This window comes from Cinclus cinclus, chromosome 5 (genome assembly GCF_963662255.1).
Source record: "Cinclus cinclus chromosome 5, bCinCin1.1, whole genome shotgun sequence".
Classification (NCBI taxonomy): Eukaryota; Metazoa; Chordata; class Aves; order Passeriformes; family Cinclidae; genus Cinclus; species Cinclus cinclus.
The window spans coordinates 39294854-39423150 of record NC_085050.1 but is presented as its reverse complement, the minus strand read 5'-3'; the positions used below and the strand labels follow the sequence as shown (position 1 = coordinate 39423150).

At 36.2% G+C, this 128297-nt stretch overlaps 2 protein-coding genes across 2 annotated transcripts; one reads left to right on the top strand and one right to left on the bottom strand.

The window, feature by feature from the left end:
- Window positions 1-9412: 9412 nt before the first annotated feature.
- TMA16 (translation machinery associated 16 homolog) lies at window positions 9413-25692 on the top strand. Its single transcript, XM_062493693.1, has 7 exons — window positions 9413-9446; window positions 10600-10712; window positions 17357-17394; window positions 18175-18259; window positions 18737-18885; window positions 24041-24083; window positions 25490-25692. Exons 1-7 carry the CDS (start codon window positions 9444-9446, stop codon window positions 25659-25661), a joined length of 603 nt encoding a protein of 200 aa, XP_062349677.1. The 5' UTR covers window positions 9413-9443; the 3' UTR covers window positions 25662-25692.
- Window positions 25693-34800: 9108 nt separating this feature from the next.
- MARCHF1 (membrane associated ring-CH-type finger 1) lies at window positions 34801-121229 on the bottom strand. The gene is made up of 6 exons (XM_062493692.1): window positions 121128-121229; window positions 78691-78741; window positions 66442-66521; window positions 53472-53652; window positions 37269-37416; window positions 34801-35132 (listed from the first exon to the last, which is right to left on the bottom strand). Exons 1-6 carry the CDS (start codon window positions 121227-121229, stop codon window positions 34831-34833), a joined length of 864 nt encoding a protein of 287 aa, XP_062349676.1. The 3' UTR covers window positions 34801-34830.
- Between the last annotated feature and the right edge of the window lie 7068 nt (window positions 121230-128297).

The window sequence follows — 128297 nt, the reverse complement described above, 5'->3', positions numbered from 1 at the left end:
AAGGATCCTTGACCTTCTCAGGCACAGTGAAGTGAAATGCATGCAGTAGAACATAACACTGGAGCATCAGAAAGCAAAGAAACACTCATTTTGAAGTCACTCAAATTCTATAGTGACATATTTCTTTAAAAAAAAAAATCATTAGAAACAAGTATAGCAAGTTAATTTAGCTCCTAGATTCCACGTGATGCCATGCAATAAAACTGTACCTTCCTGCTCTGGCATTGTTTCACTATAAACTAATTGAGACTGCAGTATGGCACATGTAATTTTGAAACTCTTCCAATTATCTCTGGAAAATAACAGAAAAAAAAAATTAAAAGTCAGATGAACTGCTTTTTCTTACTTTTTTTTGATACCAAATGCACAGTCTGACTAAATGATCTGGTTTGCTTCTCTGCCTATACAATGAAATTATTTCCAGAAGCTCAATGGAAGCAATAGCTGTCTCTAAAACAAAGGAGGGAAGAGTCAGCCAAGGTAGCTAGTCTTACTAATCAGGAAAAAAAACAAAAGTAAATTCAAATTCATATTAATCTATGTATTTCTACACTTGCCCACAAAATTATTTAACAACAATATTTAATGATTAGTGTGACTTGAGAAGATTGTATACTTCATATACCTAAGGAGACATGAACACTGAGTCAAACTACCAGATCTGGTTGTTTTCATGAAAAATCACCAATTAGTATGTTCCACAACAAATTTGTGTTTGGGAGACATTCAGACACACAAGGCAGATTTCACAATAAATGCTGCTCTTTCTCAGGAGCTCTGAGTATTATTGTGAATATGGTATAAATTGATGGTGTGAATAACTACTTGAAGACTACTGCTTCTGTTCATTTGTCAGTGAAGCAAAGAAAGTGATGATTCCCAGCATGATGAAGTATTCAGGATTTCTTGGGGACAAGAGCACAGCTAAGTGACTATACAACTCAGTCACTAAATGGTGGACACTCCAAGATGGATATGCTGTTCACAACCTTGTGATGAATTTCAAAGCTGACAGTTTCATGCCAGACTTGTGCTACAGCTTTAACTTAGGTAATTGTGATGCTTAACAGTCCAGCTAGATTTAAGGGAGTCAAGGTTATATTTCTTTCCTATATGGGAAAAATAGAAAGCAAATGTAGTTTGAAGATATGTGCTTTCTGTTTTCTTGATACACTAGGGATCAAATAGACAATGTGGTTTCAAGTAAGTGTTTGATGTAAACAAATAACAAATTTCAGCTACAAGTTTCTAGGCATGAATTTAATTGCAAGACTCAAACATCATTTGCAGGGAGTTACTAGACTATTTGCAAATCTCCTGGCAAATTTACTGCAGAGTCTTTCTGTAGATTGTTTGTACCTGATAGCAGCAGACCCTCGAGACCTTGGGTAAACTGCCAGCACCTCCAGATATAGTAGTCTCCAACAGCTGCCTGATGTAAGGAGACTTACAGACTACAAACAGTGGTGCCTATAGACCCTTTCCATTCAACCTTATGAAGACACATGGTCATATTTAAAATAATTCACAGGTTATCACCATGTGGGGCATTAAGGTTTCTGAATGGGATGAACTTGACACTTTCAGTTCCCCATAGCCCTCTATTTCCATATATGTTGTAACTGGACAGCATTCTGTCAGCCTTACAAAACAACGCTCTGTGAGCCAAACACTGGTGAACACCTATGCATGACTGGGTTTTAAATATGGTCAGGTGCGGGATTTTTTATATGGGAAGGAATAAGAGTTTCCTTGAAGGCAGCTCCAGATTCAGCATTACATAATTGCTTGTAACTTCCACTTGTATCTCACATATAATGCAGCAATTATCAGTAACATTTCTGCACATCTCCAAAAGATGTCATTCCATCTCACAAATTCACATCACAGTGATCCGGAAGAAGAATGAATTTTGGTGAAACCAGACAAGCACAGTGAGGTTGGAACCAGAACTGGCTTCAGCATGCAACAATCCAACACAACACACCAGCTTTTCTGCCCTGAAATACTCTTATGGAAGATGATACTCAAAGTCATGGACTAAAGTGGATGGACTTTTATAGGGAAGGTCCATAGACTAAAGGCATGATATCTGTATAGATAGATACAGATTATAGATATAGATATAGATATAGATATATAGATATAATCTCTCAAATGACCAGAAAGATGATGGTGGTTAACTGGGATGTATTGGGAAGTGTGGGACATGGGTATGATGGAAATGGTATGGAATGAGTGGATACCGTCCTGGATTCATTTAATATAATTTTCTTCCTAGTAGCTGGTATAGTCTGTGTTTTATATTTCATATGAGAAAAAATATTGAGGACACACTAATGTTTTAATTGTTGCTAAGTAGTGCTTACTTTAAGTCAAGGACTTTTCAGTTTCCTGTGTTCTGCCAGTGACAATGACATACAAAAATGGTTCTGCACTCTAGACATGTAAGTGCCTATCATACTATTTCTGTTAATGTCACTCCAGTTAATGTTGTTTTAGCTGTTTCTTATCACCAGTTTTAATTATTTTTTCCTCTCCTGTCATTCAAAAACAAAAGGCAAGGTAGAGAAACTAGCATCTTGAAACCATAATTATATTCCCTCAGGAAATACTGTCACCAGTAGCTGACTTCAGTTTGTTTAAAACTCAAGACATTTTGAATTACTAGAAAATGCAGAATTTATTTGGTTATTTCTGTACAGTTTTATGCAGTGGTACTTAATTTTAAAAATAATGGGGCTTTTCATTTTGATTTAGCCCAAGCAGCAGAATAGTGTTTCCCATGCATGTCATATTACAAGACAAATAATAAAGACCTGAATCCTCAGGAGCTGTAACTTGAAATATTGGCTTGAATGAATGCTGTCCCTAAGGGAAACTAATGTTAAATCTTATTCCACACACAGAAGTGCCAGCTTATAAAAGCTGGAAGTCTGGCTGGAGAGATTTTTGGAACAGACTTTCTGTTGCAATATTTTGCCTTTTTTTTGACCAGCGCCTGGCCATGCAGATTACAATTGGTATAATGTGGAATTCAATACTGATGTGAATGCTTCTGAGCTTGCAGCTTGGAAGGCTATTTAGCCAGAAAAAAACCCCAAAACAACAAACCACCAAATAAATAACCTTTTATTTACCATGGCAGGAAATATATGCTGGAGACAGGATTGCTCATGAGCACTGCAACAGGGACACTGGGGCAGGGAACACGATTTTTCCAGAGTCCCACCAAAATAGCTTCCAAAAATAGTTGCCAATAGCCTCCCAAATAGCTTCTTCTCTGCAGCAGTGAGCAAGAAGACTCAGAGGCCTGATTTATGATTTATGACCAGCATCAGAATCTGATGGATGTAATGTTAATTAATACAAAGACCTCCTATGGAAATGAGTTTAAATTATTTCAAAATTATTTTTATAAATAACTTCCTTTCTTTTGTAAAGAACTTTTTATTTCAGAAACTTTTTGGTTTTGGTTTGAGATTCATAATTTCATAGGGAAGGGAATTAATGATTACTAACAACACCGAAGATCAGAGCCATAGCCTATTAGGCATATCATATAGTACTACTGTCTTGTAACACTGTGAAAGGATTTATACTCAAATATAATTTATTTTTATCTTGTTTTAAATACCAGGAGTTACACAACAATTTTAAGTCTACTGTGTTGTTTTTTTTTTCCAAAGTAATTCTTAACATCCAAAGAGTATGGTACCCACCTTGCAAAAGATGTCATCGCATTTGCTGTGTCGGGTCATAGCTAGTGGGAAAATTGCCTTTGCTGGATGGGTGCAGTTAAACCATTTCAGAGCTATTCAGGAACAGCTCTGAACATGGAGGCAGAGCTTTACAGGATTTCATCCCCATAATTCAGTGCCATTAAACTACACAGAGGTCACTGAAGGTCTTCGCCTTGAGAAAATTTTAGTTTCACACAACAGAATTTCATTACACAGCAGTCACTGTGGTACACAGTGATGGCTTCTACATTAGCCACATTCAGTAATGATTTAGATCACACTAATTGTTATGTCTGTGCTCCAAGTGTTTCTCACAATATAATCAATAATAATATGATAATTTTTTATTTTCTAAATATTATTATTAAGGAGCTAGCAGTCCCCCATTTTTGTGATTGAGGCTCCTCTGTCAAAACAAATGTTACTACTTAGTAGGGTATGATTTTTTTAAGAAATAAACACACTATTGAATATGGGCTGTAGTACTTCTCATTCTAAGTGATTTTAGAGATTATTTGCAGTTTGCAGAGGATTAAATGATCCAAACTACCAGTTACACACACCAAACACTGAAAACAATCCAAGCTCATACTTACTTTCCTCTTTTTCTGAAAGGTTAATTCCTTTAAATAGGCACTAATGAAGTCATGGGAAGAAAAATAGAAAACATTAAAGGGACTAAGGACAAAACCAGAATTATTAGGTTGTAGAAGGTTTACAGGGAGAAGCTATATTTATTTAATGCTACGCAATCAGCCTATAAGTAAAGTAAAGTAAAGTAAAGTAAAGTAAATAAGTAAAATCAAATTCAAAATAATGTAGTTTCTGATACAGGTATATAGCAGTGAGCCTGAACATGTGCCCAGATCACACTTACAGACTCAGTTTGAAACTCAGAAGTATGGAGAATATCTAAATTAAAAATTAGTATGAACAACAAAATCAGAAATTATTTGTAGCTTCACAGGCACCTGACAACACAATATGCCTGCTAGAGGAGCTGAGGAAAACCTCCTGAGACCTGAGGAAATCCCAGACAAGATTGAATTTCTGGAGTCAGCTCATCTAAAATATTATACAATATGTTCCTGCAATAGCCTCAATTGCTGCAGCTAAAGGGCCTGATGATTGAAAAGGACAATAAGGAAAGAGACCACTCAAACAAGACAGATAGATTAAAAAATTACGTGCTGTCACTCAAACGTTAATGAAAGCATTGAGATTTCAATCTTTTCAAGGCTTTCTGTTTCACACAGAACAATGATTTTTTTTTTTTTAGGCTAACTCAGTAACCATCTTGACATTGTCAGAGAATTTTATCCTTATTTTTCCATTCTTACTGTATGCATAGTGAAAAATATCCTGATATATCAAGGATGGGTCTGATGAATTTACCGGAGATTAGATTCAATTCACTATTGAAGAAAAATCACAATAAATTTACACAAGAATAGAATCGTGAATTTTGGTTGGAACTTCACAAATGGGTATAATATTTAAATGGTTATAAGGATGAATTCTTCTAAAGGATGCCCAGACAGGCTAAACAGAAGTCTATAGAGAGACATAAGAGTTTATTATCTAAGCTTCAGGTATATTGCCCAGATATATCTGCCCCCACACTGAACTTTTGATAATTTTATCTGAACATTGAGCCACTGGGGACCCCACAGGCTCCAACAAAACTGTGGGTTCCAGAGAATCTGTTGAAAATCTGTGTATTGACACATTTGCATGCACCCTGACTGGAATAATTTGGTCCAGAAAGATGTCTGCAAAACAGAGCATCTAAAGGATCTAGTACAAAAGATTTTCTTTTATTTGCTGAAGCTGCCATGCTATACAGTGACAGCATGTTATACTGATACTCTGTAGCCTCATTTCTGGTTCTTCAGAAAGTTTTAAATGCAGATATTTCTACAGTTGATATCTTGAAACTGGAAACCTGCAGAGTGTGCTACATAGGTCCTGTGTTACCATGGACTTGCAAAAGGTGAAGCATTTTAAGGCTACAGTGCACCAGAGAGCCTCTTCAAAATCTAAACAAATGAAGCGGCCAGAGCCTCCATTTAAAAAGGTTAAAGAGATGGATAAAAGAAGACCCTGTCAAAAGGAATAAGTGGTCTTCTGATGTTCTGATTAGCAGCAGGAATCCATTAGAAAGAGCTTGAGTGTAATTAGAATGGAGAGATTAAAAGAAATACAATAGCAAAAGCATTTAGAAAAAATGGGAAGCGCAGAAATAGGTAGCCTGCAACATAATCAAAGAAGAATATAGTAGGTGTTTTTAGTAGTTTCTTGTGCAATACAGATTAGAAATTATCGTAAACCATGCAGGTAAGAGTGAGTTATATAAATAGGTACTACTATCATACCTTTTCTTAATTTGTCAGCAGAAAAAAATATCAGTGCAAAATATCAGAATCAATGGCACAAGTAAAACCAAATTTACTGAATACAAGAAATGTAAAGAAAATTTCAGACAAGTACTAGAAAATCTGGAACACAGTTTTTAAAACTTGGCTTTATTTAAAGCTGTCTTGAGTAATTTCAGTTGAATAGTTGAATTTGTAGAAATACTACCTCAGCCATGCATGTTCACAGTCTGTAAACTGTGGATATAAATAATGGCATTGAATTGACGGGAATTTCATGTCAAAGCATAAGCCTGACTAAATTAAAAGCAAATGGCATTCTATTTATGAACTCAGGATATAGCAAATATTAAGGTCTGTCTTTAAACCAATTAATGTATCCTCAGATTTCCTTAAGCCCAGTCACCTAACTGTGACAACGAGCTCAATTATCAGCTGAATTATTCTCTTAAAGGTTGATTTTAAAATAACACTGGTTATGTATCACTTTCAGTACTTTATAATTCTTATCCAATTTACTTACAATACAGTTTCCTTCATACGACCACTGCTTGAGAAGATCTGACCTCTGCAAATGTAGAAAGAGACTAGAATTCCTAGGAACATATAACTAATAAGGAAGTTTGCAATAAATATACATTAAGTGAACCAGGTGGCTATATCCTTTATGCATTTAGATAACAGCACATGCAAAAATCACCAATTTAAGAGAGATTAGCTTGAAAATCCACTAAACAACTGCAAGTGTAAGTGCAGAAATTTTCTATTTCTACTGTACTGCTTGGTCTTACTGATAACATGGAATACACTCAAGAAATTCTACATGTGTGTCTCCACTAAAGCCCTACTACAGATGCATTCAGACTATGGCAGATCCTCAGACTGATTGCCCACTGTCCCCACACTGATATACTTTTGCCCTTGCTAATTACTTTTTTTCGTCATTTCTAAATGCAGCTGTTAATTGCTTTAGCCTTTAGCTGATTCCCTTGAACTCAGGAAATTTGTATTGTATTACAACTAAGCTAAACACAATTTTAAATTCCATTCTTATTAATGCAATTATAACACTGTAAATGAGATTTTTAAGAATATTCAGAAGTCAGTCTAAATCTTATGTCAATTGGTCTAATTCAGGACATATAAATGTCAGAATTTCTGAAAAGCTGGTATATGCTATTATCATTATAATGGGGCCTCCTTCTTAGAATTGTATGGCTACTGTATCCTAAGTACCATACTGTAGTCACTGCTTTATAATATTTAACGTAATATCTCACAGTAAATAGAATTTAATAGCAAATCCGTTCAAGGATGAAAGAATTAAATTGTACTTGGTAAACCTACTTTATTTTGCATCACTGAACACTGTAGAAAGACTGTCATAGCCAGATATCCTTTTATTTTAATTCATGCATTTGTAACAGCATCAGTAAAATTAATGCAAAAATGCAAATTAAGATCCAATTATTAACATGCCAAATTTGGAATTCTTGTATCTGCCTCCTTCTCCCCAGGATAAATACATGACTTAGGAGAACTTAGACAGCAATTACTCCACACAGCTGTCAAGACATTTTGCAAAAGATCCTTTGTAGATGGAAACAGTGAAGTACCAAAAAGCAAAAGAAAAAAAATTTTCCAGATTACAAACGATTTAAAGAACAAGACCAGACTAGAAAGCAATGCACATTTAGACTGAATACTTATTGGTTTGTAACTAGGTCATCAGACTAAATGCATCATCACCCAGGGGTGTCATTGCAGTCAGTGGCAGAAGACCAGCTGAAAGGCCCCTCGGAGCTCCCCATTCAGTGTAAGTGTCTACAGAGTCTGTTTCTTTCTTACAGTCCCAATTAAAAATTTACTGTGCGTACCTTTCAGCTCCAACTTCTGCCCCAACCATGTCCTGCAGCTCAGAAGTAAAGCCAGTTACACATCTGCTTCCCACCTAGCATTTCTCTGTGAAACAGAAACTATATGGAGACTACAGCAGTTTCTCTGAGGAATTTTGATGGGAGGGGCATACCTATTGACATTCCCAGGCATGCATGCTCTGAAAGCCCCCAGACTGTTCATCCAAATGAAGAAAGAATCTACAAATTACTTTTTTCATCTTTCATTTGTGTTAATGAGTGGGCCCTATAGTCAAATTGTTTTCACTGCCATTTTACCTGATTGCCTGACTTCCTTCAGCATCCCTCAATTAAATTTGAGTTGCTGGTCCCAAGCAGATTTGAACAGTATTAAAACAGAACTATTCCTCAGTTTGCCACTATGATTCCATTCCCATATTCTACTATGACAGCATAACTCTAAATCTATTCACTTGAATGGACTATTTAAATTCCTTGCTCAGTTTCCTGTCTGTAACTGCTACATTCTAAAATATTAGATCAAAAAACAAAATTGCTCCTGTCAGTGCCTTCTGTAGCAGTTCTGTAAATCTAAGAAACAGTTTTATTGCAAGTCATGTTCCAAGCAGGTCACGTCCCAATACAAGCTGAATGAAGACTTTGCTTTAGATAATCTCACTTTCTTTATACATATTTTAGTAAAGGATCTGGGGGCTTACTGTTTAGGGACGATCTTTAAAATTAATAGGTTTCTTTATATAAGAGTTATCAGCGTGTTAAGAGCAAGAAGTACTAAGACCTAAAGATGGTGTCTCTGATGCCTGGAGCTGAGCAGTCACCACTGCTGTTCCACAGGCCTGTAGTGCAGCTGATCTGATTTCAAGTGTCACAGGAGCATTGCTGCCAGAGCGGGTTTTGGGCTTTTTTTGTTTTGGTGATGTCTGCAAATCAGAGAGTTACACTCTCCGGAAACTTTAAGCTTTGATTTTGGACTTTCCAGAGGTTGTTTCTTTCTCTTACCAAGGGAAAGGCTGGTTTTCTCACACAGGTTGTCACTTTTTTCTTGACTTTGTTCTGTTTTCTTCAGCTCAGCAAGGCTCCTCCTTTGCATAGGCACCACTTGTGGAATTTCTCCATCATAATGATGACCAGATTCTTGGACTACTACTTTTATCTCAAGCTCACGGGTAGCGGCAGCCCCATTAATTTCAGTTGCCAAAGCAATCGCTTCAGCTGCTGCCAAGGTATTATCCAGTAGCTGATCAGGTTTCATTACGGCGTGCCCTCCGCTGTGCTGTGTGGCCGCACCTTTACCGACACCTCGGGAGTTCGGAGCCCTGGGCCGGCCCGAGCGGCTCTCGGGGTGCCGCGGAACCGTGGCAGCCGCGGAACGCCCGCCCCGCCGGCAGCGCGCCCGCCCGGAGCGCTGAGGCTGCTGCACCGCGGCACCGGAACGAGTCTCGCTCGTCATGGTGCGTGTGGCGGGGACGGGGACGGGCACGGGCACGGGCACGGGCACGGGGATGGGGACGGGGACGGGCACGGGCACGGGGACGGCGACGCCGTTCTGGCAGTCGGCCCTTCTGAGAACGGCGGTGGCTGCTCACGCGGTGCTCTCTGTCCCTTCGATCCCGCCGGGAGCGGCCCCACCGCCTCTCTGGAGAGGCCTCGGGAGTCTGCGGCGAGTCCGCCGGCGAGCCGGCGGCTGCGTAGGCCGATACCGGCGGTGAGCCGAACTTGCATTTAAAAGCTGCTGCATTTCCTCCCGGGAAATGTGTCCTTATGGGCCTTCCCGGCAGGGCGGCCGCGGAAGCGCGGTCCTCTTGTGGAGCAGGTCGGAGGTATCGCCGCCTGAGATTTCCCGAGGTGTTCGGAGTAGTTTTGTCTTTGACACCATCTTTTTTTAATTCGCAGTCCTAAGCACCGGTATTATCGCAGAGAATTGTATGTATTATGGTCTCCGTTTACTGATGGCTATTTATTGTGATGCAGGAAAGCTCCCTTGCTTTAAGGTGTTTCTTCTGGGTGCAGTTAAATACCACATTAGTTCATAAAGAATTTCAGTTCTGTTCAAACGCTTTCCTACCAGAAAATATCATAACTTAAGAGTAGTATTATGTACTTTAGAAATTCTGAGTGGTATTCCCTCTGTGCAGTATGAAGGGGTAGAGAAGGAAAGCCTCTGGCTTCTCCCTGGTGTGAGGCATTCAAGTGATCTCTTGGGAAGAACAAGAAAATCGCTTTTATTACGTTGTACAAATTACATGAGGCTCTTGTCAGAAACCCAGATAGAGGCTTGAATGAGGACATTTTTCTGCAAATGTACGGGGGGGCTAATCTTAATTTCCTAGTAGCAGAGTTCTGTGAAGTAGGCATTTTGGTGGTCACTATGTAAGATTTCTTACAGCATTTCCTGTGCTCTGTTGATTTTGTTACAGCATGGACTGGCTTCAAGTAGTTTTGTTATTGAAGTGTGTGAAATTGATAACAGGTTACTAAAAATTAAAGGCTTTCTTAGATACCAGTGCATGACCTTTTAACTCTTTACCGTGGTGTGGACTTCTGTCTTCCCTTTCATGTTTTACTCAGCCTTATTAGTGCATAATATCTTTGATTTCTTTTCAGCCGAAGTTACGAAAACCTCAAGGGGGGAAGCAAGAGAAAAAAGTTATTCATCCCTACAGCAGAAAAGCTGCACAGCTTGCAAGGGAAGTACACAAACAGGAAAAGAAAGAAAAGTAAGTTGTCTGCAAAACCTCTGTACAGACCTAAGAATAACATCACAGAGGATGCTTTTTGTTTGTGGTAGTGGACATGAACTGTTATGCTGATACAACCACAAGATAACAGAAAGGCCTGTATAACTTGATAGATGTGAAGTGACAGGTTTACATGCATTAAATCAGGTTATACGAACTGTGTAGTTCTGCTGCCTGACTTTGGGTGTTATCCTTACAAGTTAGATTTCTTGCCTTTGATAGTCTGAATAGTATGATGCTGGTGATTTCACATGAAGGTGAGTCACCTAGTTTGGCTTTACTTTAAGTTCAGTAAGAATCCTGCTTAGGATCTAGCTGCTTCTGCTAAAATGCTGAGTTAATAGAAAAGAAAACTCAGAAACCTTCCTGCATAAGACAGACTTCTGAATAAAACTGTATAGTTAACTCCTCTTTGGTGATTTTCTGCTTTCCATGGCAAGTTTGTTTTTCTGATTTTAAGTTTTACTTCCCCCTGCCACAGAGGGAAAAGATAGCTGGTGAAGACTGGCCTTTAATTTATCTTGTCTCAGCTTGCTCATTATTGTGCATAAATATGTTTATTTAGGAAGTTACTAAAGCTAGCTTAACACATTTTTTGTCTAAGTATAGCACAGCACTATATAAACTATATAATTGGTATCTGTATAAATTGTAGTGTCTGGATGGACCATGTGAGCTGAGCCCAAATACTCATTTGTCTGAAGGTGTTAAATTGGAAACTCCTGCTCCAGAGACTGTGTATTTTTATTGTTGGGATTGATGTACAGCCTTATCCACAGCAGTTGCACTGTTGCTTTCACTAGAAGGGGGGCCTTTGCTGCCACAGTGGGGTCATGTAGACTCCAACAGAGATGCTGCAAGCATTCAAGTAGCGTGTGTTGAGGATTGGGCAGTTTCTTAATGTGCAAGAGGTTTCCCCTGCTGTTTTGTATTTTTTCTGCTCTCTGACTGTTGATTGTAAATTTTTATTGTAGATTATTTTCCTACTCCTAAATTGACTGCTTTATCCCTTAGCTCTCTCACCTTGTGTCATGACAGCCACTCACAGCTCTTAATCACAAAAGATGACTTTATCTTACTTCATTCTTAGTGCTTGCATTTGTGACTTCATCATACAGAAAAACATGCACAAGAAAACTTAGTGAGGCAGTGATACTTACTGATTATTCATTATGTCATGGCACACTCAAATCTTTTAGTGACAGTCTCCTGTGGTTAGAGTTACACTGATATGGACGCCAGTGCTAATGTTTCTTCTTGGAGTGTTACCTTTTCTTCCTCTTGCAGCAGCAAAAAGCTGAAAAGCCCTGCTGAAACTGAGATAAACAATATCCACTGCTCTCCCCTCATCCATCGAGGCAGTTTTTCCATCATAGAAGGCAATCAGGTTGGTCAAACATGACTTACTGTTAGTAAATCCATACTGACTACTGATCACCTCTATGTCCTGCACGTGGATAGAGATGTCCTCCAGAATGAGGTGCTCCATTGCCTTTGCAGTGATTTAGGTGGGGCTGACTGGCCAGTAATTCCCTGGGTTCTCTTTCTTACCATCTTGGAAGACCAGGGTGACATATCTTTTCTTCCAGTCCTCAGGCTTCTCTCCTCATCTCCATGACGTTTCAAAGATTTTTGTGAACAGTTTAGCCATGGTGTCTGCCAGCTTCCTTGGGACTTATGGATGCATCCCTCAGGGTCCATGGCTTAGTGGATGTCGAGTTTGCCTGGGTGCTCTCTAACCCAATCCTCCTTGGCAAGGGAAAGTCTTCCTTCTGACATTCCTTAACCCTGGTCAGAGATTCCTGAGGGCTGCTGTTGGTAGTGAAGGCCCATGCAAAGAAGGCATTTCTGCCTTCTCTGTCCTCTGTTGCCAGGGTCCCCCCACATTAGCCTTAGTTTTCCTTTGGTCACTGATGTATTTGAAGAAGCCCTACCCCTACTATTTCAATCTAGGCTGAATGTAAAAGATGTAACCTTTCATTTTGTGTAGGGAAGCCATTCCACTAGGAATAGTGTGTCAGTTTTGATCATCCACAGCATTTTGTGATAGCAAAATGATCTTATATCTTTATATCTTATAAATATGATTTCTACATCTTACTCTTCTGGGGCCTGAATAGTTAACTTAAATTCTGTACTTTGTAGATAACTTTTGTTTCGGTGTTCTAAAAATTAGTTGCACTAAAAACATCTTCCAATTGTCTATATTCTATTTTCTGTGTTTTCTTGGCTTGAAGAGCAATTTAAATTGAAAGACGTGAATAATGTTGATTTTTTTCGCGCCCCCCCCCCTCCCCCCCCCCGTAGTGTTTTTAAAAGACTTTTTTAAGGGTTCCAATTTCCTATCAGCTTGGTAAATTCTCAGGATTTTTTTTTTTAATATTGGGAATTAAATATGTGTTGAACTTTTTATTATAATTACTTAGCTTTCAGTTTCTGTAATACAATTATGAGGCTTGGATTCTTTTTGCATAGCTCTGAAAAAGACAAGATAAATTTCTGATGCTGGGAATGGAGGGAAGCTTTCCACTCCTACACTCTCAGGAAAAATAAATAGCTCACACCAGGTTGTTCTTCTGCATTGCTTCTGCAGGTCTATTAAATGTCTTTAAACAATTTTCCAAATTGCTTCTATTGAATGACAGCCCTGTTCTCTGGTGGAAGGTTAATACATCTTTTGGTGGTAAGTAGGAGAAGCTGCCTTGTAATCTACAGAATTTTCTTCCTTAGTCACCTCTACAGATCTGGCACTTTTCTTGACCATGCTTGTTATTGTGTAGAAGTAAGTTGTCTGAAGTATGAATAGGGCACAAAGCCAGAAACAGAATTCTCAATATGATCCAGGCCTGAGTAAAGGGTATAATTTCTCTATACAGGCTAGTGCACCTCTGCAGAATGGAAGAACTGGATTAGAGTAGCCTGTGAATATGGCACGTCCGTAGAGTTTGTCTGTACTATTTTTATTAAGCTGTGGATTTCCTTGCCAGAGGGTGCTCTAATTATGGCTGGCTAAATTTCTGCAGTAATACTTTTGGAAGATAGGTACATTTTATATGTTGAATACTATTTCACACAAAGGTGTAGGGTGTAGGAAGCCCTTGAATGGCATGTTACTGGAAGGTGAGAATATCTTTTATAGAAGTATCAGTCAATGTTTTTGGTTTTGTGTGGTTTGTTTATTTTGTTTTGCTGGTTTGGGTTTGGTTGGTTTTTGTTATTTTTTTTTTTCTTCAGGTACTTGTCTGGAGACAGGATTCAGGACTGGAGGCAGTTTAGGCTTCTATTTGCTTATTAACTTTCCTGTCGAATGGATGTAACAAAATAACTACTGTGAATGTTCCTGTTTATGTTATACAGGAAGGAAAATTGCATTAAGTTATGAGATGCATACTCCAGTATCTCTTTGCCCAAACGAGATAGTAAAAAAGGGTAGACATTATCCACAAGTAATTACAATATTTAAAATGCAGCACTGGGAAAAAGGAGAGAGAAATTCTGCATTTAGTTGCAGAAGTCTTTTATGGGCTCCATTGTCCACTCTTCACTGCAAGCATTCATAATGAAATATGACAGCAGTTACAAGTTTACTGTCCAGAAACTGTGACTTCTCTACAAAAGACCAATCTTAAAGCATAATAAGAGGAGACAGACCAATTGCTTTTAGAAAATTGGCTACAATCTTAAATCATCTTGTTTGCTTAAATGACACCTTTTTCTTGCCTGCATCCCTTTCTCCTCAGTTCTCTTCAAGGTCTAATGAGCAGCAGCAAATTACAGTGTATTACTACCAGTTTGTTCTCTCATAATCTACATTTGAATCCTTATTCCTTTAGGCAGCTTGTTTGCTCTGTTAAATAATTATATGGATGTTTTTATGAGAAGGCAATAGCTGCTTCACTGGCAGTAGTAGAATGCTGATTTTTCTACACTTTAGGAAACCAGACCACAGTGGGAAATTTATGAAACTTCTGTAGTAGTGATGTACTAACACCAGTCATGTTTTCCTGCAAGTTCAGAAATACCTATCTGGTTGTGGTAGCTAAAACTAATCTAGCTGTGCATTTTTATTTTTGTTGTTTTCCCTCCCGAATCAAAACAGACCCTTTCTATTGTGCATGCATAATAAATTTCTTAGGAGTCAGTTCATTTTCATTACAAATAAGCCAGTGTAATACTGGCATGCTCTGAGATATGAGAGCTAAGGAGTTTTTAGAGTGATGGAATGTGAAGTCACCCTTTGCAAGTAAGCAGCCTTAAAATGTCTCCTGGTAGAACTGTGTGTTTGCTTTTTCTGAGGTTTTCCCCTGTCTAACCTCCTAATCTCTCTCGACCCACAATGCTTCTACTTGCATTGCTTGTGGCAGTGATACTTTGTGACATGCTTTTGCAGATTCTTCATGAGGAACTGAAAAGCTGCAAGCTTTTAAAATTATTTATTTTGAAAAGCCTATTTTAGTTTATAGAGCCATAGATGGCATTTGTATGTGTGTATGTGTTTTGTGGAAAAATACTGAGTTTGTAATCTGATTTGGGAAATAGTCATTGTTACTATTTAGAGTAGGATAGTTGAATACAATATCTGAGATAAAGAGCTGCTGAAGGAACATGTGGAATTTACTTTTTAAGTACCTAGTAGACATCAAGAAAGCCACTAATCATTCTTAATAATCATTGCGTAAGCAGAGAATTTCTGGAAGCTGGGTGATGAAGAAAATCATCAAGAAACAGCAGCCTGCCACAAGATTGTATCTCTAACCTTACCCCTCTCCTTCCCCTAAGTAAAAGCTATTGCTCATTGTGTGGAAGGAGAGGAGAGCAATTTTCTTTGACTCACTTGATTTGATTAGCCTCCCTGCTAATGCTATTGTCTTCTAGCAGTCACTGCGGTGAGGTTTTTTTGAGAAGTACAAGAAGGCACCATCTGAGCCTGTCATTCATTATTTCTCATACTGAAATTAGTTGTGTGCAACAGGAAACTCGAGGTTTTTCTTCCAGAATAAAATTGTTCTGTACTTTGCTGATTTGATAAATAAATGATTTAGTGGCCTTAGCAGGTGCAAATGGCAGTTTGTAGTGTTTTAGAACGAAGATGTTTAGCATCATTCTGTTTAGGCAGCTTTCCTAGATGCCATTGTAGTTTTCTCCATGACAAAGCTTTGCAGACAGGCTTGTCTGGTGGTGTTGTCTTGCAGGGCCCCCAGAAGGGATTGCTGGTGTGGAGTTCCACTGAGTGCAGTATGTGTCCTTTTCTTGGATGCTGTTACTATACAAAGCTCCCTGCTCTAAGTCCACTGGGAATAAAAGCCTGCCCAGCCTTTATTGAAGGCTTCTTCTACACATGCTGGGGTATCCATAGAAGTAAAAATTTCTTTAATATGTTAGTGGAATTCTTAGCAGCTTACATGTGCTGTGCATTTGCTTGTACATGGCTTTTAGACAGACTTCAGAGGATGAAATACTTGAAAAATCTAATCTTTATTTAATAGTGTCGGTTTGTGGACAAGTGACATAAGTAGGTTTGTCTCTGGAAAGTAAGGGTTTACCTTTTGATCCTAGTTTTTGCGGTAGTTGACAGACTTCTGTGCTCTGAGTTACTTCAGTTAGCTCTAAAATGCTTATTAATTTTTACAGAGTAAAAGGAAATTAATAAAGAGCGCAGTGGCTTTGAACTGTGATGAATTTTAGCATTATTTGTTCTTTGTCATTTATAGCGTTTATGATTCACTTATTCTATTACCAATTTTCCTATTTATTAATAATGATAAAAAGTCAGTTTTAGCAGAGGTCCTTGAATATATACATTGAATATGCATGGCTAGGATATTTTTTCCAGTGACAAATTTCATACTTACCCCAATAATATCTTGTTTCCTTTCTGGAAACAACAGAACATTCCAACATTCTTTGATGCAGATCGAAACTGACACCTTGAGGACAAAAGAGCATGAGGCATGGATTTCCTGTTAGAGTCTTGTCTTTTTTGAGAACTCCTAAGTAGGATGAAAATTAATCCCCAATAGAACTGTGTACCCACATCCCACAGAATACAGAAGGCTTTTGAGTATCTTGCCAGAGATTCAAGCAGACTTACTGTGAGACAGAATTGGGGTTTTTTTCATCTTCTTTAATGAAGTTGTTAATTTTGGTTTCTTAACACACGTTTAATACAAATGTTAATTATTACAAGTTTTAATGTAACAGAATGGTATTTTTCACACTGCATGCTTGATTTTTAAGAATGCAGTGCAGTGAAATCTCCTAACTCATTAAACATACAGGAGGAATATCAGAAATACTTAAGGAAATTGCGACAAAGTAGCTCTTCATTGAAATTCCTTCTGTTGCACTCTGAGAAAAATGTTTCATTTTTTTTTCTTCCAAGCAGCTCTTTAGCTTAATAGGCAAGCTCTCGACAAATTTCAGCTGGTTTTACCAGAAAGTAGATCTTTTGGATGAAACAGAAGAAGTTTTACATTGTTTGGAATTTGTAAAATATTTTTATTTGAAATTTTACCTTGACTTCCATTGTGACAGGAAAAAACACAACTTTTTGAGAATAAAATCAAGGTCATTATTTATATGGTACTCATTCCTGGCTAACATATCTTTTTTTTCTCTGCTAGGTTGAAGACTGACAAAGCTTTGCGTTTAAGTATTATTGGTAAGCAGACACTTCTGAGTACAGTGTTCAGTTTCTTAGTAGAGATTCTAAGTTTTACCAACTTTTTAGATGTCCAATTAGAGCTTCTTTTTTCTACAATCTGATTCTGCAATCTTAAAATAGTTTTGGTTGAAATACCTGACATGTCCACTTAATATACACAGGATTGAATTTGGGGCTGAGAATAGCTAATCTTTAGTCGGTGTACACAACAGCCAGGCAATACAAACCTAATGAGTGTTTTGTACATTTGTGCACATATTTAGTGTATTTGGTCTCCAAGCTTTTTATAATTGCCTGTAAAAGAAGATGATATATATAGGTTAAAAGACACATTGGGTTGGCAAGTAAATTCAAAACTTCGAGACACCACCTGGAGTATTTTTCTTGTCCATATGATTGGTCCTGCACCTTTTCAATTTAATCTGTTTAAAAACAGATGTGACAATCAAAACTCTTAGCCACTGTGTTCTTTTTTTCTCCTTTCTAAGCTTTCTTCTTAAGCAATTGAAATAGTGATATTTTAATTAATTTCCAGTGAAAAAAAGCCTAATGTCTTTTTTTTTTTTTTCCAGTGAGGAAAGTATAAAATAAATCTGAAATTATCTGGGAATGTTTCTATTACAGCTGCCTTCATACCTGGTACCCACAGTATCAGAGTTTATGATGCCATTCAAAATCTTGAAAAATGAGGGGGCATTTAAAAAACTTTGAGAAACTTTAATTTGTATTGATGTTACAGTGGTGGTATAACCATTAATGTTAAGTTTATTCTTTTAGGAGAAAAACTGCAATGGTTTCAAAGTCACCTTGACCCCAGTAAAATCGAGTACACAAAGAAGGAAGCTGGTGAACTAATTGAAAAGTAAGACTAATGTTAAAAACAGCATTAAAAAGCTTCACTTGTCTTCAAAAATAACGTGATGATGACTCAGGGAAGGACTTTTATATATTGCTGTTAATAACATCAGGTAGTTGTTTTTGTTGCCACTGACAAATATTGAGAGACGTATATGACATATATAGTCATACTAGAATTATTCAAATAAGTTTTGTTGTAGTTTTTTTTTATTATTATTTAAGTATATCCCTTGTTTTGTAGTGTGTGGAGGACTTTAAGTCCTTGGATTTGGACAGTAGCAATCACATGCATTTGCTTGTTGGGTTATTCTGTGACACCTGAACATGCAGATTTTGTACTGCTTACTCCTTGGGTCTCCAAAAAATAAATAAAACAAATTAGAAAATAAATACAATTAGTAAAATAATTTATCAGAGTAATTCTGTTTTGCAACTTGTTTGTATGGCTGCATCTAGCTTTTATGCGTTTTGTTTCTTTCAGTTATATGTGTCGATTCAATGCTGAACTGGAGCAGATTGAATTACAAAACAGTATTAAAGGCAGACAAGGAAGACAGCATGGTTCACGGGAATCTGTCATTAAGCAGACAATAGAACGTGAAAGACAGCTCTATGAGGGCTATGGAATAGGTATGTAAAAGCATTAGAAAGAATTCAGTCCTCACACCTGCCAAAATCTAAGTAAACCTTCTAGGCATTGTCCTTATTTTTCTCTTTAAAGAAAGTACCTAAGTGATAGGTGCTTGTGCCTTGCAGTTATTTGGGAGGAGGGCCACAGAGGAGAAGAGGAGAAAAAAAGGTGGTGGAGGGCTGACTCATTTATTCTACTTTTGCCTTTGTGCATCTTCGCTAGTACTGTCTTTTCAGTGCAGGCATATATAACCTATTTCTGAAACTCATGTGAGCTTTTAAAGCACCTGCCTTGAATACAAATTCTGTTCAGCAGCTTATTTGGACCTTCATTTGATAGCTGGAACTAGGCTGAAGGACTGCAAATAGTTCGGTGAAATAAGGAAGAAAGACAAAGGGATAATGAAAGTGCAAAAAGCAAAGAGTTGTTTGGGGGTAGTCAAGATAAGCAGTGAAGTGTTTGTATTTTGCTTTAACCAATAATGTACATGTTGAAGCTGAGTGGTGAACTTGACTTTAATGCTAAAGTATTATCCAGACATAACTGGTCCTTCTAATAGTAAAATATGTCATGGAAAACATGAAAAATCTACATTATTCTGTATTTTGGATATAAAGCACAGCAAGGTTTGGGTTACGTGTCATATTCCCCATTCAGCTGTCCTAGCTGGGTCCCCTCCCAGCTGCTTGTGCATCCTCAGCCTCCATGCTGGTGGGCTGGGGTGAGGAGCTGAAGGGGTCTTGGATCTGTGCAACCCAGCTCAGGAATGAAAACATCCTGTTTTTATCAATATTGTTTCCAGCTAATACAAAACACAGCCCTGTACTAGCTACCATGAAGAAAATTGACTCTACCCTGGCCAAAATCAGTACACCCTGATATGTATTGTAGAAATCAAGAAAATTAATGGCTTTAAAATTTTGCCAGTACAGCCTACAGAGGCAGAGGAATTTAGGAATATTTCTATTACTTCATGTGTAATCTTGATGTGTTAGAAGGAGGGGGAAAATGTAATAGGAAAATAGATTCTGTGATTGTCATCAAACAGCTCAATTGTAGAAAGTATTTTTGGTTTTTTGCTTCTAAATTTTAGTTCCTTTTTTCCTTACTGCTTTGTGGAAAGCTGACATAAAAAGGCAGTGGGGCGAGAGAAGAACATGTCAAATTCACAAGCACAACATAAAAATAAGGAAGAAGCTAGAAAGGCAAAGCTAGTAGGCAAAATTTGAGGTTATTATAGAATTAGTAAGTAAAGCATTCAGAGCACAGTGCAACTTCAGATACTAAATAGACTTTAAAATGATTCATTATTTGTTATCACAGCTGCTGCAGGTTTTGCTCTCTGTCTAGGATGGTGTTCATTCAGAGAAAATAGTTGCTGCTAAGTACTATAGCAGCTAAATACTGTAATTAGAGATTGAGCATAAATGGAAATCAGCTGGAAACAGTGCTTTTATGTCTCTAGCTCATTATTAATCCTAGAAGCTTTAGTGCGTGGAGCTTTTATAACTGACTTAGATTTGTTGTTTTTTTTCCCCTCCTGTTCTTGAATTCAGTTATTTCTTGTATGCATGTGCATTTACTATGAAGAGACTGAATAATATGTGTTCTTTTCATTTAGGGAAGTCTACTAAAATTTGATTCAGTCTGTATCATAGAATCAATTAGTTCGGAAAAGACTTCCAAGGTCATTAAGTCCAACCTTTGACCAAACACCACTATGTCAACTAGACTGTAACTTTTCTTCCCCCTGCCCCTGTTTTCTCGGGCAGAGGGTCAGTTACCAGGTATGTAAGCACTGGCTTTTCAGGCAGTCAGCTGTGCTGTAGTTTTCATCTTTGCTTACATGGCCTTTCTCCAGCCAACATAAAAAGACCGGGAGAGCAGCTCAGACTTTCTCCACAGGCTTTATTTCTCTGTGAAGGGGGGTCTGACAGGAATCTCCCTCTACATAGGGCGCTACATTTACTTTTATAGGGTTTGGGGAGGGATCAAAAGTAAACCAGTAGGATCCAGAGTTAACACATTTTAACCAACTACATTATCTTTCTTTGTTTGCGACAACATCAAATCTAACCAGTAATATTCTAAAAAAATTTAAAAAGAGAGTACATTTTTCTAACACGAGTCATTTCTAGTTAAGTAGTTTTTCTTATCTCAAAAAAATGCCAAGGGGGCCTCACAGAGGTATCTGCAGAGGGATTCGTCTTCTCTACACTAGACCATAGCACTAAGTGCCACATCCAGTCTCTTAAACACTTCCTAGTCTGCTGATTCCTCTGTCACTTCGTTGTGCAGCTCATTCCAATGCTTAACCGCCCTTTAAGTGAGAAATCATCTTTCCTGATGTCCAACATGAATCTTTCCTGGGTGTTACTTGAGGACATTTCCTCTTGTCCTGTGAAGGATTTATTTAAATGAATAACAAATCCTTTACAAAATGTAAAAATTTGTTTACAAAAGACATCCTGTAAACATCCTGAAATATAGTAAATTATAGTCTTTTTCTAAACAAACACTAGCTATGCTGTTACAGTGATGTTGTTGAGGGTTAGCAGCTCCTTCTCACTTACTCCTTAAATATATCTACAGTAGTTTTACTGCAGTTTTCTTCCTCTTGTTTTCATTTTTGTGTATTTGGGTTTTTTTTGTTTAATCTGGTCTTACATGTTTATAGCAAAGCTATTGAAAGGCAATGCTAGATATTTATTTATTTAGCATATCTGTCAGTGGAAAACCATCATAATTATTTCTTCTGAACATCATCCATTTTTTATAATTTGCTTTAATTATCTTGCATGTTTTCTCAGATGCATAGCATTAATCTTTGGGGAAAGTGGCTTTTAAAACTAAATACACTAGTTTTATTAATTAGTTCTGGAGGCTTCACCTTACATGGAAATGAATTTAATTCAGATGAAAACTGTATCATTTCCATGTATCTGCTAATGTAACTTCTGTACTATTAGTTAGCTGCTGTATTCTGTAGTGATTGTTATTGTATAACTGAATAATTTTTTGTCTAAAGAGCATCTACACTTTCCTTCTTTTTAACAGGCTGTTTGTTCTTCCTCAGAGGAAAGTAAAACTATCTGAAAGGCTCAGAAACATTAAAAAATGTTTACTTAAATCTTTCACTGCTATTTTGCTTCACACATAAATTGTTGAATACTTTGTCTTAGAAATGCCAGACAATAATTACTCTGCAAAATACTGTCTTCAGTTCTTTCCCACTAACTCCTGTTCCATATTTCTTTCTTACATTTTTTCTATCTTTAGTCCAGAACAACATGCTCCTGTGACTCAACCTTTTAAAGCAAATGACGGAGTTCACAAGCAGCAGCAAAAACCATGACATTGGTTCATGCTAAGGAGATTCAGCTGAGTTAGACAAGTATTACTAATCCAGCATAATTTAGAAAATCAGTTACTGTGCAGTAGAGAATTACTTTATTTCTACACACAGTTCTGTTCTTAATCTGGCAACTCAGTAATTTTTATTGTGTAACATACTATAATCACACAAGTAAGCGTAGCTTAAAAATGTTGCCACTGCCAAAGCAGTAAAGATGAATTCAATGCCAAATCTTGGTTTGTCACAGAATCATCTCTCTTCAGAGTGCCTGCTTTCTCATAATGTTGGTGAGCCCTCGATGATGGACTAGATAAAACTGTTAGAATATTCTCTTTGGAAAAGGTCTGCATAATTTAAAACCTTTAAATGTTAAAAAAAAAAAAAGAAAACCAACTGAAAGGGGTTTGTTTGAAAGTCTTGTCATTTAGTCCTGGTTTGTCTGACAAGAACACTGAATTGTATGTTGAATCAGTGCTTTGATAAAAGGAACAAATACAAATCTCAGCATGGTGCTGATTCTGCCAAAGTCATTGTTTACATCACTACATGCAGTACTAGAGCCAAAGGGATTAGCACTGATTTCTCCTTGTGAATTACTTGGGAGAAGGGAAGAACTTCTTTCCCTTGTGGGAGCTGGGATGTTCCAGCATTTGGCACTGTGCTGCCATGGGTGCAGTTCAGGGGACTGCAGAGAAAGCAAGAGCAACTATGGCTTTGTTTCAAGGCTTTATTGGGAAGGATGGACCTAATGTGGCATGCAGCCAAGGAATCAATGGACCAAAAAAACGTTAGGTAAATGTTTCTTTGCCTTGCCTTGCTCAGCTGTGAGCAGTATCACCTCATCTGTTTACCAAAGAGCAGTCTGCAGAAATCACCATAATTGTTATCAAAACATTTTGTGTATATTATCATTCTTCAGTTCTTAATTTCATAACCAAGTGTGAAAGGAAGGAATAATTTTCTGAATTGTAAAGACTGTCTGGCCACAAAGATAAATGGCACAGGTATCATCATCCTACGTTTTGTAGTACCAAAATCATTCATAATCCTGCATTGGTAACATGATCTAATTTATTACTGTAAAATTTCAGGAAATTGATAGATGAACAGAGGCAGAACTGTTTGTTCAAGAACAATATAAAAGTTGCTGAAATGTCACAATTTTAAGAGCTAAAATAAAGTGGATTTAATGTTACAGAGGTAGAACACATCTGTCTTGTTGAGAAGCCAGCTGGCTGTGAAATCTGTACAATTCATAGACAGTAATGAGGTGTTTTATACTGTGGAAAGATGTCAAGGCTCCTACAGTATAAATCTCCATAAATTGGTGGTGATGGTAAAACACAGGCCGCTTGTAACAGTGCAGGACTGACCAAGAAAAGAATGACACTGAATTGAGGCAAAGCAGCTTCGGCATCCTACGTAAAAATCTGGCTGTTTATAACTTACAGTGTACTAGGAAGATTTTGACTACTCTAGGGGAAAAAAGCAAAATGGTCTGTTCCACAGGTGTCACTACAAAATATTTGCCTTTCTTTTTACTCGCAAAGGTAATACAGATTTGTATTACTGTTTTGTTTATTTGTATTATTATCATTATAATCATCGTTATTATTATTATTTTATTTTATTATTTGTATATATGTATGGCAGGTTTCTTTTAGAACAGTTTGGTTGCAATAGAAAGGAGATATGTAGCCATTTTGGTTGGAGGCGATTTAGCTCACATTTCTTCCTTTAAAATAAGACTCACTTGAATAATGTAATGCATCTAATAGAATTTAATTTCTTCCTATCAGAAATCCCAGACATTATGAACAGAAAGCATCTTAAATTTTTCAGGTAGGTTTTTTATTATCACTAATAATCTGTTTATGCAAAATAGTGTTTCTTAAGTTCACCTGTTGTATGTCTTTTTTCATAAAAAATGGAACTTACATAAAACTGCCAAGGAATTTGTCATTTGAAAAAGCAGAGTAGATATGGCACTGCTGTTTTTGCATTTCTTAGCTGTTACAAGCTGAACACCTGTGCCAGTTATTAATTAAAACGTTGGAAGATTTAATTTCAATAGTTAGAATGCCATTTCTGTAACTTCAGTAACTTTTTATCTCAATATTCTTAGATAATACTTTGACTAAAATGCTGACTTCAGCTGTTCACAGTGGTGTTGGTATGTGTGTATATACTAGATGAAAATCTTAAATGAATTATGACTTGCATCGTTAAAAAATCTGTTAAAAATGTTAGAAAATCTGGTAGCTGTGAAACTTGCTGCTGGCTCATCTGGGCCAGCATGTTGGTATGTCCTGGTAGTAGATTGAGTGAATATTTTTGCTGACAGCTCTATCAAATGAAATACTTTAAAGGAAAAAAAAAAACAACTTAGGAATGTTTATATTGCAAGGAATGATATTTCACTGACTCACATCCAGAAGTCATACTTACAGGATGTTGGAATAAAGCCAGAAATCCCAAAGAAGAGAGACTGCTGTATTTATAAATATGCAACTGACATCTTGAACAGGGACATCAGATAGAAGTGTTGCATTGCCTTGCTAAATGAAAAACATTATCTTATGATTGGCAAATACTGTCTTTGCCCTTGAGAAAAACTATCCATGAAGTGAACTTAATATAATCAAGAAAGCTTCTATTCAGTACTGGGCTTGACTTACATTTAAAACAACCCCTTCTCCTTCATGCAGCCTTTTGAAATAATACACTCACCATGTGAATTAATACTTACTAACCCTTTGTGTTCTCTTGAAGTCAGTCATACAATGTTAACATTTACTATAGATCACAAGGGACTTAGGTACATGTGATGTTACATATGCAAATCAAGTATCCAGATGAAGAAACTCTTCTGACCTGTTTTTCTGTTGCTTACCACACTGCAAGTTGAATGAGACAAACCTAAAAGCACGTGGCCAAAATTATACTGAGGGTACACTAAGTCTGTGGGAATACAGTGAATAATATATTTTTGTTTCAAAATCTCACATCTGAAAGTACTTATTTCTTCATAGAGAAATTACAGCTTCTGTAGTGTACAAATTGGAGTGAAATCTTTGGTGGTTATTCATACCACAGTGGGACAGAGGATAACTTAGATAAGTTAGATAACTTAGAGGATAACAGCAGCCTCACTTGAGTTAGCACCTTCTGAGGAAATATGAATTAACTCTGCTATTCCTTCCTTTCTATTGGCAATTTGTTTTCATTACTTATTTTTTCTCTTTAAGAGAATGGGATGGTGATCTGAGAAAACTGCCAAACATCAAAATGAAAAAGCTCTCAGCTAGGGATGCTGCCTGTAGTCACCCTGAGGTGACAGATGCAGAAGCAAAAGAAGACTTGAATGAAGAAGAGGTGGGCCCTGAGGAGCACCAGCTAATTCAAGAGTTGAAAGAGTGAAGGAAATTGTAAGAAACCTATTTTAATTTTCACTGGAAACAAAAATAAAATTTAACTATATTTCTAAAGGCTTTGTTAGTTGCTTTTTTATTATCTGTGTGCCTGTGGTAAAGAGTAAACAATATTACTGGGCAAAGCTGTATATTACCGGATAATTTTTTTTTACTATACTTAAATTTTAAATACTTAAAATCTTAGTCGTGTAAGTTTATGTCTTGAAATCCTGACTAGCTGAGTACCTTTTCTGTCTATATTCAGACTAGAATACTTCGTGGTCAGAAATCCTTACCTTTTTGTGGTAATTTCAATAATCTGTTAAACATGAGGAACTCTTCTCTTGTACCTTCTTTTCTTTGAGAGTCTGATCACAGAGATCATAGAGAGCTGGAAATGCTTCAATAACAGACTATTTTATGTTTTGTCAGGAGAATTTGAAAGAGTTACTGTCCTTAGCAATGTGCATTGCAGAATTCAGACAAAAAGTCGATCAAAGTCCCTACTTTGATAAAAGTCTGTTTCTAAATATATCTTAGTCCCTTAAGTTTTTTTTCTAACCTTTCTGTTGAGAATTGAATTGAAGCTGCTCAGGACTTTTCAATAGCAGACTTGCTTTATGAAGCAACTCTTTAGATGCTTTTAAATGTGTCTTTCAGGAAAGTTCTTAGCAAATTATCACTTCAAAAGCTGTAAAATGAATTCAAAAAGAGGGCAAAAGGCCAAGGGCAAAACTAGAGGTAATTTTACAGTAGGTAATAAGTAGGACATCTCAGTGCATATTAGGCTGTCTGGGCACAGAAGTCACAGTTCAGTTGAACTGTTTGTACACATGGTAGTAGTCACAGATCAGATGTGTGTTAATTTTTTTGGAAATAATTATTCCTGGTGGATGATCTTTCTAGTACGTGACCCCTAGTACACTTCTGTATGTGAACAATCAAGTCCTTGTCATAGTAAATAGTTACACGGGTTTCCCAGATTTCTTTTACAGACATCCAGGTGTGTATTTTCATAGCTGCGCAGCAAGAGTTACTGATGAGTGTTAAGTCTGTTAATGTGTATATTAAGTTCTTCCCTTTTTACAAATAGGCTTGTGCTGTCCTTTCACATTATAGAAAACCAATCTGTTTGGGTTATATAGAACTAACAACTGTCCTCCTTAAATGATTCTAAAGAAGAAACCTGAGTAACTTCAACAGACCTCGTGTATGGGTGGGTAATGTGATTCATCTTCAGGTGGACTGCGAGTCTCAAACCTGGCTAGACGTCTTGGCCTCTGACACCAGCCACACCTCCAGGCCATTGCATCACTGCTTTGTGTTTGAGAGATCAGTGCTGAAGCTCATGGTAGACCATTGGTATTTTTATATCTTTGTTGAATTGAGCTGTGTGGTGGAATTTATCTTGTTTTGATTTATAAAACTTGAGGTGTTAAACTGTGGTAGAAGCTGAGCCAGGGTAATTGGATAGAACTAAATTTGTGTATGTGGTTGTTTCAGTGCTTTGACAGATTTTTGCCTTCTGGAAGTTCATTTTGAATTTTTGCTTGTACACAAAGTCTGATGTTTGAAATGACAAGTAGTAACATTGAGTCACTTTCCCATGACACTGTGTAAAATATGGAAGGAAAATGAGCAGACACCTTGATAACTGGAAGGTGTCATAGTAATTGCAGTATATTAGGCTGACATCCTGGTGAGTGCATCAAAAAGATTATCATGTCATGTAAAGTTATGAAGAATGAGAGGTTCTGTATTCCTTGAAACAATCCAGTAATAACATGTTATAATAATCTGGTTAACGTGATAGTAAAATACATGGAATTGTGTATTTTGTGAACATTTTTCATTCAGTCTACAAGAACATGTTTACAGATCTGACCTTATTGACTTTTTGAATTTTCTTCCTTGAAGTCCATATATTCATTGCTTGTTTAGCTGGCTTTTAAATTGTCTTGTTAACCTACTGCACAAGTAATGAAAAAAGAACAGTGTCTGCATGTGAACTTTTTATACTGAATTACCAGAAAAAAAATCTTATGTAGCTGTCAGATATTCATATTTGAATTGAAAATAATCTAGGCTTAAACTCATGATGTGCAAGACCAATTTATCAGATGAGTTGTTGCAGAATATTAATGTGGCAGTGGGAAAGAACAACAACAAAAACCCTCAAAGCCATTTATTTATTTGTTTGTTTGTTTATAATTTCTGTGCTGAGAGTTTTTTGTCCTGACAGGTGTGGAGTGAGGGTGGATTTAAGAGTTTTTTGCCTAACATTGTTACTGAGACAAGCTGCAGGAATCTCTTCAATTAATTTTATAATCCAATCATGCTTTATAAACAGCTATACCAATGCTCTAAAGTGTTGTATGTTGATTAGTTTCTTTCATACAGGTGCCCAAAAGACAAATGCTCTCAGGAGTTCTGAATTGTTGGCTGGAGGCTGCTGGCTGTGCTGTGAGGAGGAAGGGTCAGGTGGTTGTGCAAGGGGCGGCACAGGGCAAGATGTTGTGTGAGGGACAGACAGCGTCAGGCAGTAGTGACAGGGACAGAAAGGAGTTAGCCAGTCCTGCAGCACGAAAAGAGTCAGTACTGCATGGAGCTGCCCGTGGGAAGTTTACAAACAGAAAGGTGTGAACATCTTTTAAGATAATAAAGGACTGATGCTTCCATCAGTTGTGAGTCCACTGTCATGTAAGGAACCTTCTAGGTTAGTTTTCTAATAAAGGGTAATAAAATGCTTGTGAGTCAAGTTGGCTTGTTTGGTCAGTCTCAGCATGATACAATGCACATGTTATCTTCCTGTCTTCCAGCTCTTTCAAGAGCAAAATTCATTAGAGTTGATTTCCGGACTTCCCCAAAAGAAGTAAGTTTCATTGAGGTAATGGACTTTGCTAATGAAGTGTTGTGATTTATGCTCTGCAGTTTAAGCTGTTTTCTTAAAATTACCTTCCAAGGTCCTGTGCAGAGTTCCTTTAACAAAACTAAAAATAAGCTGATGGTGAGACACTTAACATAATGTTCCTGTAATCAAGTTCCCTAAGCCTTGACTGCTTGATTGCAAATCCTGTCCAGTTTTATTAAAATGGAGGGTTTAATATGTAACTAGTTACATGTTACAAAGGAAAAATAAACCTAATCAAGTTATTAGACTAGAATGACAGCATTACTTTCAAAACAGAATTGCTAAATAATAAATTTAGCAATAACAATATTGCTAAATAAAAATGGAAACATCCTACTGATGTCAGCTGTTATTCAAGTTCACACAATTAACTGAGACAGTACCATACACATTTGAAAAACTGATAGTGTGGTGATGTCCATTGCTAAGATACAAAGTGCTCAAGAAATCTTATCCACACTTTTTTAATGAAATATTCTTTTTTCCCAGCTCTCAAAATTTGGTAGCAAATGTAGAGGTAAAGTGGCACTTGAAGACTCATTAAAGCCTTTGCCTGAACTTCTAGACTGATTTAGTTCTTTTGACTGTGTCCTTTGGGCTCCTGTAAGTAGCACTCTTTCTTCTGCGAGCCATTAACACTTGGGTTTGTCCTTTTCTGAGTTTAATAAGACCCCATATGAATCCTGCTACTTTGCTTTTCACTTCTGTGCTGTTTGTGAGCCATTATTAAAGTTTGTTCGTCACGACCCCAGGCATGTGCATACACAGATATAATGATCCATGTTTCATTATAGAAGTATCTCCTCAAATTATTAGTTCTTTACTTAGAGCACTTAAAATTTACTGTGACCTATCTTCCTTGGCGTTTATTTAAAATAGTACTGAATACTATATTTTCATATATGTTATCTTCTATGTGTTAAAAAAGTCCTGCAATTCAGTTAGTATCAGTTAGAGGTATTTGCAAGTAGCAAAAGGGCAGATTTGTCCCGGGGTCCCCATTCTCCAGGAGAGTGAAGTCTTTCTGTTCTCAATTGAGGTTATTTTCTGAGCTCTGTGTCATAGGTAGCGGAAATGTGTTACACCAGTGTTTTTGGCAATTTCTTTGACTTTTAGGAAAGCTCATGCAGAACAGCCTTAATATTTTATTGGCTGGGTTATATGTATACAGATATCAAACTAAAGATAAACAGGCTTTGTGTTCTAATGGTACCCTTCATCAAGAGATTCAAACTCTTGTGTGTAAAGCAAAATGGCTTAGGGACCAAGTACTTCTACTCTCTTTATTGTGAAACCAAATTTGACTCTACTTTTCCATATGCTAGTAACTGGAAATTAATATATCTGTACTGTTGTAACTTCTTTGGTTATGATGTTTCTTCTGTATCTTGCAGGGATTGTGAATCCATTTGGATTTACGTAGTGAGCTATTACAGCAGCTTTAAGAAAATGAACAAGTGGCTAGCCTTAGATATACAGAATTAAATTTGTTAGAACATTACTTCTGTGTTTTGAACAGATATTCTTACCAGTCATCAGGCATATGATGACTTACTCCAGCCAGAATTGTGGTATTTTGAAACATAGCCCACTCTCCCCAGCTGACCATCTAGGAGAAAGATAAGGAGGTAGGTGGATTTGTAGAAAACTAGTCAAGCTAAGATATTTTCTTTGGTTTTACACTTCACAAGATGCACAGGCTTTTTTTTTATAATGAAAATTCCTCTTCATTAAAAAAAAAAATCTTTAGGGTTTTCAAAATGGAGAAAACCTCACCAAGTCAAAGTATAAAATAATACAAAAGGAACAGGATCCATGCTGACAATCTGATTAGCTTTAAAGTGTTTAACTGCCCAGTCCATATTTAAAGCTTTTATGTGTTGGCCATTTCAAAATCCCTGTAAGAGTTTGTACCAAGGCACTGCTTTCTTAAGGAAGCTTTCATCCACTTGCCTCCCTGGAGTTGAAACCAGTACTAGTTGTCCATTATCCTATGGATGTGAAACCAGTTGCTTTCTAGGCTTCTTTTTAGGGTTGAAACCTGCAAGTTAAACAACTATAAGAATTTTCAAATGTTTTTGTACTATGAGGTATTTTCCTGAGCATTCTGCCATGGTGGGGTACCCAAAAATAGCCCCTTGCAGCTTATTAGTATTATATAGGATATAATAGTATTATTAGTTTTATTATTAATATATTTTATTTTATTATTTGTTATAATTTATTATAATAATAGTGTTATTAGTTTATAGTATTATATTAGTATTATTAGTATTAAGTAAGCAACTGAGTATAATACATTGTTCACTGTTCTTGCAAGAGTGTGGTCTTGCCAATTCATGTTCAGCATGTGGTGCTTTAGGTAACGAGGTGACAAATGTAGAATACTGCAGTACTTTGAGTAATTTGTTTAATACAAATACATTTTTCCACAACATTAAGCAGATACATTATTTTTGTTTCCCTTACCTTCTGTCTTCCAGTACACATTCACCCACAAAAACATACACTTTTTCTTTTTCAAAAGAGAGGGAGTTAAACAAGTAACACAAACTTGTAGTTCCGAATATTATACACAATAAAATATTTTCATCAGAGTGTAAGTTTCATTGCATTATTGGAAATTATAAACTGTTGGTTCTGGCGACAGAAATTACTGCTTTTTCTACAAAACAAAAATAAACACTACCTTCAGCAAGAGCAGTGTGAGAATGGCACAGTTGGACTAGTCAAGAAGCTTTGTAATGCTATTGATAGTCAAAAGTGGTATGTTTATGCCAGTTTGAAATAAAGTTTATAATGCTTGTAACTTAAAAACAAAAATAAATGTGCATGTTCACAGGAGTGAATACAGGAGTATCTTGTTTAAACTTCCAGATCTGACCTGATACCAAATTACTTCTACCTACCTTTATTAAAACTTGGTTTAAACAAGAATGCAGATTAAGCTGTTCTTGCTAATGGGAGCTCAGAGCCAGGTTTTGCCCTTGTGGGTTTAGCCAGGCCAAATTTCACTGTCAGCATATTTGCCAGAGCTGCACTGTGGGTTTGATAAGGTTCTTTATTTGAGATTGCATCTTCATTAAGAAGTCTTTGGACTTCATCTTAAAACCTTTATTATACTGCTCAGATTGGTTTTTTGTTTTTTTTTTTTTTTTTTTCAGGATAGAATACTGTGGTTAATAAATTATTACAGAGGATTTTACTTTGTGTGGCAATGAAGTATTGGTTGATAAGGATTTGTCTAGTTTCTCTATCCATGTACTTGGCTTTTTACTGAAGACCAGAATCCAAGGCATGGTGGTATGGAATAGCTCCTTGCCCCCTTGAAGAGGTTGTGCCCTGCTTCAGAAACAAATTCCAATCCTGCATGAAATCCCTGAAAGTGCTAGGAAAATCCAGTGCATCTAAGAAGAGGGATGCACAGGCTAATGCTGTAATGTTTAAAAGGTTAATGGCTGTTTCAAGCCAGCTGAAATCTCTCTTGCTGGTGACCTGTCTCATTGTCCATCTCAGCAGACAGTGTCCCATTTTTGCTCCTTTTCCTGCTCTCAACATTTAATATTTCCAAGGGAGAGGAGGAATTTAACTGAAGTCTTTCTGCTTTCTTTTATTTAATTAACTGTAAACTTGGTTGCATATATGGTTGAGTGCCAGAACAGTGTTTGAAGTTGAAGGCATTGGTATAAAAGTTTTCACGTTGTCTTTTCTGTTGCTGACTCTTGAGTGAGTTTTTTAAAAATGTAAAACCTTGCTGGATGCTACAGATGCTACCTTGCTTCAGAATCTTCAGGTATTTTCTTCAAGGTGAATTTTATACTTGTTCAAGGAAAAAACCCAATGTTAATTACTTTCCAGTAAACTGATAAAATAGGGGATAAAGTACTTTCAGTAGGAACTGCAGTCAAAGAACAAGCTGGCTAAAGAAGCAGGGTTACTTTAACTTAGTAAGAAACTATTATTTCAGAAAGCTCTTAATTAATCTTCATAATAATGTTCTTTGTCAGTAAATTTTACTGACTCCACAGGTTTATTGCAAACATCCTTCCAAACATTCAGATGCAGTTAGTAATTCTAAGTGTCTGATATAATGAGATTTACCTTTTAACAAGTAGCTTTTTGAAAACCATGCCAATGCAGCATGTGCAGTTACAAGACATTCCTTAGTCGTGTCATCATGCTCTCAAGATCTTCTGAAGTCTCCTCCACAATTTTAAATGGAGAAATAATTTGGTTTTTCTTGTATGTTGTTTCAAATAAGAAGCTGCTACAATTGGAAGCTGCAGTTGTAGAGTAGGGAAATTATTTTATATAAAAAGTGTGTGCCATTACATGAAAAATTTCAACATGAATCCAACTCACCTGGAGTAACTTACAGCAAAAACTGACGTGTATTAAGGACCCATTCAAGCACCAAGGTTTTGTTTCCTGTCTAGCCAGATAACAATCACTTAGTCACAGCCAAATTACAAGAGGAATTCCAATACAAAAGTATATAATGATCTGATTAAAGACATACTTCTTGCTAACACTGCTACTTCTAGTATTCCCTGAGCCTTAAGCCAGTAAACATTCATGAAGGAATACCTAGTATATAAATTCCAATACATCTTAGGCCTTAGCAGCTTGGATATTTGCAAGAATGGGATGATTCTATTATTTCACTGTATTTGAGCGTATAAAGATAAAATTTACCAGTAGAAACTTCAAGGCTTCTGTAGAACTCTAGTTCACTTGTAATTGTGGCAGATGCCCCTCCTTTAAGTGAATCTCTACTCTGTTGTCCTCATTACTCATTACTTTATTTGCTTTTTTGCTCTTCCTCCTTTACTAAATACAAGATTAAAAAAAGAACTTTCAACTTCTTCTTGAAATACACATTATGGTCAGGCCCCAGACTTGCCCACACCAGTACATAATTACTCTGAGTTAACTCTGAGTCAATACTTGCTCTTGTGTCCTTGTAGTAAACACCATAGTTTTCCAAAGTGAATCACAAAATTGGTTCTTTATATATAATTCACCCTGTTGGACACAGTATTATATCTACATTCATTTATCTATTGCACCTTTTAATGCTATTCACACTTCATTTTTATATTCCAGTGCTCAAAACATGAAATTAACAACTGAACTGTTGAATCTCTAACACCTTAAATTTACCTGTACAGAAGGAAACCATTGATCTGTTTTTTCAGTCAGGAAGATAAAAACCAGCTTTTTAGAACAAGGAGATAAAAACTAATTTTTTCTTAAGATATGTAGATAGGTATGTTCTCTTACATCTACCTTTCTGTATCGTCAATCTTAAGAAAATACAACCAAAAGTAGCTTCCATCTTCAGTATGTCATCCTTTTTCAGACCTTTGATAATAGACAATTTACTTCTTTGTAATTCTGCCATAAACTGTGTTTGTTTTTCATTTACAATTCTGCCTCAATACTTTCTGTATCCAACTTATGCCTAATTCACTCCTATAAAGTAAAACAAATAGCAGAGCTGCTCTTCTAAATGCGCATCTACATATTCTCTCCTTTCTGTACTTACTTCCCTGACATTTAAAAAAACTATCTGTAGCTTATGGAGACATGAGTTTATACTGGTTGGAACTGCTTACTTTTCAAAAATCCAGCCGTAGTTAAAAGCAACTGGTTCAAATATCTGTAGTTGACACAGCTGCCCAAACATTCAGGCTCCACTGCAGTCACATGAAGGTGTTACCATATGAGGCTTAGAGAGGGAGTGCTGCAGTACAGCTCTCTTTAGTTTGATTCTGTTAATGCATATAACTTGGATTGGTAACCTTTGAAGTGTATCTTTGAAAAGGTAAATAGCAAATACAACTTTTAGTAGTAAACAGATGAAAGGTTTTGTGTCTTCCATAAACAAAATCATTGTATCACTTCTGTTTTCTACTTTCCCAGCCAGCCCAGTTAGGAAAAAAAAAAAGTACATTGTCACATTGGTTTGGCATTGTGTGTTAAACCTGTTCTCTATTGCACTTTCTACACTTCCACTTTCACTACACTTGCTGACTAGTTGCAAAACTACGTCACGAACGATCACATTCCATACAGTAACAAGTTGCTTTGCTGGATCCATTTTCCTTGTACGGTTTTGGTTTTTGTATGGGGTATTTTTCTGTTGTTTGGTTGGTGTCATTTTTAACTGAAAAAATGCACAGTAATTTCTGCTTTCTTGTAGCACTTGTAGTATAGCAAACACTACGGCTTACTCTGCAGGGAAGAAGCAGTACCGTCCGTGTCAAACTGGCATGAGCTCCGATGTCGCCTCTTCTGCTGCCAGCTGAGAGTTTGTACCTGTCTGTGCTACTGGCACCACCACTGCATCCTTCACCTCCAAGAGCTGAGTGCACGGAGAGTTTTTCTCCTCCAGTTTTTTCATGGTGTCTGGGCAGTTCTGAACAAAGATCACTCTGTTGTAGGCTTTCAACCTGCGCCAGAGCTGGACGTAAACCTTACACTGCACATACATGAAGACCAGGCCTCCTGTGAATCCAATGGCCACCACAACGAGTTTTGTCCAAAATGGCCATTCGAGGACACCTTTGAAATAGAAAGTTTATGTTATACGTTGAATATCGAGGACTGAGTTTCAGTAATGTATACTGTAAATAAGCCACTTGATAAGAATGCCTGGGGCAGTTGTGGCTCTAGAAGATAGTTTTCCTATTCCATAAGCAGGCCAAGAATCTGCCTGTAGAATAGGAAACTACTTCCCACTTTTAACTGATTTGACCACCATTTGGTCAAATAAAAAACTCAATGCCACTCTCAAAAGCTTTCTTTCAGACTTACTTCCACCTTTTAACATTGAAGATAGGCTGCTGCTGTTTCTGTGGCAATACAGGAAGTATTTTTTCTTATTAACTGGTATGGGACAGAGAGTTTTGTATCTTTCATTTATTTCCAGGATTGCCATGTTTTCAGACTTGAGCGTTATTAGGAGAAAAAAAGGTCAGTTGAACCTAGAACTGCTTCTTCCAGCAGAATAAATTTATGTGAAACTTGATTCCCTACTGCTGGTGCCACGTAAATTCTAGAGTATTTTAAATTTGCTTTTCTATAAACCAGTGTCAGGTTTAGTAATTAAAGGGTTTGCATCATACATTTCCCTAAAGAGAAAAAAAAAAAATCCCAACCCTTTAAATAGTTAGAGATGTCCATTTAAAACGGGATTTTTAAACTCAGAATATTAACAAACAGTACTACTATTATTCAGGGCTTTCAATTTTTCTCCTTCTCAAAGTATGTTTATGAAGTGGTTTTTTTCCAGTGCTGACTGTCTTTGTCTTGGCAATTCCCATTTAAAGAGAGAAAATGGAGAAGAAAGCAAACTACATCTATGTCCTTCTTACTCCCCACAAATACATGTTCATTTTTGTAAAAGTATTCTCCCTTGCAACAAGCAAATTTTGGGGCAAAAGCATCCTCTTCACACTTCTGCATGTTGCAAGTAGCTCCACGGCATCTCTTTGTCTATGTGTTAGTGTCAGCCATTACATTTGGCAAATACTGAATGCTACACACAAATCATAAATACTCCTTGAGCCTACCAGGAATAATTAACATGACTTTTGCATTGTGTGTAACAACAAAAATACCTGTTAGCTGTTTTGTTATTTAAATTCAGCTCATCTACAGAAATAGCTTCCTCCTTGTAATGAGTGGGGTGATATAGTTGTACTCATAAATAGAAGTTCAAAGCTATTCCTAGTCCTGTCCTCTGGGCCAGGTTTTTTGAGATAAAAAATAAGGTTACCCATTTAGAAAGAATGCAAAACAAGACTTTGTAGTGTGTATTCATCTGTGACTTACTGATGCTTGTTGCTTATTTTCCTCTCTGAGGCAAGAAAGGCAAGCATGAGGAGTATCATCAAATATTTATCTAACTAGCAAGGCACAAAGCTCCACCTGTTTTGTTTTCCATGAATATAACAAAGCTAGAGACCTTTGTTCCTCTAGGGTGCTTAAATTCAATTCATATCAAAACTCAAAAGCTTTTTATCATCATGATCACATTTAAGACTAAATTTAAGACCAAATAAACTTAGATTTGGAACAGAAAAGAGTAGTCAAATTTAGGATATGTTTTCCACGTATGCTAAGTATGGCTCCTACTAACATTAAGCATGCATTTTTTTACACAGGTCCAGTTGGATTTTCAGTATCTCTGCAGATGGAGACTCCATGACTTCTCTGTTCCAGAGAATAAATACAGCTGGGACATGGACATTCACAGTGAAACTGTATTTGAAAGGATACAGGAATGGCTTTCAGTGCTACTCAAGTCCCACACGAAGGACTAACACAACTGGAAGACAGTCTCTTGGAAGTTCATATTAAGAGGGTTGTTAATGAAGAGGGTCTATCGTACTTTGCTTCCTATCGAGGTTCAAGTGATTCATATAAATAAATTGCTATTTAAGGAGCTGACTTGCACTGAGCTGTTTGAACTTGACTCATCTTTTTCCTGAGCTTTAGAATTACCGAGATAATGGGAGATTAACCCAGGAAGAACCATCAGGCTACTTAAGCTGTTGTAATAATTACAGAGTTCTCTCTGCTGGGGCATAAGGTAAGATTTTCATACTGACGCATTCAGAATGTGACTGGTTACAGAGCTGCCTTTCAAAGCCAGGCACTGCATTATCAGCAGCACTGAAGGTAAAAGACACTTACCGTTATCATTGCCTTGTTTAATTTCTTCAGCAGTTCTGTCAATTAAAACATACAATGACCAAACAACACAGGTAATTGCAATTATATGGAATGTGACTGAACACACAATTTTTCTCCTCTCACTTGTTGTCATCTGTAATTTCTCCCACTGAAATAAGAAAAAAAAATATAAAAAGTAATTAAAATAATCTGACTTGTGAAATTTTACATAAAACTGATTAGGCCATTGTGGCTCTTTCTACCAAAAACACAAGCAATAATAAAATTACAAATTACCCTAACAAATCCTTTAGTTTTGGTAATTGGAATTACAGGAGTATGTGCATTGCCCCTGTAAAATTCACAATGATCTCATTTTCACATATTCAGAGGAATGAAGAACACTGTTCTGTCTGCTTGTGGACGATACCTTAAGTAATTTCATTACAGTACAGCCATAACATGTTAATTGACAGGTAAAAAGATTAATATTTACTTTAAATTTGCATTTCTGGTGGTGAGAGAAGAAAAAGCCCAAACATTTGTTTGTAATATGCATTAAAATTATAGGAATGCAGTTATGTAACAGTCTTCCCACAAAATAAAAGCACAAGAAACGCAACTGCATTGAGGATTAAATTCAATAAACTTGAAAAGATGATTACATGGAAATGATCATATATAATAGCATCAGTAACGCAAGGATATTCTTCCAGGCACGTGTCTGTGAATTATGGTGCTAAATCCTGTCTTAAGTTAAGGCTGTTTTAAGATGAAATATGCTATTCTCTGCAATTGAACAATGGAGCCCTTGAGGCTATTTTTTTTTAATCTCACTTGTGACATGGGTTTTTTCCCAGCACTTCTTCAAAACAAAACCCTTCTTTCCTAAAACATTTGCTTTTGAAAACAGATGAAAGAATAGAGAAGTTAAAAGAAAAACACCTCTATTTTGATGGATAATCTTGGAGTCAGTACTGGCATCTGAGGAAGGAAAGCAGTACAAAGCATGAGATGTGAGTGCCACCTCCTTGTGGCCCTGTGAACATTGGACTGAGCTGGACTCAGCTCAGTGCCACAACACTGCTGCCACCTGCTACAGCTAGGACAGCAACCCCAGCCTCTGCAGAGCACTGCCATGCTGCACATTTACTGCCAAGCTGTGAGTTTGTCTTGCTTTTCCTTGTTTAGGTTTTTGGATTGCTTTGGTTTTATTAGCTGTTTTCACTGTTGGGGATTTTTAAAAATTTTGTTTCTGGGAAATAACAAATTTTTCTAAAATCCTTAAGGCTAGGGCTGGAGATGCCAGGTTTAGCCTTTAACCTGAACCAACACAGCCATTCTACTATGAACACTCTTTGCTGTCATGTTTTGAAGGAGCACAACTGCAGTAAAACCTGAGGAGGGTCAGTGCCATGTCACCAATGGGAATAACTCACAGAAATACTTCCTCCTGGCAGTAGAGCAGGACATAGCAGGCCAGATTAACTTCAGTCTTTAATGGCAGTCAAATCTTGCGTGTTTCAGAGCTGTTGCCTCAAAACACAATCTCTAGAACATTTTCTAGCCCTTGTCAAAATTCTATGAATCACAAAGTATTTTGGGTTAGAAGGGACCTTAAGGGTCATCCAGTCCAACCCCCCTGCAATAAGCAGGCACATCTGCAGTTAGACCAGCTTGCTCAGAGTCCTGTCCAACCTGACCATAATGTTTCCCAGGATGGGGCACCTACCACTTCACCACTTCCCTGGGCAACCTGTTCCACTGCTTCACCATTCTCACCATAAGAAGTTTCTTCTAAATGTAGTTCTAAATACACCTTTTTCTGTTTTGTTTTGTTTAAGATCATTACTTCCTTGTACTAGTGTAACAAGTCCTGCTAGAAAGTTTGCTCCGTTTCTCTTACAGGCCCCATTTAGGTACTGGAAGGCCACAATAAATTCTCAGAGGCTTCTTTTCTCCAGGCTGAACAATACCAACTGTCAGCTTTTCCTCATGGGAGAGGTGTTCCAGCCCTCTGATATTTTTTGTGGCCTTTCCTGGACTCTCTCCAACATGATCTGGGTGGGCACCCCAGAGCTGGATGCAGCAGTCCTGGTGGTGTATCTCAAGAATCATTTCTCCCACACTTCATGAACATAAAGCATAAATAGCTGTTTAGAAAAATGTAAATATTTCCCGAGTAATATACAAAGAGTTAGAGCCATTGTCTTATTTACTAGCAGAGACCTCATTTGAGTTTCTGATATATCTAGTTTTGAGTGAAAACTAAGCTTGCTGGGTTTTCTATGCAGTCTGGAATAATAGGAAATTTTTAAAAAAAAAGGTTTCTTTTGAATTTCTATTAAGTAATAAACCCCCAAAACTCTATATTCCTTACAGTTCATGTAGATAATATTCAGTGGTCAGACCAGACAATATGTAGCATTATCACAGTCTTATATCATTACAGTCACCAGGTTACACAGCCTTTGACCTGGAGACTTTCCTTCTTTTTGCAGTGAAAATTCAATACAAGTCTTGTAACAGACTTTCTTTCCAAAGAAAGAAACCTTGTCTTTGTCCAGATGGAAGAAAGGGTTTTACCTTAACCCTTCACTTACCTGTGGATGCTTTGTGAGAGATCAACATAGAACATAATGAAGAATGATTTGTTCTGAAACAGATTTTGACTGCTATCTCAACTTTGATGCTACGTCATTTGGTCTGTTGGAGAGAAGACTGCAGAATTTTTATTGTCATGTGTATGTGCAGTCTCTTTATAGCCATTTTACTCTCTAACATACTCAAAAGCCTTAGTGTAGATCTGAATGCCCAGTCAAAGACAAATGCTGGTCCCATTAGTCTAAATGCAAACATGTTGTAGGCAGAAAAAACCCAGACAAAAATCAACCAACCAACAGGCAGAATAAGTAAATAAACGTTCAAGCTCACAGAATTCTGCTGAGATTTACAAGAAAGGTATCTCGGGAGAGGAAGCCAGCAGAAATTGGCTGAAGCAGGCCTTCTTGCTATCATCCCATGATCAAATCCAGCCAGAAGGCAAGCCAAGGCCTACTGGACTCTGCTTCCTCCATCTTGCCCCTTTTCTTCTCCCACAAGAGAGCCTGCCTTGCCTGTCTGTCTGTTCTATCCCCACACATTGCCACACCAGACAGAAAGGGCTGCCAAGACACTGGGAGAGGTCGCCAGGGCAGAGGGGATTCCGGGACTGGAAGACTGCAGAATATCTTGTACTCCCAGTTTGGGATACAGGAAAGGAATAAGGTCCAAGAAGAGACTCTGTCTGTCACGGACAGATACCTGGGAGCATTTTACAGTTCACAGTGTGCGTCAAAGCTGCTCTTTTGTTTTGCCCTGCGCTTGCTGCAGTCACAATTCTCTCAACAATCGTGATGATGTGCTGAACTCAGAAGGCAAAACACACTTAAACTTTGTGCTGTACTTCTGGTGATCCCAGTGGTAGCTGATGTAAGTTTCCCATCCTACTCACGTATTTTAGGTTGGTTGAACAGAGAGTACTTTGTGTCTACTGTCATGTCACTCATCTCTACTAGATGAGTGATGTTAGTAGATGAGCCAGCAATTTATGTTGTCCTGGAGCAGAAAAGTGCCATTCCCTGTTTAAGGATTTTTGCAATAGGCTTATATAAAAAAATTAACTTAAGTTTTAGCACCAACTTGCCTGGTTATCTGAAATAAAAATTGCTTGAAAATCCGTAACAAAGGATGAGACAACAATATACTGAGCAATAAAAGCATCAGACCCTTTTACTTGTGCTTTATAGTCCAGGATGTGATACAGCCTAAGGTTGTGTGGGAAGTTTGGCAGGTGCTACCTTTCATGTCACACAGTGCATTAATGCGTCTTTAACCTCTGATAAATTCATCCCTGCTGTGTTTTGAAGCTTGTGCAGTTTTCATGGCTTTCCACATTCATAATCGCAAGATAAAAATAAATTGCGTCATGTTTTATTATATTGATCAGTGATCTCCAAGAAAACACAGCAATTGGGTTGATGACACTGTGACATGCCATGGATAGAATATCAGATGCTACCAAGGACAGAAAAACAGCACAAAATTAAATACACAGATGCAATTTTCCTTGGAAACGTAGATGTTAATACTCCTAAGGTGCTCTAGAGACTGTAGCGAGAGAAATAAATGGAAGACTACAGCCAGAGGAGACATTTATAATGCCTTTCAAATTATTGAGTCATTCATAAATGACTAAATTAACAGAAAAACCTGTAGCTTTTGCCCAGCCCCCTAAAAAACACTGCTTCACTGTTGTATATCCAACTGTCACACCCACAGGTTCTGAAATCCTGGCAGCAATACAAACACAGACTGGAAATCATCAGTGCAGATGGCTTAACGTCCTGCAAATGCAAGCAACTGCATGAGTATCATAATGCTTCACAGAACAAGTGTGCTAGAACACTTTTTAACATCTAATTAGAACCAAAAGACCTTTTACACAAGTCACCAAACAAATCCAAAGTATAACATACGTGTCCCCAGCAGAAAGCTTGGCATATCCCCCGCCCCCTTTTGATTTTGATTTTTGAATAAGCTTTCCGAACACGTCGCTTGCACTGTGCTCTGAAAACCACTGGAGGGTGATAGGAGACTGCCTGACTCACAGGCTCCTACCAAGAATGGAAAGAAGCTGGTTTGTGAATGTGATAGGAACACTCGTCCCACCCCAACTGCTACTTACATCTGCTTCTAAGACACAACGTGCATCTCAGTTGGAATTCCTATGCTTTACTGCCAGAGAAGTTTGGAATAATCTTCAAAGTGGCTGCTGTAAAACTGTATCCTGTTCTAGGTTTCTACCTTGTGTTTTGCTTTTGTTTCCAAAAGACAGTTTCACTCAGAAATTTCGAGAGAATGATTACTGATTTTAAATCCACTCTTAAAATTGCAAAATGTAGTCATGAGTCTTCTGGAGAAATAAAAAAAATAAAGAGAAAAACAACAAACTCTAAAACATACAGGGAACTTTAAATCGTATGTAGCCAACCACTTCCCTTTCCTGAGAAAATCTCTCATTTTAAAAGATAAAAATCTGTCTCCCAGCGTGTCACTTCTAATAAAAGCTTGATTAACCAATATGTGACAAATAATTATGGCTATTTTCTTTAGTACCTCCTGAAACCAATCCTTGAAAGTGTGGGGAAGCTGCTTCATATCCTACAGTCCAGTACAGCCTCTCTGCTTAACCGAAGCATATCTGCAATTTTAATCTCTTCCTATACATTACACTTTGTGCAAAGTGGTTTCATGATGGCCCATTGCAGAACCAAAAGCTTCACACTCCTCGTACAAAAGCTGTCTCCACACCTCACTGTGGCACTTAGCAAACTCTGCTGCTTGCGTTTCTTTTCCCCACCTTTGCATTGTAGATTTGTTGCCTGCCTGCTCCCATCCACCACCCTGTGTCCACGTGTTGCCTCCTGTTCATGGTAATGTTCTGCCACGCTGGCTACAGATTTTTGTCTACACAGATGTCCCGAGGCAGCTGCAGTTCTACTGCGGGTTTGCAGATTCACACCTCCACAGCTGAAGGTCTCCCGCAGGGGCTCAGCACTGAGCATGTGAAATATTAAAGGTGAAGTTAACGGGCTGCTTTGCAACATGTGATGAATGCCTGGACTTTTTAACCCCTGGGCATTTTCAGGAACCCTGTTTTAAAAATTGCATGTAAGGAGGTCTGACAGGGGAATCTGGTATGAGTCTGACATTGCAAATATTAAATTTTTTTAGTGACATTTTTTTTTTTCTCCCTATCCATCATTTAGCAGAAAAATGACTATGTATATAATGTAAACAGCACCCACAGCTGGAAGGATTTCTGCTCTCACCTAGAGCTAAAGTCATGATACAATTTTTTCTGAACTCTTTCTACAGTCTGAAGAAATACTTTCAGGCAACCTTTATCTTAAAGAAATTATGCCTGAAAAATAAAGGCTAGAATTACTTATTAGAGGCTGTTGTAGAAACTGCACTCTGCACAAAGACTAAAAAACACACAGAAAAAGATCTTTCTTATCTGACACTCAACCCAAAGGATTCAGCCAGCACTTTTGAAAAAGAACTGGTGCGGTGTATGCAGAAATGAGCTGAGCAGTGAAGATATGTCAACAGTCTGAACAAGTAGCTCAGAGTTATTTATATTAGGGAGGGTTTTCTGGTCACTTGTTGCAGTACTGATTGGCTCAGGCTCCACAGTGAGCTGTTCACTGCTATCAACCTACAGCTGGAGGAAAGCAGCTACCATGGTAGTTTGCAGAATGGAATTTGTGCAGTGGGTGGAAGAGGAAGAAATAATAGTAATAAAGGACAACAGGGCTCCACTTATGTTGGGAGAATAAAATAGCCTCACAGAAATTTGGAGTGTTCATAAGAGATGAGACTCCAAACCTTGTTATTTGAATAAAAGCATTCTGGGCCTCTCTGTGCCATCTAAACAACATGTGGCTACAGCCTGTACCATGGGGACTGTGTCTTAAAGGACAAGCAAAGTGTCCCCACACCCTGCTCCAAAGTGAGAAGTGCCCCTCAGACAGTCCAACAGAATGAGCCAGGTCTGATGGCTGACAAGAGAAGGTTTTGGGCCATGAAAACACCTCCAATAGTGTTCTTTCCCCCAGACACATCCAGAGAGAAGGAAGAACTGAGCAGGTTCACAGAAAATACAGAAAACATATTTGTCATTGCCTTTTTTCAAAAGATGTATTCCAGAGAAGAAATTATTGTAAGGATCAAGAACAGAAGGCCATAATTAGACCCCCTGCCACATTAATTGCTGAACAGGAAAATAAAGTGAATTTTTAAAAGTCCATGTCACCTGGTGGATCATATGGTCCTATAAATGCACAACCTTACCTCGATCTAGTTATCTAACTAGATGTTCTAGTACAGATCATTGTCTGGCAAACATGCCTGAAGTTTGCTCAAAATCTGTTTCTGTCCCTAGGAGATACTAAACAAACCTGGCTGGAATTCAAAATAATGTCTGTGGTGCATTTAAAACACCTATTAAAAATTTTAAACTCAACCAGAAATGGGTGCATTTATAAAGACAAACACACTTTAATTCACTTTTGTGTGATATGCGTACCTAGAATAATAAAAGAAATACATAATGGAAAAGTCTCACTTTTGTAAACACCTTAAGATTATCATCTGAAAAGAACTAATAATTCAGTTTTATCATAACCAAGATGGCATGTTATTTCTTTTTTAAGTGACAATTAAAACAACTGGACTTATGTGATATAATCAGTATGCACTCTTCACAAGCTTATGCAATTTTTAGCTGTGCATGACATCAATCAGCAAACCCTTAAATAATGTAAAAGGGAAGTGTAGAAGTTAAGAAGTGCAAAAATTAAGTAATTTGAGAATATAATTTCTAAAATGAAGTAGTTGTTTTTGCAAAATGAAAGTTGTATTGAGAATACTTGTCGTTTACCAACTAAAAGAACTTAAGTACCTGCATTCTAATCACCTCAACAGAAACGAAACAAAAACCACCAAACCAACCAACCAACCAAACCAAACCAAACAAACAAAAAAAAAAAACAAACCAAAACTCCAAACCAAACCCAACTAAACAAACAAAAAACCCTATGCTTTGGAACTACAGGACCTCATGTCCCTCTCATCCAATGCTCTGCTGTCTCAAGATAGAGGCCAACACCAGATGCTTTGCAGAGAGGTGCAAGAAAGCCCGTGGCAAGTAATTATAGCATAATCTCTCCATACTGGGAGCCTCTTTCTACCTCCCATCTGCTAGAAATTGCTTTACATCAATATACAGAATGCAGAAGTACTTGACAAAGTGTTTACTTCCCAAGTATCTTCTTGAACACTGAAAAGACATTAACCAATCCTTTGTTCAATAGAGCCTTTAGTGTTATCACAAACTTCTCTTTCACAATTACTTTTTATGTTCTTGCCTTGCAAGACCTTTAAGAAAAAGATCATTATCTCCAAGCACAGTACACTCCAGCTACCTTATCTAAAAAATAATCCTGACAGAGAAACTGCAGGTAGAACATTAAATCACTGATCAAGAGTGACTACCCCATAATGTAAAACTATGGGAAATATCTGGTACTAAGAACAAGAGGTACACATCTAGAACTCTAGAAAATACTTACTTCAGGTACCTGGGCACATGCCTTTATTACTCAAAAATCAAAAAAAAAGAAGCTACATGTTGGTAACCCATAAAGAAACAGGGATAAAAGGGGTAGAATCTATGTCGCCATTAACTTTTATCAGAGATAGTCAAGAACAGAAACAATTGCCACTGTTGTCTGCTTTCCCTAAAGTATTTCTATGATCATTCTATCAAAAGGATCTGTTTTGTCACTTTTGTTCTCTTTGCAGTTGTCCACTCCTGCCTCTGTCTACTCTGCATTTCCCAAAGAGCTTCATATCTAATTGAAGGCATGACATGTACTCCAGTCTCTAAGTAGCAAATACCTTTAAATCACAGTCCAGTTCTCAAACAACTTAAGACACATATACACACGAAGGAAACAATTTAAAAAATCAATCAGTCGAACTGCCATACTACAGGAGCACAGACCATAATTTTGCTGCAAGACCAGTTATGCTGAGATTTCCCTTTTTGACCAAAGCAGGTAGGTTCTCTAAGCAATATAAATGCAGCCATGATATAGGCTCAGTGGTGGATTTGAAATGGATTCCACTGGGGTCAATGCAACCACAAGTCCTTTCTCCACTACAGGAGCTGTAACAACCATCTCCCAACAGTCTGTGCCTGAGTCTCTGTCTTTGAATACCAAGTAAGGTGGGTTCCCTTTGCACATCTGAGTGTTTGTAGTGGGATGGACGTGGACAGAATGCTCTGATAGCATGGTAGAAATTGGAAAAGGAGAGAAATTAGAAAAACTGATATAGCAACGTGCTGGAGACCAACATCCTATGACATAGTTTTGTACGCCTCTCCACTTCCTTCAGTTCTTCAGTCATGCCCAGTTGAAGGAAACTTCTCTGAAGATCTGTTGCTTTAGGCACCTAAAACAAGTTGTAGAATATGATAACAGCTTTGTTAGTCTTTACTTCAATCTCCTTCTCTCCAGTATTCATCACAGTACTTAATTTCTTCTATTTAAATTTGTCCAGCCAGCTGAGAATCAGTTCAAATTGTTACAAAGATGTGGTTTGCTTAAAATGTCTTTGTTTGCCAAAAACCTGGTATTTTTAAATACATTGCTGTTTAAACATACCCTTTTCTTGCCACTATATACACATTATCTACACGTATGTCTGAATTGCCATGTAACAAAGATTACAAAAAAGAAGCTGTTGCTTTTAATTATCTATAAATATGCCTTTAGGAAGAACACTGAGTTCTAGCTACAGTTGCCTTCTCTCTCTTTCATTTTTCCCAGAAGCAAGATTCTTTTCATCCAATCAAATAAAAGTAAAACAGAGGAAAGTTGTGCTGAGGAAAGCTATAGTAATTAAAATAAAACTACAGCCTAGTGCTCTAGCAAAGAGCTGAGGGAAGCTATTAATTCTGGAAAAAAAAGAGGAAATTTTAATTTTTTTCCCAATAATTTTTATAAAATGCAACAGGAATAAAATTTAATTAACAAAACCCACCAAACTTGAGTAAACTAAGTTATCCCATTTGGTCATAATTTAGATCCATTACTGGAATTTCTGTGTTTAAAAAAAAATCACTGTGTTAAAGAAAAGCTATTTTTAGCATGCATTCCACCAACAAGCAAGCATCAACCTGTGAACAGATGATTCTCATATCAATAAGTCCCAGGCAAAATAAATTTGAGGCAAATAACAACTGTAAAATTGTATATGTTAATTATGTGACAGCTAATTACCAACATTAATCAGATCATGAATAGCAGCCCTCTCCCATGGGAGCTGGTAAAGTTCCTAACTTCAAAATAAACAGTAAAAATGGCATTTTTAAAAAACTTCATAAATATTGACTGGTTTAGGTCAATGCTTGGGTTGATTATGCTCTTTTTATTTCATATTACTAGCTACACATTTTGTGTCAGCATTCCATTTGCACTTTCTTTATTTGAAAGCCAGTGATTCTCTTAATTATTTTCAATGCTTCAGCTTCCCAGTCCTTCCTCGGTTATAACTATTGATGAGGTGAAGCTGTAAAACAAAACACTGAAAGGGCTGAAATAAAAGAATGAAAATGATACCCCAAGCTCTTAAAACATAAGAGAGAGGCTGATGAACTGCAGGCTGGAGTAGGGCTCTCTAACTAAAATGGGAATTGACTCCTTTGATGCAAGTTGCATCTGTAAAACAGCTCAGACCAAACTGTTTATTTCAGCCTCAGAAAGCACAGAAGATTTGTATCTCCCCGAGCTCATGTTCATGGGTCTGTGTGATAGTGGATAACAATACTAATACCCAGAGCTGAACAATCTCCCAGATTCCCTTTGCTTTTGTAAATGCTACTGAGCAGCAAAAGTAGCCAATTTGGTTACTGGCATTTAATTAGAAAAGGACGCAGTTTTCATTTAATTTTCTAGTATAATATTTTTCATTTGCTTCTTGAAAGAATGCAAGTTCAAAGCAATGACCGTACAAACATCTTGTTCTACCTCCAGGAAGGATGCTGCACATGGGGGTGTCCCAGAAAGTATCACAGTAAGATGACTTTTAGGAAGTCTAAGGGTATGTTATGATGGTTTCAAGGTAAGAGGCACAAGAATCTTTTGTCAGAAGTCCATTGGAACTGGAACATCTGTGAGACTTAAGCTGTGCTCTGAATGGAAAAGAAAAACATATGAAGATGGCAGGCTAGCACAAGTTTTACCACCATAAGAAAGCTAAGTTCTAGTATTGTTCTTGTGGCAGAAAATGCCAGACAGCATTATTCTGTGAACTACAGCATGCATATACAGATAAATTAGCAGTAATGCTCTATTATCCTCAAAAATTAAGAATACAACTGTCTGAACAAAGTAGTCCCTTGCATTCCCGAGGCATCACAATAGGATATAAATGCTATAGAATCGTTTTTACTTTACAAGCTTTAATATACACACCGTCCCTTGAGCCCAAAGTTATTTGCTATAATGACATGATAGTCAACGAGAAAGTAATAGCTTTGTGCCTTTGTGCATACTGGTGAAGTGCCTGACCCCACATATTGCAGGCAATTATTTGAGGCTACTGATGTTTTGAGACAGTTTACTGGAAGAAAGATAACACTGGAGCAGGTTGCCTTGACAACACTATGTAGCTGCCCCAGAAATCAAACAAAAATGCAGGAACTCCTTCTTTGTTGAGGACTGCAAAATATTCATCAAACTGGGTCAAAAGGGAACTAATCCCACAGCAAGTCCTATGCAATATTTGATATCACTTCTTATCATGAGCATTATTAGAAAACCAGCAACAATGCCAGGTGGTTCATACTTCACAGCACAGGGCAGTAAGAACTGAACAGCAAGCAGTATGGTAATGACTGCCGAAAAGTTTGGGGCATTTTCCTGTGAAACTCTTCTGGTCACATCTGGATCTGAGAGTTTACTCTGGCAGAACTAGTTTCTAATGGCGAGCACTTTTGATTTCATAGCAATATATCACAGAAATTTCTCTGCAGGTTCTGTGACTTTTGGCAGTGATCACCATGCTCTTAAAAAAGAAATGTAAATACTACCATTCAAGCTACCATTGAATCAAAAGTAAAAAACAGCTTTAACCTATTTTGCCATCACTGAATGTTTCAGGAATGCTATGAGATTTTTCTTTTAATAGCAGCATATAAGCAAACACAGAATACAAGAGGAGTAAACACCTAAAAGATATATGTACACATTCAAAATAAATAGGTTTATTTCATGATCAGCATTTTCTTTGCTTCTGTTTAATTGAATAGAAAGATACCACTCTGTACTAAAAGAACATTCCCAGTCCTCTATTTTTTTAAAGGCATAAATTCATATATCCTTTCTATCAGAAAGAAAATGAACCTCAACTGGTACATAATGCTTCTGTAAAAAAAAAATTACTTGCTCTTAATTATCATTAGTAACAACATGGTAACAATGTTCAATATTGCATATGCCTCACATAAATAAGACTTTATTTGCAAATCATTTCAAAAATAGAATTGGGAGAGAAAATAGATATCTCTGAAACCACATCATGATCTGTTGGGATAATGCATCAAAGTAAGACATCAGATACTAGATGTCTTAAATAGATACCAAAATTTAAATATGAAAAGTATTTTGAAGTATAGCAAGACACTGTTGTGAATCTCCATTTAAAGACATTTTTGTGTTTAAAGCTCCTTTTAATTTGACACTTTAATCCATTTCATACTCACTGTATATTCATTCAATTCCCATTTCTACTAGTCTTCAAACACCAAATTCAAGGGATATGAAACAACAGTTGTTAATATCTAGGATTGTATCTTTTTTGAAGAAATGTTTTTCTCAGGTTTAAGCTATTGCTTGAGAGAGCTCCATAAGGAACTCACACAAGCTTTACTACTTTCTAATTCCCTCTGTGATAAAGTCACCTTTTAAATTCTGCAACATGGATTGAAGATGCTGAGAGCCAAAGCTACAAATGCAACTGTATTATTTATAATGAAAGACAGATGTAACATAGACCATGAGAAATAAACCAGGAACACTAAGCAATGCTTAATATTTAATCTCTATATTTATCGTGAGCTGAGTAATTAGACCTGTCTAAATATATGAAATGCTTGCAATGTTTGTTGATCAATGCTTAAAAGGATTACGTCAATGCTCACTAAAGACTTGCTAAAATGATTAAACTGAGTTTTATTTGATGTCTGATGCTTTCAGGAATTCTCTAATTAAATAACTTGCACATTGGCACAAACCTATTGATTTAACAGCAATTATCTTAATTTATGTTAATTTGGTATGTTCTACATTGCCACTTATGGGTGCTAACAGATACAGCACGATAATCCAAAATGATTGTGCTATAAAATCTTAGACTTTGATAAAAAATCTATTATGAAACATTAAGGGTACATGAAAGGCTGAAGCATAAATAAAGATGGTTAATTTAATTTTAGATTTAAAGATTTAATTCATTATTGAATTAAATAGTTTGTCTTCTGATTAAATCATGTGATTCTGCAAAATGCAAAACTATAGATTCCTGTAGCTAAGTCTGGTAGTCTGTAATCTTTTTTTTCCCTTCAGTAGACCAACAGTAGGAATTTTAAAGACATTATAATAAAATTCACCATAATGAAACAATGCAGAGTCAAGAACCAAACTTAGAATCTTGTATATTGAGTGACAACAGAGATTAAAAATAAAAAAAACAGAACTAGCTAAGAGATTGGACCCTTCCACTTGTAGAATGTCACTTTAAAGCCAGGTCTAATGGAAATTGCATCATCTGGATCTGGACAGAAACTTTCACATTAGGGGAAATAATTTCCTTTGTTTTTTTGATAAATTAGTTTCTTATGGAATTGAACAGGCACTCCTTTCTTGAAACAAAATATGTGATCTTCTGTTTAGGAAGCATGGAAAAGAAATCTGTTTTCATAATTCCTTAAAGCTTATAAGCATAATTAGTAACTTTATTCCAGTCAATTTTGCTGTTCCAGTCGGCATCCAACAAAGTTGACAAGAACTGCATTGTTTTCAAATACATAATGTCCCTGACATCATGCCAAGAGAATTTCAGAATTTTGGAAATTTTGATCCACTGCTGACAGGCCAGACTTAGTGCTGGGGACTGAAGGCTCTTGAGGTCTAGTACAGAAACACGCTTTAGCAAAACCCAAATCTTTCAAGGTCCGTAATTCCCAGAGTCAGTAGTGTTTTTCAGATCCTGCATCAAGGAGACAGGATTGCGGAGAGCTTCGGTGTTAGGAGCTGCCTGTCCCACAGTACTTTGGTCTCTGATAGCTGCTCTTTGTGCCAGTCTTTTGAAAACACACTACTCACAAGGAATGCCCCAAAACTGAGATTCTGGGCTTCATAAAAGCTGCCAAGAAATTTGACGGTTTCATTGGGACTTTCCACATTTGCAAAATATATAAGTTCTGATAAAAAAAGTCCCAAGCAAAACAGTTTCAGTGATTTTTATAAAGGAAGTTTGAGTGGAAATTTATCAGTCAACTCTAATCATATGGCAGGTCTCATGATCACTTTTTCCTCCTTTACCTTGACTTTGCTACAGCTGTAAAAATACTTGGTTTGCAAAACAGTTTCTCATAAACTGTTTAGTGTTTCATAAAGATGTGAACGATGGTGATGATACTGCTCACACTTAGTAAGGATCACATGTTTAATTAAATGTAACACATGAAGGGTGTCAGTTGAATGCTACAAATGCCAAAGGACAACTAATTTTAACTTTGGTTTCTGAAATGGGTGTGACTTAAAAGAAAGGATTTACAGTTAGATGCTGGGTCCATTTTACCCAAACAAATATTTGTTAGTATCGCATTTCAAGGGAGGAATTTTGCCAGCAAGACTGCCAGGCAGATAAACTACTTCTGAGTAGTGCTTTGAGCAGAAATAAAAATATCCTGCCTGAAAGAACAGGTGAATCTTTTCTATGCCAGAAATCTAAACCATACCTAAGAACCAATGATAAGCTATATAAGATGGAAATAATTCAATTAAGACATTACAGACTTGTAGGAATTGTATTCCCATTCTAAAAGTGGGAGGAAATGTGGCACCCACCACACACAGAGTTAAAAGTACCTCTGATATCAAGTTATGCACATTTTTCATTCCTTTTCTCTTTGGTTGCTATAAATTTTGTTTCCCTTTTACAAAAGATGCTGTATTGTCTCACAAAACCAGGAAAAGGCTTTTGTTAAAGATACCAGTATCTGTGTATTCTCTTGAGAAAAGCAACTGTTGTGAGAGTACTTGTTATATGTTAGATGTTAAAGCAATTTGGTTTGAAAATAGAAACATATAAACTGAAAAAATCCCCCAAAGATATGCATCAGGCAGGGTTTTTTTCATACAATTATCTTATCTTGTCACATTAATTAAAATTCATCTGCAATTACTAAAACTGAAGTCAATAAAATTAAGATTTTAGCCATCTTTTTTTTTCTATTTCTATGTATGTTTCAATTTCTAGCCTACATGGGCAGATATACCCAGCATTTGAGAACTTTGTCTTTCCCTATCACAAGCTTTGCTTGCCAAATTAGCCCAGATTCTCACTTCAGAAGCGGTTTACTACCATGGACTTGTCAGAAGATTCCTTTGAATGGGAAGTGTAAAGGAATTACATTGATTCTCCTTTCTCTGAACTACTGCTACCTGTGTAAGGCCAAAAAAAACAAAATGATTTTTGCCATTAAAACACTACTATATAGGCATATGTTAGTCACAAGCAATAGTTTCCACATGTTTTTAATGTAGAAATTAATTTTAAATCAAAACTTGCCCAGTTCCAGATTGATTCCAACTTTGAAGATTCGATAAAACTCCAAAAGGATGAGAGCATTTTAAAATAAAAATGTGAAGAGAAATTTTATCCACTCCAGAGAAAAGATAACCCACGTATGTTTAATAAACTCTTCACCTTCCCTATACTGACAGTCTGTGTAGCATTTAAATTGATTTATCTTGGAAAACAGATGAGTGCAGATAACAAACATTTGACATTCAGGATGCAAAGTCACCCTCTCTTTTAAATTCCATTAACTAATTTTAAAGTAGAAGTGATTAATTTGCCCATGAGTGTCACAGCTAAAACAGATGCAGCTAAATTGACTGTGTTAACTTCATAACTGCTGTCTCCACATGGATATAAGCATTCTCAACCAAAAGCTATGGGCTTCATGTAAAAACTGCTGGGTGAACTGTATTGTGTTACTCAGGAGCAAAACATGAAATTATTTCTTTCTGGCTTAAAAATAGGCAGATGAACCCATAATAAAAAGCTGAAGATAAAAAGTCTAAACCAAAAGACTATTATTTGTGCACTTATATTGTATGTGTGATGAAAGAGAGTCTTTAGCCAAATTCTCTGCTGCTGAAAATTAATCAACTTAAATGTAAGAATAAAATCACCGTGACTGATTAACAACAGCAAATACAAAGCCATTCTGGACAGATGTTTCTTTAACTGTGCTTGCAATTTCCACAGCCATTCTGGAGCTCTGACACTTGGGGATAATTAAACTCCAAAACACCCTACCTTCCGGAGAGGCTTGAGCTTGGTCTCCATGATGAAGTCGTACTTGCAGAGCTCGCAGCAGCGTGTGTCCGAGCTCTTAATCCACTGGTGCAGGCAGGCCTGGTGAACAAAGCGCAGGGTCCCCGTGCAGCGACACGGCGTGATGAGGGGGCTTTCATCATCTCCCTCACAGTGACAGATCCTGACAGGAAGGACAGCAAGAGCGAGTGAGCGACCTCCCAACCAGCAATGCAAAGGCACTGGCTTATTTACACTGCTTTCTCATCTTCAGGCTTGACATTCAAAAGATGCCAGGTATATGACCTTACAGATGGAGGCCCGGGGAACGTACTCCTTGTTCCTTTCTGCCATTTAGCAATTTCTCTCCACTTCTCTTAACTTTAGTTATTTCTCTTTGGATTTGCTACATGGTCTGAAGATGAATCAACAGAAATAACAGCTTTTCCTTTCTATGCATGGCAAAACCTTTTAAGACAAATACCAGAGCAGAATAATTCTTGGTCTGTAAGTAATGCCAATAAAACCCTCAAAGGTAGAGAAATCTAACCCAAGCTGAAAATATCCAGCATGGGAAGTACAAAAAGCTCCTAGGATATCTCTTTGGAGTTACACAGTTAAAAGAATCGGAGAGCAGTTTTGAGTACTCTGGAGTCATGCATATGGCATAGTGTGTATACACATGCACACTTTTTAGGAGGCAGGAACTGAAAAGTCATTATCCTTTTTTTCATTCTTCACAATCCCTTTTAAGAAGACAGCTGCATTACCTGAGAAAATGAAAACTTCTCTGTAAGCAGACCCTAAGATAGATGCTGGCCCCAGAACTGTTTTACCTTATGATGGGATACAGAGCTTTTCATGTTGGGGTTTTGCATAAAGTGATCAGTGCTCTAACATCATCATCTAAAAGGCTTCTTCTGTGACGCATGTCCAAGTGTCCTGCTGATTTTCCCCTCTTCCAAGCAGTCTCCTGGTCACATCAGGAAAACATTCACCCACCGAAAACAATGCCAGCTTTATTGGCAAGCATCTCTTTGAAGGTAGAGAAAGCTCTACAGAGAGCAGAAGGCTTAACCAAACACCTGAAGTTAAGGAAGTTTACCTCAATGAAGAGTAATTCCCTTCCATCCCCAACCTGGAAAAACACAACAAAGCACCCAAGGTCTAATGAATGTCTGAAGTATCAAGCTGGCATGAAAGAGAAAAAAAAAATAAGCAAAAAAAGAAAAAGAAAAAAAAAAGAAAAACAAACAAACAAAAACAAAAACAAAAAAAAAAAAAAAAACAAAGGAAAAAAAAGCTGAAGCCTGAGAAACGCTACTTCAAAATGAAGAAGTAGCAATAGTAGCACAGATCCTGTTGTCACACAAATGAAAAGTGGGCCTTATAAACTAAGTACCTAGGAATAGCACCCTCAGACAGTGCAGCTGCAGAAGTGTCTGAACACATCTGAGGAATAACTTTTTTTTTCTGGAGAAAACTGTAACTGCATCAACTCTGGGGCAGGAAAAGGGGTAGGAGAGCTTCAGGATGAGGTTGCCTTCCTGCTGGGAAGATGAGTAACCTTTCTAGAGCAGGAGCTTCTGATGTATGTTAGAAGGCAACCTGACAAAGACATCCCAGGAAAGACTGGCTACTGCACAGTTCTGAGGCTGTCAAGCCTATACGCAGGGGAGGAGGAAATTCCAATGTCTACATGAAAGATCTACAGATCAAAACTGGCAGCTCCACTATTCTTCCCCAGTGTAGCCCAGAGCCATGAGAAAATCAATCTATGGTAATGGGAAAGCAGAACAAAGCTGCTTTGCTGGACATACAGAAATAAAGAGACCAAAAAAATCCAACAGATAAATGAAGCTCTGAATACCTGGTCCACAAAAACCAGGTTTCAGTTTCTGCAGTGGTGCTTGTACAGGATTTCATGCTCCACAGCAGTGAAGAGAACAAATTACTCACAACTTCCTTCTTGCACATGTTCATTTTTTGAGACACATTTTACAGGAACTCAATTTACAGTCTTGTCTTTACTAATCCAGCTGAGTTAGGTGCATCAGTAGCTTAGTTCTTAGATGGGAATTGCCTATATGGCGATTTCTTACTGAGCCTCTAGCTTAAACAGAACTATATATTCAAAACACTGAATATTTATTTTTCTAACAAATGCATTCCCAACTGAGAGTTACATAAAAAACTTAATTTTCTTTTTAAATTAAAGCTATTCCCCAAAGGAAGACCAGCATTCTTTCTTTATTCAAATTCAAGCCATACATAATTTATTTTACAGCCTTAGTATTTAAACTATTTAGAAATTGGACAACTAAGCTATATACCCAATAGCATTTTTTCTACTACTGCCAAGATGGTTTAAAGTTATTTTCAGAGCTAAAATAAAAGCCTAAAATTCCACTGGGATCTTCAAATAAAGTGACACTGCAAATTTGAAATGAATAGAAATAATCCTTAGTAGAAAGACGTCTACAGAAAAACTCTATATGCATTATACATGCTTTCCTTGTATATAAGTCACAAGCCAATTGTATAAACAACAGGGTGACACTAAGAACTTACAGTATGAATAAGCTCCAACTAAATATTCTAATAACCTCTTCTAGCTTTATAATTATGAAATATATTATGAGAATTAAAACCAAATTCAGTAGGAATTAAAGTACAGAGAGAATGACCACAGACATGGCTTTCATTAGCTTGAATGCTCTTTGGTCTCTTCAGTGAAATTTAACTGTTATTTGTTTAACCAGAAGAAATTAGCTTAAAAGACTAATGTGTACCTAAACTCATAGTGACAGTCTTAAGATATTTTGGTGGTAACACCAGTGGTAACAGACTGTTGGCTAAATACTTAAGCATCTTTTAAAGACTTGGAACAGATAACTTGCTCTGTCTTCCTCAGACAGAGGAAGAATTGAACAACAATTTTGTGCGTCTTTGCCCTTTGATGTGTTCACCTATAATTTACATCATAATTATCACATATTATAGAAAGTAAATTGTTAATGATGGTTTTGAGAAGTTTGTTGTGCAAACAGAATCGAGATAGGGATACAAAGCACAGACATACCTGGACCATGTCTAAACTAAGCTGGAGGTGGAGAACTTTCATTCTAGTTTCATGATCACAACTGTTTGAAATTTTCATGCATCGGATTGATTATTTAGCTGGCTGAACTTGTCCTGAGAGTAAAATTTGTTTGCATACTTTAGAAATTAACTGAATGGAAAAAAAAAACCCCAAAAACAATCTCTATGACAAAGACAAAACATATAATTTGCTAAATCTATAGTGATTTATTTACAAGTTGTAGTACAGCACTGATCATTGTTAATAGCTACTGTTTTGGCTGCTCAGACACACCTACAGAATTTACATACTCAGCTTTTCTCAACTTTTTAGTCTCTTAGTAGATAAATGGCCTTCATATACTATGTTTGTTTTTTTTTTTTTCTGACAGCTTAGTGCTTTAAAGATTCCTGTCTAAGAACATGACCTTTCTTTTCCAGGGGAAAAGATGAGCTCAAGAATCCAAAGGAGCTTTTGCTCTATGAATCTTGTGTACACTGGACAACACAGGCTATATAAGCCATTAGATGATCTTCTGATTCAGAGATACAAAATTTTGTGTGTTTATATGTATACACCTACAAACATATCCCTACACATTGAGATCACATAATATCTATATTTCTTTAAATAAAATTCACTCTGAATCCTTATGAAATAATACTCTGACAGTGCTGTAATCCTTGTGCGTAAGTTTTTTGTTTATATATCAGTATTTCAATTATCCAGCACATATTTTTCTAGCACCAAATTGTTTCTAGAACCTTCAGCAAACAGATGTACTAAACACAGAAATTAATGCTAACACTGTGCATATATGAGGTGGAAAAAAAAAAAGCCCTAAAATTCTTTGAAGCATGTTCTTAAACAGCAGGCTCACATATATAATGCAACAAATTAAGAAAAATATTTTTCAGGAAAAAGCCACAGTGTTAAAACTGAGAACTTCAGTGTTTGTGAAAGATTTTTCATAATTCATATTAAAACTGTTGCAGAGCTCTTGTATGTTCCTTACAAAACATACTGCCACCACATATATATATATAAACAAAAGGAATTTCTTATCAGATCAAAATAATGAGAAACAGCTAAAGAAAGCACTTAGAAGTGAGACATCTTTAGTCTTGTCATACTGTCTTAAATTTCATGACTATGAATTGCTTTCCCATGTTTTCCATGGGCCTGTTCATTGCAAATGATAAAAGGCAGAAAGCGAAGTATTAAACCAATCTACAATTTGTAGGCATTCCTAAGGATTTTGGCTGATTTTCAGAAGAACAGCATGAGTTATCTTGGATGACTGACCTTCAGTTGTCATCATACTAAGACTTTTTTCTTCCATAAAGACAAAAGTTTCCATTTTCCCTACAGACTAACAATCTCAGTTTAAAAGATCTAAAATCAGTATGGATCAAAGAGATCACTTGGAAAGCTTTCACATTTCCCCAACAGTTATTTATTTTGGCAAAATCTTGGTAATTGAAATTGCAGTCTAGATGATTAGCACCTAAGATGCTTACTGCAAAAGATACAGGCAGATTCCAACAGATTTGTAGCTTTTTCTTCACATGGAGTTAACAGTTTTACTCTCATTAAAGAGAATAGCTGCTAATCTCCAACCTCATTGGAAGCCCAGCAGTTTCCCTAACCTGTCTTTCACTAATCCACCGGATTCTTCGGAAATTAAGAAAATAGGTTGATCCCTGTGCCTCAGTAGTGAAGTGGAAAACACACTTATTCTGCAGGAGTCCTGTGAGATTTAGTGGTCCACTCCTACCCTGACAGCAAGTGCTCCTCTGGGGCAGTGTTGACCCAGCTGATTCCCATGGATGACTACAGCCAAAGTGATAAAGAATCAACCAGCATCTCCCTGCTTCTGCTGCAAGCCACATTAAGAACCTTGTCAAGAGCAGCAGCACTGGTGGAAAAGTATTTCCAGTAATTCTGCATCACCAGAAACTCTGTGGATCCCGTATTTGCAATTGGCTCTCTATCTCAGTACCTGGCAAAACTGTTAAGGATCTTTGGCTGTTACACATTGTCCAAGGATTTAGCAACAGAAGCTTTTATAGATTTCCTTGAAATTACACCAGGTCAAATTTTACCCTCATTAACAAGTGGAAATTGTAGGTGAATGCCTCTGAGGCTTCAAAAAAATAGAAATTTATATGGGGACATGGGCGTACTGATAATGATGTACAATAATGCTTAAGGACTCTAAATGATGTAATTATGTAACACCTGTATTTTTCCTTAATTTTCTGGGGGCTGTACAGCTATGTCCATGCTGACAAGCATTACAGCGAAATTGTAACAAATCTTTTGTAAAAAAAATAAAAGGTAGTGCTAAAACTTGGGATATCTACACCAGACCCATCTTGGTGGGCATTTCTTTGATTTGAAACTGATTTTTAGACTGGACCAGGAATACACTTAAAGAGAATAAATTTGGAGAACCCTGAGACAAATTCTTAATGTGGTCTAAACCATGGCAAAAGTAACGTTGATCAGATGTGTTTCACAAGCAGGCTCCTTATCTGAATGAAAGCACTAATGGAGGACCCTTCACTCGCCAAATCAGGAGCAACAACCTTGTGAATGTGGCATGTTTGCATCAGATGTGATGCCATTTATATATAGGCAAACTGAACTAAATTAACACAGATGCCTAATAATCACACTGTCATTTTCTTGAAGATGGCAGAATACCAGTACAAGAGAAATGATTTTGAACTTTTAACAGATTTCCTTAATAAAAGAGGGAAATTATTTTCTCCATATAAATATGCTCAAGGAAGACACTGCCTATTCCAGAAATACTGTTTTTGGTGAGAAATTATTGAAAAGGCAGTTATATCTTGCCCTTCATTGGAAAGCACATATGAACTCATAATGGCTATGCAAAGAAAATTTTTCACTCTGTTTCATGGGTACATCTCATCACTGTATCTCACTGTTGCTAAAGGGAGATTACTCAGGAAGAAACAGCAAAGCTGAAAAATGTTGGAGCAAGTGAATCCCTGGATTTGATTTTTGGCTGTGAGGATTATTAGCTGCCAGCATGAAATGCCATGAGCTCCCAGGTTATCTTAATTGGACCAAAAGGATTCAATTCCCCAGGACTGCAAAAGGATGAACAGAATTGCTGTCGCTACTGTTTGATTTTTTTTTTAGGAGAACTGTTCTGTCCAGAAAAGGTAATTTTCTCTTTTGCCAATTTATAAAGTGCTTACAGTAATTTTAGATAGTTAGAACCTAAAAGTAAACAACTTTATGAACAATTCATAGCAAGTAATTGTCATTCATAGAAAGAATCCACAGAAAATATCAAACTCTGCTCATGCATAGTTTATCACTTGGAAAAAAAAAAAAGGTTAAATTCTATGAACATGTCACCCTGCAGTAGGCTACAGAATACCATGTTTCTCTTGCTGTCATTTTATAGGCTTTTCTTTTTTTTTTAATCTCATTTCCATTCTTTCCACTTTTAAATCACTAAGAAATCTGAATGACAAATTGGTCTTCCTCTCTATTTAAACAAGGTGTGAATGAGGCATATTAATTCTCTACACCAAATGTAATCCATTTGTATATCTCTTCCCTGACACTCCTGCCCTTCCATTATGCTATACAGTCAGCTGACTTTACCTGACTAGAGGAAAAACCATTTTTAAAATGCTGCACTACAGTGGTGGAATTTCATAAAGGCCTATTTTGTAAAGCTTTCTCTTCATTTCTGCAAAAGTGATCAGAATTTGTAAGAGCCCCAAGAGCAAACAACATTAACAAAAGCACATACATATTTTATTTTGTCAACATTTCTTGTCTTTCTATTAATCTTCCTTTATAGGTGATAAATAGGATATCTAAAGAGTTACAAGTAATTGCTGCCTTGGATGTACTGTTAGTGCAAGATACATGTCTGACAAGATTTATTGCACTGAACAAGTTCAAAGAACTAGGGACTGCATCTCAAAACGGATAAAGATATGGATATAGATTTCCTCCCACCCACGTAGTGAAAGTCAAAGCTTTAAGGAACTGAACTCCATACACAAAATATGCAAGCTTAAAGTATTCAATAATGGGACCCTTAAAACAAAGGGTAACTTTCTACCAGGAAGCTGTGCCATTTCACTTACTTCCATGAAAAATAAGTTCTGAGAGAAACAAGCTGAAACCAGGACTCAGTTCTCCCTCAGACAAGTGAGCCTAATCACAACAAAGACATGCTTGCCTTACTTTGGCTCTCCTTGTATCCTTGTGAATCATGGAGAGCTTCCAAAAGAGACTGCATAACCAGATGGCTGAAGAGGTGACAGATGGGGATTTGAACCATCAGGCAGATAATAGAATTAACCAGAATTTCATGCTGCTTCAAAGACTGATGAACCACCACACCATCAAGCAGAGGAGGAGATTCCTCAAAATGCAGGAGATTCCTATCAAAAAGTCACTTTGCAAAAATTAAAGCTCTGAACAGGAATGTAAGCAGCAGTCACAGCTCTGTTCAAGGAAGGGGTGAGGAATCAACATGCAGGACAAGATTCAGAGACTTAGCTCCTTACATGTCATCCTGAGATCACAAGGTACACACTAACATCCCAGGGAGAAACAGGTTAAAAACCCTCCAGCTAAACACCACATCTGGGAGTAGAGCATCTTCCATTTTATGGTGATTTTAGAGGGCTCTGGATGGTATTTCAAGTCTACATATTCTTCATTATAGTTTTTTTTCACTGGGTCCAACATTAAGGTTTCAGCGTAAGTATTTAGAATGGGTGTTAAAATTCAGTGGTATAATTTGAACCTATGTCTATCTTCTGTTCAACTTTCTGTTTTTTCTTCCTTAAGGACTTGTTTCTTACCAACCACTTTTCTGTCTGCTGATTTCATGAGCACTCTTCTACCTGACTATTTCAGAATGTAAATAATTTCATGAAAGATATATATTTTTTGCAGGTTCTACTAAATATTAAGAAAAAAATGCTGCTGAAGGGCTTGATTTCACAGAGAGAAACTACATAATCATATTGACTCTTGTCATGTGCAATATATACTATTTCTTCCCATTTGAAATTGTGCTAACACACAGAAATGCATTAGTCTTTTCCTAAGTTTATAATGAACTTTAAATTAACACACTAGACTTTGAAAACTTTTTTTTTTTTAAATTATGCTTGAAATATAGTCTGCAGATCTCATGAATCAACTTGATCATCTCCTTTACTTCTCCCCTTCCCTGCTTGTCTTCTCACATGCCCTACTGTTAGACCCTACTCCTCAAACAAGGGTCTACCTTTACCTGACTGCAGTCATTCAGAGTTCAACAAAATCAAAATTTGATTTCCAATAAGCCTCTTTTTTTCAAAGTGAGAAATTCCACTTTATTTAAGTGCATGTGTTTTTGCTGAAATGACTGAATCAGCACTACAAAAAGATTTTACACCAATAGCCTAACTAGTTAAACAGAAAATATATTTCAACTATATCATCAATAATAAAAATACCCCAAGATATATTCAGAATCAATACACAAAGCACTTATGATCCACTAGTGGCAATATCAACCACCCAATTTTCTTTTCTTAGCGATTTCTATGTGAAAATCCATGACACTAACTTCTCACAATCCATTCACTTTGTCATGTCCAATAAGCTGCTCCCTTCAGGGAGATTAGCCACATGCAGACCAAAGAAAGCTATTTCTGAGGCTGTGCCTCAAGCCATGGCAAGTTCCAGGACAAAGTATATATAAAGAAAATCTCAGGCACAGGGCAACTTAGGAAAAGGAGGATCCAACTGTATGATTTAGAAAGCCTATCCTGTGAATCTTTTAACAAAAATAAGTTAGGTGCCAAAACAACTTGGCATGGCCAGAACTTATGTTGTATCTCAGAAGAAGAAACCTTGCCTCCTGAAGGGCTCCAGGAGAAATCAGCTGTTCAGGGAAGAGACTGTAAAGGTCAGTATTGATGCCATGACATGTTTTCAGCCTTTTGGAAAGAATCAGTGACACTAGAATGGCAAATGATTCACTGAAGTGACCAAGAGGCTCCCCTCAGACTAGCTGAAGAACATATTGCGCAGTGGCACTGTACTTTATCTGACTACTGTACTTTATCTGACTACCGTGCTTGTGCTGCAATTGAGTGTGCCCTGTCACATTCCTGCTCATGCTGCTAAATGCAAAGTAAAGAAACTGTCAGAAATCCACGAGGAAATGAAGGAAAAAAACTTGCCTACCCAGAAACTTGAAGACAAAATAACTGTCCCCACAAGATGTTTATGATCCCTGTTCCTCTGCTATTTTCACACAATACCATTTAGGTAAGGGCCATTCCTCTCAGCCAGTGCTCTCATATCAACCAAAAGACATGAACAGCTAGGATGAAAAGCTTGAAGAAACACCACAGGAAAACAAATTTTCCACATCACAACAAGTATGCTAACACAGTCTTAGCATAAACATGAGAAAACCACCCTCCTTTTTCTATTTCTCATGCAGAAAAACGATGCATATGTGCACAACTACACTGACATGGAATTATTATTTGGTTTTTGTTTCAGATTGGAGGTTGTGAATTTTAAAAAGAAAACATGCCACAGATCACGAATCAGTGAAGTGCATGGGCCTGTCCTGAGAAACAGAAACTACAGTCTGTTCTGGACCAGCAGTAAAACATGTCTTCCTTTTTTTTCAGCTGTCTGCAAACTGATTAAGTAGGACAACTTTTCAGCTATGAAAAATTAACAGGCTTTTGATTTTGCTACATTTTTCCTAGATGTATTACAGTCAGCATATACATCTGATAATGACAACAACAACAAAAAAATAGCATTATCCCTGACAAGTAGAAAAATGCATTTATGACTGGCTTGAGAAATTTTGCATAACAGGTCTTATTATCAACCATATTAAGTTGAATGCTGGCTGTTCAAAGAACATCTCCACTGATACCGAGCCTAAGGGTCAACAACAACCTATCAAAATTTTTCAACTTTCCTCAACTAAATGAGAGTCTGGCTGAAAAGTCTGCATGCGCATGCAAAACGTCCATCCTTGAACCAAGCTCCAAGTATTGCAAAAAGTGCCTGAAAAATTATAAAAAAATTCAGTGGGTTGAGAAGACAAATAAAAGATTGGGCTTCACTTTTCATCTGAAAGCAAATTCTACATTTGGTGACTTGGGCAACAGTTAGGACTAATCTACATAAGCCATTTACAGAACTTTATTTTATATATAGTATGTATATATTTGTATATATGTATATATAAAATTTATATATTTGTGTAATTTTTACTACAATATCCTTAGGCCCATATGAAGACCCATGCTGAAGTTTTTTCTTTCAGGTTTTGGGTAGTTCATATTCTTAAGAATTATTAAATGACCTGTTATATATGTACTGCATGTAGTACACTGGATCTTCAATATATGCAGGCTGGGTAGTTCAGAAATATAAGACAACTCTGAAGCTGTTGTAGTTATCTGTACACACCTCTGCATCATGCCCTGTAGATACATTTCAATAACATGATTTACCACTGCTGTTGTTTCTTTACATTATTATGACAGACAACGGTCAGACAAATGGAAATGTGCATTTTTTCTTGTTAAGTACAAATAGGACTGCATAGCTCTAGTTGTGTTAGTAATGGCTTATGCCTTCTGCTGCAAAAAGCCCATAAAATACCTGCATATTACCTTTTTTCTTCATAGAAATAAGATCTTTGTAGTGTTTCACCAGGTTAAAGCATACTGTGAAACTGCATGAGGTGGCATCATGAACTTCCTCATCCTCTGTTTACATTTCCACGCTAATTCTTCCCGGCAAAGAAAAGTGAGAAGTTTTGGGTAACTGTATGAAGAAACTAAGCCTGACTGACACTTTGTAGATGAGAGCTAATGCTGGCTCACAAGTCTGGTGAGGGAGAAAAAGGAAGTACTTGTTTCAGTTCTGTTAGACTTACGGGATGGTGCATTTTCATTTACCACTGAACTAAGTAACACGAGCATTCCCAGCTGCGTATTCCAAATTTGGATGTTAGCCCAGAAGTGGCTAGCTTGATCTCATTTCCAGGGTAAAATGCTCACCTTCGGGTTGCATGCTTCACACCAAGGGCATCAGATTGTCAGAGACCTGAACTTCCGAACTAAAGAGAACTCTTGGTGCTGCTTTGTCTTTCCCAAAGCTTATTTTACTGCTTATTCTGCCCAATCACCCTTGTGTATCATTCCAATCCTTGTGAGGGGTGACTGAAATAACAGCCCATACACATTCACAGTGTGGAGCTGTTCGGCAGTAAAAATCAGAGACAAATTATGCCCCATTAGAGAAAATGTTCTCCAGGCACCATCCACTGGATTCCTGAGGTATTGGTAACTCAAAGGGACACTGAATCAAGACCATAAATTTGTTTCATGTAAGTCATTGAAAAATTACATAGAGGGACCAAAGCTGGATTTGAACTGATCACTTAAGGAGGAAAAGCTCTATATCCCATTGCATTGAGCTATCTGCCCCTCTGCTTCATTCTCAGCGTCTGGCTGGAGATTTTCAAAAGAACAATAGACTGCTAGAGGATAGAGTGGGTCCATCCTCATGGAGCAAAGACAAACATTTGGTTCCTTTGTAGGATTACTCTTTTTAAATATGAGAAAAATCTCTTCAGATTGAGATATGCTAACTTCTCGGTAGCAATGGTTCTTGTGTTATTTCCTGTGGCCTGCCTAGCAGTTTATTACTGAGAAATAGTGACAGAAAGCAATCAAGGGAAAGGAACTTGCACTGTGGCAGGGAGAAACTCCTCTTAAGAATGCTAAATCCTTCTTATTAGGGACTAACCTGCATACTTCTAAATCATCAGACCAGTCATCATAGAGCACTGGAGGCTTCTGAACAGCATGAGGCACAATGGGCCCTGCCCCAGCAGGGGCTCCATGATCTGGGACTGCCAGAGCATCACTGCCAGAGCCTGCCTCTGCATAGGAGTCTTTCATGCGTCTAAGGAAAGGTGCAGGCTGCCGATCTCTCTGGTAGCTTTTCCCTTTGCTTTTCCCACATTTTCTTGAGGAAATCCTTGCTTCCTGAGATGATGCTGAAGACTGTGATTCCTTAAGCCTTGGAATCCTTCGGCGGTGATTTAATGTAGGATTCTCAGGGTCAGACACCTCTTGTTTCTCTTTTCCCATTGTTCCCATGGTGACAAGTTCAACAGCATTACTGTTTGAGGACCCATCCTGGTTACTGCATGATCTATTGTTTCTTCTCCCTCTCCGGGCCATCCTGGCCTTTTCTCTTGCTCTCCTCCTAGCCTGAGCCCACTGACTCTCATCCGAAGATGATGATGAATCAGATGTGTTCCAGCTGGATCTCGGAGGCTCAGGATGCAATTTACAGTTTCTCCCCTTTCCTTGTTTTTCTGTGTGCTCTGTGTCTCCAGTCTCTCTTTTCCGCCTAAACCTTCGTTTTATGTGTTTCTTACCACCAGACTCCCTATTAGAAGGGGCCAGCACCATGACAGGGGTTGCATGTTCAAGCTCATCTTCTGATAAATCATGCAAGGTAGTAGATCTAGACAAAGCAGTAAGCAAAGGAAAGGGATGGAAATGGTAAAGGTGAGTGGAAAGAGAAATCACACATACAAAAAAAAAAAAAAAACAAAAAACAAACAAACAAAAAACTATGAGAATGAGAACATGAATTTTAGTAGAAAAACATGAGACTAAAGAGCAAAAACAAAACCAAAACAAAGAGAGATAAAAAGAAAACTGAAGTCTATGTCAATTGTGAATAAAGTTAAGCAGAAGCAAGAACTACACAATATTTAATAAAAAAAACTAACAAGTATCAGCCAGCTGAAAGTATACTTTTCTCAGCACATACCTACAAATGTCCTGAGTGGAGGGGCAGACAGACAACCGAGATTGACTCCTGGGAGCTGTTCCTGTTGTAGGACTGCTTGCCTGTTGAAATAAGTTAGATAGTTTGGAATCTTTGTCCAAGAAATACATTGCAGATATTTTACTGCTTTGCCACATGATCACAAAATTAAAATAACTGTTTCTGCTGTTCATAGTGCACTGTTGAACACATAGAAGCTCACAAAATACAGGAAGCTTGAACAAAAGTGAAACCTATTTGTGGAACTAAGTACGACTGAAGTGTTTGAGCTCTCATTCGCTGATGACTACTTTTTGTCACTGTTTGAGGAAGCAGCTTTCAGCATTTGAATTTTCATTTGGCTTTACTGTAAATGTCTGAAGGGAAAAAGCACTGGTTTTCCTTCGTGCAGTCAAACAACCATGATGATTTCGTTCCAAATCATGTGAAGTGCATTTGCAATACATTAAGTGATGAAGAACCCAAAGCTAACTTAGGTTGAGTGGACTGATGAAACAGCAGGAAGATTAGAATGTGTTTTAAAAGGTTTTCAAGGCAATCAGATCTTCTAGAAGAACTGAAAATGTTAAACTGAGCTGAGACTGAAAAATCCAAAGTGCAGGCTGCATCTCTACAAAGCTGATCACATTCTCAAACAGCAGAAGATATATAAAACATGTTTAGTATGTGGCATTTTGCTCATAAGGTTGTTGCTACAAACTGAAGATTCAGTTACCCAATACCTTCACTGAAAACATACTTTGATGGCGTTAACAGCAAATCATTTCAATCTGCCTTGCTATCTACTGGCAGCAGAACTGTATGGAAACCAAATGTAAATCCAAGGCATTGTGATTCTTCAGGATCCCTCAAAAGACAGAGTATTGTGGGAAGTGGGTTCAGTACTAATAATTCATAAAGCTATGACCTTCTTGTAGCTGATCTGGGATATTAGATTTTAGTATGCAACCCCATCCACCCCATTGTGATCACCACTTTCAAATGTAGAAAAAATACTGCAAGCCTCAGAATTACATAAGAACGGGCATTAGATGCAAAGAAAGGATGAGTATTAAGCAAGAGTACAAAGTACAAATCACACAAAGATGTAAAGCCTGTTATCCAAATCTTTTGTACTAGCAAATCAAATTCAGTCAGATAATTGAAATTATTTCTAGCTCAACTTTCACAGACATTTCTGTGGTATTAAAAAAGTGTTTGAAAATTATTAGTATAAGCAATAATAATTACAAACAGCATGTACCTGCCAAAACTTCACTCTTAGCCGAGGTTCTCAATATCCATTCTATTTAATGCATACATCTTTTGGAAACATCAGTCACCATTATGTAGATTCTTTAGTTTTATATGGATGAGACTGAGACTTAAGAGTAGTGCTTTTGCATGAAAACAATCTTCTAGCTCCTGGAATTCAAGTAACCATTTTTACCTGTTGATTAATATTGCAAAAATACACCAAACCCACCAACAATATTACTAATTCTTTACTTCTAGTTCCATGAATGAAACTCAGAGATACAACAACTAAGCCAAAATGAGAAATTAAATTGATAAAGCAATTGGTAAATTCATTGACACAATCGTTGTGTTCTAAGTTTTCGCCATGTGTGGATTCACGAGTCAAAGGAGGAACATCACACATTAGTGTGTCTACATGCAGTGTCTTGTTAGAAGAAAAGGGCAAGTATCTATTAAAGAAATTGTATTCCATATCTCCTTTTCTACCAAAGCAATATTTCAATTATATGCATTGTGATAGAGTACCAGTTTTTTGTACATACATATTAGAAACATGTCAGATGCATGGTTGGGTATATAATCTGCTTCCATCTCAGCCTCTGAGATTCACATTAAGTACTTAGGCATATTTTAAGCTACTTAATAAGGAAAGATACAGACATCAGCACCAGTAAATAATGTTATTGGGTTACAGGCTGCTGCTATGTGGAAAAAAAAAAAAACAAAACAACCCTCCAAATTAAGCCCCAGCTGAAGGACTGCTGAAGAAATCCAGCCCCAGATTTGAGTGTGGAATCCTGAATTCATCCCTCCTGATGAGCTCATTTCTTTTCTCCCCTCATAGCTCCCTCACAGGACTGTTACCATTGCTTCTTTTGAGATCTCTGTAATACAGGGGTTTGGCCTGGTCTTAAATAGTGGTCAGATCATCTCCATGCAGTAAAAGGAATTTTTACATCACCTTACCACAAGGAGTACCCTTTGAAGGGATAAGGAGATTGGCTAAACTGGCCCATCAACCATAGAGTCTGCACAAGTTCAAGAAACTTTCAGGAGCTATTAAAGCAGGAAGCCAGCTAGACAGTTCTTAAGAGAGCTGAAATAAAGGCAAAAACTAAACAAACTCCTTGAAAAGCTTTCACATTTATGATTTGGAACTTGCAGACTGGTTATCTAATTATTTTAAGATAAAAATTACATTATCAGTTTGACTACTTAAATCTTACATTTCACTTTCAACTGTCAAGAGGTCTGGACTGTTTCAGCCCTCCTCAGTCAGATTTACATTCTAGTTCCTCTGTGCAGTCATGATGCTATGTTTTGTTGTACATAACTCAGAGAACAGTTTATTTCCTTCAAAACCAATTTATATAAATATCTTTAACATAATGAATGCTTTCTGCTTGTTTGTCTAAGCCCTATTGGAGCAAACATGACAACTGGCAGGCAAAAAGCCAATGCACCACTTAAATCTTCAAAAACAAAGCATGCCAAGTTGTACAAAAAATATAGATTCTTACCTGTGTTCAAATATAATTCATTTGGTTTCTACAACTTTGTAACACAAATTTTTATATACATTATCTTAATTTATATACATTTATCTACATTAAATTAGCTATTTTGTGGTAAAATCATAGGTTCATAGAATACCAGGTTGGATGGGACCTCAAAGACCACCTAGTCCAACCTTTCTTGGCAAAAGCACAGTGTGGACAACATGTTCCATTACCCTGTCCAGCTGAATCTCCAAAGTGTTTGATGCTGTGGGGGGAAAAAATGAACTGATGGAGTAATTTCTAAAATCAAAAAGGTTAGTGTTTCTGATATTAATTTTTTGATGTTGATTTGTGTACCTCACAGGAGATGGAGGCCCTTATTTTGTAAATAGGTCCAGTCTTTGCAAATTAAATAGGAGTGGAAGGACCTGCTAATGTCAGGTCCATCCTTGCTACCACATGTCATATGAATATAATAATTCACAGCTAGATGAGCTGTTTTTAAGAACCTGTAAATTTCAACTCAGCTGGATGCCTAGTCCAGACCTCTGCCCACAAACCCCTTTACTTTTTCATCCTGTGTTCAGACAGCAGGAGAGCAGTAACTGTATCTACTTTCTGCTACCAGCACTGATTCTAGGTTTATCCCAATGCTTTGGCAGTATTCCCTCTCTGCCATCTCTTCTACGAGTCATACATCCCAAATTAATTTTAAAAATTTAAATAATTATATGTCTTAAATCCAGTCTAAGAGCAAAGACACCCAAAGGGCATTTACTTGGGCAGTGTATTTACAGAGAGAATTGTGTATTTTCAAGGCATATCTGACAAATCAGAACATGGTAATTTGAATATATTCTGCTCACATCTTATCAGTCCAGCTCTTCTGGGAATGTATATGCAACAGATGTTGGAAACAGTCTAAAGCAGACAGATCTTATTGCTATAATTGCTGTCACATTGCTATATTGCTATGCAGCACACTGAATATTTTGAGATACTGTATTTAGTGAATAGAGGGATCAGATTGATGTGGAGGACTCCAATTCCACCTGGGAAGCTGAAAATCAAAAATTGTTTAAAAACATATTTCTTGAATGAATGTCTTTTTCAGACAGGTATATTGTACAGCTCACTGGAATGGGAAATCTAAGCAAGCACTGTATGAATTTTATAATAAAAAATTACATCAGCAGCAGAATTAAATGTGGCAATTCAATACAAAGCAGTCTCACAATTAATGTATAAGCAAGGCAGCTCATTTCTCTATGCCATCAATACAAGGAAGAGGTCTAAGGGATAATGCCAACTCCTGCTGATTAGGTTTGGCACTTCCAAAAGATTGTTAGTAGAGATTCCCCAGTCACCACCTTCTGCTGTCTCGGCCAGTTTAGATGAACTCTCTTGTCAAGGATATGCAATTCAATTAACATACATGACAGGGCACTCTTCCATAATTATTTTTGTTGATAGTGTACTTTTCAAGCAGAACGCCAGTAAATACAGAGTTTTCAGGGTAAGTGAGGATACAATCACTTATTCAACACAAGGGGACTTCAGTGTCACACACATTTGTCTATGTTAGAAAACCAGCAAAGACAGAAGTGGGGGACAGAAAAAAGTTAAACTGGTGAGAACAGTAAGAATTTCAAATCAAGACTGCCTTTACTTAGGTGTTCAGGATCAACAGAAGTTTCCAGATAATAAAAGACCAAACCAACACAAAACAAACTAAAATAAAATAAAATAGAAAAAAAAAGTCCTCAGAGGCCATCTATTGCTAAATCTGCACATTGAAACTAGTGCAAGAACATGAGTCAAGCTGTGCTCTTCTTAAGGACATAGAAGGGATCTGCTTTGGCCTGACAGAAAAGCTGAGTACAAAGCAGATTCCAGAAGTGCAAAGGTAGAACATAAGAAGGGAGTGAAGCTTTAAATTAACAAACCAGATGATGTAATGGACAGCTTATATAAAATGGCCTCACAGCTGTTACCACAAAAGCTAATGAATCCTCTCCTGTCTTTGTTCAGAATAGAGGCATTTCCAAAATCTGGTCAACTTTCAACACTGCTGAAGTAGAAAGCTGCAGACAATTGAAGGGATAGGGCAGACAGGGAACATGTCTAATGCTTTTATTCTCCTACTGAGTTTGCTCTAATAGCAGTGATGCATCACAGAATACTCTAGATCCCACCAGCCATTAGTTAAGAAGCTGAAACTCTATCCTATTTGAAAAACAGCACACAAAGGAATGGATACCTTAGAAGATTAGAGTAGTTTGTATGGCAATAAACTCAGCAGGAGACCCAGTCTGTGCATTTTAATCTGAAAATTTCTGCTTTGTAAACAACACAACATTCTATGGAAAACATCTGCCTTTATGAACTTTTATGTGGACATTTCCTCAAGTCTAAAAAGTTCCAAAACATGATAAAGGTGATCCAAGCCCAATGTTATTTTACAAGCTCAGTCTTGATGGCAACTGAAATTTGTGTGCATGGGTTTGGAGGAGAAGGCTTTGGGGTTTTGGTTTGTTTAGCTGTTTTTTGGGGGGGCTTTTGGTTTTGTTTTTTTACTTTTCTTTACTTGCTTCTTTATGATAGAGTTCCTGCTTTGTGCTCAGATTTCAAAGTTGGTTTTATCTGACTGATGCCTTTACAGCAACTGTTACATTAACTGGTAACTGACTTCTGTTAAATTATCTTTCACAGATTTTCCTTTTCTTGTAAATCTTTACTTGCACAATTCTTCTCCAAACCTTTTCTTCCTCTCCTTTCCTCCTTCCCCTCCTTTCACCTGCCTCTGAAGAGAAGGAATTAAAGGAAAAGTAACACACAAGAAAGGACCAGAAAAATCCTTAGGATTCTGGCAGACAACGCCATTCAACACCTTTGAAAGTCAGTATGATCATGTTATAAAGTGGCTTGAAATCTAAAATCAAAATTGCAAATGGCAAATCCATACTATAATTTCAAAATGAAGCAAACGAGTAATTACAGCTTTAACTTGTATATTCAATCAGCTTAAGTTGTTTTCTCCTGCCTGACTGATCTATGTTAATCTTTATTTTCAAGGTACAGGTTCATCTAAAAAAATCCACTTTTTCTATAGGCATAGAAGCACTGCTAGCTAAGCTTTGAATTATCAAATAGATTAAAGTATGCAAAAGTCTTTGTATAATAGCAACACAGTATTTTTCATTCATGATTCTCTTCAAGGATGCATCTTTCTAGTTATTATCACTTTCTTAATAAAAATGTTGCATACTTCCTTAAAAACGTAGGCAATTGGAACAAAGAATGTGCCAGGTTTTATACAAAAGGTGCAGAGCCATGAGACCAGCAGCTTTTGACTGTCTAAAGGGAGCTAAATGGAAATATAGCCTATAGGAAAGGTGAAGTACAAAACCCTTATTTTCTTTGTTACTGGATTTTGCGGCACTTTATTTCTAAAGGTGGGCAGTACCAAGAGAACCATTTAGAATTTCTGTTCCAAAGAGGGCATGTGTTTTCACACATCCCTCTATCTGCAAGACTGAAACCCTCAAAACATTCCTATATCCTAAACAGCTCACACTCAGATGACTTTCCTGCCATGCTCTCACAAGTGCATATGCATGTAAGTGCACACACCCACCATGTTCTTCCTTTGGTCTGGTGGAATGTGCAGGAGACAGACTGGATAAAATCCCATCTGCAAGGATATAACTCTTATACTTTAAAAACTCCATTCTACTGTGTATTTGATGTCTACTTATTCCAGCCCTAAGGGAAGAGAGAAGCCTAAATGTGCCAAAGCAAAAGAATTGTAGTAAGGATATTTAAATGACTAAACTGAAAGAAGTGAAACCCTGAGAATGCATCACTGCAAAAACCAGGAGGTACCTTATTTTTATGAAGTGCAAAAAACACAGAACTGCATGACCCTCCCCGCCCTTCATTATTCACCACCATAGAAGCAAAGTTTCCTTAATTGAATTTGGTTTTGGGACAAATATGTGAAATATGCCTCTGAGTGCCATGGTGAAAAAACAGATGCCATGCAAAGATTTCCAGAGAAAATATGTAACAGAGATGTTACAGATCATAATTATTATTTGTAACTGTGGAAATAATTTAAAAAAATATATAAAACAAGCATATGTAAGAACTTGCATGATCCATTTACTGAAAACAAATCAAAGCTGCTTCTGTATGATATTAGCTATTACAGGATAGGACTTAATTATGTGATAAGAGAAATTAAAATTATATACAGGCACTACACAATGAGCGAGCTTGTATAAAAACATAAAAATTGTGACACAACACATTCCACACATATATGCAGTTTTATCCAGTTATGTCAATGTGACACATTTAGGTATACTCAGAATAATTAGTTAGTAAGAACTGTGATTGAATAAATCAGAATCTTTGTAAAAGATTCACTGTATGCATTCTTGTACACATATAATCACACATTTTTATATATTCCCTCTCATTAAAACACCAGTTTATAACAGGTCCAAAAAAAAAAGTGCATCCAAGAGTAAACTGAAATTTAATTATTTTCTGATGGTTGTTCCCATATATTTAATACTGTCATATATTCATGCAGCTTTATTCAGAAGTTCAATTTTTGGGCAGACTTAGGTAAATTCCGCTGTCATGCCTTTTGTAAACAGAGAATAAATGGTATGGACAAACCACAAAGCGTTCGCTATACAAAGAAATCAAACATTCATATCTAGGAGTTTTAAGAAGTGCAGAAACAGTTACTATACAAGGGATCTACTTCTAGTTTCTGGTTTTCTGCCTTTCTTTTTGCATTCAAAACAAATTCTGTTTTGATGAACAAAATCTTTTCACTGACTTGTTTACTTTGCACTGTTGTTTTCAGTAAATGAGAGCTAAGTGCTAGGTTAGTCTTCAGCATGCATAATAATGGCTCTCTTTATGAGCAAGAAGAATGATTTGATGACTAATGTAACATTTATACTCATATTTTAATGCCAGTTTTGTATACATGGTATTATCTACTGTAAAAGCACTTATGAAGGCTGACATTTTACGCTCTCCGAGAGCAAGGACTTATTTTATTTACTGGTTTTTTTCCTTTGTCAAAAGCCCAAAGTTTTTTCTAGCTGCTCACTACAGTAATCTAGAACCTACACTTGTAAGGGATGGAGCTATGTGGTTCCTTGAATAAAAAGCAACCACCAATCTGGAAGAGAATTTTCACTTCCAATTAGCATGAAATTGGCAAAGAACAGTAAGAGAACGATGGATCAACTTTTAGCATCATAGCTGCCTGTAGCAAAACACAAGGGGTCACAACTGGTCTTTAGGATTCAGTCATGCAACAGGTTGTTTTGGAAATGCTGCAATCCTGGCTCTGGAAAACAAAGTCCATGGTAAGAACTTCTGTAAAAAGAACATTTAAGTTCCTCTATGTTTTTTTCACCATAAAACCTATCAGGAGATATTATGTGCTTGTTGGTGTCATTGCCTAAGACATGGTGATGTTTGGCCATTCCAAACACAGTGTGCAATAGTGAGTTCTGTTTCAAGCTGGGCAAACCATCCAAATTGCCATACAGGACTCTTCATACATTCACCTCATACTAAGAGAGGATAAAATATTTCAGAATATCAAAGCCCACATGAAAATTTATTCAATTTTAATGGAAGAGATTAAATGGTAATTTATAATTAAAAAATATAAATAATGTATTACTTATTACAGAATTTGACACCAGTTCGTGAAATTTATTTCAGAGTCACAAACTGATCGGTTTGAATCAACAATTAATACATTGGCAATGATAAATTTTTCATCTGGAACTTTAGTGAGCACTACTTTGGCATCCTGGTTGCTTTTTGGTTTTCATTTGTATCTTATTGAGAGGAGCCCCATCCAAAACAAGAAATCAGAAATTGTTAACATAGAGTAAAAAATATTATTTCCTTCTTTCTTTCCTCTAGAGTTATTCATATTCTATATTAGACATGTGAATATTATCACACAGAATATTCCAAAACAAGCACCTCACTTCCTGGTATAACTTGACAGTTTTATTAAATGGCTGCTTCAGAAATTTGCAAATAAAAAGTGTTCTAACACCTGCTCCAGGCTTTTGAAAAGTAATTGAGGCAAAACAAAATTCAGGCAATTTGCTCCAAGCCTGATTTTCTCTGCACTGAAAATTAAGCCCAGGGTTCCCACCAGAGATTTTCAGGTCTTGCTACTGAGACAGCATCCTTCTCTAATGAGCTCTCGAATCATAATTAACATACAGAAAGATAATTACAATGTTTTAGAAACATTTCTTCCAGAAAGCATTTTAACATAACTAGGCAGCCTCAGAAACTTATATAAAGCCTACAGACTGTAATTCAGACACAAAATTTGTTCCACTGGTTAACCACAACAGAAAACAATCCATCTACCAGATCCTTCTCTGACTAGCTTGCCTCTTAAATTATACATCTATTTAGGAAATTATAAGAATTTTAATGAAAGAAGTTACAATGCACAGAAAACTAAGCAATGGCAAATAGGTCAAGTTTTTAATTTACATAGATTTTACATGCAGATAGGATAATTTCAATTCTGAAATCCAGAACACAATACTATCTCTTACAAAGAATAATTAAGTTCCTTCTGCAGGCAGCAACATAGAAAATAGGTGGGGAAAAAGGTCTAATGCTTAAAAAATAGTAATAATTTAAAATCATCAAGGCTGGTTCCTAACTCACATTTCTAAGTACTTTATATTTTTCTTAATGTGTATGGGTTTCTTTATGTAGACAGATTTTGAAAGCCATAATAACTAACTAGGACTACACTTTTTCACTACTGTGAAATACTGATCAGTCCAAAATATTACTTAATAATCTAATTATTAAATCATTAATCATATCTAATTAAGTGCTAGCAGGGCATAATGCAAAAAGATTGTTTATTGATTTATTTATTGCACAGAAAAAATCTAGGTTATTACCAGAAGTGCAGCAAAAATTAGACAATGATACATTTTTCTAATTGTCTCTGACTGGAAAACTAACAGAAGCAGTTGCTTTTGGAGTTACAGGGCATTTTCTTGATATAAATAAATAAATAAATAAATAAAAGGCTGAGGTGAATGAACGAATTCTCGGGTTGCTGTTCACTGAAGAGAGCCACAGCCATCAGAGAAATAATTTTTGTTCCTTTTTTTGCCTTAAATAGTCTGCTACTGAAATTCTTGCCAGAAAACTGCATGCAATAAGAAAATTCCTTGCAACATGCTAAACTTCTACACTCTCAACAGAAAGCAAAAGTGAATGGTAAAACTGAGGTTTTGATTTATACACAGACACACACACACAAACACACATTCACCCACCTTGGGGATGTTTGATTGAAAAATCTCTAGACTGAATAGGTATATACTAACTAGTATCAGGAAAATACCAAATCAAAATGATTCCTTCTCATTATAACTAGATAACACATATTCAATGTTCAACAATTCAGTTTAATCTGTAATACCACAAAATTCAGACTTAAATTTCATGTACCTAGCATGCAGAATTGCCCAAGCATACATTGCAAACCTCAGGTGTTTTCTCCAAATAAACAATTTAAGAGCATTATGAAACATGAATCTGTATGTACAGAATTTATGCTGTACTTCATTTCACAAGTAGGTTGATACAAAATCCAGTGGTATCTACTCTGCTCTGGGATAGGAGCTCTACATCCAGTCAAGGGTGGAATACACAACACATGGTAACTATTAAAATATACTTGCATTTGACCCTTTTTATCTTACACATACAGGCAAATGAAAACAGTGAAAGACAATGTTTTGATGACACTATTTCATAGTTTTACATAAAGACTATCTCATTTTCCTGCCCATTAAAATTTTCATTGTGCAAGATCTGACACTGCACAGGGCACAGCTCTTGCCTTTGGCATGTAGTTTATCTGGCCTAGAAGCTTTCAACCTTGTTTTGAGGTGGAATATTTTTTGCTATCACTTTCTGCCACACAATATTAACCTGTAAAGTCAGATGTTTGCTTTTATATGTATACACATATAAAAATCCATTTTACAAAAAAAGCATTTTAAGTCAGACAGCAAATGAAACTGGAATTCCAATCAAATGTTTTTCAGCATTTGAAAAACTTTACTGGCAGGTAACTTCACATAGAAAAATTGATCCAAAACAATGCATGATGCTATACATCAGAAAAAGATTATGTGAATGACTGAAAACCTGGGTTTTTATCTTGCAACTAAAACCAGTGCAAGTACCATTTTCTAATAAGCAACTATACTGATTTCTGCAGAAACCACTTCAAAATAAATGTTAGTCACTGGCACGTTTCCCATATCAGTGAACATATTTATGCTTTGTCACAGTGCAACCCATTCACCCGTCTATAAAAAAGCAGATAAAGTAATATCAATTCATAATAGATTTACAGTAACAATAGCTAGAGACATGCATTTAAAACCCTTAATTAAAATAATTAGTACAATTCCCAGTGATCAAGTTTGTAAATATATAACTACATCATTTCTAAGGATAGGCAGTAAGCCTAGAAGAGTTTCAACCACATCCTACAGCAGGCTGCATATATTCTACATCTTTTTCCCTGCATTTCTTTTTCCATTCTTAACGCAAGAGAACAGTACCTTACCCAGAACTAATATTTTAACTTAAAATCAGAGCTGGGGTTTGTTATCTTTTTTTTTCGTTTTATGCTCTGAGAAGAAAAAAGTTTTACAGTGGGTACCCCAAAAACAAAAATACTTTGGGAAGAGGTTTAAGGATACTGTGCTTGCCCTAAATGCGAAATATTTAAAACCCAACATAATACTTAGTAGATGTGTAGGCCTGCATTAAAAAAAAAGAGTTTTTATCTTTTACCTCCTGTTTATCCTGGCTTTTCAGCATAAATTTCAGCCAAGCCACATGTGAACCGAAAAAAAAGAAAAAAGGGGGGGTAAAACCAAAGAATTTCAGTAAAATCTCATTTTTCCTTTCCTAAAGTTTCCCTTCTGTTTCCTAAAAACCAAAAACATCAAGATGTAAAGTCCTGACTTCAGTGAACCATACATGCCTGTTAAAGGATTTCAGAATTCCGTCTGGAATGAAGACACATTCATAGGTTTTGCACATTCCAGCTCTTATTATTTGGGTAGTGCAGAAGGAGAAAAATCAAGGAGCAATTCTGTCTTAAGTCAAAGTGCCAGGATAACATTCAACACTTGGGGAAAGCAGGTGAAAAAAATGCATGTGTTATTTACTTATTATTACAGATTTTACAGTACTGACTAATTGTGTATTTACAATGGTGTTTACAGGGTAACCATAATGTTCAGCAGCAAAACTTGAAAATCTGATTCTTATAAATAAAGTACTGTGTAAGGAATATCATGGATTAAAGTACTGTTTCATATTTTATTACCTAGTTTTCTTTAGATTCTAGAAAAAGGAGATGGATTTTACATACCTTTGAAATATTACTTGATCGACTTGTGGAACGCCCTGGGGATTTGTCATTCTGGAAAAAAAAATAAAAAATGAAAAAAAGTTACATCATTTGGATTTTACCTGATCTTTTCTGTGATTGTGACTGCACAGAGATTCTCCTCTATTTTTCTTCAGTTTGGCTACTGACTGTACTGTGGAAGACAGTTCAAGAAATAAACCATTACAGTAGTCTTGCAGATTACACGAGTAAATGTGGGGTTTTTTTTTAATTCTGTAAAAAATTAATTCTAGCATTTAATCACTGTCAGTTTATTTTGCAGATTTTAGAAAAAAACATTTAGAGTCAAAGATCAATAAATTATCAGAGCTTCTCATGAAAACTGGTACTTATGTATGAAAACAAATGTTCAATGACATAAACTTCCCAGTCACATTGAACATATTCTTGTTTAAAAGAAAAGTAGAATTCATCCTCTAGGAAAATCAGCTGTACTAGATGACTTCCTGGAGAGATATATTCTGAGAAGAACAAATTGTGACCATGCAGAGATGCAGTTCAGTTTAACATCTACTCCTCCATGCCCTGTTACTCTTGCAAACAACACATAAACACAAACCAACACCACAGGCTGAGGTGCATTAATAAAGTGTATGTCAAAGAGCCATATTTCTATAGCACATGGTCATTGTGGGCTTTTTTCCCTAACAATCAAAGGAGGGAGAGGAGAAGGGGTTCAAAAATTTGTTCAGTATTTAACACTTCCCTGGCAATTGATTCAGTTTTTTTACACTGAAAGGGTAAGGTATTTCAGAAACAGGGCTCATCCCCTTAGTAAATGCACGTATCTTAAGAGAATCATGAAAATATTTTTCTCAGCTCTTGAGAATGTAGCTTCAAACACTCAAGTGAAACATTCATGTCAGCAAGACTGATTTTTACGTAGGAGTTGAACCAGATATCATGTGTGTAAACCTGTTAGATAACCTGCTTGGAGGAACAGGGTGTCGAAACCCGAAGCAGAGCTTTCACTTCTGCAGCATTATTTGCAATTCATGCATCATGCAAACACATACATGCACACATGTCCACAAGAGGTTTTCAACTTGACTAGGACCCATCTCTTCTCAACCTGTATTCAACAAAATTACAGAAAAATACAGTAAGTGCCAGCTGCCAAAGGCTAAATTTTCTCGTCCATTAATGCATGTCTAGTCTAGAAATAAGTATTTCCCAAATACTTTGTGGCACAGAACAGTTTTGTGGTGGCAAAAATGACCAAAAAGAAACCTAAGGCAATTTGTCAGCAAACATTTTGAAAAAACCCCTCACTTTTATTTGTCATTCTTGTACTTAGAAAGCCACTTTGATCTCAATCCCAGTAAGCACATCCATATGAAAAAACAGTTCTAAAACTACTTCTTGTTTCATATACCTATGTATCTTTCTTTCTCCAGACTGTAGGTGGCTTATATTTTTTATTCCATCCCTCAGTGCCATCATTTTTTGTACTGCAAATATAAATATCCTGAACTATCTCTCTTTCTACTTTGTCTTCACCAGCACTAAGTAGCACAATGGACACGTGTCACCAAAATCAAGCATCACTGAGCTCCCTGACCACACAGCAGTCTACATTTTATTCTATCATAGAAACTACACCTCAGGACTTAACCACCTTCAGGTTTGTTTGTAATTTTTTAAAATTAATTTTTTAAGAGCAATTCAGAAAAAATAAATTCTTCAAGTTATGCATTCATTTTTTACATTTTGTCCTTGAGGCTGGACCCACTTTGAACAGGGATGTGGAGTAGATGATCCTTTCTGACCTGAAGTATCCTGTGATTCAAATACTAATTCTGTGGTATATTATCCACTGTAGCTTTGGCTATAAATTTGTAATTGCTTATCCTTTCTCAATGACATTAAATACATACAGTTTTGAATGTCTGCATTTATATCCACAGAAAATACACTTTGGATATTCTGGGTACATGAGTTGGAGGAGCTCTGCTTTGACCTCAAAATAATAGAAGTTATGGACCCATGAAATTACTTCCCATTTTGTGGTTAGAAATTATGAATGGGGATCACAGCAGAGAAACTCCCAGCTAAAAGCATGAAGCCTTTATTGTCCATCCCTTGGACTAAAAATTATACTGTATTTTCTGATAGCATACTGAACCCTGGAACTCTAACTTCTTTTCTTTCAACAATCCATCATTCAAGATTCATTTTCAAAATCTGTTTCTTGACTACAGCTCTCCAGGCTTTTTACATGATTCATTCTTCTCTCTGGCACATTATCTCCTTCACTTGAGTTACAACAAGATTCTGACTCTCCAACTGAAAATTCACAGCATCCACAGAGTCTGCAAAGTACTGCTCGTACACTGAATCATATTAACTGAGAGGAGTGCTGTCTCAACAGTTTTTTTGAAAGACAAAGAAATAAATTTAATCATCATTACTAGGTTTAGGTATTTCATGATGATTTATCCTGAAAACCACAGTATAAACAGAACAAAAAGTGTAGCACTAAATTACAATACATAAATCAAATACGGAATTTTTCACTGAAGTTCCTATTCAACTTGCATGACTGTTCATACAACAAAAGAACAGAATAGAAAAGTTATGGCAAAATCACTTTTGAAATGTGTCATTAAAGAGCATCTGCATGCTTCTGCTTTAGTGATTTATTTTTACAAAGCACTCACATTGTTAAAAATAATTGATTTTTGTTACAACTAGGTGAACAGGAACTTTATTGCAGAATGCTTTCCCTACAAGCTTGCTAAACCGTACAATTTTTAAATTTTTGAACAGATGCAATACTAATTTACCTTTTAAAAGTTAACAATTAAACATAAACTATGCTGAGCTGGAAAGGACCCACAAGGACCACGGACTCCAACTCCTGGCCCTGCACAGGACACCCCAAGGGTCACACTCTGTTACTGAGAGCATTGTCCAAATGCTTCCTGAATTCAGGCTGGGGCTGTTACCTCTTCCCTGGGGAGCCTGTTCCAGTGCCCAAACACCCTCTGGGTGAAAACCCTTTTTCTGATATCCAACCTAAACGTCTCCTGACACAGCATCAGGCCATTCCCTCGGGTCCATCCCCGCTGGTCACCACAGGGAAGAGATCAGTGCCTGCCCCTCCTGTGCCCCTCACGAGGAAGCTGTAACTGCAGTGAGGTCTCCCCTCAGTCTGCTCTTCTTCAGCCTGAACAGACCAAGTGTCCTCAGCCACTCCTCGTATGGCATCTCCTCAAGGCCCTTCACCATCTTCGGGGCTCTCCTCTGGACACTCTCTAATGCCTGAACATCTTTTTTTACATTGTGGTCCCCAAAACTGCACACAGGACTCGAGGTGAGACCACAGCACTGCAGAGTAGAGAAAACACATAACAAAAGGATTTAAACAAAGGCATATATATTCAAATATCTATACATATTTTTGTGCACCAAGGAAATCAGATTCAATCTCCTTAGTCTTTGAATCAGATTATTTCAAAGAAAATACTGTTCACCTTTTAGAATTACACTTCTCAGCAGGAATTATTTAATGTCTGTAAAGAGGATTTTTGACCTCTGTGACTGAGTTTTCTAAATTTACGCACACACAGAGTCCTGGTCCTTGAGCAAAGTGAAAGCAAGATATTCAGAGAGAGCTCTCAATAAAATTCTTAAACTGTGTTTTTATCCAGTCAACAAAATAGCAAAACAGTTCCTCCCAAGACACCTGGACAGGCACGAGCTTTTTGGGTTCTTTTATGAAGACCACACTGAAATGCCTCTCCTTATTACCAAATGTCCTGTATCACCAATATCTCATCTCTTCTATCCTAGGCTACATCCTGCAAACACTCATCAGGTATCTTTTCTAAAATGTGATAACAGGAAAGTTCATCAAATTATTCTACTTGAATATCAAGAAAAATCAGTCAGCGTTTGTGATTTTCCTAAGAATTAGGTTTTACTAAGATCACTTACAAGGATATAATTGAAAATGTAATTCAGCCTTCAACACAAATTCTGGAAGGAAGACAAAGGAGAAAAAACACCACAAAATTTCAGAGTATGACATGTTCATGAAAATGCTTTGGGAGCAATGTTCCATGCACCTGTCCCATCACAGAATGAAAAAAAAACCCAAAAGCTACATGCAATTAGTAATTAAAATAATTAAAAATAAGTGTAAAATCTCTTTTCCTACTATAAACCAACACCTAAAACCACCTCCCTAAACTTTCTAATACTTAGACACAGCTGATTTTTTTTTTTTTTCCCAATTTGGAAATGCTACTTGCACTTCTTACAAACAGATTTTTGTTCTTAAAGCACAAGAATAAAACCCTGACTGGGCAGAGGAAGAGGTTAGCAATAACAAATTTCTAAAATACTGCTGTGAACAGTTCAGGCTCTCATTATAAAGAGGAAAGCAAGAAATTAGCTAGTTGCTTTCTGGCTCATATATAAATATTCATATGCACGGTTAACGATTTTAAGTCTTGCTGGGCAGCACAGCACATTTTAAACTAATCCATTTGTCTGGTTTCTTTCTTTAGCTGCCCTTTGTTTTGCTCTGGCTTTGAGGATCACTCCAGCTGACCCAAGCACCTTGCTAATGAATTGCACTTCATCTCTCTGAAGTAAGGACATAAGCATCAAGAATTAATCACAATATCTCAGTTCACAGGAGAATCTTAAGCAACAGCTTTTGTCACATAAATACAACCAACCCACCCACCCCCAGAAAACCCTTTTGCAAAATATTTTGTCTTAGTTTTCTTTTTTATGGTCTCTAATCTTTGCATCCCAGTGGTGCCATGCGCTGCTTGACACATCCACGCAAAATCCTCAGCCTTGGAGTTCCACACATGACTGGAATGATAGATAACCATCTGTAATCATGTCACAACATGCCACAGAAATAAATGCCTCCTAAGTGTAAGCACAACGCAGGCCAAACAAACATAGTTTTGCCTGCCTGAAGTGCTTTCCCAAATGGTACCCTCTCACTGGATCTGCACAAGAGCCTCCTCTCAGCACCTTTTTCCTTCTAGAATTCTGAATAGCAGAAGAAACTGCTTTCCCTTTATGGCCTGAGCTATCACATATATGGATGATCTCAAGTAGGAACATCAGTTGCTGAAAGAGCAGGAACTGGCATTATTAAAATTATGTACAGACCGGATACACTTATTTCAATATCTCAACATGTAAAAGGAAAGAAAAAAAAAAAATCACAAACCAGGCAACATTTGCTTTAGCTGTTAAACAAAAACTCCAATGCCCATAATTATCTAAGACATAAACAAACTGTAATTACTGGGCATCATGCATAATTCCACTGGAATCCAGATTTTTTTCAATATGACAAAACTACTAGATTCAAAGTGCCAAGTTACAGGAAAAAAAAGCTCATTGCAAATATTAAAGACTGTGATACAGATGCAACCTTTGATTAAAAGAAGCACAGGAAACAGTAACAATTAATAAAATTAAATATCAATGAAATACACAGAATATTACCATTTGTATTATTCATATATACTGTATCACATGTATATAAATAAAACTTCTAAAAACACCTAACTATCTGTCGATCTATTTGTATTAATATATATGCAAATGTATTTACTATCTACTAGATCTCTGCTACTGCAAATAGCCAGAGCCAGGATAACACTGTCTTTCCATGGCTATTGCTACATTAATAAAAAACCATTTCAGTTTTTTGTGTTGGAGGTCTATGTTTTTAAAACAAATACATATGAGGTATCTGAGTTATTTAAAATTATTTATGCCGAGAAGATAATGACAATGTTATTACTGACAAAGCATACACCCTGCCTCTTGGCCAGTTTGGACTTGGACAGCCTTTTCTCCATGGGAAAGAAGAGGGGGGGAAATCAGTTGCTGGTGATAATATCCTAACAAATTCAGAGTAACTGGTTATTCCTAAATGGGTTTGATGTGGGGAACTTACATTCGGAAAGGAAGTCAAAGTAGATTTTAGCTCTAAAATAATACTGAGAAAAAAGCCTATCATCAGCTGACAGTTATCTTTTATTTTTTATGCAAATATGCCCTGTGCTGCTACATATTTTATCTATTTTTTCATACTTTCAAATATTCCACAGTCAGACATATAATTCCTATTATAAATGAATCGTACCACTAAATCACCAAATATAAAACTATTGGAAGTGAAATCTGTATTTGAAAATGTAAGAAAATCTATCTCCCTTTTTGTAAACAAATGACTTGCTTATTCTAAGACATTTTAACTTCACTAAGATCATCATTAATGTCAAATCCCCTACAAGGTCACTAGGGGAAAGGCAGAAGGAGATGAATCTAAACAGACTGAAGGTCTCTGTTGTAAAGCACAACTGTGCAAAATCAGCTAATTATCACCAAAAGGGTTCTGAGGATGCTGAAGCATTTCAAAATGCCATTCTGACTGTCATCTGTGGAAACAGACTACATATTCCAGTGTGGCATAAAAAAATTAGTTTAATTACCTTAGAAGCTGTATATTTGCCACATTTATATATGGGTAGGAGAGCACATAGCAATGATCAAGGAACCTACCTGTTCCTGGTCTATTGGGTAACTTTACTTAAGAATAATGTACAGGTGCTTTACTTGTAATAGGCCCTGTCACTTACTGTGCAACTAAGAAATCCCTGTTGCCAGATTTGCAGCACAAAAGACAGTAAACATTTTACATTGGTACTTCCACTGTAATAAGGTTCAGAGTTAAACATTTTAGGAAGTTATCTTCTTTTTCAGCATTTTATCCTCTAAAAAATATACAATGCCACCAACTACATGGCACAGATATATTGCTGTGTTACTTATGGTTGCTACTTGCCCTGGTATCTCTAGTGTGCTGGACTACTATCTCCATATAAGTCTCAGTGTGTCAGGGTGTTTTTCAGTGTAAGCTGCTAATAAGCATGATAAATACATCAGAACCTGATCCACCATCCTTATGAGTTGAAAATGCTAATTACACTTTAATGAGGCTCAGGGCACTTCCCATCACAGGCCAAGATAGTCAATAGCATGCTTCCTGTTAAGGCTTTCACAGTGATGCTTTCACCTGCAATTACATGCATATCTTCCATGTTACAACATTCAGTTACTTTCTCTATGTTGCACAGATATCCAAGGTCAAAACTGTTTTCAAATGTGAACAAATGCACCATTGCAAAAAAAAAAAAAAAAAGAAAAAAGAAAAACACAGCACTGAATCAGCCTTGAAACAAAGCACAGGCATGCACAGAATACAGTCAGAAAACACCATACTAAACACTCACCTGATGCAAGTTATATTCCTTTCTCAGATCACAAAACAGGCCAGATTTTAATTTGTTGTACCACACGTAGTAAAAATGAGAAGTTCCTAGAAATCCTCGCCAAAATTACAAATGAAATAACCATGAAGCTGGGAAGTTGTTCAACACCAATCAGTTAACAGACAATATGTGTCGCATTGCCCTTCACTGACTGTGAGGTAAAAATCTAGTCAGAGGTTTCTACTGGAAAATTATTTTTGGCAGTGCCTATTAAAATGAGAATGAGGTTTGTGCTGGTTTTGGCTGGGATAATTTTCTTCACAGTAGCCGGTATGGGACTGTGTTTTGGACTGTGCTGGAAACAGAATTGATAATTCAGGTACATTTTGGTTGCTCAAAGGAACAAATGCCATTAAAAGTACCAGTATTTGCATTATTCAGTACAGTGCATCCCAATCTGACAAATGCCTCCACTTAGCTCTACTAGGATGTGGAACTCTGTGTATCTAAGGATAGACTTGGGCAATAAGCAGTACACTTCTGAGTGGCAACAGAGAAGTTTGTGGCATTCCCCTTTTCAAAAAAAAACCCATCTTATACCACCCAGCTCATTTCTAAATGACACAGTCTATCAGAGACTATGGACAACAATATCCTAACCAGCTCCTAGGTTAACACACCCTAAACCCCCCATAGTTTTATACGATTGTTTTCACTCTTTAAATAGATGTCAAACTTTCATACACCGCTAGTTTCACTCACTGAATCAATCAGCTGACTGACAGTATTTTAACCTTAAGAAAAAACACAAGCATCTAACCCAAGGCTGTTCTCTAAGATTAGGCATTCTAAAATACTTAGTATGCAAAAAGACATCTGAAATAGTATCTGCCCTTGTTGACTCAGGAATTGTGTGGTGAACATCATACATTAAGCATAGCACTGCATGAAAAATCTAACAAAATTAGCTGCCCATGCTCCTCAGACTACACCTTGGATGCCTGCTTTGTCCAAAGCTGACCATATAGCTAAAAATTAAAATCTACAAAGACAGACACTGGACAAGTGAAACTTGTCATTAGTGTCTTTTATTTAAAAGTCACAGAGAAAAAGCAAAGAAGGCTTAAAAATCAATAAACTTCTAGTCAGTACTCTAATGATATACCCTGACAACGATATACCAAGATGTACGGAATACTATTCACAAAGGGTACTAAATAAAAAATACAATGGTATAACATTAATTACAACTGAAAAAAATATTATTAAAATAAATGAATAAAAAAGAAAGAAAGACGGAAATACAAGAGAAAAGAGATGGCATGAAAAATAAACATGGGAAAATGTTTCCCCTGTTTTGTCAAAATACGGAACTATATAAAGTTTTCTCTACTTACAAACATTTTCTCTATGCATTTAGACATTTTAAAAAGCTTGCACTTAAACACAAATGAGAAACCTACAGGGAGGGTGAGCAATTGCATGAATTCATCACTTAAATTTTTCACCAGAGAACTGTGCACCCACTGACACTCAATACAAGGCTCCAACGTCTATGACACACAGTGTCTGTAGATTTACTTGTCACATTTAGAAACACAGCTTGGCCTCCAAACATCTCATTAATGTCTTTCTTTTCCACTGCTGTTTGCCAAGTTACTTCTCTTCAGCAAAACCACAGACCTTTAAACTATTATTGTGCCAACGTCTAACTGCGCCCTGTTTAATTTCTACCATCTCACTATGTTAATCAGAGACTTTAGCTAAAACAGGTAAGCCATAGAATTTGAGATAGATTTCCACATGTCAAAACCACCTTCTGCTACTTGTTTGCTCATTATTAAATTACCTGGCAATTATAAACAACCTGCATGATTGCACAAACACTTGATTTACATTTATTTAATATTGGAAACATGCTAGGGGGATTTCGGGATGGCGCATGGTTGATAAGGATGCCTTCCTTACCTTGAGAAACTGAAAATATTTCATACTTCTTTTTCTTGACATTTCTCAGCTATAGAAAGAAAAACAATACACACCCCCCCTCTTTTATTTTTGTCTCTCTAAAATACAAATGCAATTAACAGCCTGCAGGATTTAATTTGCCAATCTGTTTTTCTAATGTAAGATTAGCAGTCCATCTTAAGTTTCCTTACTTCTGGACAGGTGTTAAGTGTCACTGTATGTCAACCAAGATATGTCACTGTGCATAACTTGGTTTCAGATATGAAATAAAGCAACTCTTTAATTATCACTTATTTTCACACCATATTACCCCTCTTAAATGGGTTTGATATATAGAACAAGAAAGTGAAATAGAATTCTCCTCACTCTGACATCAAGCTATCAATTTGTCTTTTTCTGGGATGAGCAGAAATGCAACACAATAATTTTCACTGCAGCACTCTTAAATTGAATGTGTCTATTATTTACACATTACTATAATTTACAGATAATGTATTTAGGCATTTCCATCCTTAATCAATAAAGATCTGTCTTTTCGTTCTGTCTTGTACAACATGACAGTACTTTAGTAACTGAAATCCCTAATCTGCTCAGTGGATTTAGTGGGGAGTAGCTGGATTTACTGTGGGAATTGCACAGGAGAAACAACAAAACTCTCAGGAGGCTCAAAACCACTTTTTCATGCAAACTTTAGACCATTCTGATGGAATAAGGCACTTCCCACCTGGTTGTTTTGAGCCAATCAACTGTTCCTCCAGTCTCCGACATATTCTAGGCGCTGTGTTTATTTTTCTAACCTCCCAGTACAAGATGCAACTTTGCTCTTCCATAAGATTCGGTGAATTGGTAGAGAAGGCTTTTCATCACCATGCTGAACTGATAATGTTTGTTCCATTATCAGTCTGAATGCTCCCAAACATCTGGTCTCTGCAGTTCTCTATTGTAAGAACACTCTTGGTGGCCAGTATAAGTTTCAGCCAAGAGTTTTGAGCTCTTTACAAGAAAGTAGACATGGTGCGTAGGCCACGTAATTTGATTTTATTTCACAGCATATTATGCATTCCAATTCATCTTTGATAAGCATGAAAATATGCAGATTTTTTAATTGAAAATACCAACTAACACATTTCAGAAGCTGGAATTCAGGGATCACTTTGCTGTCTGTGTTTTTGTGACCTCCTGGATTCTTATCAATTAGTACCAGAGAGGAAAGCCTCTGGGTGGTCAAGTAGTTTCCTAACAGCCAAGCCTTTATCAAAGGATAAAAGTTTAATTAAATACACAAAGTGCCTCAATTACAATAGAGCTATAAAACATTACTTGATTGTGTTCTGTATATTCAATATCACCCCTTTCATATCTGCTATCTAATTAAAATTTTATGTCTTTATGTTGTACATTGGTGGCCAGGATTTCCACTTCTGAATGCGGACAGAAAATCATAAATGTTACCAGCTGAGTAATTTATTTTGTACCAGCAGGCCCTGTAAATCTTGGTGCTATGGGCTTAGCATGTCTGAAACCCTTACAATCACAAGCTAAAAATAAAAAAAATGTAAGAATATGAGGAAATTTTATGCCAGTTGAATCCAAGATGCACATAGATTCCATAGACATAATTATTAGCAACTTTCCTATTTCTTCTGGAAATTCCTGAATTCATCCTAATGTGAGAACAGGTTAATAAATAATTAAGTATATTTTGGCTTATAATTTAATATAATTAGTTTAGTTATTATGTAGTTTGCAATTTTCAACATAAATGTGAACATTGCAACTCATGTCTCTTTAATCATCAAAGCAAAATAAAAGCTTTAGGGCCTGAATGAAATAAAGCTCTCTGAATGAAAGCTCCTGGAGAGATATATGTATTCACAGTAAAAGGTGTAGAAAACTTGAAAAAGCTTCAAGTAAAAATGTGTCTCCACAGCCACTTCTCTGCTCTGAGAACACTCAAATCTTCTTTCCATGTACTTCATTCTCCATAAAACACAGAATCATAGAATTGTTTAGATTTGAAAAGACCTCCAAATTCACCAAGTGAACTGTTAACCCAGCATTGCCACTAAACCACATCCACAAGCACCACACCCGCATACCTTTAAATAACTCCCTGGTGACTCAAACACTTCCATGGACAGCCAGTTCTAATGCTTGATCCTTGTTTCAGTTACCTCTAGAATATTTTAGGACAGCATTTTTTCCCCTCTTCTTTCTGAAATATTTATTATATTCATTAATGGAAGGATGCTGTGGAAATTACGGTTAAATATGGCTTGTTCTTAGAACTCACAAGCCCTAAATAATACTATATATTCATTTATTCAGTCTGGGCATGGAAGAAAACTTACACAAAAGATTATTTTGGTTCTTTTCCTTTGTAGCTACCTAAATGTTTAATTAAAAGGCAGAAAGTTGGTTCTATTTTCCACATAAAAGAATGCAAGTAAAAAGAAGTGAGGAACACAGAATATAACTATTGTTAGCCAAGTCACCAAGCAAGTTATACATATTCATGACAGAAAGTTTCTACAGACAGACATGACCTACATTTAGACTCAAAGATGTGTGGAGAGATGGGCACAGAGAACACAGCATACACTGATTACTCCTTCTTAGCAGATTTTGTGTTATAAACAGAAATCTCTTAGATGTAAAGAGGACCACCAAGGGGCTAAGGAGGGGGAAGGTTGGGGAAAACAGATAATAATGACACTGTCCTGGTGTAGACAAAATATTACACTAGTGAGAGGATTTTACTGTTGAGAGCACAATTTCTGACTCTAGATGTGACAAATGAACGAACAGAAAATTAAGACCAAAATATAAGAAGCAGCTCTGCCAAGATATCTGATTAACTGTAATGCAGAGACTTTGCAGGCAGTTATTAACTCCTCCCAGTCAGACCTTCATGCCTAATAAAAAAGTCCATGGCACAATTAGGACAGACAATAATTCAAACTTTCCCAGGGTGGCTATAAATAACTACTTACCAGAATATGGAATAGACTACATTTATTTTATTAATATCAGTTAATTACTGCACAGAATTTAGACTAATGTGTTGGGAGTAGCATCCTGACACTGTAATTGACTTGAGTATTTGCCCACAATATTCTATGCATTTATGTGTGTTTGTCTTCAGGGCTGTAGCTGCTAAAAATGGCAGTGAAATTATTCTGTCTCTTATTCATGAAACATTTTAATTACTACCTTATGCTCTTCATTTTTTCCATTACTGCAGGCAATAATGAAGCATGTGTGATTACATTCTTTTCTTTTCTGTGCTTTCTCACCAAAGAATCCTGTCTTGCTTAGTCACTACACAAAGTGAAATAACATTACACCCAAATCTCTGGTGTCATTTTCTAAATATAATAATAATAAATATAATAATAATAGTAATAATAATAATAATAATAATAATAATAATAATAATACCATACTTCCTCACATTTCAATAGATCTCACTGTAATAAATGTTCTAGATTTTCAGTGTTCAGTAGATTTCCAGATTTCCTGCAGTCTATGTTCAAGCACAGTTATGCCATTCTAAGAAAATATACAATATAATATACAATATACAATGCCACTTGTATCTGAAGCAGGGATTTAACTGGTGACTTACTCAGAGTCAAATGGAGACTTGTCCACTACCTCATTGATCTCAGGTAGTGGTTCACAATTTGCAATCTGATGCTCATACAACATCCTCAGCAAAAAGTTACCTTCCAGATTTCTGGAAACCTCACCTCCCAGCGCTGGCAAACATTGGCTTATACATATACTAAAAAATGCAGATGGTATTCAGGTGATTCTCTTTTAGGTCTAAAAAACCATCTTTAGCTCCAAATGAACTTTTTCCCCTTGTACAGAAAGAGTAATCTTGTAAATTTTTACTACAAACAAGCAAAACAAGGCTTTTGCAGTGTGAGATTCTCAATGTGTGTTTCTTCTCAATGTGAGAAGAAATTACTCTAAAGAAGAGCCTCAGAGGAAGGATTAAGGATTGAATTTTAGGTCCTGATATTTTTACTAAGCATTTAACTGATTAGAAATGATGAGTGATCAAGCAGGAAAAAAATAAAAAAAATTACTAAATCTATTTTTTCCCTTTATTTTCTTCCACACTTGATTTTCTTTAAAAATAGCAACAAAATTTAATTCCAAAAACCATGTTTGTGTTTTAGCTTAGAAGAGCCATGGAAAACTACAACAATAAGTTGGAAAAGAGGACAGGTTAGAGAAAATGTCAATAGAGAATCAGACAGTTACAGTATCTTCTTTGCTGTTCATATTTCACAATAAAGATAAAGTATGAAGAACCTAATTTCAATATTCTGTTTTCAGTTTACCTTCATTCCTTCTAAGCTCAGCTGTGTACTTCACCACTTCAGTAATAAACTTCTCCTTTTGTCTAATTCAGGAGAGTGATAATGTTTCTGGATACCAATGATCCACTACTCCAGTGTGACTCCCAGTAGTATTTAAAACATACAGTTTCTTGAGTATGCTTCAAATATGTGTCCTAGTTGGAAGGTTAATTAAACTATGATTCTATCTGTTTTTCCAGTTGTAAAGGTCAGTATCCAGATTGAACCTACACTGAAATGAAATTAACCTTTTGCATTCAAAGAAAATAGATGTACTAAAACCACTGAACTGTGATATATCCAAGCACCACAGCACATAACTCAGCTTACTCATCCATATTAGAGACAAACTAAGGAGGAAAGATAAGGACAAACTGACACAACTTCTGAAAATGGTGCCAATTAGCAGGATGATGAATATAACCTCATACTGTGATTACACTGAGAAACTTTACTAGTGATAAAGGATGAAAACATAACCCACAATAACAGCTCTGATATGATTTCTCTTTTAAAATTAATGCACACATGGTCTAGTTGGACGGGACAGTCAAAGCCCCTTCCCCTTCCCATTATTTGCAAAAAGACAGTCACAACTACAGTCCCTGCGAATATGAATATCTCAGCCATTAAATTCTCTCAGCCTGCACTACTCACAGTGAGTATGAAGTGAGATCACTTCCTCCCCTGCATTATGCTTCAGGGAAATTGGATTAAAATATGCTCAGAAGGCTCAGATAAAAGCAGAAGATTAAGTGCTACACAGGTAAAATACTTTAAGCCTCTGTGATGTAAAGGATCCATAAGGCAAAGAATAACAGCTCTTTATGTAAGGAGATCCATGTGGGAGAGAAGTAATGTACATGTCCCAGCTCTCCTCTTACAACAGATAACTCCATCTCCCTGGGGTCACTCTCTGACTATGATATGTTCTCATGGTGCAACTGGCAAGTAACTGGAAAGAAGAAGTAGCACAGCTGGAGCTTCTTCCCTTCTCAGGTCTGTATGTGAGCTGCTCAGTAAGAATCTCCACTACATAAGGAGAGAGCAAGAAGGTTCGCTCCTAATTGCAGAAATGTTAGGGAATATTTCCAGTAAAAAAATACTTAATGCGGCCTTGCTCTCAGTCTCTCAGTTGTGCCATGGCAAAAATTAGCACCAGGAGCCCGAATCAGCAACAGGATGTGAAAGACCCAAGGAAGAAATCCCCATTCTGCCTCTGAGATGCTCAGTCAGTACCAAGAATCTATTGTTCCACTTTCAACATAAAAAGGAAAGATACTTCGACACCACTCCAAATCACTTCTGCAATGCACTCCTGCTTTTTGAGTCCCCTTGTGGATGCAGCTTTGAGTTCATATTTACATCAGCTTCTCAGTTCACTTTTACAGCGCACTTCTCCAAGGGCTACAATTGGTACAAGTTTTTTTGTGGTGCTAAGAATCTGTGACATGGAATTGGAGCAGGGAATGCAAAGCTGTGTTTTTACAAGTACTTACTGGAATTTGAGAATAGATACTGGGATATCAGTAACTTTGCCTTCATCCTAAAATAAATGTGTTATAACACCTGTAGTTTATTTACCTATTTAATAGAGTGAAACATTTACCTGATAATCCACTAAGATGCTCCCTTTACCAGCACCAAATCAGGCATCTGAGTTGTGCATTGATCTCCATGACAAGGAGCTTGCATATCTGGCAACTAAAAAAACTCTGGTAGATTAAGGTAAATTTACTCTCCTGTTTTACTCTTAGGTACTTTAAAAAGCATAAAGAGTAAATAATGACAAATACCTTAAATGGCTCACGATACTTTTAACGATGAAAATAACACAGAACTACCATGAAAATGTTTCTCAATTATTTAAAGGAATTAATTATGACAAGACTCACATTTATTAAATATACACTTAATATGTACTGCAATCTGTCAGCTCTGCTGTAACAACTGCTGTACATAAATTCCACTATACAACATATTTTTTACTTAGGGTAGACAAAATAATTTTTTAAAAAACCCACAAAAAAATAGACGCTTTCCTCTCATAGGTTCTTTGCCTTTCCCTTAGTCTTACCTTGGCAAATTCATTTTGGCCACCATGAAAATCTATTTTCTTGCTACCATTAACCATCTGTTGCCTTTTCCTCTATTATGCACTAAGCCTCCTGTGAAACAGTTTATCAATTAAGCTAATCAAGAAAATCCTAGTTTCATCCTATTCTGAACAGATTTATTTTTGCTGGATTTTTTTCACCATAGTATGCTTTGAAAAACTTTGCTGAACTCTCCTGTATAGTTCTGAACTAACCTGAATTTAGACACCACTTCTGCATGAAATAAAGGAGAATCATCATCAGAAACTATATCCACTTAATAAGTTCCTTGCTAATGGGCAGGATAATCAAGAATAGTAGTTCACATTCTCATTCTAATTTACAGATCAGAGAAAACTAGTATATAGAATACCAGTAACTACTTCCTTTCTTAATGTCCTTAACTTATCTAATAAAAGTTTCAGAAAAGTTTATTTGTATACTTCAACTTCTTTTTTAAAAAGATCTTTGGTGAATTTAATAAATATTTCCAGATTCACTTTGACAAATGAAACCAGATGCTAAATAGCAACGTGGGAATATAATTTCATATGATAGCAGCAAAGAGGGATGGAGTGGAGGGGGAGAAGAGTTGTGCTATCAATGCTTCATGTTGTAACTCCAGAGAATAATTATTCTGAAAACCCTAATGAGTAGATTTGTGCTATAAAATTTCATTAGACGCTACACTCAGTATTGTACAGAAAACTGGAAGGAACTGAATGAACAAGCAAGAAATAAGAACATAAAATACAAATAAAAGAAAATGCTGATCTTTATTAGCCTTAAAGACTAATTGGTCCTAGAGACTTAATTCATAGCCCCATAAGCCCTTAAGATGAAAGGAGATTTCAGAGGAAACATTTAAGGAAGGATATACAGTCTCAGGAGCTTTGGGAAAAGAAAGGGAACTATCAACAATCTGAACAAATATTAATTGTCTTTTTAGCCTCTTGCCCCCAAGTTGCCCCCCATGAAGTTACTTCATGGGAAAGAAAGAGAAGATTACTCCACATAAAGCAAGGAAAGACCTTCACATTTTGGTGCTGACAAAATGATAATTCAGCCCACCCATGACATTAAATCACACACTCTATACAGTACCTCACAACTTGATCTTCTGGGAACTGAATTATAGCTCATTAGTCAACCTGCCCTTTCTGGAACTCTAAGTTTTTCCATCCTTAGCCCAGCTGAGTAGCATCTTGACATTCCTGCATTATGAGAAAGTTACAATACTCCTAAAGCAGTTTTCTATGACATCCAGTATGTGCATGGTCTTCCCTTGCTGCTCAAGTAATCTATCTTTATCTTTCCTTGAGCAGAATGCTATGTACAATTTTGCTACTTTTTTTCCCCCCTTTTTATTCCCAGGCCTTGAGGATTAGGTGCAAGTCTCAAGATATAATCTAAATCTTTTTGCGTCAGAATTTCTGAAATCCAGACAAATGTATAGTGTTCTAGAATTTCTGTCTAGGCCTTAATACTGATTTACATGGTCTCATTCCTGTGATTTACTCTCATATTTATCAGTTCTTACACTTACAGTTTCAAAGAATATAGATTTTAATCCTGGGAAAGAGTCTCCTAATGAATGTGTAACAGCACATCGACCACTTTTCTGAAAGTGTTAATTTTGAATGCTATAAAACCCATTTTAAATTGCCTTATCTAACTTTCAGTATTTGCAGTGGTAAAACAAAGAAACAAACAAATATCTAACTACCTTTGCACTAGTTTTTTTACTTCTTATATAAAGTTTTTTATATCATGTAAAGCTCATGGAAGCTCCTTCTTGAACTTCCAGCTTCAGTATCTTCCAAAGTAACTAATTTCTAGCTGAAAACTTTATTTCTTTACTTGCCTGAACAATTCCTTCTTTTCAAGATTAAAATGGTAATTGCTATTCTCATTACATTACACTTTTGGTTTAGCACAATATTTCATATATAACAATTTTTAATCCAAATTCTTCAATAACAGGTTTCTTTATAAGCCTTTTATTAACTGACACCAAAAGAAATATGCATCCTTTCTGAAAATTATCAGGGAAATATTATCATTGTGCTAAGCATTGATGAGATCACATCTATAAGAGCATGTGCAAGGACAGAAACATAAGAAAGATTAATTGAAACTGAACTGGGGGTACAAAGGAAGTATAATCACTAGAGAAAGCCAGTACTCCTAGAAAGGCTTAGAGTTTGACTGGTTTAGATAACCAAAATTATGGCCAAAATGGGACAGCTGGTATGTATAAAGGTCTAGCTGCAACAACTAGGGGTGGGAAAATTTAAGATGAGCCACAGTTTGCACAAAAAAAAATGGATTTAAAATATCTACAGAGTAAATTTAGAACACAGAATATTTTTAATTGCTAGAAGAACAATTTCCCAGTAAAAGGAGAAAAAATGTAATTGTTAACAACAAATCAAATAACATGAAAATTTTAGCAGCACATGACTTGACTCTATTATGGAGTAAGTCACCTCTAAACATTTATTTTGGAAAGAATATTTTGTAGCTTTCATTAGAAAGTGATTAATTTTCACCAAAATTCCTGCTTAGCGGCAAATTTTTCTAACAATCTGCTTTCCACTAGAAATATGGTTTTTTAAAAATTCAATGTATTAACACCAACAAAAAAAAATTTCTTCCAAAATGGGCCAATACATAGAATAATGAATGGCCTGAGCAATGCTTCCAATGCAATAATTACCCAAGTTTCAGGTTTGAAATTCATATGAAGCACAAAATGGCACAAGCACTTCACTGCCTTCTGCTCTGAAGCAACTCTGTAAGTACGACCTCTCAGACCTCAAACTACATATTCTAATAAGACTGCTTATTAACAGTGGATGCAACATGCAAAATACAGTGTAAGTAAGGCAGTTGCAGCAAATAACATGAATATAAAAAACCTGGCTCTATGTTCCCCTGCTTCAAACACAGAAGTTCAATTTCCAACTCAAAGCTTAGATACATGTTTTTGTTTAACTGGGCAGAAGAGCTCAATTTTCAGCAAGAAACACACATTTTTTAAACACTAGGTACTTTTTGCTAAGAGCATTCTTCAGGAACATGATGCAAAATTACCTACTGTGTCCAAGATGGAAATCTCATACTAAATCAAACCTGAGATTAATAGTTAATTATTTTATACTTTATTATTTCCTGTACACGGAACAATCCTTTAGTATCAACAGAAATTATCTCTTCTATTAGTTAGCCAGTTTCAAAATAATTAACAAACACATAATCCTTGACTCTGTATCTCCTCAGTGTTTCCAAAACTGCTCAAGGACCTTATTAGCCACAGAAAGGATTTGTGCTTCTTTAATCTGGCATTTCCTTTTGTTCATCCAAAGGCTATTTCCATTCATTGTTACCTTTTCTTTCTCATACACATTTGTAACTTTTCATTCTGCCTTTCATACACTAAAAACACTCTAACCAAACTGTATTTTTTAATATTCACTCAAATGAACATTGAGAGTTTAGCTACTTTAGCTAGCTAAATATTTACTGCCTTGTAAAGCAATTTCCTGCTAAATTTTAAAACTAATTACTAGTATTTGTAACAAATATGCATTTTGTCAAGATTTCCTTAGGATAGTTGTACATAAAACTATTCTTATACAGATAACATTTTTATTCAAAATATTCCTTATGCCAACACCTATTATCCCCAGTTATGACACAACATTTGCACCTCGCAAGATGTTTCCATTAAAATTTTATAACACTATGAATCCTTGATTCCCTCTTCTTTTGAAAATGACAATTACTTAAATCTTACTCTAAGAAGCCTTTATTAAAAGGTATGCAAATAAACTAAATTCTGGCCTGCTCTTTTTTAAATACCACCATTTGAGTAAACATGACCAACTGACCAATATGACTCCCAAATTTTTGTAAAGAATTTTATATCTTCAGTACTTTGAAGGAGCAAAAATTTCAATCCAACCTGTAAGAGAAACTAGGCAGCAAAATCCCCTTAAAAGAGATTTCATTATAGCACGATTCATTCAATAATAAAAAAGATGTATTTTATTTATGGGGAAAAGTTTACTCTTCCCCTTAGTATTTCTATACTTCACAGATGATTCCACAACTGTCAGCTCAGTTGACATGAAAACTATAAACACAAACTGTTCCAAAATCTCTAGCTCTTTTTATTCAAATTTCAGAAAGGTTGCAAACACCAAGATACATCTGCTTTGATTTTCTAACAGCACACATTTCACTAGCATGTTAATATAAAACATACTAAGTTTCAAGGTATACCATAAACCCTGTACCTTAGGATACTGGTGAATACCTAAACTCTAATCTCTGTTTATTCTATTCAGCTCTGGTAATAGGATATAACATTGGATTTCCTCATTTGATTTGGGGGCAATGATGAGTGCTCAATTTAAAAAAATTGAAATCTGCCACACTATTAGAACTCTGATTGCCCCCAACCTAAACCAGAAATGAAATGAGAAACACAGTTAACTTGTGACACCAGGGCAATGTTATAAGAAGCAAAGTTAATTTTACCTTCCAAATCGAACTCTGTCCAGTGGCCAAAGCATCACAGCACTCATTTTAACCCAGCAGAATTCCCAAATTACAGTCTCTGACAAACAAACAAGTTCAGCTAATGTCATGCGTTTGAATACCCACAGCTGATGTGAAATTGTGATGATTCTGCAGCATGTGATGAGGTAAGAAATTGAAAAAAAAAAAAAAAAAGAAAATTTATTCTTCCCTAAATGAAGCAGATCCAGAAAGGCTGATATTTTTTTCTTTTTTTAAGAGAATCTTGGTTACACATCTGCAGCACTGGAACTGGCTCTGCTGACACATCTGCACCTTGTTATGGTGCAGATTGCAATGCAGGACACGTGAAGATTTGTCTGTTAGTGCATTATCTCCTGTCTATGCTCAGCATTCTGCTTATCTTATCAACCAAATGCAATGGTGCCACCAGTGATTCATTCAGACTTGATTTACAATACAGAAAATAATATTTCAAATTCCCATTCATTTTGGTAACAACATCAAAAGCTTTAATGCTAATCTACACATGGAGTGTAAAGCCTCATCTTGAATGATGTGAACTGCTTATTATTGGTTTCTTTTATTTCACTAGTAAACTGAACCCTGCAATGTGGGCATGGCTAGACAGCCACGAAATTGTACTGAAGACATTGGAATACTGGAAATACACATAATAATAGAAAGTGCCTGATGATACACTCATGCTCCTGGTGAATGCTGCTACCAGTGTTCATAATCAGTCCTGTGCCAGCCCACTGTCAGAAGGCTGGAACACAACCTGAAAACTCTGAGATGTGTTTTTAAGTCAAATTCTGTTTAAGGAAAAAAAAAAAATTAGTGACCCTGAACATACCCTAATCCCTACTCTAAAAAGCATGCTTAGAGCTACTAAAGTAAGAATATTAATTTTAAAAGTTAGTTTCTATTTCCCTAGTAAATTGAATCTTCATCTTTCCTAGTTTTGGGGTTTTTTTTTTTTTGTAAAATGTTTTGATTAACTTTATGCAAAACCATATTTTTTTCTTTTTCAAAACTGTCTTTTTTTTCAAAATTGTACTTAAGTCACTTAAATTCCTGTGCTGACTCAGCTCTAAAAAGCAGGATGTAATATGGCAAAATTATTTCTTATTTTCATGGATAAATTTGGGAATTTGGGATAGATGATCTTGCTGGTGCCATGGGAGTTGCAGATTTCCCATTAGATGTAAGCAAAGTAAAATTTGTAACTTAGCTTATTTTCAACTACTTGAGTAGTGGAAAAGAGAAGCAATGTATACCCAAATAGTTTATTTAGGGTATTATTTTTAAACCATTAAATTACTACATTAACTTCAAGTATTTGATCATATGGCTGGATGTAGCATTACTTATAATTCAGTGTTGACATTTTAACATACACCAACAACAGAGCACATGTTCATATTTAGCAATCTATGAGGAACTCAGTGTCTTTTTTTAGCCCACTAAATTACTGGAATTAATAGCTCTTTTTATAATCTATGTCTTACTGCATACCGGAAAGAAGTAGTATTATGGTTAACAAGAACCTTGACATCTTAACTTGGAAGTTATGAAACCTAGCACACTTCAGCATAGTAAGCCTGCAACAGAACAAAAACTTATTACATAAGTACAAAAATAATTGAAAAACATTATTTTTAATTAAGTACTTGCATTTATACATCCTAGTGCCTGTGTGACAGAGAACACCAGAAAGCATATTTAACATTCTTCCTAATCTATCAAGTCCCAAGCTATTTTGAAAACTGGTTGAATGTTTTCAAAAGTGATTGAACACTCAGTGACAAACCCCAAAGCATCTCATTGCTATTATTCCACTTAAAATCCTTAGTTTTAAAATAGTCTGAGGCTGCTGTTAAAAGACACCAAAACAACATTCATATAATTAATGGAAGGCACAAATAAAAAAATACACTTTTAAATGCAAATGTACTAATTAAAGGGCTCCACAAGTAAGAGGAGGCAGAAAAAACAACACAAGACATGGAATGACAGAAAAACTCTTCCCTGTGATATTATATTAATTGCTTATGCAAGTTTACCAAAGAAGAAAAAAAAATCATGCCTCTAAGTAAAAAATAATTAAGTTAAAAAGTATATAAACCAAACAGGCCACCTGCAGCCCTGGATTCAGAAGCAGTCTGACAATACTCTGCTGCTTTCACATACAGCCTGCATTCAGTCCTTTCTCCCTGCACAGCTGCACATCATGATCTCCACCCTTTCAGCTTTTCGTCACATTAAAATCACATCAAAAATGTTAATTATTGTTTTCCAGTGAGAGAGCTTTCAATAACAGCATGTGTCTCCAGTAAATCCTTTGAATATAAAGCCTTTTCTATGTTTGCATGGTAAATCACCTGTTCACCTAAATAATGAGGACAAATGTAAGCTATAGAAATAACTACTTTGAAATGAAACTAAGATTTAGATCAGACTTTGGGAGAAGAAATTCCCAGCAAGTGTTACAGTGCATAGGTATTGGAGAGGGTCTGCATAAATTATTCTGTCCCATACCAAAATAAAAATTTGACTTATAATTAAGTGCAATGCCAGAGAATCTAGTGCTCTGTAAGCCACATACAATGCTGGGGCATCTCAAAATCAGCTTATGTGAGGCAAATCAATTACTTTTGAAACACATATGACTATTCTGCCGTGCTTAATTTAGAGATACAAGAAGACAGGATCAGTCTTTTAGTGATGCTTTTTGTACAAACACATCATAGAAGATGTGACTTCAAGTAAAATCGTGAACCTTTTAGTTTCACCTTTGATATGACTGATGCAGGAAACTCTACTGCCAAAGAACTAACCTGGGAATAAAATTATGAATTTAACTTCTTCCTGCATGTATTTAGAGAAAGATTTACAAGAAGTGATAATCAGGGACTACCTACTCCTCCAGAGATTCTGCCTTAATTCCAAGAACCTTTCTGCCTAAGCATTTTCAAAAACCAGTCTTGATTAAATTTTAATCCAAAATCATCCCCCAAACACATTTCATACTTAAAAAAAACAAACAAACAACAAAACAAAAAATACCCCAAAGCCCCCCCAAAAACAAAACAAACAAACAAAAAAAAAACCCACCCAAAACAAACAGTTTTTATTTACACTGAACTTCAACCTCCTTCCTCAAATCTCTCAACCATCCAGTCAGCAGCCCAGGAAAAGCTGCTGTTCTTTTTCCCCGTGCAAAGAATGGTGGAAGTGACACAAGTGCAACTTCTATGAAGATGAAGGTTGAACACACACATGCCTGGGTGGGAATCCCAGATGAGCACTCTGACCACTCATCACGTCCTTGCCTCTCATTCCTGAAATGACCAGGGACAGCACCAAGGCTGCACTGAACAGTGGGATCTGCTGAAACGGAGCAGTTAATGCCACCTTCTCCTCTTACATTCAACTGGATTTTCAGCATCCGTGAGTGTGCTGACAGATTTCATCCTGCTCTGGTTATTTGAGCATCCACTGCAGGGAAACCTGAAATTAGGAGTAGCACCCTGCTTGAAATTCTTTTGAAAGTATTTCACAATCTTCCCCCCTACAAAACAGGTGTTTCAAAGACTCAGAGTTTCATTTCTTTAATTTTGACTGTCAAATTATTTTTGAGACAGTATCAAGAAGGGACAATGATTTTTGCCTTTGAAAAATTTACACAGTAGCCTCAAAATTGTATAGAAACAGCAAGGCCTCGGGGACTTTTGCAATTTTTTAATACAGCTTATTAAAGAGGCATAAAGGGCACTCTTTTTAAATCCATGTAAGATTTGACAAGTTATTTCAATATGCATCTCAGTAAGAGCCCAGGGATTTAATTAACAATAACAAGCAGTAGTTCTTCACACAATCCAGTAATTAAATCTGTAATTCTGCCAGAGAAATTAGTAAATTTTAAAATTTAATATTCTACAGATATTAAAAGGAATACAACTGATGAAATTAATGAAAGTAAATACTTTTATCACAGGCTGTTAAATGCCCTATGTTATCCCCTCTTCAGTTTTTGGAAGCATGTCACAGAAATATTAAGATTTGTATTCTTCCCAAGACATCAATTGCTTTAGAAGGAGACATGGCTGTTTTTAGGTCCATCTCTTTTACGTGGAGAGAGATGCAAAGCTGTCACATTTAAATTTCATTATTGCTTTCTCACTGTTCAACACTTGGTGAAAACAGAACAATACACAACAATTCCAATAACAGCACAATATTTCACTTTTAGGAGCACAGTGAACAATATCAACTTCTGCCATATTGAAGCATCTTTTAATACCAAAATACAATGTATGCCTTATTTTGTATTATATTCAGCCTCATCTAAAGATATTACACTTGTAGCTATAGCAAGAAGTAAACTTAATATGAATTACAAATATATTTGTATTCTACTTAATATTTTATACTCTGACATGCTTATTTGAAAGCTCTATTCACTACTCAGTATAACAACAGGTAATGTTACTGCTGTCCAGGAATTGGGTGATGAATGGTGAAGTTTCATGATTTGCATTTTCAAAACAAGGCTCCTGAAAAAGATAAAATTAAAAACTATACAAGAATAAAATCTACTAGGAAAAAAAAAGAAAAGAAATCTTAACAGAAGAGCAAACTGTTTTGTAGACCTACATTTTTACTCCTTGCAGATCTCTGAAATACTGGTTAGGCCCAGGTTGGCTTATTCCACAAAATCTGACAAGATCACAGCTCAGGGCAGTATGAAAGGTTAATTTCCTTTGTTAAAAGTGCTCATTGCTCATGGAGTAAGATAAATGGAATAGGAAAAAGGAATTTAATAATAAAAAAAAAAAAGATAAAAGTTCTTCCAGCAAGTCTAAGTATATTTAGCATTTCTCATCCCTCAGTTCACATGCACATACGTATTTTAGAGACACACTTTAAGCAAAACATGGCTAAGGAATATTGTTATTAACATGTTTATGTACCTTATTCATTGAAAAAGATGCCCTTCTACAGAACTAAAACTAACATTTGGTTAGATTTCTCATCTTAGATCACCAAGTATTAGTATGATTATCATCTTGCAACCAAGAGGACTACTCAGGTAAGAAAGAGTTGGGTGCTCTATCAAAATCAGTCATGTATCTTTCATTACTGAACCTTCTACAGTGGATTTTCACGCATACCGGCTTTGCCCAAATCTACTCTAATCTGAAAATAAGATAAGATTTTTCAAATCAGAACAAAACTATTTCTAATGTTTTGTATTTAAGCTTTGACTGAAAGTGAGACTAATTAAAAAATGCATTCTTCCTAAAAACATATTATCCGGGACTTGAAATATATTGAAAAATTATACACAGTTGATAAAATGAAAGGTAAAATAGTAGAAAATTGTATTCAAAATCTTCCTCTCTTCCCTCAGATATCTGTGCTGCCCATTACTGAGGTTTTGAAATTTGAAAACCAAATCCTACAATAATTCCCTCCTAGCTGAAATGACCTTTAGATCTGTGGAAGACAGATGTGAACACCTGAGAGTGGGTGGGAAATGATGGGATGGGGAACAATGGGAAATCAGGAAGGGAAATGTAGCATGTTCTGAATGTGATTTTCGAGTTCAAAGTGTTTGAAAGGTTTAAGTTTTTACTATTAAAAAAAAAAAGAGTTTAGAAAAATTTTGAAAACTTAAACTTGGACTTCCACGAAAATTTTAAAAAACATTTCTAAGCAAAGGAACTCAACGATTACTTGACTTCTACTAAAAATAAATTTACTTCTTACAAGACAAAGCAAAATTCATTTGCTCAAAAGGTGAGCCTTACAGAACACAATACAAAAATATATGTTTCCAAGAAAAAAGCATCTGCAAGAATGTCAAAAACAGCTTCGTGATTGTGGAAAGTTTCATCACAGATATCTCTTGACAGCATAGCTTTTAGTGAGGATTATAAAGCAGCTTCAACTACACTGTTTCCATTAATATAACCATCTCAGGACATCCAAATCCAGAGGCAGTGACTGGAAGGCTATTAGAGAAAACTAATAAGCTTTCTTGAGCAGATATTTTATTCACAGACATCCTGCTGAATCTAATTTTTTTTAGTTTTAAAGATAACCTACAGGTCAAATGCATGGGAATACATTAAATTTTCACTCTCAGCTTTCTAAATAATGTATTTTAAAAGCTGTAATTTCTTTGTCTTGGGTCTTGAGCTTCATTTAGTATTGGGTCTGAAGGGGAAAGGAGTGAACATGCAAACCCCCTGGTTTTCAGTGTCACATATATAATTCTCCTCACACACCCATTTAGAAAAAAAAAAACAAACAGTAAAATGTATTTCCTCACATCATTCTTTCTCATGGCACAGAAAACTTAGCAGTAATTTAATTCTCATGTCTGATATGGGAATATTTATCCTTTACCACAGTATTTATAAATTTAATATTATTGAAAAAAATAATGCAAATGTTCTGGCAAATGTTCTGATTTCTTGTTTTCTGTAAAAAATTGTAATGGTAATAACAACAGAAATACTAGCAGTAGTAATGTCCTTGGAGCAGCTTGAGTTGGCTATTGGAATAATGTAAACAATCAGCCAATAAATCTTGAAGCAGTTACATTTCTTGGTGTCTGAAATCAGTCCAAGGCAAATGAAAGGTTTATGAAATAACGAAAACAGAAACTGCAAAACTCTGCATCATCCCTGTGTGCCACAAGTTACTGATTCTCGGTTTTTTTATGTCACATTTTTGTTTTTATAATTTTTTAGATTCCAAGGGGTCTAAGCATTAAACTGTGGTAGTGTTGAGAAAACCCTAAAAAGAAGTGCTCAGCTTGTTTGATCAGGGACATCTACACCAGCACTAACAATTCTCGGGTAACACAGACGTTATTTTGGAGGAAAGCTGTTCCAGTTATCTGGGAAAAAAATAAAAAGCTGTGATACAAAATAGACACTCTACTACCTGCAGGGAAAACCAGAAGCTACTAAGCTGCACTGGAGAATGGTCTTGCTCTGTTTTTAGCAATACTGAATTAAAATAAATACATTTTGCTTACTATTTTACATAGAGCCACAATAGGAGTTTATTCCATGAAGCTTACTGCATTTATCTTTGATTTTAAACTTTATCTAATAAAATAATGCAGAAGAATACTCAAAGGTGCATTACTTCATTTAATTCAAATAAATACATTAGGTTATTAAGAGCAGTTCTAACAGATTAATTTAAAAATTATATTTACTTTACTAGAGAGCTATTGCTGCAAGTCTGCAAGCATGTGAGAATGCCTTTTAGCTTATTTCTCTGCAGGAGGCAATCTGTATTAAAGCAAAATAAAAACTTGTAATCAGAAAAATTCATATATTGTTTAGCAAGCTCCCAATATAGAACAAAAATCATACAGGTCAGGTCTCATCCAACCCACTACATTGTTTCAAATGAGAAAAAGTCACTAGTGAACTTGGTCTGACCCCCTATAAGCTAACAGAGAAGAAAATTTCTCAGATATTCTTCCACCTTTATACATATTTTGGTAAAGAAAGAGTTTACCTGTACCATGCAATTAGAAAAAAATGAAAGCAGAACACAAAACCTCCAGACAATAGCCCCTACAAGCAAAACTGCTAATGATATGATCCCCAGATGACAAAGTATAACATTCGAAAAACAAAAGAGGTTCCTTCCTTGTAGTGATTTTTTTGTTAGTTCTTCTTTAATTAAAGTACATGCTTACTCCAAATTACATTTTTTATGTAAACAATTTGCTAGTCACTCTGGGATGCGTGAATATGTAGGTGTGCACAGATCCCATTCTGACTGGCCTTTATGTGGTTAATCACCTCCCAAAAATAAATACATAGCTAAACCATACTGAATTTTCTCATGCACAAAACTAAGTTGCATTCAGTTATTTATTTTAACCTGCAAGAAACCAATTGCTTTACCAACCATTTTGAATTGAGAATAAATATACAAAATTGCTACAGTAATTGCACACCTTATGAACCTGACAAGTTGATAAGCACATTTTTCATGTCAGGCACTGACTGACCAAAGCATTAACTTGCGTTACTGTAAACCACATTGTTAGAAACATCTTTGCAAATGGTTCTTCAAGCCCTGAGCACTGAGTTTACAAATCTTTCATATCTGAACTCATAAAGAAAACCCACAGAAAAAGATGTTGTCTTTTTTCTTTTAAAGAAGAAGAGACCATACTTTCAAGATGATACTGTAGTTAGCATTCCTTGATTCAACCCTATAAATGGAGAAGTATTACATGAAAACTTTGTGTCAGTGTTAAACAAAAAGGTTTTACGTCACTAACAGCATTAAATAAAAGTTTTAATGTTGCACTTAGCAGAATTCTTTGTATTTTAATCACTTTGTGGATCCATGGGAAAAAGGCTTCCAAAAAGCACATTTGCATTAATTATGTCATACTGTATGTTCTCTACGCCTATTTTGAGAAAGAAACATCATCAACATTCAAGATCAAGCAGGAGAAAATGAATATTCCAATGACTAAAGTACAGCAAGATGACTGTTTGTGATTACTGTCAATGATGGTGCACATAAAAATTCCCATTTCCTTATAAAAGACCTTCAAAAACAACAGATTAGTCATAGATATCTCAAAAAAAAATTTACACTGTATTTTAAACATACTTGCATGCCAAAAGGGTATGTATCCACAGAACATTAAAACTGCACTTAGCTGGAAGTGTCAACACTGTGAATATTCACCTAATTTATATTGCTTACTACAGAAGCGAAGGTGAACTGGAAATATGGTGCAAAAAAGCATTTGGAAGAATGGAAGAAAACAAGCTTTCTTTTGAGAACAAGAGAAGTCAGAGATGTACACGATACTTAAAGTGAATTTGACATCTGTATTTATACGCTATTCACTTTTTTTCTCCATTATCTTCCTTATTCTATTTTTTCTCTCCTTTACATAATAATAATAATAATAATAATAATAATAATAATAATAATAATAAAAAATAATAATAATAATAATTTAAAATTCCTGTCTGAATCACCTTATCATTATTTCAAAAAAATCCATTGTAGGATCTTGATATCAGTAACATCAACTCTGAGATGCATCACTTCAGATATTCTAAACATATAACTTCTATTGGTTCCCTGAAAATTGAAGCATTTTTATCAAAATCCTAAAACAATGACTTAGACCCAAAATTTATCTTCACACATCTGAAAACACCCCTTTTGATTACAGGCCAGGATTTTCAGATAGGGAACACCAGTAGATACTTAAAGTACTAGGGACATTAGCACTTCTTTTAAAATGACATGAGTGTCTTGAACTGGCTATTCACAAGATTATACCTTCAGTATTTTATAATCCCTGTTCTAAATAAAATGGCCTTATCCCACAACAGCAACAAAACGGGAGGGAAATCATACTTAGTCTACATAAAATGCTCCACCTATCCCATACTACTGTAGTTCAATGTACCTAATTATTGATGTTTTGACAATTTAGTAATTATTCATATAATTATGATTTAAATTGATTAATAGCTCATTTTTCTGCATTTTATCAGCTGTTATTAACATTTCATAAGCATTAATATTTATAGATTACAAAGACTACATGAAGCAATTAACACGCTCTGAAATATTACTACCCAGAGAAAACAAACAACAAACATGATTCAGTAAACACAAGTTTCCATAATACAAAAATTAATTCAATTATTTTGGTGTTAAATAGGCAAAATATTACATATATAATACATATACAGTTTTGATGCACCCCACTGCCAACAGAGCAGCTTGGGAGCTCTCAGAAGCACCTGCATGGCTGCTGGGCTCTTCCCTTACTGTGAGTTTGTAGTTCAATGGAGCAGCATCAATCCACCTCTGCTCAATGACCTCTTTACCACACGTTTCACTACACTGTTTACTCTGCCTGCCTTTGAACTTACACCTGTACTCAAGAGCCTCTCTATGAAATACAAAAAGTAACAAGTCTGCAGATATTTCAGGTTGGGGATTTTTTCTTTAGTTTGCTTGTTTGGGAGGATCTTCATCTAGGGAGAATACAAGTTCAAATAAATGGTGTATGCAGCAAATGAGCTTTATCTACAACCACTTTTTCTCCCACAGTACACCTTTACCCCTTATTTACATATTTCTTCCAATGGTTATACTGAAAACACCAACTGTGGACTGACTGACAGTAAAGATAGCACTACAGCAGATTCTTCTCCAGGACTCAAGTCAATGTGAGGAGACAAATAATATCCAGGAAGAGTAAAATGGGATTGCATTGAATTAATACGATCTTCTACATCCTTCAATTTTATTTTTTTCCCCAGTATTTGTTTCTTCACATTTTTGACCTTCTTTCTTTCTTTCTTTCTTTCTTTCTTTCTTTAACACAGGAAACAAAGGGAGGCAAGATTTCTATAGGCTACCAAATTAATTTCTGTGGAAGTAATACAAATTCATCAAATTAAGGCATAATCTGTCATTTTCAATTGAAATCTTTTCTAACCAACTACCTTTTCAAACAAGAAATTTTCATGTGGTTTTTCCATACACATTTTAAAATCCTAACCTTAAAACAAACAAAACCAAGTTTTTCCAGTACTAGTATTTAGTATTCAAGCAAATATCAAAGAAGAATACCTCAAACTGACAGGGAAATTAGTTGTTTTGGGTAGGTCTTTTCCAATCTAATTGATTCTGCAACTCTAAATGAAAAAAATCCAACATACGTGTAGAACTAAAATCTTTCTTCTCTCTCACAGTGGAGAAAAAGAGGTGCAACATTCCTGTTTAGTAATAAAACTCAAAATACATTTATTATCACATTTAAATACCGGTAGAATGAAGCATTTACAGCCTGATAATAGAAGTGCAGAATACATATGTGAGCATATTCTCCTGTAGTTTAAAACATTATTCTTTTACATTAAATAAATACTATGTTAAAGCTAAGAACAAACACTTCTCAAAATTTAACTGTATCATTTATTCATAAGTAGAAAATAAATGGAAAACAAGACAGCCTCTTTGTAATATCAAGGCATATATGAACTCAAATTTTGTCATATTTTTCATCTTTTTCTATCAAATAATGATTATGGTGCACATCATAAAATTTTGTTTCTCCAAAACAACAGAAAAGATAAAACTGTCATAAGAAAAAAAAAAAATCAGTTTTTTATTCCCCATCCATCATGAAGGAGAACTAGTGTTTAACATTTGGGCATAAAAATACTGAAATCTACAGCTGATGTAGCTCTCTCTTCTTACTGCAATGTGTGCTATTTAAAATACCTTACAAATACCTATACCTTAGTTAGATAAATTGCAGCCTACAGGGTTAAGAAGTAAATATTGTCAGTGTCAATGCAGACTGAAAAAGAGTAAAAAATTGAAATATCAAGCACAGAAATAGAAAACTGACACTTTATCAGAAAAAACAGATCTTCACAAAGGATGACATCCAATCACTTCTATTTAAACAGTGTTTAGTTATTAGAGAAATCACAGTCAACTGATCTAGTACAGAAGTTGTACCTTTCATACCACTGACTTTTTCTAAAGAATTAGTGCAAGAAAAGTTAGAGCGCATTTCCATTAGAAAGAGAAAAAAGTCTACATGCACAGAAAATCAGAGACAGGAAAAAACCTAACAGAAGTATCATAGCAAATATTTCCATTTCCATTCCAAATTTCAAGGATCATAGAAATGGGATTTCTGTAACCCCCAACACAAAATCATGCAGCAACCTAAGACATGTTACTGTCAAGATTATGCTCTTCACCTTCAGTTTAAATTTCCCCTTCTTAACCTTATCCTATTACTCTCATCTCATACTTTATGAAAGGGCCAGGGGGAGGGAATAACAGATTAACCCCAGAGGTAATTAGCCTAACAAGGTCACAAGCAGTTTTCTTTCTCAGTCAGCAGAGCCAACAAAAGCGATTATGGTCAGCATCCACATTTGACTATCTTTGACCATGTACCCATTTTAATGAAATTGATAGGACTGGCATTTCTAAGACGAAATATTTGAACACCTCTGAAATTGCAGCAGAATGTCTGGTTCAGACAGTTATCTCCATCTCCTGTAGAACTAACACTAAACTGCAGCCTGCCTGATGATTCATCTTGACAATAAAAAAATAGATCTGCCATATTTTCTCCTCTTTCCTTGTATTAATTATCCAAAGTTATTAATTCCTTCCACCATCAACCAGGATAAGTCTAACACATTTTTCTCTAGAGGATTGAAGCACCCTACTATTTTGAGTGAAATTTCATTTCAAGTGTTCATTAGTTCATATTAATGAGACTGAAATAATACAGTAGAAATTACTTTCACAAAGTTACATGGAAGTTACATACAACACAAGTCAGTGCTTTAACCTACACAATAGTTATGATTCCTTTTCTGCTCCCGCACTTTCTGTCGCCATTTTTTGTTTAAAGGGAACACCACAATTCCAGCTGCAATGGCAAGTATTCAGTGACACTGAAAATACAAAACAGAGACAGTAGATTTCAGAGACTTCCGAGACCCTATTTTTTGAAGAATCCACTTAAAAAGGTTATCTTTCATTTTAAGGTCTGCTACCTCCCCACACCCTATTCCACATCAGTTCTCCATCAAAACTGCATAAAAAGGGAAATCATACACGCTGCAGATTTCAAGAGGCCCTACTTAATCTTCGGTACTACAGACACCTCTATCAGACAAAAGGAAGAACAACAGAGAGCTAGCTGCAATAAGGACTCAAGTTGTCTCTACCCAGGCTAGGTGTTCACATGGCAGTCCTGGTATGTGCAGGCTCCTTATCTGCAGGAAAGCCAGCCCAGAGCCTGGGTGGAACACAGTGCTGAATGTGTGCTGAAGTGGATCCACAGCACTTTGGCACAGCACTGCAGTGGAAGCACAGCTGCAGAGATATGCTGCACTGTGTAGCCTCCTAGAACACAAAAGCAGCAGCAAATCAATTGTAGTGTTGGGAAGACTTTTACTGAGGGCAGGAAAGCAGAACAATACATTAGGGATGTCCATCTAGGGAGATACACAGCTCCCTGTAGCTTTGCTACTTTCTTCCACCCCTGTCGGCAGCAAAACTTATGTACTAATATGAATGCATGAAACGGCTTCTAGGTGTGCACGTACAATTCTATTTTCCTCCTAAGAATATATTTTGGAATATATTTTGCAGTAATCATTACTTCACAAACTACTTCAAAGTGAGAATGGATCCTGTTGCAGAAACTGCATAAACTTACATGATTAGGTAAAATTTAAACAAGTAGGGTTGAAAAAAAAATAATATATACACTAAACAAACTTACATGCACATATTCACATATTTGCAAGGTTGCAAATAGCATCAGTTTAGACTATTTAAACAAATTATGCATACATATTTCTGTTTACAGGACTGAGTTACACAAACTACAGTAGTCAGCACAGTAGAGAGCTTATCCTTAAACTGTTTCTGGATCTTGTAATTCAAGTAGTATGGGACAGCAAAATACCATACAAATAACTAGGGAACCTCCAAAATGGAGATATAAATAAACTTGCAATTTAATGCAGACATTTCGTATTACCTTGAGATTTTTAACAAGATAAAGTTGCATTATCATCTTCTACTACTATGTTTTTCCAACATGATATGCTTTCACAGCTTTCCTTGCTGGTATTACTCTGGCAATAAATGAATAAGCAGAGACATTTCTTTGATACTTCCCATCATCTTGACTTCCCCACTACGGTGTACCTGTTCAGTTAATGGTGGAACTGAAGGCTTCACTGAGCTAGAATGAAAATAACCCATTTCACCTTATAAAAAACTTAGGTTAATTACTTGGCCCTGTCTGGTTTTCTCACTTTCAAGAACTCATTTGGCAGATAGGAACTAAGTGGTGACCTGGCAATTCCCTCTTGTTTCAGTATCTATAACCCTACGTCACATAACCTGGAGCATTACTTTAAACTAAATATAAGACTTCTACGAACATATGAAAAATTGCTATAAAAATAATTTATTGAACTTTCAGTAAAAAGTTAGGTGAAGACATCTAATGTAGTCAGACACAGCTCTCATCTTCAAAACTAAAAAAATTAATAGGTGTTAAATTCTACATTGAAATGATGCTCCTTTTCCCTAAGTGAAAGGTTAATGAGAACTTCAATTATACAAAAAGAAAACAAATTATAAATAATTTATATGAAATAGATTTGAACCAGTCTTGTGAGCACATGTTGTTGTGAGACACAAAATGCATGAAATGTTATGGGGAAAATAAAGGGCTGATACAACCCATTCAAAATTACACAGACACTTAACACATATTTTATGTCAATGTCTTCTTATAGTAATTTTATCCAGAGAAAAATATTTTATTGCAAGTTCACTGATAATAAATGCAAAAACCTAACAGCTAAAAAAATATATAATTTGAGGTATAAAGCTAAATAAAACATGACAGTAAAATATTAACATAATAATATTAATAACGATAATGACAATATTAAAGCCTTATTGCCTCACTGAATCCAGCATTCGGATAAGATTTTCTTTTTTTCTCCTATATTTAAGCTATTTTTGTATGTACAAGTTCAAGGTACTAATAATTTTCTATGTAGCCTCCATTTTTGGTTAGAAAAAAGCAAAATGAAAATTCTTTAAGTGAGGACTGTCATTTTAAGCCTGCCATAGGGGAAGTCTAACTGAAATCACTGGTCAAATATGTAAAAACTTGACCATATTTTTCTCGCTCTTAAATAATTAAATGACACTGGTGGAGACTTAGCTAAAACCTTTGGCCTACATCAACCCTGCTCTAATTGTTTATGTATGCATAGAAAAGGAACACAAATTAACTGTTAACAACCTTACATCCTTATTAACACATTCATGGTGAGAATGTAGAAGGTGATGGTAACCAAGGTTACATCTGCTAATTGGCTTTAAATGTAAGGAAAATCAACAAGATTGGCCTGGGGTGGCATGGCTCCTGAGGCCACTGGCAGCTTAGGCTGATGCTGTAAATTGTAAAGCTATACATCATTAAAACAATTGCTCTGTTGGGCAACATGCTGCACTGTGCAGAAGGATGTGGAACACCTACAGTACAAGGAGCAGTTTTCACAACTTTAATATGAACAGATACTTAGGGAAATTACATAATTTATTATACTGGTGAAAAATTCTGCACCTTTTAAAATTACATTTCTCTGTATAATCTCTCCTCCACAGTTTTACTCACAGATACACTTTGTTTGGCTATTATATTAAAGTTACTACTATACTTTTAAAACCATAGAGACATTTGTAGGTATGGTATTGTGAATTTCCTAGCTGATTCTGCAACCTCAGTCATAAAATCTGCTTAATAGTTATACAAATAAAATGATAATTCAGAAGAAAACAACTCCATATCCTTACATAATTACTCTTTTCTCACATTCACTTTTTGAGTTTTAAATTATGTGGTTTTCTTATAACAAATTAAAATACAGATCTTAAACATCCCATCGCTCTCTGTCCGATTAACAGTTCAAGGCTTGCAGTATAAAAGAAAACCTAGATGCACCCTATTTCACAGCATTTTCATCAAAGAATTACATTACCTTGAGAAAAATCAGACAGCCAAACACTTCAAACTCAGATGAAGAAATCCTTCTTGTTCCGAAATTACGTTTGGGTGTTTAGAAAAAGATCCCAGATTTAAAGAATGGTTAGGATTAGATGGGACTTTTAAAGACCATCTAGTGATAAATCATTCTTACACTATTAGAACTCTCACATAGTTAGCATAACTTACAGTTAAATCCCAGCTACCCACTTTACCACCACTGGAGGGAAAACTTGTACCGGTTTTGGCTGGAATATAGTTAAATTTCATCATGGTACTTCACATGGGGCTATGTTTTAGATTTTTGCTGGAAACATTGTTAATAACTCAGGGTTATTTCAGCTTTTGCTAAGGAAGGCTTATATCAAGATCTTTTCTGCTCCTCACCCCACCCCACCAGTGAGGAGACAGGGGGTGCACAAGGAGCTGGGAGGGGATATAGCCAGGAGGGCTGATCCCAACTGACCAAAGGGATAAATCATATTTTATGGTGTCATACTCAGCATACAAATCTGAAAGGAGGAGAAGAAGGAAGCAGATACATTCAGAGTGGCATTTTCCTTCCCAAGTAACCATTACACACAGTGGAACCCAGCTTTCCTGGAGATCACCGAACACCTGACTGCCCATGTGAAGCAGCGGATAAATTACATGGATGAGGGCACTGAGTCTTTCATTAGCAAATTTGCAGATGACACTAAGCTGGGAGCGTGTGTCCATCTGTTGGAAGATAGGAGGGCTCTGCAGAGAGACCTGGAATGGTTGGATGGATGGACAGAGTCCAATAAGATGAAGTTTAATAAACCCAAGTACCGAGTCCTGCATTTTGGCCACAATAACCCCCTGCAGTGCTGTAGGCTGGGGATGGTGTAGCTGGACAGTGCCCAGGCAGAAAGGGACCTGGGGGTGCTGGTGAAGAGCTGACTGAACATGAGCCAGCACTGTGCCCTGGTGGCCAAGAAGGCCAACAGCATCCTGGCCTGGATCAGGAATGGTGTGGCCAGCAGGAGCAGGGAGGTCATTCTTCCCCTGCACTCAGCACTGGTGAGGTCACACCTTGAGTGCTGTGTCCAGTTCTGGGCCCCTCAGTTTAGGAAGGACATTGAGACACTTGAGTGTGTCCAGAGGAGGCAACAAGGCTGGTGAGGGGCTTGGAACACAAACCATGTGAGGAACAGCTGAGGGAGCTGGGGTTATTCAGCCTGGAGAAAAGGAGACTCAGGGGTGACTTTATCACTCTCTACAACTTCCTGAAAGGTGGCTGTAGTCAGGTGGGGAATGGTCTCTCTCACTAGGCAGCAATCAATAGAACGAGAGGACACGGTCTTGAGGTGCACCAGGGGAGATACAGGTTGGATGTGAGGAAAAAAGTTTTTCATGGAGAGAGTGATAAAGTACTGGAATGGTCTGCCCAGGGAGGTGGTGGAGTCAGCATCCCTGGATGTGTTTAAAAAAAAACTGGATGTGACACTTGGTACCATGGTCTAGTTGAGATGTTAGGGCATGGGTTGGACTTGATGATCTTGAAGGTCTCTTCCAACCTGGTCATTCTGTGAATTCTGTGAAATTGCTTTGTTTGCTTTCATTTGTGGCTTTTGCCTTGTCTGTAAAACTGTCTTTATCTCAACCCATTATTTTTCTCACCTTTTCCCTCTGCTTCTCCTTCCCATCCCACTGACTGAGTGAGAAAGCAGCTGTGGGGGGCTGAGCTGTCTGTCAGGGTGAACAGCAAAAAGCCCCAGCAATACCTACTTTTCCTTGTTTGTTTAATTATATTTTGGAATGACCATCAACTACTATTAGCTTGCTCAGTCAAAAATCCAACGTAGCAACATGGGATCCACCTATGTCAAATAGATCATTCATAATCATATTTTACTTTCTCTTAGAGAAACAGATGGCATCATTTGCTCACATAAAAAGAAAGCCTTCCTTAAATTAGATGCTTGATCATTTGCCATGACTTCTACATTTAATCTGCTATAGAAACACAAATTATCTAGTCACCTGACTATACTTCCACATACATTTACCTATAATTCCAGTTGGTAATACAACGGGGAAAAGTGTTTTATACTTATGATTACATTTCAACACTAAGTACGTGCTCTTGTGCCATTAGCTTCATGTGTTTCACATGATGTTCTGAATTAAGGACCAGGCCATGCTCTATGCAGAAAAGGCTGCAAATAACTGGGAATACAGATTATAATAATGCTCAAGTTTTAGGACACAGAGAAACACTAGACACTCTGCAAACATAGTCAGACACAGAACTGCTTCTAGGCAAATTGCATAATCAATGTTAATACATATTTACGTATTCCCATCGAAATCATTTGAACTCACAACATATACATAGAATCACAGTATAAGTAGATACTGTCAGCACAGACTGATTAATGAAGAAATAATTTTAAATTTCTTACTTTCAATTATATTCATTATCTTTTCAGAAAACAAAACCCCTGTAAATACTATTGCATAAAATTATGAGCTTTCAAGACCTAGTTTCTTTTCAAGCAAAGGAAAAAACATTACTATTCTTTCCCCAGTTCTAGAAAATATCAGAGAAAGAGAAAAATGAAAACGATACAAATTTGCATACTGCCTGGTGAATAGAAAAGGACAGAAGGGCATTAATAATTTGAATTTATACATTCTTCATGTATTAAAAGTCAACATAGTCTAGAGGTTTGGTCTCAAAACTAAAATAGCAGCTACAAAAAGTATCAACAAAGTGATTCTAAATCTATGCTGTATGATAAATGTGCTGCTGGACAGGCAATAGTGTTACAATTGTTAGGAAGAGATAGCTTGATCTGGAATACTGTGCAAAACTGGTCATTGCTGTTCAAAGCAGAGAAGAAATAGACAAGACCTTTCAAGACACTCATGGAAACATGGAAACTACAACAAAAACTATGACCCCTATTACAGGCCTCTCAAAATATGATGAACGTTACAAAGGATGAATCTTCAGAGTTTAGAAACAATGTATACAGAAACAAACTGATAATAAATTTAGCTTGATAAAGAGATGATTTCTAGCTATCAGAGAAGCAAAGTGAATTCCAGCTGTATGTTCCACTACACCAAGTTAACTGACTGTATGAAATTGTTTTGAGTATAAAAAAAATATTTGCTCACTATAAAGGTTTACTCACTGTTATCAATATAAATCCCTAAATCCAATAAACTGCAATACTAAACAATAATTTTTGAGAACTTATGCCTCTTTGGATGACAGAATGATTCAAAACTTTAAAGGTATGCTCAGAACCAAGAAGTCAAGAGTGTCACCTAAAACTGAATGCAAAGCTTCTAAGGTGATAAAGTTTGGGGATCTTATTATAATTAAGTTGACAACAATAATGACAAAATGTTTCAAAGCATCCTTAGTTGAGTTCTGCTAAAATATTTCAGAATTTATTTGATTTCAATGGAGCTAGAACATATTCACATCAAATAAAATGAAACGGTGCAACTGATTTTACTCAACTCTTTAAATACATTCCAATGTTTTCATGAGCTTAATTCTTTTATATTTTTTCTCCACTGCTGTTCAGTATTCCATTTACTTGCTCAATGAAAAAAGCAATTTCTTAATGATCATAACCTGCTTCCTTCTCTGTAAGCTTCCTTCTGTTTTTCACAGAGAGAAAAATATTTCTTTCCATAAAAAATGGACTGGGAAGCCTGCCACGTGAGGAAAGGCTGGGAGAACTGGGTTTGTTCAGCCTTGATAAAAGAAAGCTTAGGGGGGACATTATCATCATGTTCCAGTATTTCAAGTGAGGCTACAAAGTAGATGAAGACTCCCTTTTAAAACAAGTTACAAGGAGAAGACGAGAAATAATGGGTGCAAGTTGGGCATACTTTGAAGACAGAAAAGGAAAATGTTTTGCAATGAGAACAATAAGCCATTGAAATAAACTCTGAAGGAAAGGTGCTGGATTTTCCAACACCAGGTATTTTTAAGACTGAGTAGGACAGGGTGTTGTGCCATCTTGTCTGTATGGTGCTCATGCCAAGAAAGGGTGGTCCAGATGATCCTTGAGATTCCTTCCATCCTGGTAATCTATGATTCTGCGAAAAAATAATGAGACTGACTTGCAATGTTAAAACAATTTTCATTTGGAAAAGTGGCATTTTGAAATGCCCACTTTGGGGTTTAATTTTAAACAGAAAGTATTTTTTAATGCCTTAGCTGAAGGTCTGAGATAAAGAAGACATTCTGCTGAATCAGAAGTGCACACAACAGTATATGGCAGAGGTTAAAAAAAAGATGCAGTCTACATTCCACTTTGCTTCCTTCCAAACCCAGACTTGTTACCTACAAAATAAGGAAACAAAGAGCTGTGGCTTCATGACACAGATTCACATGGGAACAAGACTCACCAAATAAACCCATACTAAAGGAATCAGGTCCATAGAGGAGCTGCAATATACTGAAAAATGAAGTTTAACTCAGAAAGAAGGTACTTGAATAGCTCATCAGAAGTGGCTTTGTACACTTAGAACAAATAATTTGCTACATTCTTTATTTTCTGCTGTTCCATTATTTTTCAGCTTCCAGTACTAAACTCTGTATCTTCACTCAAGACCAGCCAGAAAATTTTTCAATATTGAAAAGGCAACAACTACTATGCAAATTCAAAATTGATTTCAAACAAAATTTAGACTAAAAATGTTCACAAGTAAAATAAGGATTTTAGTCAACATCCTGCAAGTTGGAAAGACATCGCCAGATATCGAATATAATTTTCTTCAGATGTGAGGAATAGATATAGTCATGGTTGAGAGAGTGGGAAGCAAAGAAAATTAAAAGGAAAGCTTGGCAGGCCTCAAGAGACATTAGTGTTTTATTTCCTGTTGTGAAGATTATTGTTCTATAGCCAATCCTGATACTAAATGGCACACAGTATCTTCCCCAGTAGCTTATTTCTCTGGCTTCTTCACACACTTCATCAATTAAGCAGCACTCTACATGCAAACTTATTTTTGAACAAGTTTTAATATTAATAGGGTTAAAAGATGCTAAGTCTATGGATTCACCAGTTCTGAACTGTATTTCCAGTTCATTTCTAAATCCCATCTGGTAGATTGGAAGGAATGCTTATCTCATGAATTTCAAACCAAATTAAATGTTGAATAGCAGTCAAGCAGAAATCAAAATATGCAAATTTCCACATATCCCAATTACTTAATAACTACCTCTTATTACTATTAATAGCTAAATAGTAAAAGCAAATAAAATTTAAAAATTAAATAGCAATAGTAATTAAATGTGGGGATAAGATACTTGACATCTTTTTTCATAGAATCATTGATTTTTAATTTCCTTTTATTTCTCCGAAAGTATTCTAGATGAAAGTGAGCTATAACAATATTCTAGGATATATATAATAAACTATAAAATTTGCAGCTTTTAATGCTGCCTCTTCGTGTTCTCTTCCGTATTTACCACTGAACACGGTAATTTTGCCATACTAAGTAGGGGCATTATTTCACCAAAACTACAGCAGCTTTTGAGCAGACCACTGTCTCTTAACCACATTTCTTCAGTGGTTAGGAACAATTATTCACCCTCCAGCTCGGATGTCATCCTGTCTATGTTTCAACAGCTGCAGGGCAGTATCTCCTGATCACTCACGTTTCTTAGGATAGGGAAATATAATGCCTATTTAACACTCATTAATAAAATTGGAGCAGGCATATTGAACTGGATATGTTTCAAATATTCAGTCCTGCGGTAGCCTGAAAATGTCAGCTGAATTAAAACAAGCAGACAAGTAGACAATTTTTGCTTAGAGACGGGGCAGTTGGAAGCCTTTACATACAAGTACCAGTTCTTACTCACCTGGCAAGGTCTATGATGTAAGTGGCTTTATTTCAATAAACAAAAACTGTGGGATTAAAATTCTTATCAATTAATAACTTCATTCCGTTTCATTTGATACATTTTAACTCCACCACGTAAACTGTCAACTTTACACTGCCTGAACATCTAATATCAATAGCTTTGCCTGCAGAAATTCAACCATCTCTTGCAACAGCATGTTTAATACATGAAGATAATTTTAAAATCCAGCTGTCTAGCACAAGGTTAGATTCACAATACTTTGTTCCTGTTAACAGGCAGGAACAAAGGGCAAATAAGGTGCCTTTAGATAATGCCCAGCTGCATTCATCAGGGACCAAATGCCATTGCACTGATTAAGATCACAAAGACTGTAAGTGATCCATATTTGGTCATCTCCTGCTTAAAACCTTTACCATTCACAGAACATTAATACTGATTTATAGACACAGCATGCAAGTCAGAATGCACCATGCATAACATAAAAGACAAAAAAAAGCAAACAGAAGGAGTAAACAGAAGTTGTATCAAAGGGTTTCACACACAGAGGAAATGCAAGCAATGGCAAACAGTGTAATTTTAAAAATAAATTTAACACCTCTCAAGTTCATCTGAGCATGCCACCATCATGAAATGCAACTTTTCACTCACCAAAGTAGAGTTATGTGAAGCATCACCTGAGACCTCGGGTGTTCTTGTGCTGTTTGGAAGTCTGTGAGGGTTACGAGCTATCGCTTGGCACCAGCCCAACATTTTCTCCTTCCACTTATCCCTTCTCAATTTCTGAAATTCTGAAAATAATTTAGATTCCCTGAAACATTGACACTTTGAATTCATTGTGTGCATGTCTCTGGATGCATGCCTTTAAAAACAGCTTTTTAAGTTATATTTTAACAAACTAATAAACATATTTTTAACAGAACATGTTTTTCTAAAGTATTCCAAAGTGATAAACCATAAAAGTTAGAAAATAGTCATGCACTTTCAGCGCACCTTACATGCATCAATACTATTTTAGTGTCAGCAAATACAGTGCCTTCTCTCCACATGAAATTTACCTCAAGTTGTAACTTTAATTCAAAAAGTATTATTTTAAAGAGATTTTATTACAGAATACCTCTGAGACTAGCACCACCCCAAAAGCTATTTAACATTTGGATAAAACACCCCCCCACCCCTTTCACTGAAACAAGCAGAAATAGCCCTAAAGGAGTAGCAGATACTAGATACAAATAAACAGTGTGAAAATACACAAACCTGTATGCACTCATGCCCAGAATACCTGGCTCATCTTGAAGTGCTATGCTAGGATGTGATGTAAATAGCAAAAATTAATGTAGGCACACCAGAAATACATGCTATGTGCCAACTGCAAATTGCCTCTGAATTTACTTTTAGTTTGTAACAATAAAAAAATAGCTTTTAAGTAACACTAGCACATTCTGGAAATGCAGCACTAGTAAAGCATGTTATTAAGCATAAGAAACCTTCATGAGTATGTTTAAAATTTAGCAATCTGTTTTTTTTTTTCCCAAATGAAGTTGGCAATGGAGGTTTTCAGTGCAAAACTTTTCTAACTAATTAAAAAAAACCAACTTTGAGCAATTTTGTTCTCAACATCTGAAGCAATTTCTAATCTGGTTGTTTATAACATATTGTAATTTAAAATGTGTTATTCTGTAGAATCATGAAACATAATAAACAGAAAGATTAACCTGCCAAATTGAGTGCCTAGTACTCCAAATAAGGGTAGCACTAGCCTGAATAAAACTGGAACATAAATACAATAATGCTAAAGACCTCCCATGGCACTATGCAGCATCATTGAATATCATGCACTTAAGTTTATTTTTCTGCAATACATCGCCATGCAGGACACAAATTATGCATATATTTACAGCATTAACCTTATATTTACAACATAACATAAACATTTCAGCATCTTTCCAGGTTCTGAGTCTGACAAACTACACCTTCCTGAACAACAGCTCTACCATTTTCACACTTAACCATTATAGTTTTCAAAGTATGAAAAGCACAAAGCTGTATTCCCCACACAACCACATGGAACTGATAGGAGTAAGTGGAAACTAGCCTTAGCTTTATTGCACCTGAGATGATTAGGTGAGTGAGACAAGAGATTAACTGATTTTTACCATTTTTTGGTCTCTTTAAATCTTAATGTGAGATACAAAATCATGCTCAGTAAGCAATCAATCAATCAATCAATCAATCAATCCCTTCTATACTGCCTGTAGCTGTGAAGACAAGAAATCATCTGAATATACGTACAGTCCTACTCTGGTCTTGGTGTGCAGAACCCTTTGGAAGATTTGCAATTCTCTTTTTGCCCTGAGCAATCAAAATGACTGCCACTGTCCAAATCATAACTGAAAGGAGGACTTTGCTCTTGCTCATACCCCTGAAGAACCACCACAAATAAACTTCCTGTAAAAAATCTTAATTGATCATCTCTAGATTTGTTAAAAAATATAAGAATTACTGTATTAGTATTTTTAAGGTGAAAAAAAATTTACTTATAATTTAGCCAAGCAAAGGGACACACAATGATTGTTAATCTTGTACAATATCAATGGTAAAAAAAAAGGGGCATTAAGAGGATTTAAGGATGATGTATTAAAAATTGGCCAGTTGCATGAAATAAAAGCATAATATCCTCTAAAAAAAGTTCACAAATACAGCAAGAGAAAAGAATTTATATGCTTAATTCAGGAGCATAATCAGATTCAGGTAACAAAGGCTATACTTCTTCAATCCTTACCAGAATCTAACTGCTATCACAGAACAGCAGGAAATTGAACACAAAACACACTGTTCTTTATCTAAGCTAAGTTTTCTTCTCTGTCTTCAAAGATTCACAACAGCAATCAAAGTGATGGTATTTGTCCAGCTGCATGATTTGGCAGACCATTAAAATATTCCAGGAGCAGAGCTACAGGAATACTGAAATACAAATAGCCTTCAATGCTGAGTCTGCTAAGATAAATAGTCACTGTTATTCATTATGTATCTCTTGTCTGAATCCTACCAAGCTGTGACTTCTAATCAATTATTCTAATTTGAATAAAACCACAAATTGATGGGCTGGAAGCCATAAAAATCTCTGACAGCTTCTGCTGTTTCTGTGCCACAAGTAAGCCATTGGCTTTTCTTAACCAGCCAGTTATTGTCCTATGACTGCTGCGTTTCACAAGGACAATTCCATACAGCCATAGCATAACAACATAATGACACTAAAACTTTCTACAAATAAGAAGCTCAACCTCAGGTTTTCAAATTACTTCTATATTAAAAAAGTAAATAAATTAATATTAGAATATATGTGATGGTGTCAACAGCTGTAAAAGTACAGTAATATCTCACCGCTGTGGTGGCTCACTAGCGGTTCTTTCAAGTCAGGGGGGAAAAAAAATTACTTTCCACAAACAAATGTGATCATTACCTGTAAAATTTTATATCATCAGAAGTGCTGAGTGCTTCTGCTCCTCCAAACAGAAGACTAATTTTCTGAGTCCAGCATTGAATTAAAATAGCACGAAAAGCCATCAAGCTAGAGAAGTCCTGTTTTCATGATGCAGCAACCAACTAAACTACCTGTATAAACCCTAATAAAATACCTAATGTTCTAGCTTCATTAAAAACAATGCAAAGACCAATAGAAAACAAGCACATGTGCCCAAAAATTATTAAGTTGACACCTAGAATGGCACCAATCAAGACTGTAATGTATATAATCAAGCTTTCTTGTATAGCTTCTAGATATACACAATCAATCTGCATTAAGTATATGTAAGATTCTGAATTTAAACATATCATATTTATTAATGACTGTTTTCAGAAGTGCTTCTAGGGCATTGCTGGAAGACCAAACTCAATTATGCACATCTAAATGCCTTTCCCTACCTGTGAAGACAAAATAGAGCTGTCACGTTTCAAAACATCACTGCAGAATCAGCACCCCTCTCTAGAGTATTAGACATTATATTATAGCCAAGTTTTCTAGAACTTATAGTTTGTTTAAGTTTGCAAACTGTCAACTATGGCATATTCTTAAATTGATACCTGTATTATCTAATCAATTTTCAGAAGTTACTTTGATGGTCCTGTACCATAATTAACCATACAATTATTTCCAACTAGATCCAGCCTTTGTCAATTTGTTCTTTTCTCTTATACTGCTAATATGTATTTTAAATTGTCCTTAGTCCTTTAAGACTTTGATTCTTTTTTGTCACAACTAAGGATGCAACTTTCACTTATTAATTCAAAAAATTCAATCACTGAAAACAAATAAATTTAAGATGACTGGTACAAAAATTATTGCACCTAATACTGCTTTGTTTAACCACTCCATAACTACTATGACCAAAGCATGACAAGAAAGCTCTGAAAGTTTTCAAAGAAAACAGTCTCTTGGGCTACTAATGACTTAAAATTTGAGGGTATGTTTGCCTTCATAGTTGTTTTTTTACCCCCCACAAGGAAGAATATCTCTTTTGTAAAGCAGAAAGCAATTTTAAATCACTCAAAGCTCTTTAGAAAAACACCAATAGTGTTTTTCCCCCATGGTAAATTTTTAGCATTGTAACTATGACATTCTGCACTTGTGAAGACTTCAAGAAGAAAATGTTGAGAAATATATATTTATGGCAACCAAGTGAATGTTTAAAAAAACACTACCTTTATACATTTAGATACTGTTAAGCATCTGTATTTGCTGATGCAGTTTTTGAGCTATTTTCACAAGCAACCTCTATTCCATCCTCAAATACGACTTTCTAAAAGGTTCTTTGTGTTAATACCACAGCTACTCTTCAAGGGAATGCTTTGCTCATCCAAGGTTAAACATCACCACTGAATTTTCCTCAGACCTTCAAAAAGCAATACAACTGGATGTGCTGCTGCAACAGGAGAGCAGGGAAAGGGTGCCTAACCCCTCCCTCAGGATCTCTCCATGTAAATTCCAGATGCATCAGACTCCCAGGCAGAAAGGACAACACCCCTGATACAAACATGGAGTTGAAAACAAGAACAAAGAACATGTTTTGGCTTTGTGAGTTTGCATATATTTAGCCATACATGACTGCCAAGCAGCTTAAATCAAAGCTTCAATCAACAATAAAGACATGACTAGTAAATGCACCTGATAAACCACACCCAGCACTTGGCAGATGAAAAGTTTTCAGGGAAGATACAGAAATAGCAGAAAATGTTAAAATGCAAAAATCCACATGAAGCTAAAGCATCAACTACCTCATGAAGTTATGCATGCAATTATCCAAATTAACAGGGCATAAGAAGTTACAGTAAGTCTTTAATGGACTTTGTTCTGCTTATGCAAAATTAAAAGTTATTTCTTAATGTTTCTTCCCATTCTTATGTGGTTTATTTACAGAAGAAGAAGGGTATATTTATGCTGTAAAATCAAATCCGCTTTGAATCAGGCAGAGCTCGCTACTGAAATACAGTAAGAAGACAAAGACAGAGGTAACTTTTTTCAAAAGCCTCATAAAGGTTAAATACCCAAAAGACATAATTTAACCATTAAACACTGCTGTATCAAAGGATAGATAATTAAAACTGAATTTAAGTTAGCTTTTAAGAGCAAAGAGAAAAATCAGATTTCATTGAAATAGCAGAAGCATACACACCAAAATGCGCTTAAGACCATGCTTGGTCCAACAGAACTATCTCTCCTTTTCAGAGAAGCACTTTTAACAGAAGTTTTTCTGTCAAATACAAAGTTCTGGGCAGACATAAACCATCTTCTGCTGACAGCCCTAAACATAGAAAGCACTTGCTTGTGAGCAGTTCAGATACTGCTCCTGTGAGAGGTCAGTCATGCAGAACCCACACTAGACAGTGCTAATCACTGTAGGAAAGGACTTATCCTCTTGCTTAAATATCGTTGCTCTCTGTAACACAGTCTTACAGATTCCACAAGATTCCTTGTGAATTTTACAACTCCAGGGTAACAACAGGCTACTGCTATTTTATCAGTGCTGGTCTCTTCCATTTTTTTACCTCACTTCAGATAGTTTTCAGAATCTCTTTTAGGATGAGTAGCCACCGTTAACATTAGCCATTTGCCCTCATATTCTAGTATATAATTTTATAAAACATAACTGTTGAATTGGTTTCTGGCTGCAAGTAGCTAATGTTTATTTTTGATAAACAGTGTTTGCAAGAAATTTACTCTTGGTTAGGGTGACCTAATTGCAGCCTTCCAGTACCTGAAGGGAGCCTACAAGAAAAACAGAGAGGGCTTTTTTACAAGTACATGTAGTTACAGCACAAGGGGCAATAAGCTTCAAATGGAACAAGAGTAGGTTTAAATTAGATGTTAAGAAGAATCCTTTACTGTGAGGCTGGTGAGGCACTGGAACAGGTTTCCCAGACAAACTGCAGATGCCCCATGCCTGTAAGTGTTCAAGGCCAGGTTGGATGGGGCTCTGAGCAATCTGGTGACATGGAAAGTGTCCCTGCCCCTGGCAGCTGGGTTGGATCTAGATGATCTTTAAAGTCCCCTCCAACCCAAACCATTCTGTGATTAGTAAGAATTACAGCTATATCCACCAATAAAAATCTGTGAGTATTCTGTGACCAATCAATATCATTAAATATTAATGATATTAGATGCTAGTTGGAAGGAAATTCAGGGTCACCTCTGGAAACTGAGGTGCAGGTATTTTCTTCTAAAACTAAGGACCTGAATTCTAATCAGTTAAAAGGTGAAATTTGATATTCTGTTGGAAGCTATTTGGAACACTTACTGAAGTTAAGTTACATGCATTATAATAGAGAAAATTCTGCTAAATATTTTGAAGAAGACTTTTGTTGTCATCGAGGGTATACCACCTGATGAGTTGACACAAGAACCAAATGCGCAATGAAAATTTGAGACAGATTTACCAAAGGAGAAGATTTAGAATCCTTTTTAATAAAGATTAAATAAGCCCATTAAACAGCTGTTCACCACTAAACTAACTGAAATATACTATTGCAAGTACCTCTTTTTCATACCACCCCTTTCTAGTGGAAACTGTGATCATGACCTATGATCTGACTTACAATCTGACCTCTGCTAGTAGAAAACCATGACAGATGGCCTATTCAGGGTTTTTCAGGATAAACGGATTTAAGTTATAAATAATTACTGACCTACTGGCCTAATGCTGCAGTTACTGGTACCAGCTTAAATAACCAGTCCCTTACATAAGTAAAGATTATGCTAACCTAAAAGCCAATAATTATGTGAATAAGTATTTGAGCAATATTACTTTGATATTTTTTGACCAAAAAATCCAGAAAACAAATACAAAAGTAGGACTTAGAAGTGAATGCATGGGAACAAAAGTATGACTCAAATAGTTGAAATAATGTTTTTTTAAATGGGGATCTCATAAGACAATAATAATTGGTGGCATAATTATTGTAAACAATTACTCTTGTTGCTCTGGTTGCTGTCAAAAAATAACTTGGAGAAATTGACTAGGCAAAAAAAAAAATGTAGCCCTTCTAGTTTTTATGTTTGTAGCTGAGAAATAAACAGAAAAGTTTTGCTGAATAGATAATAAATATGGAGAGTGCAAGAAGATTGGATAACTATCACTAACTATCAGTATGACCCTCTAAACTGAAATTAGTGTGATTCTTAAAAGTGTCTTCCAATAGTTTCAGATAAAGCCTGAACCTAATTTATTACAATGGCAGACCATAATGGTTTACTAATTATTTTCCATAAAGAAAACAGGGGTTTGTTTCTTTGTGAGATGAAAGTAATGCAGAACATGCATTTAA

What these genes read in the sequence shown, in the direction of transcription:
- TMA16 (XM_062493693.1), top strand. An exon ending in AAACAGGAAAAGAAAGAAAA is followed by an intron (nt 10,713 to 17,356) that starts GTAAGTTGTCTG and finishes TTTCTCTGCTAG; the next exon opens with GTTGAAGACTGACAAAGCTT. An exon ending in CTATGAGGGCTATGGAATAG is followed by an intron (nt 18,886 to 24,040) that starts GTATGTAAAAGC and finishes TCTTCCTATCAG; the next exon opens with AAATCCCAGACATTATGAAC.
- MARCHF1 (XM_062493692.1), bottom strand. Translation starts at nt 121,229, where the DNA reads ATGTTGGGCTGGTGCCAAGCGATAGCTCGTAACCCTCACAGACTTCCA. An exon ending in GATCAAGTAATATTTCAAAG is followed by an intron (nt 66,522 to 78,690) that starts GTATGTAAAATC and finishes TTATTTCAACAG; the next exon opens with GCAAGCAGTCCTACAACAGG. An exon ending in TCCACTCAGGACATTTGTAG is followed by an intron (nt 53,653 to 66,441) that starts GTATGTGCTGAG and finishes CCTTCCTGTCAG; the next exon opens with GATCTGTCACTGTGAGGGAG.